Source organism: Perissodus microlepis, chromosome 4, assembly GCF_051167445.1.
Source record: "Perissodus microlepis isolate ML-2025 ecotype Zambia chromosome 4, ASM5116744v1, whole genome shotgun sequence".
Taxonomy (NCBI): Eukaryota; Metazoa; Chordata; class Actinopteri; order Cichliformes; family Cichlidae; genus Perissodus; species Perissodus microlepis.
Genome location: NC_140464.1, coordinates 9,634,646 through 9,778,824, shown reverse-complemented (window position 1 = coordinate 9,778,824; position 144,179 = coordinate 9,634,646). Strand labels below are relative to the sequence as shown.

At 38.6% G+C, this 144,179-nt stretch overlaps 8 protein-coding genes and 1 non-coding gene across 21 annotated transcripts in view; 5 read left to right on the top strand and 4 right to left on the bottom strand.

Moving 5' to 3' along the window:
- The first annotated feature begins 29,168 nt into the window (after positions 1–29,168).
- kdm8 (lysine (K)-specific demethylase 8) lies at positions 29,169–35,990 on the top strand. Of its 2 annotated transcripts, none has more exons than XM_084925527.1 (8): positions 29,169–29,268; positions 30,544–31,028; positions 31,760–31,932; positions 32,694–32,826; positions 34,103–34,153; positions 35,269–35,418; positions 35,518–35,610; positions 35,695–35,990. In XM_084925527.1, exons 2-8 carry the CDS (start codon positions 30,567–30,569, stop codon positions 35,857–35,859), a joined length of 1,227 nt encoding a protein of 408 aa, XP_084781653.1. In that variant the 5' UTR covers positions 29,169–29,268; positions 30,544–30,566; the 3' UTR covers positions 35,860–35,990. The 2 variants fall into 2 exon arrangements, with proteins under 2 accessions (XP_084781653.1, XP_084781654.1); XM_084925528.1 differs by lacking the exon at positions 29,169–29,268 and adding an exon at positions 29,276–29,462.
- Positions 35,991–38,501: 2,511 nt separating this feature from the next.
- LOC146388306 (UNC93-like protein MFSD11) lies at positions 38,502–49,371 on the bottom strand. The gene is made up of 13 exons (XM_084925526.1): positions 48,877–49,371; positions 48,445–48,500; positions 48,240–48,347; positions 48,079–48,158; positions 46,904–47,000; positions 44,182–44,240; positions 43,910–44,054; positions 42,929–42,978; positions 41,107–41,172; positions 40,897–41,022; positions 40,628–40,802; positions 40,406–40,541; positions 38,502–39,245 (listed from the first exon to the last, which is right to left on the bottom strand). Exons 1-13 carry the CDS (start codon positions 48,964–48,966, stop codon positions 39,093–39,095), a joined length of 1,341 nt encoding a protein of 446 aa, XP_084781652.1. The 5' UTR covers positions 48,967–49,371; the 3' UTR covers positions 38,502–39,092.
- Positions 49,372–51,669: 2,298 nt separating this feature from the next.
- Positions 51,670–59,126, top strand: ubfd1 (ubiquitin family domain containing 1). The gene is made up of 7 exons (XM_084925525.1): positions 51,670–51,886; positions 54,669–54,938; positions 55,055–55,263; positions 55,343–55,408; positions 55,524–55,629; positions 55,704–55,786; positions 58,706–59,126. The coding sequence occupies exons 1-7, from the start codon at positions 51,871–51,873 to the stop codon at positions 58,814–58,816; spliced, it is 861 nt and encodes a 286-aa protein (XP_084781651.1). The 5' UTR covers positions 51,670–51,870; the 3' UTR covers positions 58,817–59,126.
- Positions 59,127–60,814: 1,688 nt separating this feature from the next.
- Positions 60,815–62,267, top strand: rmi2 (RecQ mediated genome instability 2). The gene is made up of 2 exons (XM_084925523.1): positions 60,815–61,218; positions 61,898–62,267. Exons 1-2 carry the CDS (start codon positions 60,930–60,932, stop codon positions 62,047–62,049), a joined length of 441 nt encoding a protein of 146 aa, XP_084781649.1. The 5' UTR covers positions 60,815–60,929; the 3' UTR covers positions 62,050–62,267.
- A 401-nt stretch (positions 62,268–62,668) lies between these two features.
- On the bottom strand, positions 62,669–86,665 carry zc3h7a (zinc finger CCCH-type containing 7A). Of its 2 annotated transcripts, none has more exons than XM_084925520.1 (23): positions 86,503–86,665; positions 85,111–85,213; positions 80,946–80,985; positions 80,547–80,750; positions 77,116–77,274; positions 73,359–73,439; positions 72,054–72,107; positions 71,928–71,967; positions 71,489–71,832; positions 71,149–71,401; positions 71,019–71,053; positions 70,785–70,929; positions 70,487–70,645; positions 69,163–69,368; positions 68,427–68,527; positions 68,095–68,276; positions 67,870–67,943; positions 65,761–65,897; positions 65,573–65,678; positions 65,364–65,472; positions 65,140–65,273; positions 63,475–63,638; positions 62,669–63,383 (listed from the first exon to the last, which is right to left on the bottom strand). In XM_084925520.1, exons 2-23 carry the CDS (start codon positions 85,176–85,178, stop codon positions 63,194–63,196), a joined length of 2,985 nt encoding a protein of 994 aa, XP_084781646.1. In that variant the 5' UTR covers positions 85,179–85,213; positions 86,503–86,665; the 3' UTR covers positions 62,669–63,193. The 2 variants fall into 2 exon arrangements, with proteins under 2 accessions (XP_084781646.1, XP_084781647.1); XM_084925521.1 differs by having other exon boundaries at positions 65,761–65,894.
- Positions 86,666–91,181: 4,516 nt separating this feature from the next.
- On the top strand, positions 91,182–95,691 carry pla2g10 (phospholipase A2 group X). Its single transcript, XM_084925522.1, has 4 exons — positions 91,182–91,278; positions 91,809–91,977; positions 92,657–92,763; positions 93,984–95,691. Exons 1-4 carry the CDS (start codon positions 91,242–91,244, stop codon positions 94,130–94,132), a joined length of 462 nt encoding a protein of 153 aa, XP_084781648.1. The 5' UTR covers positions 91,182–91,241; the 3' UTR covers positions 94,133–95,691.
- A 4,324-nt stretch (positions 95,692–100,015) lies between these two features.
- Positions 100,016–100,087, bottom strand: trnat-cgu (transfer RNA threonine (anticodon CGU)). Its single transcript has one exon. It is a non-coding gene; the product is annotated as a tRNA-Thr (tRNA).
- Positions 100,088–104,246: 4,159 nt separating this feature from the next.
- Positions 104,247–135,032, top strand: axin1 (axin 1). 10 transcript variants are annotated; one of them, XM_084925510.1, is made up of 12 exons: positions 104,247–104,434; positions 105,269–105,354; positions 107,963–108,148; positions 113,529–114,500; positions 120,299–120,439; positions 121,054–121,150; positions 123,618–123,755; positions 126,917–127,440; positions 127,529–127,693; positions 127,880–128,119; positions 131,379–131,528; positions 131,624–135,032. In XM_084925510.1, the coding sequence occupies exons 4-12, from the start codon at positions 113,605–113,607 to the stop codon at positions 131,748–131,750; spliced, it is 2,478 nt and encodes an 825-aa protein (XP_084781636.1). In that variant the 5' UTR covers positions 104,247–104,434; positions 105,269–105,354; positions 107,963–108,148; positions 113,529–113,604; the 3' UTR covers positions 131,751–135,032. The 10 variants fall into 10 exon arrangements, with proteins under 10 accessions (XP_084781636.1, XP_084781641.1, XP_084781640.1 ...); XM_084925519.1 differs by lacking the exon at positions 104,247–104,434 and adding an exon at positions 128,521–128,628 and having other exon boundaries at positions 105,027–105,354; XM_084925515.1 differs by lacking the exon at positions 105,269–105,354 and having other exon boundaries at positions 107,966–108,148.
- A 9,129-nt stretch (positions 135,033–144,161) lies between these two features.
- Positions 144,162–144,179, bottom strand: part of galr2b (galanin receptor 2b) — a 10,067-nt gene continuing 10,049 nt past the window's right edge. For both annotated transcript variants that reach the window (XM_084925507.1, XM_084925508.1), the window contains one exon: positions 144,162–144,179. This exon is cut by the window's right edge and continues 2,276 nt beyond it. The gene's annotated coding sequence lies outside the window, so the exon portion shown is untranslated.

Below are 144,179 nucleotides of genomic sequence, written 5' to 3'. Positions count from 1 at the left end.
GGATCACAGAACACCCTAACACTCTGGTGCACCAGTTGTTTTGTTTCCAGTTCTGCTGAAATCCCTTTTGTCATTCACCTCAGCCTCTGCCTCACTCAACCTGCTGTCTCTCTGGCTCAGAGTGACTTGGCTAAATTAGTTAAATAAACCGGAGAGACAGCACGAACACCACAGACAGATTGTTGTTTGCATAGTCATCCTGGAACATGGCATTCTTAGTCTGATCTTTTCATATCACTGCTCTGAAGCCACAGAGCTCAGAATAAATTTGGCTATAATACTGATGATACTGTATTGATTTCAGTTAGCTATATTTGCTATTGAGATCTAAAGTTGTTGTGCTTGCGAGCTATGCACTCATATTTACTTGATGTGTAACTGTTATTCTGTCAGTTTTCCATTCCTGCTATCCAGCAGTTTGCAACAAGAATCGACAAAAAAGGGTGACAGATAATAACAGGATCAAATCTTAATCCTTCAAAATATTTTTGGCAGACATACAAAAAAGTCTGTGGCTCTTCAACAGTCCATTTGATATAGCTGAAAATCCCCTCCAGCGGTCAAAGCTGACAATGTGAACTCTCAACATCACAGTTGTAGTCCTATTTCACAGTTAAAGTATGTGGAAAATCAGGCCAAAAAACCTTCTAATGTGCACTGTCTGAATACTCAGAGAGCTCTGAGTGGATAACTTCACAGATATTTGCTTGAATCTTCACAGTTTTTCCTCCTAAAGTGTAAAAGTTGTGGAAGAAAATATGACCACAATCACATCAAGCAATCAGTTGATATGAATGTAACTCCATCTCTCCATCTCTCCAGGGCAAAATACAATACTGACACATTTCTATCCACACACTGTTGCAATAAAAACCTCAGAGAGCTGTTGTTTTTCTATAAGCTTTGAGCTGAGGGAGGTTTGAGTAGATTCTTGTCTTTTGCTGTAAGGATGCACAGGCTGTAGAGCTCCAGGTGCCCAGTTACTTTGGCAACATGAAGCGATAGAGCTGAGGAGATGGACTCTCCTGTTTACTGAACATTTGCTACTGAATGCGTTGTCCTGTCCACCCATGCATTATACATTAAGACTGGTGACCAAGATCCAATACAAGATACATTTAGCATGAAAAAAGGAGTGTTAAGTAAATGAATAAGCCCAGTGACAAATTCAAGGAAAAAGCCTGAAGCCTTAACCCTTTACATTCAGTTGAGCCAGTGTGTCTTATATACTGTGGAGTCTGGTGCAATGTTTAAGCTAGATCTGTCCTCTTAGAACAAGTTGTTCTAAGGGAAGATCTAAGGAGACAAAGCTAGATCTTTAAGCTAGATCTGTCCCCTTGTTCTAAGGGGACAGATCTAGCTTAAAGATCTTTAAGCTAGATCTTTAAGCTAGATCTGTCCCCTTGTTCTAAGGGGACAGATCTAGCTTAAAGATCTAGCTTTGTGGGTCTTTTCTCTTGAGTGACGATCCTTATCCTGTTATTATTCATTTCTATCTCTTGTAGTATCACAATACCCCAAAACAAAGGGCAAAAGCGGTCATGCAACATTGTGCTGAGAATAAAAAGTATGTGACTCTTATGCCATATAGACTTCACAGTCACCAGATTTCAAACCAAGAAGCATCTACGGATAATTTTAGAATGATTTGTCCCCCATCATCATCATAAATACCCAAAATAAATAAACATTTAGGGAGAATGGTTGTGCATCACTTAAAACATTTGAAAGCTCAATTTTACTATCTTGAGTACATTTTCTCTCTTTCTGATCCTTAACTTAGCTTGGTATTATGCAAATTGTTTAATTGGTTGTCATATCCAATACATTGTTTTTGAAAGTGGTTTTCAGTGCAGAGTAGTTCATTATCCACTCATTCAGTTGGCTACATAATCAGAGTAATCTGAGGATCAGACAGTATCTGCTCTTTTTGAATCAGTCACTTTCAGCTGGATGAGAGGAGGATTGATCAAGCCTTGGAATCCATCCAGGCATCATGTAGACTCTATGGATGACTCCTCTTAATCCACAACCATCATGCCACACCGTTTCTAGCCTTTGCTGCAGTCTGTGCACATCTGCAATACCCCAAGAGACTTTCACAAATGATCCTGTAACAGATCCCTGAGCTACTGCCCTGTACATCCACCTCTCCTTGGTGGTCCCACTCCCCAGGGAGAGATGTCCTGCAAAAACCACTCAGTTATTCAAGGCCTAGAAATAGGCAGGGTTTGTAAAAACACCAAGTTGTGTAGACATCTGTTTGCAGACAGTGTGTACTCCTGAATGAGTACACACCGTGTACATCACTCCTAGCTGTGCCGCTAAGCTCTGATACTTTGTCATCTTCACATCACCGAATTTCCTCCAGGTGGTCTCGTGGGATAAAGTCACTTTAGGCACCTGTGCTGATATTTTAGACAACAGCCCAGTGTTTGGATACATGGACACTTTGATAGGAATTTTAGCTGAAAATCCTCCCACAATTTGAACTGGGTGCATTTAACAACATAGCTGAGCCTCTCAGATGTGTCTTCTACTCTGCTTTGATGATAGTCAAGCCATGCTATCCTTGCTGAAAGATCTCGCCTTCAGCACCTGGCTGTCACATCAGTGATGATTCACTCCTCCCAGTGCTTAGAGCTTTAAATGTCTTACAGCCGTTCTCCTTTGAGGCACACAGGGTATAATAGTCACTCAGTAGGAGAAGTTGAAGAAGCTGAAAAAGTCAGTATAAACTGAGTGAAACATGAGCTCGGCATAGTGAGGCCTGGCCTATCAGCGCCAATAACAAGAGAGCTTACGGTCTATCACATGCGTCTGTTCTGCACATGGACCTTGCTCCTTTTTCCTACAATGTTACTGACGTGTAACTTCGTACTGCAAAGGCACCTCCTCTTGGACCAGTTGTCAGAAGAACCACTGCTACCTGTCGATCCAGATACAGCTGACTCAGTAGCTGAATGCCACGCTGTCATCTTACTTGTAGTATTCTGAACTCCCAGACGGCTGGATTCTCCCCACTCCCTTCTCCCTATCCCTTTTATAAAGCCACAAAATCACCCAACAATGCAGTTTTATTTTCTCATTGTTGCCATGTTGGATCTTAAGGGGGACCCCTGCATTGTAGCCCACTACTGTTTGTTGAAGGAGTTTGCCACTGGTCTAAAACTAAACTAATCTCGACATTACATAACCAGGGTTTCCATTGATAATGAATAATATCAGCTCAAAAACCTCCAACTGCAACAGTTCCTGTTTCATTCATGCTCATCTCCTCCCAGGTTAACTTCAAGAACATTGGAATTAGCAGTTTTTTGGAGGCGACAATGACATGCAAAAATCATGATTGACATGCAAATTAATAAACAGAGATGTACTCAAATATTTTTGTTGCCATTTTAAGTCACATTTGTAAACCTAAAGCTGTATCCTAAATAAAATTTCTACAAAATGTCTTGCATGTCTGAGTTAGAAGCATTGGAACCCTCAAGCATTTGTTCATAATGTCATCTTTCTTCATTGAGGGGGGCAATATCATACACAAGCATAAATAATATATTGTTTTTAGTTGTTGCAGGGGACTCAGAGAGTGCAAACATGACATATTAGAAGCACTGCAGTTTGTACTTGTTCTTGCTTGCCTCTCACAACATGACTATTTTCACACATTCACTTCTGCACAAGGGGCTTCTGTCAGAGTTATGATACCAAACAAGTTCAAGCAAAATTCTTCTGAGATACAGCGGGATAAATGATGTCCAAATTTCCTGCACAGTATTCCCAAACAGACTTGTCTTGCCTCTCTAATCATCTATGAATCAATATACCAGGAGTGCCAGCATGTGTCAGTGTGCAAAAACTACATGAAACAGAAAAATCACTTCACTTTTTCTTTGCTTTGATACTTTTTAGCCTTTGGTCTGTTTGTAATGAGGGACAGGTGTGTGTGTGTGTGTGTTATGTACCATATCAAAAAATTGTATGATTTTTATTTCTCCACAGCAGCATCCAATTTAGGAAATGTTAAATATACTCAATTTTGATAGCTCCAAGTTTTTATGTTACAGTGTCAATATAGCATCACATTATCTTAATTTTAATGCATAAATATTCATGTGAATATGATTTAAAGACATGTGAGTTACTCTAGCCTTTAAAATTTTTCCAGCATGTCATTTAATGCATTTTGTAAAAGCATGTTACTGACATGTACACTGATGTGGGTACAAAAAGTACACCTTTTGTGCCTCCACTGAAATTGGGAGGGTAAGTAGCAGCCAGGTGCTGACCAGAAGCACTTAATTATCATCAGCAAGTGTGAACTTTTTGGCATTTTGCTGGTGAGGTGTGTGTTAACAACAATGCCACAATCTTTCCAGCAGCAGACGTCCATTTAGGCGTAGCACGCAGGTGTGTGTTAACAACAATGCCGCAATCTTTCAGGAGCAGACCATCCCAGCAAATTCACTGCAAGGTCAGATGCTCAGAGAAATTGAAAAAAATGGGGGGGTAAAGCTATATCTGAGACTCTAAAGGCCTCAGATAGCTGGTTAAATGTTAAAGTTCATGACAGTGCAGTTAGACAAACACAGAACAAGTGCGCCTTGTTTGGAATGGCAGCCCTTTCTTTATCACATGACTCTATAGGTAAACCATAACACATGAAGACAAACACAATGAAAATAAAGTTACGAATTCCCCTTTTATTATACAGGTGTATATCTAACTGAACAAAATCTTGCATACTAGCTTTTAATTATATATTTATCACATTGTACCCTGGGATTTTTCCCAGGGTACAATGTGAGATTAAGTCCAATCAAAAGCGCATCTGAAACCTTTGTCTGGATTTTTTTATCATGGTAGTTTGAGATGGAGTGGGGGGGGTCCACTACCACAATGGCTGTGATAGATGCAGTTTCACTCCCATGCTATAAGGCTCATACTCACTCACTGGTTTATTGCAGCATTTGGTGCTTTCTCAGAGGCTGCGTCGAATGATGGAACATGCTGTGTGAGATAGATTTGCTCAGTGACCCTCTTCGTAACACTAATGTTCGTTACTAGCTAATGTGAAACTTTGAAGTTCCCCAGATGGTGTTGGTTGTTATTATTCATGCTCACTGTTCAAGCTTCATGACCTGTAAATAATATTCTAAACTGTGTTGTTTTCAAAGCTGAAAGTAGGGGAGCCCCGCCTTTTCAAATTTTCAAGTGTCAGTTTCACTGGCTCTTTTAAATACATAGCAACACTGTTGCAGGCGAGCAAATTGTGTTTACTGTTTCAGTGCCTTATTTATTTATGGGATAGTCACAGTAAACTGAATGACTTTAATTATTCCATGTTGGATGGTGGCACAAATCTGCACTCGCAGAGAGCGAGAGTGTGCAAACACCAGAGCATGTAAACATTAATAAACGTTAGTGCACCAGCAAGCCCACTATAAAGTAAAGACGACGCATGAATATAGTCAATAAGCGTGACAAAACTGAAACGATGAGAAGATTTAAAAACCGTAATTCCAGGTCACATACATTTTAATCTTTAGGCAGGAGGAAAAGAGGATACAACTATTAAATCCCCTCTGTGCTCTAAATACTCCACAGGCTATACACTAATACACTCTGAAATGAACAGTTTCAAGCTGAAGAGCACCAAGTTCCAAAAAAGAAGCATAAATTACAAAGATGACCTTTAATTTCAGAGAAGCCTTAATAGGTTAAATGTATCAAGTTAGATATACCTATTTATTGAGTCATATTGCTCTGATGCTGATGTTCATGAATCATTAATCCTAAGACAAGACTTAATTGCCAATGTCAGTGTGGAAGAAACAACACCAGCAATAATATCAAGGCAAAAACTACATATGTCATTGTCAGCTAGTAAGGATAAATGAGCACACATTACGCTGCTAAGAGGTATTTTTAGCTTATAATAACATCAGGCCTGGGCTTTGCTTAATTTGCCTAATAGAAATAGGATTTCCGCTGAATGTGAGACCCTCCTGTTAAATGTGCCAGCCAAATTTAAGTAGACCAAGTATGCATATTTGGATTTTTCTAAAGAGGATAAAGGTTGAGAGTCAGCTCTCATTTCTTATCAGGGTTTGCTGGTCATGCTATCTGCCACTACCTTGGTCCCATTCTGGCCTGTTAAATGGATTACTGTTAAATCTGTTATGTTTTGGGTGGCATATTTAGCTTATCACTTGCCGTGAATTTGAGCCGTTGAATTTCTCCGCATAGTAATTTGGATGAATAAAAGAGTCTCTTTAGTATGCAGTATGATGGCTATTAGACTAGCATTACACCTCAGGAATCAGAAAGAGAGCTACTGATCCTGACTGATCCTGTGCTCAGGGCTGGCCTCTGCTGCCAGCACAATGATTCATTCCCTCATAAGCTACATTTATGCAAAGGATAATATCTGAAGATATAAATCCAGATTCAGTATATTTAAACCTGCAATATTTCTTGCAAAGGCCAAACTCTGTTACAGTTTTAACTGTATAGCCAGAGTTTTACCTGTGTTTTACTGGCTTTTCAAACAAATTAGCTGCTTTTTAACAGACAGCACGTAGTCAGTAAATCTGGTAATTCTGCTTTATAGAATCCTAAACCTGAACAAATTATTCTTCCAGTAAAAATAATTACTCTTTTTTTTTTTTTAATTCATTGCAATCCTCCTTTTCATTTTTGTTTCCTCTCTTCTTTGTTTAAACATCTAACTTGCAATACAATTTAAAGTCTTTATAGCTTTTATCAGCTTTTATCAGAGATGGGTGTTACAATGCATGTGCACATCAATCACTTCAGCTGAAATTCCAATGCAATGACAGAAACACCTGCAGGAAAAATTGCTATTCCAACACTGGCTGCAGCTAACCTGCTAACCCCTCCTCCCAAAAGGAAGATGAACTTAAAACATGAAAGACAGTGTGACAACATGTCAATATTGCACAAGCATACTTACAGAAGTATTATCCCTTGCTTTCCATTCTTTTCTTGGGTGGGTAAGCTGCTGCATTTTAACTAACTACACTTTACTGCAATATAGGGAGTATATTTGCTGTAGTGGTTGGATAAGTTGAGTAGATGATGAGAACAAAGAGGTGTGTTACGAAGCTAGATTACCGGGTTAGTGAGGTATCTTGAGCTTTCAGTTTTTAGTGTCACACAAGTGGCTCTTTTTACCTAGTTATGTCATCATAGCAACTTATGCTGAACACATAACCTTGTCTTGAGGAGTTTTTGTGTTCAGAGTTCTGCTTTAACTGTGGTTTGAAGCATCACATTTCACTTTGCTTGCTTGTTTGTTTGGTGTATTTGCAGTGAAGATTCTCTGTTGAAGGAATTATAGATATATACCTGTAGAGGCTTACACTCTACTGGTACCAAATGTGTGAGAGAGTCGGAGGAATTCACATGTCATTTATGCAGAAAATAAATGTTTTTAATGGTTGATCTTAACAGATCTGTCTATTTATGGGCTTATATTACTAATAATTAAACTGGCCAAAAACAAATGTCTCACATGTCTCACATGAGTGCACTGACGTATCAAAAATGTATGTATCAGAACTGAAATATGCAGTTTTCATGTTAGAAATAAAGGCTAGAATGAACAGCATACAAAATAAATATACCAATTATAGATTAATAATTTCTGCAAAATTGCTCTCTTGACTGGGTTTCTCTTTGTATTTTCATAATATGAAACACGCTTCATAATATACAGTGTAATTTGTTCGTTGGTTAGCCTGCTGTTAACTGTACTGAGAAGGTCAGCTGGCTGCAACTAGGGGTAATTTCTTCTCATTTTTATATAGGGTGTGAAGTGCTAGTATAGTGAGAGGTGGAGGGGAAGGGCTGTATTTTCAGAATAAATTAGGTTTTTTTGTTTTTGTTTTGGGCCAGAAGTTCCATTCTAGCTTCTTGCCCATGGGATCATTAGTAATGTATGGCAAAGGCAGAAAAAGAATACAACAGGCTATTTAATAATAATTGAAAATACTCCTTTCAAACAAAAAACATTTACTATACTGTGGTCTCAAGCTACTCCTTATTTCTTAATATTTTACTGGGAGAATGCAAAATAAATGAAAACAGTCTGAATTCTCTTAGGCAAGATGTTTTGTTCTTTAAGTAGTCGTTAGGAAAAGTTCTCCAAGATTCTTGAAGGATATTCAGAGATCTTTGGATGTTGGCTGCCTTTTGTTTTCTGACAAGATGAACTGCATGAATAATGTTGAGGTCTGGGCTCTGGGGAGGCCAATCAATAACTGACAGGTGTCATTCTCAGAAATGAACCTGTTGCAAATCAGACACTTTCCAGATGGTATTGCATGGTTGATCATGCAGTACCATAAACCAGCTGTTCTTCACTAAAACATCCAAGGTGTACTCTCAGTAGCAGGAGAACAATACAAGAACCACCAAGACTGAAGATGGAGCGATACTGGAAGAGCATATAGGAGGATGCAACAATGACAATAATGCTCAGTGGCTAGTGGATGTAAGAGTGGACCACAGCAGCCTTCCTGAGCAGGATACAGTAACCATCAAAGTAGCAGACATCCAAGAAAACATGTAGGACCCAGGTCCTGACATGATCATCACCTACTGGCAAAAGAAGCTAACTGCACTTCATGAGCATCTGGCAGCACAAACAAACAAGCTACTAATGGATGAGATGCACCCGCAATGGCTAACTGAATGGCTAACCCCAGGCTGGCTATGCAAAGATACCCCTGAGACAATTCAGCACATAACAACAGGCTGCAAGACGCTAGCAGCCAGGGCATATCTAAATCCATAAGTGGCTGGCAGAGTATACAGCAACATCTTTGCCCAGTACGACCTACAAGTCCTGAGGTCAAAAGAGGATATGCCCCTAAGGTTGGTTGAGAATGACCAAGCTAAGATCCTGTGGGACTTCCAGATATAGATGGACAAACTGGTGATGGCTAACCAACCGGGCATAGTAATGGTGGACAAGCAGAGGAAGGAGGCCATGTTATACCAAGTGATAGTGACCTAACATAACATAAGAAGCTCAAGAAATACCTAGAAATACCAAGGGCTGAGACAAGGGCTAGAGAAGATGTGGAGGATGAAGGAAACGGTAGTCTCCATGGTAACTGAAGCACTTGGGGCAGTGACCTCCAAGCTGGGCAAAGTGGCTCAAGCAGATCCCAGGAACAACATCTGAGATCTCTACCCAGAAGAGCACAGTCCTAGAAACAGCCAAGATATTGTGCAGGACACCTCAAGCTCCCAGGGCTCTGGTAGAGGACCTGAGCTTGAATGATAGGACCGCCCATATGTATGTGTACTCATTAATCTGTTTTACAGATTTACAGATTAACGCATGTGGAATGAATTTAATCTTTTCAGTGGATAAAAAAAATAAAACAAAGAAGCCTATATTTTTAATCAGAATTGTAGTCAAAATTGAGAAAAAGAGAAAAAAGAAATATTAAGAAGAGACACAGCTGAATGCATTGGAAGTCTGTTTCCAAAGTATGAACGTAAATGGTTTTCCAAAACATGTTGTGGTGACAGACATATCGTTGCCTCAACTGTGTTGACACGTAACAGTTTTGTGTATTTATCATACCTCGTTGGACATTTTGGCCATTGGGCACTTTGACACATTCTGTGTCAATGTTTGTGACAACATACCAGATATGTTTATTTAACAACATCTGCTCATTATCTTAGTGAATCTAACGGAGAAGCCACAGTAAATAACACGCCTCTGAAAATTTGCATGATGTGCAACAGAGTGACAGACAAAGCAGGACTGAATTGTTTGTTTAAACTACAGTATAATGCCTGTTAAGGCCTGTGAGCTGAACCACACCAGTGATTTGGTGAGTTGTATTTGTTCAGTCATTTCATTGTAAACTAAATGAATCTATTTGCTTTCCAGCTCACAGATTCTCCATTTAATATGTCCGACCATCTGTTATAAGAAACATGGCTGATTTCAATCTCTTCATGTTCATAAAGGAGAAAGCGCCAACAATTAGCCTCATATTTCCCCTTCATCCATTCATTGTCTATACTCTGTCAAGATGCAGCATTGGTCAAAAGGCACCGAAAACTCAGGACAGGTCAGCAGTCCTTTACAGACTAACACAATTTCACACTCACATTCACACATCTGGGAAATTCAGTGGATGCAGTCAACTTGACCTGCAAGTCTTTGGACTGCAAGAGGATGTTGGAGCACCCAGAGGAAAAGCTGTGTGAAGTCAAGTCAAGTTTATTTGTACAACCCCAATATCACATAAAACGTCTCAATGGGCTTAACAGGCTCACAACAGCAACAGTTACCCAACCAAGCCCAAACTCCCAAAGACAAGAAAAAAACAAGTAAAAGGTAACCATCAAAGAAAAGAAAGATGAACCCTCATGAGAAGAGAACGAGATATTCTCCTTCCTCTGACAGCTTCAATACAGCACTTAAAAAAAGTGCTGTATTGAAGAAAATAGCAGGACAGAATTTAGATTTAATAGAAACAGAAATGAATAAAATAGGTAACATGCAAATACCACTCAGAGAGCTTCACAATCATTAGAGAGCCGACATGTGGATATGATTTTTGCAGCCTTTTCAGGTAAGTGGCTACTAAATCATTAACACCTTCTGGTAAAAGACTATAATTGTAAACTACACTGACCCTAACTATGGTTAGTGGTTATTCATTTGCGTCATCAGGCATACTTTTAAAGTCTAAAGATTTTTTACAACAGGGAAAGTGTTCGTCATTGTAGACCAAAATGACTGAAGATTACAAAACAGTCATGGGTAAATGTTCTGGTCTCAGCAGGGGACATATTTTATAAAGTGACTTCAAAAAGTGTAAATTTTGAGTACAAAAAGATGTTTGTGGGAGCAAGTTTAGCTCTCAGGGTAAGAATGCAAGCTTGAGTCTGATCTGAGGCTCTTGGTTCACCTCACTCTCTTCCCATATTCCTGTCCACTATTTAGACAAAACTGGCCCAAAAATTATATATACATTTTTTAAATGGATGTTTAGAGTTATTGGAGATTATGTATCGGAATTTCAGGAGCAAGACCACGCCTCCAAACACGCTCCTTCCGGTTGTCATCTATATAGGTTCCCCCAGTTCTGCAAGCTGTTCATTCTCGTTTACGTGCCCCACTCTCTCTCCCTCCTTGTTCTCAATTCTTTAACTTCTTCATTTCTATTTAGTGCATGGGGATCTGACAGGCCCGGGAGCCATCGCCAGTCCCCTTTGAGGCCTTCCCCAAACCGCAGCTCAATTCATGTCAAAGCATTCACTTTTACCCACTAAAACGCTGTCAAACCTAAAATGAGCACGTGGGCTCAGCTAGTGAAATTTAAATTACATTTCAAATGCAGCACAAGTTATCTGTTTGGCTAGCAAACTTTATGGATTTATAATTCCAAAAGTACAGAATCAGTAGTAGTAGAGGTTAAAAAAAGGAATAAAGAGCTTGACAATGACCCATTTATGATTACTGGTGAAAAACTCTAACCAGCTTTCAGTGCTCTTTATATGCTGTAAAGCCTCCTTCTCTTGCTTATCATCCATTGTGTACAGAGATCCATCTAGGCTATGCATCTGTCTAGAGTTATGCTGCATCTGTGCCTCATAATTAGCCAAAAACTGCAAGAAATAGTTAATAAAGTTAATTTGATCATTTTGGGTTCTAGCATGAGAAAGGCCTTTGGTTGGCTGAAATATGATTTATAAAATTTGAATTTTGATGGCAGTGCACATGCTCTTATTGCAATCCCTTGCAATTTGGCAGTATTTTTAATGAAATATTAAACCTTAGAATAATTTCTAAAGTGATATTTTTGCATCAGTTTTACAAATTTAATATCATTGAGCACAGAAGAGAGAGTCCATAAAAAAATAACCCCATAGGTTGTTTGTCCAAGTTCCTTATTATGACCCACGGTTACATTTTATTGTGTCAAAGCCTACTTGTGGGTATAGTAATTATGCTGAGAGCAAAGGAGAGAGCTGTTATAAAGAGCTACATTTCAAATGTTGGCACATCAAGTTAAATCAATAGCTTGACAAAACATTGAACTTTAACACTCGAAGTGGCTGTTCATTTTCTGCTTCAAAGCTATAGCTTTATTCTTTTTACCAAGACCACAGCATGACCTTATCTATCTATTTATTATTATAACAAGGATGAGACCAGTATTATGAAACCTATGGTGCTTATCAAAGAAAGGGACAAAAACCCATTTGGATATTCAGTTTGGAGAACCAGTTGGCAGAAAGAAGATACACATTCATTCTGTTTATAGGATTGAAGAACAAAGTGCAGGAAAAGATCTGACTCATGGATTTAAGACCAAGCTTTGAATAATACCTCTGCTTTAGCAACTAAACCCCAAATTTCCTGCAAAGCATCTATTGTGTTTGTGTGATAGATAAAAGTGCATAAAACGAAGTGCTGTGTGAATTTAGTGTAAAATTGCTTTGGGTACTCAGTAAGAGTTGAAAAGCACTATATGCATCAATTTAAGCAAAAACTTGCTTGAATAAATTTCTTATTCTTCCTAAGACAGCAAAGTGTAATGCACACGATAAACATGTATTATATTTTTTTTTAAATGAAGATTTCATGTATCCTTCATTGTTACAGAGCCATAGATATACTAATATTATTATATACAAGTATACAGTTACATATTATATAAATCCATTATATAATATACTAATTTATATATAGAAATGTTTATGTACATTATAATATTATGTACAGCTGTTGAATGCAAAACCCCTTTGCATTAGATATAAATACTTCCTTTGACCTACTTATCTTACTGCAGCACTGTTTAATTTATTCCTCCCTTCCTTAATTTTCCTCACTTATTCCATCTACATTTATTTATTTAAGCCATTTAACATAACTCAAGGAATTACAACTCCTAACACATTAAATATAATGTGCAATGATGCAAGAGACACAGGAATGAACTGATTTTCTCAAGTCAGATCTGAACTTTGTGCTTTATGTCACTGTAGTGCAATCTTCTTTCTCGTGTGCAGCTTAATTTGACATTGATTTTTAAGCTTATTCATTATGTGACGGAGCTGTAGGCACAGCTAAATCAAACAAACTAGCTTCTGTCTTGACATATATGATCAGAGCTTGGGAGGCCAGACACTAGATGGATGAAAGGCAAAGCATCAGTGGTGTCCTGATGTAGTGGTGTGAGCATATTTATACTGTATGTATTAACACATTACACACCTGTAATATTCTCTTTTAATTAAAAATAAAACATATGTGCAGTTACTGAAAAATAACTTTCCAGCTTTCCTTTCATCTCACCGTGGAAGACCCATAGGAATTTTGCAATTATGCAGGCTGTCAGGTACAGTTCAGGCCACGTGGATACATCTGCAGAATAATTGAGATGCCCTTATATGGAGCCCTGTGGATGTCAGCTGCTCCAGATCTACAAATATCATGAGCATTCAAATGCGTCAAAGGGAACCAGAGAATGACAACTTACTACAAATTGAAAGTTTAATGGCCAAGCATTTTGATGCAGTTAGAAATTGAAATCAAATTGTCCGGGCTCCCCATGGATCACTCTGACTGAGAGTAAAATACAGAAAAGACAAATATCTCTGAAAGGGATTCTTCTTCCTTATTTATCTGAAAGCACAAAATGAGCTGACAGAGTTAGCCATTAGCTCAAATTACACTCAGGTCTCTTCAAAGAATCACAGCTACTTAATACAAAAGGCTGATGTATCACAATATTGTCGGGATTGTTTTAGTAGTCAGCTCTGGAAAAGATCTACAGCTCTCATCTGAGAGAAGACACTTTTCCAACAAAGCATGTCTAATTTGAAATAGAATGAAGGGAGGGGGAGAGATTTCAATGAGCCAGGAAATGTAATGCATCTGGCCCAGCACCTTTGATAGCAGTCTATCAGCTGCAATATGAATGTGAGGATTTGCGTGGCCATTCATGTGTCATGCTCTCCAGCTGAGAAAGAACGCAGCTTTTATATTACATGGGTTAGCACTTCTACAGAGATCACCTCGGACCTGCTGGACATTTTCCCTCAATATCCTCTCCCGCATTGTCACTGCTGTGCTGAGTGAAGTCAAACAAATATCACCTAGATTATCCAGATGAGAGAGGAAATAGCAAATATAATCTTTGATATTTGAGTCGGTTAAGAGTCGTCATGATGTCATCAGGTGGCAAATTATGTATTTTTTTCATGGTCAGTAAATAGTAGACTCATTTGTAGACATGGTAACGGCACCAAAGTTGATTTAACAAGAAAAATATGGGATTATTTTCTGGTTCAAAATAGCACATTAAAATGAAGCAAATGACACTAATTCACATGTTAGAAGATATTTTTGCCTAATGCTTCTTAGTACACTGAGTTATATGAGAATATTAATATCACTCTTTTGTCAGTGCCGTTGATCTGTAGCTATGAGCCACAATCAGCTAAAGCTAACACAAACCTCAGTTTCTGATAAAGACATGCTAACTCGTGTAACTTTTTTGCGCCACGGACCAGTTTAATGTCAGACAATATTTTCACGGACCGGCCTTTAGGATGTCGCGGATAAATACAACAAAATAAAATGATTCGACCAAGACAAAAACTGTGGTATTTTGTAAATATAATACTAAACACAAATTCACTGTGTAACTGTGTAACTTTATTAGCAGCGTCCTCCTGAAATGCGCCAACAACATTGAGAGTAACATCCTCCTCTCTGCCCCTTAATGCTCTCTGGTCGCTATGGTAACGCGTAAATATTTCTTTCAAAATGAGACACACAACTACAAAACTGAATTAAAACCCTGAAAACCCCAGAAACCATAAATTTCAAACCCAAGACTCAACTCTCGCAGCCTGGTACCAAACGACTCATGGACCAATACCGGGGACCACTATTTAAAGAAACTTTGCAAAATATGTATTCTTACATAACATGTGTTGTATTGCAGTCAGCATACTGACTACAACTGTAGCGATCATTTTGAAGTCTCTTTGGGCTGAAAAGACTCATGTCTTCATTAAGATAGTGATTTATGAGCGTGTGTGGTAATGTGAATGTAATGTAACGAACAGTGTACCAAATTACTGTCTTGGAGATCAATTAATTACTCCCAAAAATGTCATGTTTAATGTGTAATACTTTATTTTTGAGTAATGACCATTGTATAGCTTAAGAATATTCACCTTATCAGAAAAGTTCTCAAATTTTCAGGGAGAGTTCATAATTAAAAGCTATTGCACCCGAGTTAGCTTGCTGCTAATTTGAACCTGTCGAGAATAATTCAAGTTCTGTGCAAAGATTACGAAATCCACACATTCTAATAGAAAGCCTCTTCAAGCTCTAATAGCTTCTTTTGTACTTGCTTGAAATTACCTTTCAAGCAAGTACCTTACCTCACAGACAGAAAAGGGAATTGGGATAGACCAAGCATTCAGACATGATGGCTGCAGTCTGGCAGTTCAGGAGTGCAAATGTCAAAGGGCGTTTTGGTGCAGTGAAGAGCATGCAGGGGCCAGAGCTTCTCGAACAAGCAGCATAGCCACTCACCAGTAGTGGGAAATAGAGGACATCTTGCCAGGGTTATGACTTCAAACATGTAACAGCCTCAGCAGCTTCAGGCCAAGGGAACAGATTGCTCCAATTACAGCAAGCCTCACGCACCAGATTCCCCTTGACACATGCAACGGTCTATTGGAGTGGACTTAGGGTAGTGGCATGTTGCTCTGGAGCACTGGGGGCCCACATATCCCAATGCCAATCTGTATTCTGTTTGAACCCGCACACATCTCCTTTTAGTCCTGCTTTCGTTTCAGATTCTGTTCATACTGGCTGTTTTTGGCTGCCAGCACAGGTGATTGGCACCTTCTTGCTGAATTTATAACAAAATCAATTCTCTAACAGCATCCCTGAGCACATCAATCTAAGAAAGATGCTTTCTACCCCCTCATTTTCAGCTTCACAGGCTCAGAGTGGTTATAGATGAATCCCTCTGTATACTCATATCGGCTCTGAGTGCTGTGGCAGTGCACGACTTTAATTGGCAGCGTCAAGTAATGCACAACATGTTAGGAGCTAGCAGCATTGGGAATCACCTTGTTAATTGAGGGCCGCAGTTGAGAGATTGACTAATTGATCAAGGCCTTTACAAGAGGTAGATAATTCATGGCGGCAACAGTGCAAGGGGAGGAGCCTTGTCAGTGATGATTCATGTGTCTCTTGGAGGAGAGTTGGTCTCCATGGTCTCTTTTGTTCAGCAGGCCCAGTTTGAAGGGGATTGTATCATCAGCACTGCCTCATAGCTGCTTGCTTCGCCCTCTAAATCAGAATTAAAAAAGGTGAGGCAGGTGTTGATAGGTTGCCACAAATGATACAGTGTTGTATGTCTGTATGCTTCCCCAGATGGTTGCTGCACTCCCTGAGCACCATCAAGATACAGGGAAGATGTATGGTCCTGTTGTAATGAAAGCATGAAGGGACCTCAAGTCATAGAGGAAATGTCTCCATCACACAGGTAGGAAGGCAATCATGCCCTTGTGTACTGTACTCTGGGAAAAAAATGTGGCAACAATGCCAAGCATATAAATTGAAAAAGAGGCAGAAAAACCTCCGATCTTCAACCTTGAACTGAGTTGTGATTTAAATATTAGCTTGTCTGAAGGCGCTTGTGTTCTCCTGTTAGAATATGCACACAAATGTGTGGCAGGGTGGATCAGTGGTACAGCGGTGCACTGGTTAGGGCTGTCACTCTAACAGCAACAAAGTCCTGGGTTTGAATCTGCTGGTCGGTGTTTGCATACTCGTTAGGTTAACTGGTGATTCTAAAATTTGCCTTAAGTGTGAATAGTTGTCTGTTTGTCTGTGGTAGCCCAGTGACTGCCTTTGCAACCATGAATTGAAGAAACTGGATAGACAGAACAATAAATGTATGATGAGAACTCAATGAGATTTATGAATGCAGAGCAAATGTGGGAATGACAACAGTAGGGGTAATGGGAGATAAGATTTTAAGAAAAAGTATGGATTATTGGGGGTGCATGTTGGAAAATATGATATTCTATATTCATCTTTTGTTGTCAAGTAGCTGTAGAAAGCTTGAATAGAATAGAATAGACAGACATAGATATAGAATAGCATAGAATTATTGACTAACGACAAACTACTGACTTGTTGTCAGTCATTAATGTTCTGTTTGATTCATCCTGATAAGCAGTGTTGGGACTAACGCGTTATTAAGTAACGCGTTACAGTAACTACGTTATTATTGTGGTAACGAGCACGGTAACTAGTTATTATGCCAAAATCAGGAACGCGTTATTCGTTACTGGGATTTAGATAGGCTCGTTATTCGTTACTTCGTGTGGTGGCTATCGCGGAGCTTCCACAGATTCAGTAACATTAGCAAGTGGTGGAAGCCAGCAGGTGGATGAGGGAAAGGGGAGGCAAGAGGAGAGACCCGAAGCGGCCGCTGGTCCGAGTGTCAGGTGAACTGAACTTCAGGTAAGAAGTTATGACCTGCAGTCTATCTGGGTCAGATATGAACCAAGTTTAGTTGGAGGTTATTTTCGTTATGCTGACTTTTTCGTACTGCGTGCTAGCTAGCATGACGGGGTTTCTATACAGCTGGGTGGTGCTATGTTACTGATGTTGAACTTTATTTTGTTCATATGGTTAATTATTAGAGTTGCCAACCGTTCCCTAAAAACGGAATCGTCTCGTATTCAGAGAAAATATTACGCATTTCGTATTTAGGTGAAAAGGAACAGTTTGTCCCGGACTTCAGCTACAATGAAAAAGACACAAAGCTGGAGTTATTCTGTGTCTTTGCTGCACAGCTGCCTCTTCTTCTCTCACCCTCCCTCTCCTGTTGCTACTTTAATCATGAAACTGATCAATGATCAGCTGATCGGCTTTTCCCTCTTGTTTATTTATCGTCCACTTTGCGCCAGAAAGAGGAAACCACCGGATGTCGCGTTAAACAACAGCAGCACGTTTGATCAGCTGTTGTTAGAATTTATTTAATATTACTTTCTAGTGTCAGCTGATGTTTGCTGGAGCCACAGCTGTAAAGCTGCTGGTCATGATATCCGTTTGTATATCTGGTGAGTGGGAAACATGAAGATGAAACCAGGAGATGTCCTTACTGAATCATCAGAGCTGAACAGGTGATGGAGAAACAGGTTTACCTTTTAGGTGACATGAATGAGTTGAAGGGAAGTTATGAACTGTTTCTGAGAGATAAATAACTCCAGGATCCTTTTTTTACTTAGCTGACAGCTGGTAACTGTGCAGGGGCGGGTCTAGCAAAGTGTTGCCAGGGGGCCAGGTAGGGCATTAACAGGGAAAGGGGGGTACAAAGAAATACTTTCTTATTCTCATTTCAAATGTCTAGCTTTTAATAAATAATTATCTGAGTCTTACAACAAACGATTGATAGATTGATACATATATACCATCAAGACAGTGTACATCACTGTCACAACAGCGTTTGTTTTCATTCAAAGGCTTTATGATTTTTGCTATAATGGTGGGCCGGTCTCTAGTCAAAATGCCCGGGCTGATTTTTTGTCCCAGTCCAGCCCTGTATGCAGCTCATCTGCAGTCTGGTGTTACCTACATCTTGCTATTCGGAAGGCAGAATTTCTGAGTTCTGAGTATAATCAAAAGCACCACGACTGCAGTTTTTGTGTTGGATGTAAAAAGCGCACATGACGCTGTAACGTAGGCTAGAATCATGGCGGCAGTCAACGACGGTCCAGGCGTGGGATTTCTCTCGTGGAAATATACACATTATTTTTTCCTTTGGTAGGTGGCACAGTGCACTTGTGGCAAGTAAGCAAGCTAGAAGACTGGCACTCTTGCTGGGTATCCAGTTAGCAACACATTAACAAGAGAAGTCTGAGTAAAACCAAAGTTACTTTCCCTAGTAACTAGTTACTTTGAAAGTAACGAGTAACTTGAAGTAACTGAGTTACTTTTGATGGAAGTAACTAGTAATGTAACTAAGTTACTAATTTAAAGTAACTTACCCAACACTGCTGATAAGTCACAGCTATTGAATCGTTACAGGAGTAATACAATCTACACAGTTACAATCTAAGAGTCTACTATTCTTGTACCTGTAAACATAAAAAAAGAAAAAAAGAAGACAAGAAAAAGAAACAAACAAATGGCTGGCAGATATCTGGGGTGTTTACTCTAAAAAACTGTTAATATTGTATTATTTAACATGTAATTCATGATATACTGAACGTGCTTAGTAAAATATCCCTTGTATTTATTTCAGGATTTATTACATGTTTTGTTGACATTAGGAAAAATATTGAAAAACAGCTTTACCAGCCTTATCTATTGAGGTGCAATCATTTTATGAATGAATCACTGGGGAAATACATTTTGACAGAAGAAGAAATCAGATCTGCTACTGTTTTTTTTTTTCTCTCTCGCTGGTTTGAGATAGTTGTGAGATATGCATCATTCTTCTTCTCATCCAACAGCCTCTGCTATTTATATTTTCTCCCAGAGTCGAAGTCATCATGCACTTCCAGCACAAATCAAGCAGGGTTGGAGGGTCTCCAAATTTAATTTTGTGAGAGTGTCTCAGGAGAATTCAAATAAAATAGATTTTTTGCACAGTGGTAATTTAGGCAAGATTAAGATAACAGTAACTTGGTGCTTGCTGCTAAAATTGTAGACGGAGCCTGAATGTACTATCAATTTATTTTTTTAAATATGTTGTTTATATTTTCTGAGTATTTAGATTTGTTTTCGCTGCAACAAGTAGATGCGTATGTATAAATGTACAGGCATATATGCATGTATTAACTCAAGCATGTGTTTTATATTCTTTATGTAAAATTAATATCAATGGAGTTTTTTATTTTATACAGATAAATTTAATTTACTGATGTAAGATTATCATAATGATTGCAGTGACCACACAGGCATATCATGCATGTATAAATACAAAAAAATGACATTTAATGCTGGCAAAATGTAATACAGCTATATTTTACTTTGTATTTTTTATCCTCCTATTGTTCACATCATTATATTTCAATATAATACAGGGTTTAATTATATTTTCCCCTTTTCTGATTTGGGAGAAGAGTCATAAACTGCACTGAAAAATGAAATAAAGTGAACAGCTTGAATTATTTCCATGATTTCACACAGACTCTGCAAATATGCAATATTACCATAATGAATCCCAATATTTCTATGTTTTACTTAGCATTACCATCAGGATTAGAGAAGCATATCAAGGGAGAGGCTTGAGTGTGAGACTTTAATCTATCTAAGTTAAAACATAACCTAGTGAGGCTTGCCAAGTTTGCCTGGAGTCAGTGAACTGCCAAAGCTTTCACATCCTACAAGCAGAGGATTCATCACATGCTTTCAACTGCAGAAAATATGAAAAACAAAAAAATCCTTCCAGTGGCCAGACAGGCAATCAAAGGTTTCTTGCTGCTCATATTTTAAGTTTTGTTTTTTATAAATAAGGTCAATAAAGTGCAATAGTCAGAGCTGCTGGTAATACTGACTTCTGAATTATTAAACTATTTTGATGTATATTTTAAAAAAGCACCAGTTTACTAATACACAGTATTCTTTGATGGGCAGTTAAAATGACTTTGAATGCAATAAGTTTTTGCTTTTTTAATTGTCAAAGTCAAAAAGACAATCAAATGAAAATGAATTAAATTGTGCAGCCCAGTGGCTATGCAGGACAGACTCCCCTCAAGGCAAATCTTCTCAGAACTAACATAGAAAGCTTATGAATTGCTCTGAGTTCGATTTCAAATGAAATGTAAGAAGCTTACAGAGGACAGGACGCCTTCAGCCAGTTCATCTGTGTGGTGTTCTTTCAGACATTTCACTGATCCCTCTTTGGGAAAATTTGACAAAGAGAATAAGAGTAACACATCTCAGGAGCCTAACCCACCTGACTATGGAGCAGTAGAGGATGTGCATCCTGTTTGCCAGTCCATCACAGACTGATACAGAGAAGCTGACAAACACTGACACTCAAGACAGTGCTGAGTTAACACCTGCTGGTCATTTGGGACCTTGCACTTTCAACCTGTGGCTGTGTTGGTTTTCTCCAAGTGCTCTAGTATCCTCCCAGAATCCAAAGACATACGTTAGTTTAGCCACTGCTGCCGCCCAACAAATCTGACAAGGCGAGAAAATGTGCAAAAGTGATTTATCATATTTTATGTCAACTAACGTAAAACACAGAAGTTGTGGATGGTTGGATAATCTGACATTTCGAAAGACCAGTGCTACAGCCATTTCAAACAAAGCTGCAGTTTCCAAGGTTACCAGAAATGTAGCTTTGTAGGACTTGAGAATAGATCATAATTTCTCTTGGATGAGGAGCAAAAAGAAGAAGAAAAACTTGTAATAGGAAATCTGTGAAAGTCTGCTGTGTCGGGTGGGGGAAAAAAAGGTGGAGGGAAGCTGGGAACAACTGGCCACATTTTGTCTGCGCTCTCCTAACTATCCCTGAATAAGACAATAAAAGCAATATAAAGGACTGCATCTAGACAATCACACTGGCACAACGTGTACATTAAATGGGTTTTCAAGCGCAGCTGCTCAAAAAGAAGCAGTTTTCTAATATGGAAATTTTTCGCTGTATATTTCAGCACGATAACCCCCGACATCCAACTCATTCATATTAAAGATTCAAAGAGGTCAGTGTGTCACAATGTGAACCCTGAACTTGGATGATGGATCAGCACCCATTTGACAGCAGGATGTGATAAGAGCCCCTGGGCATGCTCAGAGTTGTTTCTGTGTATTTGTTCATCAGAGAGGCAGGTGGTTGAAGAACTGAATCGCTTTCCTCTGCTTTATTTGTGCTTTTCTTCCGGCTCCCACACAACATATAATGCAAGGAAATTAATATTTTTGCAATCTGAGCAGGATGTTGAATGATGATGATTATAAAAAATGATTACAGCGATGCAGATGAATAAACGGAGGCTTTCCTCTCATATAAAGCATCTCTTTCACGCATGCAAACCCAAAGTGAAATAATCCATCAACACTTCTGCTTTCCTAAATCAATACAATGTGACAACATTTCTACACAGTTAAACCAGGACTATTGGGACAAAGAACACCGCTCTGTCACTGAATCTGCCATGATACATTTTCCTCTCTTCCTCCTTATTTACCGAGGCAGTTGTTTGTGACAGAGACGGTGGCAGGTCACAGGTGCCATGAAAATTAACCATCTTCTTCCCTCCACTGCAAACAAGTGTGAACATTTACCCTCCCTTATACTGAAATAGAACTTTGTGGATGCATTCTCCCAAAGCATTAGGTTTCCGCTTGTGCACAAATGAAGAATAGACTCCTCTTCACAAGTGGAGGTGACTGCTAACCCAGTTGAAGCAGGTAATGTGTGCCAAGGTCAGACATCCACAGCTTTTATTTGTTCACAAACCACCAAAAGGCATTGTTGACTTGGTGCATGCACTGTTATGGAGTCTCTGAGTGCATGTATTTTCAATTCTGAGTGCCTTTCTGATCTTCTGTAACCTTTTTCTAACACGAAGAAAAGGATAAGGGATGTTTCTGGAACCTGTAATAGGTACAAAAAGCATTCTCCTGTTTTACACGGAGACACACAGGAATAAGCGACTGTGCATCACAGTTTTGGTCTTTGGATGGAATTTGTTTTTTATGTTCCAACTTTAATTTTGCCAAATGCAAAACAGGAGAAAGCAGAAAACATGAAATACTTTGTTAATATAACTGGATGCATTCAAGTTGCGGTTGAAAATGAGTAGAATTCTACGAGGAGTTCTCAATTGAAAATGATCTGTTGACTGCATGGGTCTACCATAATATTCATAAACCTGAATAAAATCATTGTTCTGTGCGTTGAAAAGCGTGAAGCGATGAAAAAGATTTTGAGAGTTTTCTGTGGTGTACATAGCTATTTTTTTCCTCTGTGTCTTGACTCGCTTTTGAAGTCTTAATCTCTGTTCTACAGCCTCTCTCTCTAATGTTGGGGGTGTCGTTCATAAATCTGACCTGATGAAAAGCCTTTGGAGTCAAGAATTGTCAACAAAGAAAGCATGACATACGCAACTATCTCTGTTTCCTCTTTGCATACTAAATTGTTAAGCCGTGAAGGAGGAGCACTTTGCTGCCACAACACTGCTCTCTGCTGGTAAATTAACTCCTTGTGTTGGACTGACCTTTGAACATTTGCAGGCTAGAATAAGGCGAGATTAAGGAGTCGAGGTTGTATTTGTTCAAGAAAACGGCTTAAAGCTGCAAAAGAGGTACGATTTCCGGGCAGAAAGAGCAAAAACCTCCTGAAATCATTCCAGTCCTTCAACTCTTCGTTGTTAACCTGTTATTAAAAATGCATATTATTCACATTTGCATATGTATGCACTGAGAGCAATCAATCAAACCAGTGTCATTAACGTCTTTTTTCTCTGTAGCTCAGAAATGCAGTACATCAGACATGCACTGTAGAACATAGGCAAATGTGTTGTCCTCATTTACAGATTATCCACATTGTGACTTGAAGATTTACAGGCTGCATAGCAGTGGCAGTTTTACTAATGACTCGTAGGCTCTCCAGCTGCAGGGGCCTCCAAGACATTTGGAGTAATATCACTTTGTTCAGATGCTACGGTTGTATGTATGAGCTCTACACCAGCACCTTGTCAGAAGCTAAGAATTTCCTGTAGAACCCCTGGAGGTGACCACCCACCTCGTTTTAGCCTTGTTAAAGAACCAAAGGGAAATCATATTTCAAGATGATACCCTTTCTCTTCATATATACTATGCTTATTACTGCATCCAAGAAAGATCAAAGCTACCTAAACTACCCTCAGAGCTTGCAGCCCACTGAAGATTTTTCACAGTACTGGAATAACGAGGTGAAGACTGCTTCCACTTTTATCTCCACCTTGCTTACCAAGTGAGTCATATTTGTCAGAAGTGAATCTTTTTGGCCAGAAGTGCCATGCTCTTCTTAGAAATGCACCGAGGGAAGAGTTGAAAAAGGGGGGGATTTTTCAAGCAGGCAAACACATTCAGTGTCATTATTTTTTTTCTATTCCGATGAAAGGTTGAAACGGTATATTTCCCCACCGCCTGGTATTGATTTGCGTATAAGCATCACCCCAAGTTTCCATCAATAATCAAACATGACCAGTATCAAGTGGTGACTGAGGAAGCAGAGTAACCTGGAGACTTTCCCCCTTTCTGTTTACCCTGAAACAGCTGTTTGAGCTCTAATTAAAGGGAAGTAGCAGGTGTCACCTGAGCCCCAACTGCAGGGGCACACCTGGTTGCATTAATTTGATCCAAAGTGGTTTTGACGGACTGTCTGCACTCTAGCGTCCCACAGAAAGCCAGTGGAACTGAGCACCTATTTGGAGCACGCGGGCAAGAGCGCTCCGGTAACACTGCTTTGTGGAGGTATGCCAAGCTGGCAAGCCCATGTCTTCGCAGTGACCCAGGGGACGGCTCTGTCATCCCTGCCTCTGACTTACCAGGAACATCTGTAAGTGAGCAGCCCTGCAACGCTGACCTGTAGTCACACTGAGCTGACGGCCGGGTGTGCCAGAGATAATTGTCTGTGGAAACCTCCCCGAGGCTGTAAAGGCAGCTTGTTTCAGATCTCCTGATGATTTCACAGGACATTTAACTTTACACCTCTCATTTGTTACCTCTCCAGGGCATTTCCAAATATCCATTACCAGGTTTCCAAGGAATGTAGCAACCCTTAACCTCTGCTAGCTTTTATGTATGCATAAATTGCCTTGGGGATAAATGTGACACTGAATTTGGTAGTTGTGACATGATGTGTTTTCCTGTGCAAGGTTAAGCAAACAGGTGACCTCTAAAACTGAGCAGTGACAAAAAAAAAATACTCATTGTGAAATTACAGATGCAATATTGTGTGATTTCTCTGACACTTGAATTGCCTGATGAAATTTACATGACCTCAGAATGAAGCTGCAGCGCTTCAAATGGGTACTGCCTCAGGTCATGCTGCACTCTCTGCGGCAACAATTTCTTTGTGCCATGACAATACATTAATTTCATGAGTCAACAGGCTACGACTGGCAGTTTGTGTCAAGCTAAACAGTGTTTAATTGGATTCTGATCCATGGCAACACCACCGGAGGCTTGTTTCAATCTTCCTTTTTTTCAGCAGCACCTGGAGCGTAATGATGGTGATTACATCCCTCCTGTGGTGCCTCGGTGGTTCTACCCTCACGGCCTCTGGGAATATGCTACTGACAGTCACGGTCCATGCTGCCCTGCTGCCCTGTTTGACTGCTGGCAAACCCTGAGCTGCTGCTGCTGAGATTTTTTGTTGTACCACTGCTGAGACAAGCCCAGGTTCAAAGGGAATTATGATAATACAAACCAAATTAATTGTTTACTGCACAAACCCGGGCACAGCTGAGATTCCAAACAATGTATCAGGAAAGCCTCCTACTTGCAGAGGCATAAAATTAAAACTGTTTACTTGGAAAGAAATTGAATTAAATAAATCTACTTGGAGAGCACTTTTATGAAATGAAATCATTCAACTTGACCAAAAGAGGAAACGGATATAGAGTACGTATATTATTATTACGTTATTATATTAGGTAATATAATATAAATCTGGTGGTGATGTAATTCAGAAAAATTTAGGTGCTGAAATATGTTATCAGGGACTAAGAAGACTATAAATAATTTAACTTTTTAGGAAAAGTGGATTAACTTTAAAAAAAAAACAAAACTGAAGTGTCAGAAACGGTTGTTTACAAATCAGTCTTCCCAAAAGGACCACGTCATAGCTGATCTGGAGCTTTAGATCACATTGTCGTTTTCCTTGGTAAATCCTGTATCTTCATCTGCAAATGAAGATCATATAAGATGGCTTGAACCTCAACAGAGCTCCTGCAGTCTTTCTAAAATTATTTGACTTATCAGTTGTTTCTTGAAAAGAAGACTACAAATCCAAGGAAACTGCAAGCCGAGAACTGCCCACAGGGTTGTTGTTGAATTGGTTCAGACTCTGTTGTGCTCTGAGGAGTTGTTTTCTTTTTGCATGTGTGTGATTGGTTGATGTCGCTCTGGGCATTATGAAAGGTTGTGCATAAGTTAAATGCATCCTCTAGGAAGCGCAAATGAATAAATGGATGTGTCCTGTTGTGGTTCAGGTTGCTAGTCTTACCGATACAATGATTATGTCATTTTAATGCGTCCAGATTGATCAGCAACCAAAAAATGTGTTAAAAAAAATAAAACTAAATAGTTAATAGCACATTTTCTATGGTTTACGCTTTACTAACGGTGGTATATTCCCCTGCTTAAAAGAGCCACTGCCATTGGGGGATGTTGTTGCCATGGAGAGCATGCTTGGTCTTCAAAGACGTTAAGTTAGGTGGTGCTGCCAGATGTCTCCTTTATATTGAACTGCACAAATATATGGAGACACTGTATATCATTTTGGGCAGCTTTGAAGGGAATTCACTTTTCTAAAGTCTGGCTTTTACCCAAACCACGTGAAGAAAACAGGGAAGGCATTTAACTGTAGTCAGATTCAGGTTACCGTGTGTTTTGATGCCAATGCTGGAACAGAGAAAGCCACTGATCAATCTGGAAGCATCAAAATGACATAATCATTGTATTGGTAAGACTAGCAACTTGAATCACAACAGGACACATCCATTTATTCATTTGAGCTTCCTAGAGAATACATTTAACTTATGCACAACCTTTCATAATGGGAAATATAGTTTTTGTTATAGTTTTTTGTTTTCTGTTTTGCATAAGGGGTGATATGTTGCAATGTGCAGTGTGTGTGTGATAATTGGTTAAAAAATGCTGAAACAGGCGTGCAAATCTTTTGGCTACAGGATTATTAAGACTATCACACGATGCCATGACAACACACTTGAGTTGCCTTTTGTGCTTTTTGGAGTGAAGGTGTTGTACAAGTTGTTTCAAATAAAATATATGTTTCCTTAACGTGCTAAATGACAATGTGACCTGCATAGTTTATTGTTATTATTTATTTTGTTTTAATTTTTTAAAGTTAAATTGCTAAGATGTTCCACATTGTCCACACAAACACAGTCTTTGCCCTAAATTTAATTGTTAGGATGAGCAACATGCCGTGGTTTTACTGGCATGTATGTGTTAGATTACATATCAGTGGACTCACTAGCTGAAATCAAGAAATCTTTTCAAATCAGGTGTAAAAAAATATTTTGAAATTAAATTCCAAGATATTTTCTGAATGGCACGCTCTAACTAGGCCCTGGGAGGAACAGAGTCATGGGCCTTTCCTTCTACATAAAGAGGAGAAAGGTTGCTGACCCCTGTCGATGAAGTGTTGGAAGGACGGCCTGCACATGAAGTCAGTGCTGTGACCACAGGGAGGAACAACAGTGCTGGGCCTCTGACCTTCAGCCCTGTGCTGTCTTACAACCAGAGTCAGACACATCTGAATAATACATCGACCTCTCCTGCTGGGACCACCCTCACTGCTCACACAAGCAGAGGTTCAGAAACACATCATTCACATCCACAGTGTAAGGTTTGTGTCCCTCGACATCCTACACAATAGTGAGCAGAGCTGAGGTTTGGTCCAATATTTATTGCCTATAGAAACTTATCTGATTGAGTGGCTTTTTTTTTAATCTTCAATGCTTGTTGGCATATTACTTTATTTTTTAAACCTTTAACATTATTACAGTAGGTCATTGTTTTAGGCAATTGTGCACAAGTATCTTGTCAAGCACTCAAATACTGATTTTCTTTATTCTTTTAAATTTGTAATTACCTGTTTTTGCAATTAGTCCTTATAATTTTTTTTTTAATTTTAATTTTAATTTTTTAAAGAGGAAAAGCTTAAAAATCATAAACGAACACAAAGCCTTTTTTGGCTGTCACAGTAATTTCTCACCTCCATGCAGGAGGTGAACAAAAGATCGAGCCACAAGGATTCTGCTGTTTACACTGTGAGAATGAATAGAAACATCTGAAACATTTTAAAATCCCCCGTGATTCCTGGAAAGCCACGCTGTCTCTCTCTTGTTTCCATCTGCTTTACATACAAGAGCGGCTGTGCAGTTTGCACTGAGAGAATATTTGAATTTCATAGAGTGTTTGACATTTGATAATAGTGCACTGTGTTTATAGATTCTAGACTTCCCTGCCGAAGGTTTCCTATCATGCTTGTTCAGGCTACATACCCCCTAAAAAAGCAATATAACTGCCCTGCCCCTCCAAATATCTCTGTGTGACATCAAAAAGTGAAATTATGGTTTCACTTGAGCTGATAAATATCAATCATCCTTCTTGGAATATCTGTGTTTACATAAATCGTTTCGAGCAGTGGGAGCAATTAAAGGGGAGGAAAAACAAATAGTTGTGTGCTGTCATGTAATGTGACAAAAGAGCTGGGGTCTCACTGCAAGATAGTCTATTGACTGGACTCTGTCATTTCACCTGTTAAGCCAAATTTATAATTGTATGTAAATGAGGTGGTGCTGTCACCAGAGCGCTGTTTCATTTTAACTGAGCTTCAGAGCATCTGGTTAATCATCTAAAAAGACAGAAATGAGACAGAAACGGGTTTTAAATAGCCAGTAGTCTGAGAGGTTGTGAGCAAAAATGTGTGTGTAGGAGTAGGATATGCGTGGGAGTGTGTATGCTTGGCAGGAAACTGGCAACACATGACAAACAAACAGGGGTGTGCAGTGCGCCAGCTTGACTTGGAGAAGGGGAGGGTGGGGGGGTCGCAAAGTCCAAGGACTTAGCAAAGTACCATTTAATTCAATGCCATCCTGCCTTTGCAGTGGGACTGTAACCTCACAGGTTAGAGGAAGTGCAGATGCTGCCACCATCTACTGGACCACAAAGGGAATCCCAGTTTCTGCCTTTTGAGAAGGAAAAGAAAAGGCTTAAGTTCTTGAAAATAAATAAACCATAAAAGCAATATTTTGTCATTAATAATTTGATGGGATCAGTTTTTATATACAGCTTTTAATATCTACACTGCAGCGTGGAACCAATATGTTTAGCTATTCGAGTTTCCTCCCGGTGTGTTTTTGTTGTGCCACAGGCGTCAGAGTAGCGCGCGCGTGTGTGTGGAGTTGCTCCGTAATTTCACAGATATTATCGGATTATTGGTGTAAATGGCTTAGTAAAAGGTAAATGTGGCATTTTAGGGATTTAATTTGAACTTAAATTAAGTCTCCGTGTTTACGAGTCATCGTGAAACATTGCCGCCAAAACGTTTTTCACAAGTGTGCAAAATTCACAGACTGCAAGTAACTGAAAAGAGACGAAGAATGACAGAAGGAAGAAAGGGATAAATATGGAAAACTGTAAATATTTTCATGAGGTCTGGTCCTCTATTTCTGTGTCCATAAACCTTTTTCAGGTATTAAGTGCGTTGCGTCATAGCTTTAAATGGGAAATTCCTGGCAAGCTTTAGTAGCAATAAATTAAGAACATTTGTATTTATAGGAAAATATATATCTCTCTGTGTGTATGTAAGTAGCCACGTTTTAAAGCTACAGTCTTGCATTCATGTTACATCTTTGTTTCTTGTGAGATTTTGGGATAAAATTGAGCATAGAGTGAATTGCACTGCGTGAGTCTAATCTCCGAGGCTTTAAAGAAAAATATAATTGGCTTTCTCCCGCTGCTGCATAAAGAAAAAAAATGAATGAGATAAAGTTCACTCTTTGCTCATACTTTGATGACTTCCATAATGAAATCTCACTGAAGGGACTGTAATTCCCCAAATATCCTAAGTCGCTGGGGTTTCCATTGGATTTTTGGGTTTGCTGCACAGCCCATGTGACTGTGTAAAAATCAGCTGGAGTGCACTCCAGGGTCGTGGATGGCTTAGGCATGTGGCATATCAAATGCTTTCTTTGTTTAGTCCAGTCTGCCTCTGAGTTCACAGGGCTGCATTTCTGTACTAAAATGAATCAGGCCCTCGGAGTTGGCTGCCTCCTGCTTTGGCATCATCTCCAGCAACACAGACCATCCAAACGCTGATGGAGTCACATGGAGGCGGAGTTGGCGGCTCCAGCAACAATGCGGCAAAAGTGTTGTTTTCATGCATGTGTCTCGCCCCCCGGTTCTGGCTCAGGATGCCCTCACCTGTGTTCTGTTGTTGCCAGTTTAGTAATTAGTTGTATACATCTGTTTCACAGCACCAAAGAGGCTGAACAAGCGTACTGTGTATTTGTGCGACAATGGCAGGCGGTTTTAACAGTTGGTGGGCTCAATAACCAGCTAAATACATAAGGAGTCATTAAATTACATCCCTCCCCTTTAAAAAAAGAAAAGTCAGTGAATTGGTGAAAGTGAGCCTAAATCTGAGCAAATTTAACTTCTAAGTGCTTCATTATAAAAACTTGAGTTGACACTTCACTGTTAACCCTGACTCACTTTCATTGTTCATTTCACAGTAAAAATAACGACCTTCTCGTCAATGGCATCGCTGTGGTCAAAAATCTCTCCAGTACTGCCGGCTAATGAAGACCAGTTTCCACTGAAATTCAGTGACAAAGTGGAGCTGAGTGTGGTGGAAGTGCTGCAACGGTCCAGGAAGCAGCTGTACGGCGACATCACAAGTTCCAGCCGGTTGCTTAATGCTCAGATTATTTTGGACATTTCATGGGAAAAGCTCAACACCGGAACATGGCGGGACGTGGACAAGGAGTGGAGGCGCGTTTACTCATATGGCTGCCTCTTCAAAGTGGCGGCACTGTGTTGTGAAAGTCCGTCCGAAGACAAGATCCTGGAGGCTGTTCGGACTTGCGACATGGGTCTAATCATGGGCGCGGCCATCATGGGTGATATACTTCAGGTTATTGTTCGGATTCTGCAAAGTCACATAAGGACATTGAACTCTACTAAAGAAGAGGATGAGAGTGAACATGCTGAGGTCAAGGTCAGCGATTTTTTTTCTTTCATCTGAAATGCACAATTTTCTGTCAGTCCTTTAGTTTATTTAGTAATTACTAACTGATAGTTCTACTACTGAGAAAACATTCTTGTACATTTCATTCAACCTGATTCAGAGTTCGAACTAATAGTGACTGATGGGGACATTTCAGAGTAAATCTTCTGGACGCTTGGAAAAGAAATTCCTCTGTGACCTTCATTTTGTTGCACTCCATCAGATGTCACTGAAGATTAAGTGCAGCAACTTTTCAAATGTCAGGTCACTTTGTTTAGACACCATCTAAATAGAGATGGAGAGTTTAGTGCAGGGCTGGCAGGATTTTTCGTGCTTTTTTTCCCCTTTTAAAAGCTATCATCTTAAAAAAGCTGTTGAAATAGTCTACCCATCTGTCACGAGCTGCACAGTGGGGAATGGGGCTGCAACTTACAAGTATTTAGAAATGTTGTCTTTAATTTGTTCTTGGTTAATCAGGGCAAGGAAATGGTAGAAAGTAGCAACACATTTCCCAGAAGCTTAAAGTCATACTATGATTAAATTGCCTGCCACACTTACAGTACAAAAGAACACTGAAATCAGTATAAGCTGGAACCCAAAGAAGACTTAATTGATAGTTGTTTACTCACATATGTGAGATATAATCAAGGACTTGTTTTTCTTATCGTTTTCCTCTAAAGGTTGAATTGATTTTTTTTTTTTCATTTTGAAATCATTTCCAGAGAATAAAGATTGAAAGCCCGCTTGTCTCTGCAATCAAAGAAGAGTCGGCGGTTCCCAGGATAAGGTGTCCTTCACTGGAAAGTTTCAAAACAAACTACCTGCTCCCCCTCAAACCGGTGATTTTAGAAGGAATCATTGACCATTGGCCTGCTTTCAACAAACACCCCTGGAGGTTTGTTTGTACAGAATGTATTGTTGTTCAGTTCATGATTGCTATTTGTATTAATTAATTGGCTATTATCAATCATTGTCGTTTGCATATTTTTGTCTGGATGACACCAGCCAGCTGTTTCCCCCAATTATGAACCAATTTACTGTCATTAGTATGCTAATCTCAATCATGCACTGAAAAGGTTAAAGTAGATTTAAAAACCATTTTCAAAATTGTACATTCTGTCTGTGAAAATAAGCTTCACAGTATTAGCATGTTTGCGCTCTTCCACCTTGGTTAAATGCAGCACTTACATCCAGTCCAGCCTTGTAATCAGACTATTTTACACTTGCAGCAGCAGCAGAGTGCACTTATCAAGCTGAGAGGACAGAAAACCTGAAGGACTTTGGTACAGAGAGGCAGCTGACATGTAGTATGCAGTGTGTATCACTTTGATATCTGTCTGTCATTTCCTTAACTATGTGAGCAAATAGGGACAACAGGTCTGTTTACTCATCTCTGCATATGTGATTCCTGACTCTCAAGTCTGACACCAGCGTCTGATATAACTTTCTTTCAATTTAACAATATCCTTCACTGTCCTCCCTCTCATTGCTCACTCCTGACAGCAGCCTATTCACTCTGGCATCTGACATACAGCTTCTGGCACCTCAGTCACATCCTGACGTGCTTATATATAAGATGTTTTGAAGCATCGCTTGAAACCAGGATCGCCACATTTATGTGTGACTCACTCAAGTAACTGTCTCCCTCCTGCAAAGCATAGAATACCTGAGGTCTGTGGCCGGCTGCCGGACTGTTCCTGTTGAGGTGGGATCCAGGTACACTGATGAGGATTGGTCACAAACGCTGCTCACGGTCAATGAATTCATTGATAGATATATTTTGAATAAAGTAAGTGCATCTTGAGCAAGTCTTTAAATCACATTATTTATATCAGTGGTCCCCGACCTTTTTTGCGCCACGGACCGGTTTAATGTCAGACTAGGGCTGTTCGATATAACGATATATATCGGATGACGATATAAAAACGTCTATCGTTTCATTTTACGCTATCGTTTGTTTCGTGGTGTTGCAAAATAAACTGTTTACGGCAATATTTTTTCATCGTTTTGATGGTCACTGTAGTGGCTATATTAATTTCTTAAAGTTCTCTCTTTCTCTTATATGTAATATAACCACACTACGGACTGACAAGCGCCTGTTTTTATGCGTTGTCGTTAGCAACAGCGACGGTAACACCATCGTGTGTCCGCTTGTTTATGTACCACATAAACCTTTCACAATAAAGCTCAAGATCCTGTTGAGACTTTTCAAAATAAACTGAATCACGTGAAAGAGCAGGTTATTTACGGATGAGAAGTAAAAAAGCCGCCAGGTGCTAAAAAATAAACCTTAGACTCAAACGTTAGAACAGGCTTTTCCCCGCAGCACGCCGTGTGATAAACACTCACAAAGAAAACGGCGGCTGTTACAACTTATGTCTAAAAATGTATTGTTTCATGCATTGGTTAAAACACTCGACTCCAGCTACATGACGCGCAGCTGGAAACACTTCCGCAAGTCGAGCTGCCCGAGATTCACATAATTTACAGAAAATGTTACATTTTTGTGATTTATATCGTTATCGGGATGATAGAATTCTTATATCGGGATATGAGATTTTGGTCATATCGCACAGCCCTATGTCAGACAATATTTTCATGGACCGGCTTTAAGGTGTCGCGGATAAATGCAACAAAATAAAATGATACAACCAAGACAAAAACTGTGGTATTTTGTAAATATAACACTAAATGCAAATTCACTGTGTAATTGTGTAACTTTATTAGCAGCGTCCTCCTGAAATGCGCCAACAACATTGAGAGTAACACCCTCCTCTCTGCCCCTTAATGCTCTCTGGTCGCTATGGTAACACGTAAATATTTCTTTCAAAATAAGACACACAACTACAACACAGGAAAAAGACCCAGGGAAACAGAGTAAACAATAAAAACCCTGGAAACCATGAATTTCACACCCAAGACGCAACACTCGCAGCCCGGTACCGGTCTGTGGCCCGGAGGTTGGGGACTGCCGATTTATGTGAATGAGAGAAAGAGAAGACCTTGGGATTTCTAACATGATATCTGGGCTTTTGTTATTTGTTTTGTGTATCAACATTGAACAGGATGGAGTGAAAGCTTTGGGTTATTTGGCTCAGCACCAGCTTTTTGACCAGGTAGAGTTCAGATTTTTAGTTTTGAAACACCAAAATAATTGTAGTGAATAATTTTGTCAGTTTAACACTTACTTCTTTAAAAATGACATTTTCAGCACTATAAAGAATGGGATTCTTGTTCTAGCTGTCATACTAACACAAGATTGCTTTTAACATTAGTGGTATTTTTTAGCAGTAATTTCAACATCAGGGCTGGATAATTAAGATCAATTTTTTGGACTCTATGATTAGATTAGAAGGATCCCAGCCACAGAGTCACCATTTAGACCGATTTTCACACAGCATCTATATTTTTTACATTTCTTGGGGATTTTATAGTGCCATGTTTCTAAATGAAACATTTATTTTTGATGTGCAAAAGCTTTGATTTCTTTGTATATCACTTGGAAAATACAAAGTCTGTGCAGTGATTTGTTGAAACATCTGCAAACATACATGGGAATACAAGGTAAAAAGCAAAAACCGAGATTATACAATTCTGATGAGCTTGAAAGTGAATATGTGGCACAGTGTGAACGGTCTTAGGCAAGCTTTCTTGTAATTTCTTTAAGTAGTCTTCATGAACAGTTCTCCAGGCTTCTTAAGGACGTTCAAGGCTCTTCTTTGGATGTTGGCTGCCTTTTGTTTAATTCCCTGTTAGGATGATCCTACACTGTTTCAGTAATATTGAGGTCCAGGCTTTGGGGAGGCCAATCTGTGACTGATATTTATCAGGCTGATAAATATCTCTGAGCTGTAATGAGACTGAAAATTCCAATAAATAAACAGACATTAATAAGACTGTTTGCAGACATTTGGGTGGCTCTCTGAGGCTGTACGGGAGCTCATCAGTAATAGTTAAGTAAAAACCAACCTTATGGCAGAATATCTGTGCCAGTTTTCATGGAAATCCATCGAGTATTTATGAATATTTTTCAGTTGGAAAACTATGGTGGATATACTGACAAAAAGAAGTCATGCATTTTTTTTAGTTTGCATGGCAGAAGGTGGAAAAATAATTAGCAATTCTTTTTACTTGCCAGGAAATGTTGGCAACGTTCTCATGAGAAAAAAAGATACTATTTAGTAAGTAAAATTAGTCTTAAATGCCCTATTACTGTTTGATTATACCTTAGATACCAGAGCTCAAGGATGATATCCGCCTCCCTGATTATTGCTGTCTTGGTGAAGGCGACGAAGAGGATATTACTGTGAATGCGTGGTTTGGTCCCGGGGGTACAGTCTCTCCTCTTCACCAAGATCCTCAACAGAACTTTCTGGCGCAGGTGCTGTTAACTGTAATGCTTTATGAATTAAATTAATGTCAAAGGTTGATCATGTGATAACAGTTTCCTTACCACATGGGATTCCTTCTGTATATACAGGTAGTGGGAAGCAAATACATTCGCCTATATTCCCCCGAGGACACAGGCAAGCTGTACCCTCATCAATCACAGCTGCTTCACAATACCAGTCAGGTAGGATTGACAGTCCATGGAGATAGCACATGTTGGACGTGCAAATGTATGCAGTATTTCCAATTTCTGACTTCTTCCGTCTAGGTGCAGGTGGAAAATCCAGATGCCGAGCGCTTCCCGGAGTTTGCCAAAGCTCCGTATCTCGAATGCGTGTTACAGCCTGGAGACGTTCTTTTCATCCCTGTCCGACACTGGCACTACGTCCGCTCCTTAGAGCTCAGCTTCTCTGTCAGCTTCTGGTGGTCGTGATTGCAGTTTCCAAATAAAAAACCATATAGCATGTGTGTAATGAAACTAGTTCAGCCTGATTTCTCCTGCCGTTGAAGAAGGTCACTGGAGAGCTTTTAACTAATGTGAGGCTAATAAAAGTATTAGGACGACCTCTGATTACAAAAACCTTTGATCCATGAACTATGCACACACATTGCTCAATGATTACTTTAATTGTGCTGCTGATGATTGCAACATCTATTATGTGGAAAGCGACCGGCAGCCACAGAAAACAACAAATGAGCAGTTAAAAGTGTTTCTGCTCATTTCATTCTGCATATAATTTACAGAGGGTTGTTAGTCATCTAATTTGATAGGGTATGTTTCTCTTTTCAAATTGGCTTATTTAATTGTGTTCTCAACCTTATTCCCACAAATATTCTCAGATGTGTGATTTCCATAATTCATGGAAATGAGGCAAGTCTTCAAATTTAATAACCAAGTGAGCTACAGGTACAGAAATGTGGTAATAAACACGACTCTCTGGTTAAACTGACAGTCTGAGCTAATCAAGCCGGTCACAGATGAAAATTAATAAATTAAATGAATTAATCCCCTGGGCATACACAGACTTTGAAATTAAAACCATCTCATTGGTAAAGTACTTTGACAGCACAACTCTTGTTTGGCACCAGAAACGCAAAACCTGACAACAAAGGGAGCCGCGGATTTCAGACCTCTGACAAGCCACAGTCGTGTATCCTGTAGGTCCTGTTCAGTCAAGCCTGGTTATTACAACTATGATGTGAGGAAGTGACAAAATTAAGCAGATCTGCCCTAATGTGCGTGTTTGATCTGGAATGAGTCAGAAGTAGCAGCGTTTTGGGAAATCAAGGCAGTGTCAGACAGGTGAACTTGAAGAGTTGTGGGGAATGCTTTGATAAAGCGCTGTAGCTCAAGGAAAGGATATATAATAGACACTTTTTCCTTCAGTTTAAGAGGGTAAAAAATACAAAGGAATTGTAGTTCAAAACAACAAAGTGGCCTCAACAAGCTAAAATATTTTTCGGAAAACACAAGCTATATACTGTCTGACTCCGAAAGTGGTTTTGCCAAAAAAAAAAGCATAAACACTCATGTGAAACATTCCTTTGAACATGGTGGCTTGTGGGCATTCATTTATGCACAGCTGTCTTGAGGTCCCCCCACAGCATTTCGATCAGGTTGAAGCCTGAACTTTAACTGGGTCATTGCAACACCGTGATTCTTTTCTTTTGTTGTAGATTTCCTCCTGTGCGTAGGATCATTGTCCTGTTATATGACCCAGTTTTGGCCGAGCTTTAGCTGTCAGACAAATGGCTTCACATTTGCCTCTAGAATACTTCAGCCTACAGAGGAATTCGTGGATGAATCGATGACTGCAAAGTGCCCAGGTACTGTGGCTGCAAAACAAGCCCAAATCCTCACCCCTACACCACCACGTTTGACAGTTAGTCTGAGCTGTTTGTGCAGATGTGCTGTCTTTGGGTTTTCAAACCTTTCAAACAAGCCACATTTGTTTAGCCTTCTTCTAATTGTACTGTTGTGAACTTTAAAATTCAACATAACTGAGGCCTTTAGAGTCTGAGATGTAGCTCTGGGATTTTTTTGCAGATTCCCTGAAGATTGCACAATCTGACCTTGGGGTAGATTTGCTGGGATGTCCACTCCTGGGAATATTGTAGCATTGTTAACACACACCAAACTTAAAATGTCTGTCTCTGGGTCAATTAAATTCTCCCAACCTACACTGCAGTATTGCAATGTTGGTAAAACCAAGCAAAAGTAGTTTTAATATTTAAAAATATGCAAGTTTAGCTATGAGGCCTCTTTCCCTTTTTTGTTTCTGTAGATAAGGTGGCGTAATAAATAATGCCTCCTGCATTAAAGATGCCAGTGTTTGGCCTGGTTTCTGCAAATTTCAGGTAATAGACCTATCCAAAGTTGGTTACTTTCCTCACAAGCTTATCTCTCCAAACTTAATAATATGAACCCTGCCAGGATTTAATTCTGTAAGTAAATGCCGTACACTTCACTTAGCCCTTCAGTGCTTTGTTGTTGTCAAGTAAGTGGCACAATTGACTTAAGATCACACAAAACTGCTTACTCTCATTATAATGTAATCAATACTCAATTACCAGTGAAGTAATGTGGGACCTCTGGGCCTGTAACCCTTTCCCCTAAACTTAGACCTCGCTTTCGCCTTCTTTTTGATTAATGGCAATTGATTTTCAAATAAATCTGGCAAATCAGGATTAGATCCATTCGATTTACAGTAGGCAATAGACAAGTTTTAGTGAGAAAATGCTGAAACCCCAATAAATCTGAAACACAGATTTGGAAAAAGCTCACGATTATTTCTGTACAGATATGTAATATAAATAGCTCAATAATGCCACATTGTTTTAAGAGCCAGAATTTGTGAATTGGAATGAAGAATGAAAGAAAACAACCCAAAAATTAAAGTGCAGGCTCTCAACTTGTTTACAGGTCACATGTAATTTAATTAATACACATGAGCACATTAATGTTTATCTACAGATCAAACCTTTTGTCAGCTGTTACCACTTGCCTTGACTTTAACATTTGCACCGCTGACTTAAATGATGATTTATAATAATCATGTAGACCACAACACAGTCTATACTTGAGCCCCCCCAGTGTTTTAAAATTTATTCAGCAAAATTGGTGAAAACATTTACATTAATATGCAAAAATGTAAAAAAAAAAATGAAGTGATTGTCAAGCATTAATTAGTGTCATCTATTCTTGTCATTATAAACAGCACTAAACATCCTGCAGTAACGCTTTAGATTCATAAATTAACTTCAACAATGGCACCGTTATTACGAACGTGAGCTTCCAAAGCAATGCAAAGCAGATGATAAGGTAAGTTATTAAAATTCCATATTAAGACCGCGTGCAGTACAACAGAGTAATAGAAAAATAACTTTAAAGATGTCAGATGACTACTTTGTAGAGTGAGAGGAAAAAAGGATTGCGCAATGTACAGTGTGGACTTGTAAGGCAGCTTGGTTTCAGCTATGGCATCAATTCAAACTCTCGTTAGTGTCGATGCTATGTGAATGTGCATGACCCTCGGTGCTTCATTATAGAAAGAGATTTTTAAAAAGCGCTTCATGAAATGAGATTTTTTTAAATGACAGGATTTCTGATGGCCTCATTTTATCCCGAAAATGAGTTTCAGAAAGCCATCAATGCTGAGATGAATCCTAAAATTCCTGTATATCTACAGAGAAGTTCTGCATCCTCTCCACCACGAAGAAGCAGAGTGTTCCAGTGAAGCCCAGGATGACCATCAGCAGGAGCTGCCACATCAGCATGATGTAACCGCTGTAGAAGAACGCAGCTGCTGCACAGACAGACTAACAAGGGACAGACAGATTTAATGTTGTTGATTAATATGATAAAGTGCTTTTACAAATCTAATAAACTAAGTTGCACAAATTATTACACAAAAATATAAAGTTTTCCAGCTTCACCAATCACCCCCTCAAAGTCATATCCTTGAGTAGCACAGCACAACTTCCATAATGTCTGCTATTTTCAGATCATTGCCATTCTAAACAATCCAAACAACGACCCTTCAACTTAAGCTTTATTTAGGAGGAGTAGAAAAAGCCACAGTGAGCAAAATGTGGCCAGTGGTGAGTGACGATAATGGTGAAGTGGCCAAAAGGGTTCCTGTATTTTCAATTTGCTGTCTGCCAGTGCATGATATTACAAAGGCAAACCACACCATTCAGTTCATTTTCACATGATGCTCTCCCTCATACACCACAGGATATTATACTGTCGTAGAAATCTTCATAAACAGTCTGAACCTAAATCAACCATAAACATGCTCCTGAGCTGACCCAATGCTCCGTCTTAAAGTTTGGATTCTGCATGCTTTCCACTGTCAGTTTGGGTTGGGGTTTATATCCTGATCCCCATAAAAGTCTGAATGTTTCTCAAGTGGAAATGCACATGTGGGAGTGGCGTGGCCTACAGAGAGCATGAAAAACAGCACCAGCACTGGAAGCAGTGCAGCGCTGAAGATGGCGCTGAAGAAGAGATCAGATGTGTTTAAATCACACGTGGTTTTCATTTTTCTGGGCAGAATCAGAGAGCTTTATAAGATACTAAACATACTATTACTTTCAAACTCATGAATCCCACTTTCAGATTTACTGTTAACAATTTCCCAGTAACAGCAAAATCTGAGCTGGACTTCAACTAGGTGGCACAACCATGTCAAGATTTCTCAGTTTGTTTATGTTCATTGCATTGTGGTGTATTTTCCACGCCTTGACAAAATCAAGAAGATTTTTTTTGAATATTTATAAAGCATACATTAATTTCTAGAGCTTAATTTTCAATTCAAAATCAAAGAAAAGGGAAGAAGGTATGATATACAGCATATCTGCCTTTTTTCTTTGTACTGTGACTTCAGGTGAATTTATTTCACTTGGAAGGAACACATTTTGCAGCAGCTTTGGTCTGCTCTGCTAACAACGTCTGAGAACTGGCAACTCAGGATTACCTGGATGAATTTAAAAATGGCGAAAGCCGGCGTGCTTTCTTCAGCATAAACATGGCCTAATATGCTGTAGAGCTGTGTGTTGAAACAGCTGTCCCCGAGTCCAAGCAAAAAGCTGCACAGCAGGGCAATGGATACACTGAGAAAGAAAAAGAAGAAATAAAATCAAAGCATAATCTCAAACAGTTTTTTCTTATATGCTAAATTATCATAAAAACTGGATACCTTGGGGTTAGATATGGCTTCTTTAGGGACGTGGTTTCAAAAACAATGGGGGCATCATCAGGGATGTTAAGAAAGATCAAATAGAAAGCAACAAAATGGGCAACCATTCCCAGAAACACCACAGAAGTTCGTCTGAAGCGGCTGTTCTTGCACAACAATCCAAACAAACCCCCACCTGATGGAAAAGGGCATATTCTGCATAAATCAATCAATCTGCACGGCCTTGAATGACTTTAAATAAGTTTGCTAAGAGCAGAAAGTGAACGTACCTACTATTTCTCCAATGCCTACAACAATCCCTGAGATCCCAATCAAGCCTTTAGCTGCTTCTGCAAACTGTGCAGTTGCTCCGATACACGTCCCATACACTCCACTGTAAAAAGATAGCTCAAGGCCTGGAGAACAGGGAGTGCATGCTGTAGCTGCAGGCATTTTTACTGGAGGCTAAAATATTTAATATGCAAAAGCATTTGACTTACCGCTGTACGCCATGCAAGGACTCAGAAGAAGTATAGTTTTAGTCTTCAGCAGTCGTAGGATGGTTTCTAAAAGGGAGAGTTACAACACAATGGTTTAAAATGCTAATAAATGCCATTCTTCCACTAATAAAATCTCCTTTAGCTCGGTATTGAGCTGAGAATTTAACACAGTTCAATGCAGAAGGAAAATATTCTGTCATAATAAGCCATATATAAATGCTAATTTAAAAAAAACAGCCAAGAGAGACTTGGCTGTTAGAAAAATTCAGATTTTAAAAGAGGAAATCCCACTAGGCTTGTTTATATATGCCTGGATGGCCCTTCTTGACATGAATCAGCTTGCATCTTTGATAAAAGCTGATACCTTTAAGGCAGGTGTGCATGAGTCTAAATGCACACAGAGATACACGCGGGACAAGGTGCAATCTGATCATCCAAACAACTTGAGGCTGCACTGAAGGCAGGTGCAAGTGCAGCAGCAGAGTTTCCAGTTGACAAACAGATAGAATCTGAAATAAACTAACGCACAGGCAGATTCTATGTACTCTGTTGTGATGCTAGAAGATTTTTATCCATATGAAAGCGATTTTCGCCTTCAAGAAAAACAAAACCGCCTGTGAGTGCCTGCTAGTTTCACAAAAAGAGCAATGAAAAGCAATGCAAATAACAAGAGAGGGAAAGGGAAAATAAATACTTCGGTAGGATCTTACATTCCTTTTGAATGCTCAGTATATCAGATGATACCCATCTACAGTGCAAGGGGGAAAAAACAGTGAATAGCTGTACAGGCAGGAATTTCAGCTCTTTGGTTCAATATTGGCTGATTGCCAGGAAATCTGGATGTACCCCTTAGGATTTAAAAAAAACAAACAAAAAACTGATATATGTTCCTTCGTACAAACAGGAAGAGAGAACTACAGTGTTGGAATTTAATGACTTTGAAATGTCACTGCAGTTATCCTTAAAAATATACACTCAGCGGCTACTTTATTAGGTCACCTGTTTGTGTACTCATTAACGCAAATATCTCATCAGCCCTTGGTGCATAAATATGTAGACATGGTCAAAACTATCCACTGAAGAAGAGTGATTTAAGTGACTTTAAACGTGGCATGGTTATTAGTGCCAGATGGGCTGGTCTTTTAGAAACTACTGCTCTACTGGGATTTTTCCCACATAACCATCTCTAGAGTTTAAAGAGAATAGCTTGAAATAGAGAAGGCAAACTGTGAGCAGTGTATATATATATATATATATATATATATATATACACATATATATATATAGATATATATATATAGATATATAGATAGAGGTAGATAGATAGGTAGATAGAAAGATAGATAGATATATATAGATCTATAGATATATAGATAGAGATAGAGAGAGATATGTCTGTGTGTGTGTGTGTGTGTGTGTGTGTGTGTGTGTGTGTGTGTGTGTGTGTGTAGAGCTCTTTACTTTCCTGTGAAAGAACATTTATTATCCATGCTGTCTGTCAGGAATATATTCAACAGTGTCACTTTTTCACTCTTCCAGCATGAATAAAACGGATTATAAAAACCTTGAATGAGCTCACAGTATCCATTTAGAGCACATTAGTCTTGTACTACACAAAGTTCCTTATGTATCCATATATACAGCACATATGGGATTTTCTCAATTATACTTTGCACCAGCATGCATTTACTGCATTCAATATGCACATTTATATGGATGTATAATGAATCCAGTAAATGTATGTAAATGAGCAAGTATCATTTTAGCAAAGCTCGTTAGGTACGCCTCAATGTGGCTTTCCAAAAGTGCAGATAAAACTTACTGAACTCCGATTTAGTATCCTGCATGGCAGTGTTCGCTCTGTGCTTGTACCTAGACAACAACAATTAAATCAATAACAACTTCCACAACACTGAAATTAATCAACAGAGATAAACTGCATACACAGACAATCTCAAACGTCCCTTCAACTAAAGAACAGGTGGAGGAATTTAAAAATCAGACAGTGGAAGGATTGCTCCCGATGGGATTCTTTGTTATTCTGTTGGAGTCATTGTTTAGTTCCAGACTTGGCTAATAAACACTAACACCCATACATGCATCACGCATACCCGTAACTGTTTTTCACACACATCTGCTGCCACAAGAGTGCTGGAAAGAGTATGTTTTGCTAACAAGACTTTTAGCCTCATGGTTTGTTTTTTGCGATGGATGTTTGTGAATAATACATTTATGGAATGTAATTTAATTTTCCCTATGACTTTTATTTGCCTTTGATCCCAGTTATTTTTTTTACAGATTTTTTCCCCCATCTTGTGATTTCAGTCAAACTTTGTTCATAATTCAAGACATTAAAATTTTAATATGCCTTAAAAATGTTGAAGGTTGGGGTCTTTAACTGCTGTCTCTCTCAAAGAGAAATGTTCTCTCTTCTCTTCCCCAAATCTGCCTGATTGCGCCCTACTTAAGTAAAGCGCTGTGATTAGACAAGACTCTGTCAAAATTGCATTGATCTAGAGAAAATGATCAGTCCATTTTTTGTGAAGGACAAGAGTGATTTATAAGTCTTGTAGAAGAGCAGCAGTAAGTCAAAAAGTGGGTGATTTAAGATTAAGAAAAAAAAAAACTGTTTCGTGGGAGGTCTGAAAACACCTTAAGGTCAACTGGATTAAAAAGGACATTTTTGGCCATGTTAGCCGTTGTGTATCCTATCCGAGCAGTAGTTCAGACACTTTATGTATTCTGAGTCATTCTGTGGGTCTGCAGTGAAAAATGTGTAATTATCTAAAGGATATTCATTTACATCGTGCGAGTTGAGAGCAGTGACTGCCCTTCCTCTTCAGAGAGCATCTCCTCTTCATGATGGCTCTTTCTCAACACCAGGAAGCTAAGTGTGCCGAGGATGGATATAAGCAGCAGGGACAGAAAAATGTTTCTCCTGCTGTTGTCTGACACAGGAAGATTAAAGTACATTGCTTAATGAAAATGTGCTAGAAATATTAATAACATTAAGCTGGAGCATACTCAAACTAAAAAGCATTTTCATGCTGTTAACTTACACAAGTTTGACCTTACCTGGTATTTCTGTTCTTCCATTCCATTCAAAATAAATGTAAAGATTACCAAACAACATGCTGCCAAGACAAAAAAAAAAAAAGTGCAAAGAAAATAAGTAAAAGAACATTTCTCAAACAAAGCAGGGATGTACTGGACTTGCTGATAGGTTAAATTCTTGTTTTCCTTTATTTTGGTAAAGTTAATAAACCGCCTCCTCCTTAATTTCATGTTAATAGGTATGTATCAACTTCCATATATATGCCAAGGTTTCTCAGCTAGTTGGTGCATTTTAGCGAGATGCCATTTATTTTAGCTATGCTGCATGCCAAATGATTTTCATTTCACTGTTGTCCAAATATAATTTATGGCGTACAGCACCCTCCAAAATCTCCACAGCGGCATTCAAAATGTACTCGGTGGACAAGGACTCTACTTTGGACGAGCTGCATTTATAGATGTAAAAATGATGCTGTGTGATAGAACGTCTGTGTCTGATCGTGATGGTGATTTACTGAGAAAATAAACTAAAAGATATCATTTAGACTATACTTCCAAAAGTATTCGCTCATCTTCCTTCACACGCATATGAACGTGTGAATTCATAAAGTTTAATATGATGTCAGCCTATCCTTTGCAGATATAACAGCTTCAGCTCTTCTGGGAAGGCTTTCTTTTTACAAGGTTTAGAAGTGTGTTTATGGGAATTTTGGACCATTCTTCCAGAAGTGCATTTGTGAGGTCAGATATTGATGTTGGACAAGAAGGCCTGGCTCACAGTATCTGCTCTAGCTCTGTCGGATTGAGGTCAGGACTCTGTGCATGCCAGTCAAGTTCTTCTACACCAAACTTGCTCATCCATGTCTTGGTGGACCTTGCTTTGTGCACTGGTGGATAAAGCAAGAGGCCATCCCAAAACTATTACCACTAAGTCAGAAACATAAAATTGTCCAAAATGTCTTGGTATGCTGAAGCATTAAGACTTCCCTTCATTGAAAGTAGTGTTCTCCTGACAACCATCAAAACCCAGATTTATCCATCTGATTGCCAAATGGAGATTGCCACCGACTTCCACATTGTTATAATACCACTAACAGTTGACTGTGGAAAATTTAGTATCAGGGAAATATATCCTATCCTATCTCCTATCACAGTATCATGCTGGAATTCACTGAGCTCCTGAGAGCGACCCACTTTCACAAATGTTTGTAGAAGCAGTCTCCATGCCTAGGTCCTTGATTTTATACAGCTGTAGCCATAGAAGTAGTTAGAACACCAGAATTAAATTATTTGGATGTGTGAGTAAATGCTTTTGGTAATATAGTGTATATGTATAAATAGGGAGAAGAAAAAGCTTCATGAGGACGCATTTGTTTTTGCCGTTTGGTAAGGCAAATACACCATGCGAGCCAACGAGGAACACAGAAACTCCTTCAGGATTTATCACAGTTTAACCACTATTGACTTTCATTATTAGTTCAGTTAAACATTCTCTGGTCTCTGTGCAATTTATTATGTGGACATCAAATTTTATGTGCACCAAACCTCTCTGGGCCTTTCAAACCTTAAAATAGTGACCTTTAATTAAAGTGCTCCCATTTGGACAATCAGAGTAATTAAAAGAAAAGACTGTGGACATGGTGTTAGCTGAATCATTTGAGAAATCATGTATGATAGACAGAAAATGTGGAGAAAGTTTATTTACTGGCTGGATCAAACACTGACTTTATAAGCATAATAATCTGCATTTTTGCCTCCGAGGATTCTTCTTTCGTTTTTTTGAAGCTGTTTATTCGCCTTTCACGGTTAACACTGGAGTTGTGTAAAATTCTGTGATCTATTTCTGTCTTTAATTACATATCTACCTAAACTAAAAAATGTAGATGAGCAATTAGTCTGTCCCAGAGCCACAGCAATGGATGAAAGGGGTTAGTCATGAAAGATAACAGTGATTTTCAGTCGTATTCTGTGTTTGTGTCTGCAGGCTGTGAAGAACTGATTCATAAGTTTACTGTGGCAGTGATCACCACTGGAGAGTCAGATTAGCATTGCCCTATTGGGAGCGTTGGCACAGGTGACAGCCAATGTTATTATTATTATACTAATTCAATTTGCATATTTTAACAAATACAAATTAGTCGTCCGAGCCAGTGTGCGAGAGCAATGGGCCAAATGGAGAAGATGAAAAGACCATAACTGTCACCTAGCGAACTTTAAGAGGCTTTCATGTTTTTTAGATTTTGCAGAGAAACTTATGACTGGTTTAAAGAAAAGCTCATTTATAAAATGATCTACTAAATGTTTCTTTTTCTTTGTAGTTTGCACTATATATTTTCGAGCTGAAAATACAGAGAGAACAAATTGTTGGCAGCTGCACTGCAGTTACACCTTTGATCAACTGGAGTAGCTTCATCAAACAGCAGAACAAAACGATAACAAGTGAGAACACGGTGATCAGTCGTGTTTTATGAACCGGATGTACTGGTGGAAATGAATATTTCGATGCAAGGTCGATTAATTGTAACTTTGGGTTTGTTCAGAGCACAGATGAGCAGGAAGACTGTTATATTCTCAAATAAAACATTACTATTTACTTCACACAGCCCAAAGTTAAAAATTCTCATATACAGCATGATGCAAATGAAAACTAAATCAATGAAATGAAATACTCTCTGGTTTAAAGAAACTTTAAAATGTTAAAGGTTTGTCTTTAAAAGACACAAAGACTGGAGTAGCTCCATACCTGCACTGTAGGAGAGCCCAGAACATTCCAGTGTTTCTGTTGATGGTGGAGGCCTCTGAGTTTTCCACCAGGAACTGTCCTTGAGCTGTCCAGAGCACTGAAGGAACGTGAATGAGGGCGGGTCATTGAAGTAGGAAAAAAGGTCAATTAATTGCCCACATTAATAAATATATAATTGAAATTTTTTTACATTGTCAAGTAATGCATCATACCATACAGTAGCCCTAGGACTTGATAAAAATTCATTGCTCTGCAGTGATTTGAGGCTGCATTAAAAACATTTTTTCTTCATTTTTCCAGCACATGCTCAGCATGAGGTCTGCTTTCTCTGTATTTCCGCTAACATTTACAAGCAAACCAAAGGTGTTAAGCACTCTTTGCAGAATCAGCCCCTAACCCATTTAAGGTCTAATTTGGGATATACTGTTTATGTTCATCATCATATCCCAGCCATGATAATCCCTGTATGCATGATTAAACTGCATTTGGATTTTGGCACAGAAATTGAGCTTGCACGGACTGCAAAAGCCAACACCAGCCACCTTCAAGTATTTATGTTGCTGAAAGTCTTTGTCTGTTACTACACTGTATCCTGCCTCAGTGTTCATACGCACATTTTAGTAAGTGGGCTGTGATGTGATGCATGTGGCAAAGAAAACTCTGAAAGGTGAATATTTAAACAAATCAAAAATACAAATATATACTCAAAAATAAACATAAAACATGAAAGCCTGAACTGTTGATACACGGCTTTCATGTGGTTTCTGACCCCTAGCAATGTCGCAGCAATGATCAGTCCAGGTAAGACTGGGCTATTTTAAAGATATTTTATGCAGAAAAAATCAACACATTAATCGATTATGAAACTGATCAGTTGCAACCCAGCTGTGAAAATAAAATAGCCAGTAAAAACACCAGAATAACGACAAAAAAAAAACATCCAATCAGTAATTCTTGACATACTCACGTTTCAAATTTATATTAATAATTATTCAGTTAAATAATGATAATAACCGTACTGAAATGTTCATATTTTCACACCATTCTGTATGTCTTTTAAACAGACACTAACTCTCACTTTGTATATAACCTGCATGCAATTGCAAGCATGTATTCAAAGACATTTAAAAGCCAGGCTTGAAGTTCCAAAGACAGTTTGGGAGAGAGCGACTTACTGGCTGCTCCTATGCCGATGAGAACGGAGGTCAAGTAAAAAGACCATGTCGAGGGAACGATGAACATCGCAATGTAACCACTAGAGAAAAACATAATGATGATGAACGTGTCTCAGCATCTTTGTCCGTTTCCTTTATGCAAACAGCACGTCAGTATTTACCTGTACAGCAGGCCGCTCAGAAACATGGTAAATTTTGGTCCAATAACTGTAACAATCATTGGTGCAAGCAGATTGGAGAACGAGAAGACTCCATAGATGATTCCAAGGCTGTAAAGTGGGAGCAGTAAGTAGCAGTAAGTAAATAAATGCAAGTTGGTGAAATGAACACCAGCATTTTCCCCCCTGTTTCTCCACCATGACCTACCTGTGGTACCCACTTCCAGTGAAAGTAGAATTTCCCAGGCTTTTCACTACAGTTTGCTGCAAATAGGAAAAGAATAAAAGTCTATGTGAACCACAGGGTTAGAATTTACATATTAAGTCACAGTAATGTCCTTAAGTCATTCATAAGATTTGATTAGTTCAGTGATCATTGAAGAAAATTAGAAACACGAGATGCGCCTCACATAGTCCTTTGGCTGCCCTGTTTCATACATCCCATGAGGCGGTTAATTTTTTTTTCTTTAGAAATTACTTTAAAAGCTGTTATGAGAGAAAAAAACGTTGTTGTATACGAGCAACATAAATGAACCTCCTGTCTCTTAAATACAAATCTCAACTCAATGCGCTGTCCTCTAACATTCTGGGGCAAAGTAAAAATGAAATGTAATTAAAAAAGCAAAGTTTACGAAGTTACCTCAACATTTCCACAGGTGGTGAAGGCGGTGAAAATAAACAAAAATCCCACACCCAAAATCACAACGTTGAAAGTCCTTCTGTCTGCCATGGCGTCTTCTTAATCGCGTTAAATCAGACACATTTTGAATTCACTGCAGACTCGCGATTCAGTAGCGTCGCTAAGTTTGTACTATAAGCCTAAAGCCTCCCATGTGTACTCGCGTGGATCCATTTCAGCAGCTGCGAAAATAAAGTTCACTTCACAAACTGTAAAGTTCGCGTTTAGTGAGCGAACAGCGGCCGGAGATGAGCGGTGTGGCGTATATGCAGACAGTTAAAGGAGCAGCACTGTCATGAGAACACGTCTCTTCTATTACCCAAAGTACGCATGACAACTTGTGACTTAAATTAAAAGTTGCTGGGGTTTTTTTCTTTTCTTTTTTTTGAGATCTTCCTTTTACTGTGACCTCTTCGTCATGGCTTTCGTCACTCTCCTTTTCGCCGTCAGTTTCTTCTTCTTGTGCAATTTGCGGACATTTACACGCATTTTATCTTTGCTGCCTTCCAGAGGTGACCAGAAGAAATATTCCCCGTGGGAAATAGATGACTTTTTATTGCGCTATTACGCAATAGGAAAAAGTTTATGGAGTACATGTCCCTTCCACGCATAAGGACGTTGGAGCGGAAAAGAGAGATTAGTTCGCATTGCATCCTTATTATTACTAAATATCTATTTTTTTGACTGATCAACACAATGTTGTTGCTATTGTATTATAATTATTGTATTAAATCTAAAAGACAAAAAATCCACACATCCACAAAAAAAACAAAACACATGATCAAACAAAGTAATCCAATACTGTGCAAAAGTCTTGCACCATTCATTTCTTCCTATTTTGCTATGAAAATGGATAAGGGGTGGTTTATGGAAACATTCTGCTGACATACATGGAAATACACTATATAAGGCAAGAAAGAGAGTTCACACAATTCTAAGGAGCTTAAAAATCAATATTTGGTATGATCTGAGCTCTCTTAGGCAACTTTCTTGTTCCTTTAAGACGTTCTTAGGAATAGTTCTCCAGGCTTTCTGGATAACATTCAATGCTCTTCTTTGGATGTTCGGGGATTTTTCTTCTGGTCTCTTTACAGATGATCTCACACTACTTCAATAATGTTGAGGTCCAATCTCTGGGGAGAGCAATCTACGACCGATTGTCTTCAAATGTGTGTTTTTCTGTCCAGGTATACTTTTGCTGCATTGCTGTTGTATTGGGGATTATTATCATGAGGAAAAATGAAGCCCCTGCTTATCATCGGCTTTTGAAATGGCATTGCATTGTGAATAAAATCCCAACAGTATTTCTCTGCCTTCATAAATCCATCAGTTTTGACAAGATTCCCAATATAACAGAGCCTGTAGATTTTCTTTATGCTTGCCACTTCTACTGTCCAATCCATTTTTTTAAGGACACACTGCACAGTATGCTGAGATATGCCACGTTTTCAGCTAATAGCTTTTGGGGAATCGCTTTGTTGGTGCAAAAATACTATCTTATGCCTGTCAAACTGTATTTTCTTTAGCATTTTTCATACTTTCAACTAAAGAAATAGGAACAAGTGATATTTTTGCAACAGGCTTTAGTGAAAAGAAGTGCCTAACTATACAATTTAGTAAGTTTTCTCTTATATGTAGACACAACACTGGTTCATCTGTTGAGGTGCCCTGTGTTATTGAATGATGGAATGATTCATAGGTCAGTGTTGAGTGCTTCAGCAAACAAACAAACAATTCCTCTGAAAATCAGATACAAGGTCTGGACTATAAATGTGCGAGAAAGCAGACAATGTCCAAAGAAATACTTTGAAAGACCTTCAGAAGGCCTGGTAGAACTATTGCCACTTTAAAAAAAAATTACAAGCAAGTCTGGCTCTGTGGAAACAAAATATAAAGAAATAATGGATTGGATTTATATAGCGCTTTTCAAGGCACCCAAAGCGCTTTACAATGCCACTATTCATTCACTCTCACATTGACACACTGGTGGAGGCAGCTACGCCTCCACCAGCAAGTGACTTTTGCTCAGTACTGCAATCAGGGACCAAAGCAGCACATAAAAGAGAGAAATTACTTTCCACACTGTGTAAGAGACTGTAGAATAACCACAGCCGCAGTTTTTTCAGCATGAAACCAGTAACTCATATCTATGTATATATGTATATATATATTACACTGTAGGTTAATGTCTCAAAAATATTTTCATAAGTAAGATATGCATGTTGGTACGTGTTACCATAATATAAAAACATTGTCTTAAAAAATATTACGATCCTGTCCAACGCCATCAGTTGTAAAATGAGTTCATTAACGCCATCTGCTTGGGATTGTTTTTTTCTTTTAATTTTTACTTTTCCATAACTGAAAATCTTGTGTAAAAGAGTTGGCGAGGTAAAGTCATTTTAAATTTCGAACCTTTACACCTCTTAAGGAAAGACTTAACCAATAGCCATTGATTAAAGTGCCACCTCCCGGTGTCTCCCTTGCTTTCACAACAACAAAGAAACGAAGCCAAGCGAGAGTATTACGTCTCTTCACTTCCGTGTTCGTTATCTTGGCCGTATGTACATTGGACTGTTCGTGCTTGAAAAAGTGTTTTGTTGCCTTTATGTTTCGCCATAATGTATCGACAGTAGCGTTAGCTAACCTGTAACAGTTTTTACAAAAACAAGAAAAAGTTATCTGCAGTTGTTTCAGCGAGCGCATGCGCATTTCCATTATCCCTGTTTGCCCACGAGCTAACTGAAACTATTAACGTTTAAACTTTGTTCCGTTGCGTATAGCTATATTAATAATGCTATTTCAAAATAAATGATTAAATTGTTTCTGTTTCTACGTTGTCACGCGCGAGTGTGGACAGAAGAACGATTTTAGCTGTTGTTTCCTGAATACTGGAGCCATCCTGCTTCCTGTAGTATCTTTGCCACAACCTACAACGGATTGTACACAATCATCATGGCGACGCAGGATGGTGGGTATTGAGAAAATTCAGCAGTATTTCAATAATATCTTTAAATTGAGCTCATATAATGTTAATGAAATTACACGTACCTCTAAATATACTGTAAATATACTGAACTAATAATGGACATTTTCGTCTTTCCGCAGGGTAATTTTTTAACGTTCACTAGTGTTGCGGCTAGCTAATGTTAACGGTTGCTAACGTCCATTTACATTTAGCTGGATGTGTGAAGCACTGCGGTTAACGTGATGTCATTTAACAAATGTTTTTTGTTTTATCAAGTTAACTTAAGCTGTTAAAGACTTAACTGTATAGGATTAAGTATGGTAGCGATCAAACACTAACATACAGCCTATTTACTTTACTAGTTTTGCAGTAAGGCCATTCTTGTTACGAGATGTGTTGTTTTGCGAGTGCTTATTGTTTAAAAACGTTTTTCTGTTTTCTTTTGGCGGCTATTCGCTTTTATGTATCCCATTTCTCAGCACACATCGAAAGACTGCTTACTAGAAGCGGTGGAAAGACCTAGAAAAACCACGAGGGGGAAAGTGGTTAGCAGATAAGACTAAATTAGACTTCGTTACATCTTTGTTATTAACTCATTATAGCTCCATACATAACTGCTTATTGTGTGAAACTATCGGGAACTGCACGAAAGTGAGACTCTCATTATATATATATAGGTAAATAAAACAAAACAAAAGTATTATTTAAAGTTGCAAAGTAGACATAGATATGATAGGTAGCTAAATATAGTTCACAGGAATGTATTTTGTAAGTGATAAAGGTGAGCTAGGTTTCCCCGTTTTGTTTCGTTTTAAGCCATTGTGAGTAAGCCGTCTAGGTTCAGCCTCATGTAGTTTTATTTTTATTTTTTAATGAGAAGCAGAGTTTTGACACTTAGTCACTCAGCTATTTCACAACAATTTTGGTAAATTATCTGCGTTAAATACAACCTGCACAATTGTATGTAGTTTGAGTCTTCCATGGAAAGAAAGCATTGTTACCTTTTGCTTAAGTATACATATATGTGTTCTGCCTTGCTGCCGCAGCAGATACAGTCTGATTCTGTGGGAAGCGCCACATTTACCCCAGAAAGTCAAAATACATAATAAACAACTCAACTGGCACTTTACTCCTGCAATTTTTAGGACTGTAGCCTCTTGGTCAGCCAGTCATTTTTGCTTGATATGCTTACCAACAGTCTTTCAAAACAAGTCCTTCAGTGGAAAGAACTGTGGAAAAAACTTCAGTTCAGCATCACAGCTCTGTTTACGTTTAATCTGAGTCACTTCCAGACTAACTGACATTGTGTTAAAGATGTTATGGCTGCATTTTGTTATAACCAACAGCAAAAAAGTCTGTTGTAAACTTTGCTGCAGTTTGCAAAGAAACTGACATGTCATCCAAAGGCAGTAGGTTGACATGAGGCTTTGAGTTCGGACAAAACTGGATTCAAGCTTTGAAACAGATATTGATATTTCGGTGGACGTTTTGTGAAAAAAATATCATGATTTGAGGCTGTTATCATTCTTTAATTGTTCTTGTGCTGGGATTAGCGGTCGACATACAGCTAGTTGAGATAGTTCTATTTATCTGCTGGTCTGCTCATAGATTGCCGTTATCATTTTGTTATGCAATGATTGGGTTAAACTCATTTACTGCAGATACTAGCATTTCATGTCTTATTAATTTACGGTAACAAGGCTGGGAGGATGATTGTTCCCCCCCACTAACAATGAGAACAATAGCCACAATTTCTGACAACTAAGATATCATCACTATGTTAATCTTTCTGTAAAAATCTGATATTATATATGTATGTCTGCCCTAATACTAATCTAATTCATAGGACACTGTGACAGTGCAGGTGGTTGTCATTTAAGGCAAGGTGGTCAACCTCCAGCATAAAACACAAGAAACACTTGTAATAAAAAAATTCCCTGAAAGAAAGACATTTGTAACAAATGTCACGGTAGAGTGAATATAATAGGAATATCAACATTTTGGTCTGTTGTTATTTTTAATGCAAAAAGTTTCTTTGTTGTAAAAGAGAGACAAGTGTAATCATCTGATAGGCTGAGACAACACATTTCTTTCTCTCTTTAGAAAACTTTGTGGTTGTTATTGTGATACATTGTTTTCTGCAGTGCTGTTGTTGGCACTGACAGCCTTCCTGTAATCAGCTTCTGTTATGTGTGTCTTTTAACATCTCTTTGGTGATTATGGTGAATGTGATTAACTATAACTGGGAGTTTCCCTTCGCTAGCATAAAAAGATTTGCCTGACAGCACTCATTTGAGTGACCAATAACCAGAACAATTGGAAAGTCCAAGGAACTCAGGGAAGATCTAAGAAGAATTGTAGATGTACACAAGTTGTAAAGGTCTCTTGGAGCCATGTCTAAACAACTGCAGATTTGAACATCATTAGTTCAAACAATTGTACATTAGTACAAGTTAGTCAGATGTGTCATTACTTTGCTGAGGGCTGGAAGAAGAAACAAACTGGGAATTGATTAGGATGCTCTTGCACCCAATTATTATTTTGTTTTTGGCATTAAAGATGTATATTGTACTATCATTCGATCTTGGAAAAATAAATTTTCAAAGAAATCATTAAAATCCCCAAATTACCACCACATGTGAGTGTATGGAGACCTTTGACCACATCTCTATAGGCAGTATCATAATGCATAGGCACTCTTATATGGAAAATTTGAGATATAATAATTTAAACTTGGAAGGGTTACTTTAAAGGAACATAAGTCTAAGATTTCATTCTTTTCCAGGAAGTGAAGAAGTCATAATGGAAACTGAGGCAAAACCAAAAGAAGCTGAATCACTAGGTGAAGATGTTGAAAAAGGTGGTGCAGAAGCGACGTCTCACACAGATGCAGGAAACTCCACAACTCAGGACTCTAATATTAGCAATGGGGATGATACAGAGGACAAGGAAACAGTGGACTTGAAGATCATTTGGAACAAAAATAAATATGATCTGAAAATTCCTGTTGATAGCACCGGAGCCAAACTAAAAGAGAGCATTCACTCACTCACTGGTGAGAGCCAACAGCATACATTTCTTCTTTTAAATTAATTGTTACAATGAGTGTTGTTTAGCAACGCATAAACAATAAGAACTCAAAGATAGTTCTTTCTTTTCTTTTTATTTTAGGTCTTCCACCGGCAATGCAAAAAGTGATGTATAAAGGATTGCTTCCAGAGGACAAGACGCTACGTGAAATAAAGATTACAAATGGTGCAAAAATAATGGTAGTAGGATCTACAATAAATGATGTATTAGCTGTAAATACACCCAAAGAAGTCATCCAGCAGGAAGTTAAAGCTGAAGAAAACAAGAAGGAGCCTTTATGCAGGCAAAAGGTATTATTTGTCGCCTTACTGTAGAAAGAGTTTTTTTGTTGTTTTTATTTGTCATTTTAAATCTGCACTATTATCTCAGCAACATAGGAAAGTTTTGGACAAAGGTAAACCTGATGACATCATGCCAGCTATTAAAGGAGCAAAGGTAAGAGAAAATTAACCTGTTATTAGCTGTAGATAAAGGTGCTTTTATAGTGATACAGTGTGTTTGAATATACACAACTAAACACAACTGACAGCTGTCTTGTGCCGCTTAACAGGAACGATTACCAACAGTGCCTTTATCCGGAATGTATAACAAATCCGGAGGAAAAGTTAGACTCACATTCAAGCTTGAGCAAGATCAGTTGTGGATTGGAACAAAAGGTAAGATTATAACCTACTTTTGCTAGCTGCACTGCAACATAAAGATGCTGATCATTTAAATTTCTCATCTGCAGAGAGGACGGAGAAAGTCCCAATGGGCTCCATTAAAAACATAGTGTCTGAACCCATCGAAGGCCATGAGGACTATCACATGATGGTAACTATCTTTTGTGTGGTAAAAAGCTGGTGTGGCTGTTCACTAAAGTGACTGAACTATGTGTGCCTCAACGATGGAGTCACTGTAATAGAAGGTTTTCAGTTAAAAAAAAAAGTTTCTTTGGTTGGTATACTATCCATTTGTTAAGTAGTGATGTAATGACACTTGTTCCTAGCTAGGGTTAGGGTTCTTGTCTTTTTAAAGTGCTGTACCGTTTTGTCTCTTGTTCTTTTGATTTGCGAATAGATACAAAAACCCCAAAAGGGTCACTTACAGGACCCTCAACACATGTCTCAGCTGTGTTCACACGTGACGGAGAAAAGGAGTGGGAGATTAACAGAGTGTGGTGGCAGCAGTGATGTGGGTGCTGTACTGGTCTGTTGTGGTGAAGAAAGAACTCAGTGTGAAAGCAAAGCTGTCTATTTACCAGTCGGTCTACGTTCCTACCCTCACCTATGACCTGTGAGCCCTGGGTAGTGATTGAAAGAATAAGATTGTTGATACAAGTGGTAGAAATAGGGCAAGGAGCTTGGTCACAGTGTAGAGCCACTCCATATCAAAAGGATACAGTTGGTCATTTGGGTTGGATGCCTCCTGGGCGCCTCAAAGGTGAGGTGCTTTGGACATTTTCCACTGGGAGGAAGCCCCAAGGTAGATCCAGGACATTCAGGAGAGATTATGTCTTCTGCAGGCTTGGGAACACCTCATTGTGGCCAGGGGAAGAGCTGGGAGAGGTATTGGCGAGAGGGACGTCTCTATTTAGACTGGGATAACCATTGGAAGATGGAGGACCCTCAGACAGTTTAATACTCATCCTGCCATCCTACATCTTCCCTGTCCAGTGTCCATAATAGCCTGACAATAGATCTCTGGCTAGCTACAGCTCATTATAGTATTGCAATTAGCCCAACTTCACAAAACCTCCTAAACACACTTTTTGGTTCTTTTTGTTGTTGTTTGTTTCTTGTTTGTTTGTTTTTTTTTATATAAAATGTTTGTCAGGACATGGTATATCATCTTTAGCTAACTAACAGTATTGCTAATTGTATTGCTGCAAGTCTCCTTCTTCATCCAGTTATTGCTTTTTATTGTTGCTTTCTATTGTAATATCTAGTCAAACAGCCACATTGATTATTTTATTGGAGATTAACAAATCTGAAGTATTTTTCACTCTCAGGAGTATCTTGCTGTTCTGGAGTCTTTGTACCCAGAAATGGCTAACAACATCAGAACAAGCAGATACTTTGTGTGTGTATAGAAGTGATCAATACACCAAAAAAGACTTTGAGACCAAAGTATGTCTCTGTTAAGAGATATATTCTAAAACACTTCTTCAGTAGAGAATCAGAGAAGAGAAACACACAGAACTTCTTGCTAGCAAGGGCAGCCTCCAGAAACTGAGACTCGCACTGAGCAACTGCCCCGGTCTTTATTTATACTTCAGTGGGTGCTTGTGTGTGTGTGTGTGTGTGTGTGTGTGTGTGTGTGTGTGTGTGTGTGTGTGTGTGTGTGTGTGTGTGTGTGTGTGACCCCATAAACGACTTCCCTTAACCTGCTGGTCTGGAAAATCCAACAGTTCATCTATATGTAAAAAAGGCACTTAGACTAAAACTGACATAGCTACGTTAATCCTACCGTAAAACAATAAGACAAGGTACGACCTCTCCCATACTCCTAGGATGTGGGGGTGAAGCCAGAACACCCTGGAATGTTACAGACCTCCTAGGATGAGACATTCTTTCAATATGCCACCAACTATATACTTCTAAACACAAATGATTACATGCAGTATTCTACCATATGCAAACTTATATCATTAAAAGATTATACTGACTACTAAGTACAATTTTCCTATTGACAGTCTCTGTGTAATTTTGTTTGAATTTCATAGCAGCTTCACATGAGTGCATCCAATCAAATAGTATAATGTCTGAGCACATATAAGTGGGGCTTTGAGGGACTTCCCTGGTATTGAGCTTTATTACCACCTCATCAGATATCACCCTCAGTGTAACAGATCTAAATGCAGACAATGTTACAGCTGTAGAGCAGAGATATTCAAATGTATGATAGTGGAGTCAAAACAATGCTTTGTGTTGTCATGTTTTTGGCTCAAAAATGAAAAGTGATGCCTGCAGCTTCCTCCGAGTGTGTTTTTGCATCACTCAACAGTTGAAAACATATTCAAAGCAGATAGACGAGGAGATGGGAATGATTTAAGATAGAAGAAAGATAAAAGCCAAACATTGGATTTGGTTAGCCAGGTTGTTTACTTTAAAATAAAAGAAAGATTCAGTACAGTGGCTGTTTTTACATTAAGCATACTATATCATATTAAATTGCAAAATAACATTTTAGTGGATTATAATAAATGACTCTCTTGTGTTGAAAGGGCTTCTAAGAGGCACTGCGCACACTCAACATGTTAGTACTGGGTTGTACCCCATTTTTCCTTTAGAGCTACCTTAGTGGTGCAGATTCAAAAAAGTACTGGAAACATTCCTTGGAGATTTTGGTCCATGTCATATTCAGTTGACAGCATCTCTCCAACATTCATACCACGTTCACAATCTCTTAAATCACCTTTATTCCCCATTCTGGTACTCTGTTTGAACTTCTGGTGTTAGTCTTGGCCATGTTTATGTGCTTAAATGCATTGAGTTGCATTAGAATAAGTATGCCTGATAAAGTATCCAGTGAGTATGTATGACAGTAGACGTTTAAGGCTTCCTGAAGTCCAGATTTTTGTGTGGTTGAATTTTATTTATTGCAAAATAAGTTCTTTTTTCTATAAATTAAATTTACTTTTAAAATCTATACAAGACACAATGTGTTTATTTATTCTCAATACATGTTTACATTTGCAAATGCCTCTGAAACCACTTAATGTACTTACCAGTTTGTCTTCCACCTTTGCAGGCTTTTCAGCTGGGTCCAACGGAAGCTTCGCAGTATTGGGTCTACTGGGTGCCTGCACAGTTTGTCGATGCAATCAAAGACACAGTCCTTGGAAAATGGCAGTATTTCTAATGTGCCTCTTTTTTGACAATGATGAACTGGGATTGAGAGGAGATGATAACATGAAACTGGAGTCAGCAGTGTCAGCAGTTTAAGGAACCTCTTGGAGTGTATTCCAAGGACACTGACGGATGCCTGTGGACTAATCATATTCTTTTTAGGTTTAAAGTGCACTATGTGGCAGCATAACATTTCTCAGCCCTGTTGATCATTCAAGGTTTTCAGCAAATCCAAGGGAAAACAATTACAAAAAAAATGTACAGAAATTGCTAACACTTTTCTTCAGTTATTCTTAAAGAAATAAAAAAAAATATTTAATGAATTGAATGTGCCAGATCATTGCTGTCTGTCTTCTCCGTTCAGTATTAAATCCACGCAAACTTCGTCTGCATTATTTTATTTTTCCAAGTTTTACACTTAAGAACAGATGCAGTTCTTTCCAATTCTCTTGGCAAAAAACTGCTCGTGCTGTCTAGTGGAATAGAGGCTGTGAACAAGCAGCAATTTTCATGTCCTGCCACAAATTGTGAATTAGATTGAGGTCTGGAATATGCCACTGCAGAACCTTTAAAGTCAATCCTGTGCAGTTTTGGCTTTCTTGTTGTGGGTCATTGTCTTGCAGACAAATAAATCTCCAGAGTAGCAGCTTTCTTGCAGACCGCAGCATGTTTTCCTCCAGGATTTTGCTCTGTTATTAGCCCTGCAGTGATGTGAAGTGCTTGCCTTGTATTAAACAGCCAACAAAAAGTTTTATTATGGACTTGAAATCTTCAGACTTCCTAACCCTTAATTTTCAAGGAAAAGTTACACGATGAGGGGTGGAAGTGAAGCTGAATCTATAAACCACATTATGCAACTTTCTCAAAATGACTTATTAGTCTTGTCATAGCGGAGGTGAGTTGCATAAATTCTAGTAATAAACTCATTTGTCATGATTATTGTCATGTCCAGAGTGGCATTATGTAGTGTTCATTAGTCTTCAACACTTTTTGGCAGATTAATAAACAGCTCTGTATTTTTAGGAGCTGAACAACAGCAGTTGTTGGTATGTTTAATTAGTATTAATTTGTTGTTTTTCATTTTGTTTATTCAAGCAGTGTTTTTCACAGTAATATTAATCAGCATCACTCACCCCTATAATATGCAACTAAAGCAGTTGTTGAGACCCCCCTCCCATGTGGCTTTAGTGAATATTATGCTGCAGTCAGAGCTATTCCTATGCATCCATCAAGTCAAGTCAACTTTATTTGTCAATTCTACCACATGTACAGGACATACAGAGAATAGAAATTTCGTTACTCTCAAACCCTAGGTGAAATAGCAAATGAACATTTAAATATAAGAGAGTGATTAAAAAATGCAAATAAAATAATTAAAAATAAAAATTTAAATAAATACAATACAATCCATGGAGTATGCATTGGATTTAAATAACAAAATGAGCTGCTCCTTGGACTCAGATGTACATGTTTTTTTCTTGGTTTCCCTTCCTTATTATTTTTGATTAAAGTATCACAACCATTATAATGAAGGTGCTTAAACTGAAGAAATCAGTTTAACAAATTGTTTTAAAGCCATATTTTGCAGCAATCTTGCATAAATGGCTATCAGTATTTAAAAGAAAAACAAAAATACCAATGGAGACACTTTCTATTTTGTCCATTTTAAAAAACGTATTTTTTTAATATAGCTTCAGGATTGTCAGATTGTAAACATACACTACTGTACATTTCATTCATTATCACAGTTTGTCAGGCTGATTTCTATACAAGGTTTTAGCTCTTTATCACAGCAGACTAAAACTTTGTAACATTCACAAATGGACCTGATGCCCAGAGATCCCCTCTGTGATGCTTACAAACAATACGGAAATGACAGTTACACTAATTAAATGTGTTTTATCTGTGAATTTCCCCTCTATCATATGCTACCTCCTATTCACCTGCCTGTGATTGAAGTTCAGTTTTGATGCTTTTACTCTGAAGGAATCAGGCGAGGACGCGTTTTATTGCCGGAAAAGAGTGCTGCCACGACTTCCGGTAAATATTGCGCTCGTGGGGAGGCGGGAAATGAAAACGCTGTCGCAAGTTGTCCGTCGCTTGACGCCAGCAGCAGTCTGTCAGTGATGTCCAAAGTCGAGAAGACAGACGTGGAAAGGACACGTCCCCCGCCTGTTAAAGTGCTGTCGGGACAGCTGAGGGCGGCAGGGAACTGGGGCACCGCTGATAGCGGGGCCGGCTGTGTAATTAGACTGGGCAGGGGACGCTCTTTGCCTGTCTCGCTGGTGTGGATGCAGGGGACTGTGCTGGAAGTCCGGCAGGACAGAGACACCGTGCTGTTGATGGATGAGACGGGGACTTTCATTGTTCAGGGTGTTAACAACATCCCCAAAGGGAAACCGTGCTTGTCCCAAGGTAACTGACCCAGACCCAAGCTAGATTCTGTTTCAATCCACACAGAAGCTAAAATTAAATTACCTTCCCCCCCCCCTAAGAGAACAATTAATGGCTATTAGGCATATATATACCGGTAAGTGAAAAGAAACTGCTTTTGTTGCTTAGTCATTATTATTGGGACCAATTAGAAAGGGGACGTACATTGTGTTTGGTTAAAGAGAAAAATATAGCTTTGTCCCCATTTACTGCATTTTTATCTAGTGACACAGAAGCAAACACAAAATGACATTACATTCTAGAAGTTATTAAGAAGTATCTTAATAGAAGAAAAAAAAAATCAACAGGATAGGCTCTTTTTTAATTACAAATAAAAAGTAGAACTACTATTGTTAATGAACTCAGACCTGTATTTTAAAATTCTAATAAAGTTTTAATACAGTACAAGTTCAAAAGCTGTAGTTGAACAACAATTTTTAAATGAGATCATTTTCACTCTAGATATTAGTGGCCTGTTATTGAATTCATGAGAATCCTGGTTAATGTGAATATTTTCATCAGTGCACAGCTTGTTAGGCTGAAAGGAGAGCATTAATCCTAAGATCTGTGGCAGCAAGCTGGCAGATTTATCTCTCCAACCACGATTTACCGTTGAAATCACTGTCGGTCAACAGTTCACCACTTGCTGTTGTTCTTACAGGGAAATATGTCATGGTGATGGGCATCATTCAGGCGATCTCACCAGAACCAGTCATCCGTGCAGTGAAGATGGCAGATCTCTCAGAGCTTGCTGCACTTCACAGACGGATGTGGAAGCTTGAGGTGGATGACCTGCAGCAGATGCTGGCTTGAATGCTGGGCTGAAGTGCTCCTCCTCCTGTAGCTTGCTACATACTACTGAAGTGTCAAATGTTACCTCAGCAGACTTAAAAGATGACTTTCCTTTCTGCTGGACTTGTTTGATGGAGGTCAAGTGATTAAGAAAACTGGTGTGTGTGGCTCCTATTCCAAAGTTGTCACTGGAGCTGTTAGGTGGATAACTTACCCCTGACCAAAAAAAACAAAACAAACTATCTTCATTGTATTAGTACTGTTTTGAGGTTTTGACTCTTTTTCAGAATACCTTTGTTAAGTAAACATGGTCAAAAAACTTTTCTTCAATAATGCATCAGGTCTTTATTAAAACACTGCATCAGTATTGACATGAGAGTTCAAAACTCCCCATTGTGCATAAAGCCATCACTGAGGATTGCTCTGAACTTGTGTTTAATGTAAATGATTTTAGTTCAACTCTAACAATGTTACCTGTAACATACAGGCTTGTCATATATGGACCATTATAAGACAATACAATAACCAACAATGTATGAAACTGCTTTCATAATGATTACAGTGAGATGGACACATTTTCTGTATTTAGTTACTGGAATTGTGCATGTGTATGCTTAAATAAAAGCCATTTCAAAACAGATTTAAAAAAGGAGCTTTATTTGGTGTGGTGCCCATTACATTGGTAACACTATTAGATAAATGGAAAGTGAAGATGACCTATGTTTACTGATTAAAATAATGTCAACTAAACTCTTTATTTAAGTAATTGATACTTAAAACAGTAAAAGGTCATTAACATATACAAACTGTTTGTGGGGGGAAAAAAAAATCTGTTTAGGTCAACTGTAAGAATCTGAACATGACTCTGATCAAGGTTTACTCATGCTTCCCCCCTCCCCACCATTTTCAGGTATGACAGAATGGTGCACTGCAAAGCTTCTGGAAACTGTTTTAACACTCAGTATTTGCTTTTAATGATAACACTCCTGTAATTCTGATCAGAGCAAACAGCCACCATTCAGGGGGCCTGTCCTGTATGCCCTCCTTTAAAATCATGCTGCGATCAGGCTATTTCCTGTGCATGTCAGAGGCCCTCAAAGATGACCTGATTCGAGACTGAATACTGCATCATTTGCAAGTGTGCATGAATATTGTGATCACGTCATTATTTAATGTCTTTAAGCAGAAAACTGTATTTTCCAAAGTCATTGTCATTTGGTGCTATAAGATGGTCTTTTGTGGCTTTGGCAAGTTTCATCAAAAGGAATTCCCTGCGCTCCCTCCATTCTTTTAGTTCCTGCTCCCCGTGAGCCAGCTTACACAAGTCATCCTCTGTGCACGTGCCTTTGAGGAACCTGCCAAAAAGTGACAGCAAATGTCAACCATCGAAAACAATCAAACTCGTAACAAGACACATATAGTACACGTTGTTTCTGATAAACCTACCTCTCACAAACTTTGAAAGTGCCTGTGGGAAATCGATACTGCCAGCAATTCTGATCATCCTCAGAGTTGAAAACTCGTTCTTTGTGTTTTTCTGAAGTGATATGCTGCTGCCACTGCTTCTCACTGTTGCAGTTTTTACCACAGAGCCAACAATGATTGCCAGCCTGCAGAAACAATTCCATTTAATTAATTAACAAATAAATACATTTTAGAAATTTCATCAAAATATGCAGGGTAGACACACTAGATCCAACTATTTTCTGCTTCATCAATAAATAGCACTAAGAACAGAATGACATTGTTAATGAAAACACTTTCATGAAAGACAGGATAAAAACTTTCACACTGGCCATCTTGTTCAATTAAAGCTGGATGCGACGAGTGCCGTCCGAATAGGATTGTAAAACCATATGCTACTTGGCTAACACCTATTCAAGCAGAAACCCTGGATAATTGCCACAATGCTTAGAATAACCAACATTTCCAGAAAGAACTTAATGTTCTATACAATAAAACTTAACAAGTGACAGAGCTTGTTGAACTCGACAAGAACGCCTTTACAGAGGTCAGCTTGAGGGATAGTTTTCCATAGACTTATACAGGATTTGACCTTTGACCTCATGGCCAAGAAATAAAAAGGCACATTTAACAAAATTCAGCACTGGCTTTGCTTTCATTTAAAAAAAAATTAAATACGACATTCATAATTCAGGATGCATAATTACGGATGTTGCCACTGAACAAAGCCTCAATTACATTCTACTGAATAGGACACAAATAGACTTTCCGCTTATAATTCTGAAGTATGCTGCCTGGGGCGCATGTGTAGCTAGTGCATTATAATGTAAATTCTTTATATACGAATCCACACAGCCACAAAAAACACATAGACATAACTCAGTCTAGTCTGATGACTAATTTACATCACACAGACTTTAGCGATCACACGGACGCAGGAAATATAATCCAGGCCCAAGAGTGTACTTAAAGTAAGCACAGGCTTGTACTCCAGTCCCCACATAGCTATTCCTCTCAATTCTACCCCAAACTCACATTCTGTTTAAGGATCTATGCCCAAGTATAATTCTCACCATTTCAGCTCCCATTTCGATCGCCCATTCACTCTCTCTTTCAGACACCCCTTCCAAGTATGTATGAATACAATGAGATTCATAACTTTATGCACTCTTTGGCTTAATTTGGGCAATTTTTGGTCCTCTGTTTTCACCGAGGAAAGGGTTCCACGCTTGGGCTTGGTTAACCTTCATACTACCTATCACACCACACCTGGGCCCAAAACGAAAAGCGAGCCAGGACATAATGCACAGCGTTCAAATGTATTCTGGCATGTATGCATCACTCGGTCCAAGTACACTTTAGTGTACTAGTTGATTAAAAACTGCCAACTTATCTAAAAGGCAGAACTCACCAGGAAACAGGAATAATTAGGGACAATCTAAAAAAACAAGGTGAAATAGCATCCACACAAATACCGTGTTGTTATACATTAATGAAATAGGAATGATTAAACTACCAGGTAGTGTAGTTTACTTGCAAATTAGGGAAAGAACCAAAATTTAATAGTCTAGCTGCAAATATCCCTGAGCACAATATTAACTAGATGCCACTGAACTACATTTCATATCCACTAACTTATCAACTCACCACTTCCTCTGCGTAGTCAGTTGGCATGTGGATCTGTTTCCCATTTTCTCTGACCGAGTTAGTGGAAGTTTCATCACCCCAGCCAGGCCTTTGAGACTGCAGCCATTGCTCATAAAGTTGATCCATATCTCCAACTAAATGAGGGGATATAATGTGTTTGCCACGTCACATTCACCAATTAAATTTTACACATTAAGAGAGCCAATCGCTTCAACAAAACTCACTGTTGTTTTCCTTCATGTAGGTCCAAAGGTCTCTTTCTTCCACACTGTGAGCAAATGTGCAGTTCCCAATGTACTGACACTTCTTGCCAGCTGTCACATGCATGCAAATCTAAACAGAGACCAGAAAACATTTGGTCTCCATTATTCGAAATCTGAATATATTATATGTCTGGCAAATATAAGATGGGAAGACTGTGCTGGAAACATACCTCAAATTGAGATGGAATGGGTTTTTTGGTTGGGAGCGGTCTTACAGTTGTCCACTTTTTCCTTTCATGGGAACTTACAAGCACCACCCGCCTGTCTTTTGCCCACCTGAGACAGAAAGACAGCGTGACTCAATAATGACATAATGGATTGTAGTCCCCCACATACACAAAGACATCCAAATACTTACGTGTGTCTTGCCTTGGCTGTGCAATACTTCTTGTTTTTGTCAGCTTCACTTAGTTGGCCGTTTCTCCAGCACTGGCCACAAACAAACATCATCTTCAGATTCGGAGGTCCAAATCTTCTCAGTGCACTGGGAAGCTGCTGATTATATTTTAAAGGACTTGTTAAAATCCGTGACTAAACGTAAATTTTCCCTTCGCAACAATGAAACAACTAAAAGAATTAAATGAATGTATATACTGCAAGGCTAATGACAATGGCAACAGCTTAGAGTGTGGAAAATAACTACAAATTCAGCAGCTGATCAAGTAAGTTGGCTCACTTACAAGGAAATGAACAATGTGTCATGTTTGTAGTACTGTCATTTTAATGGAGGGAAAGAATATCAACCAAAAATCCATAAAAACCACATTACATATAAGTTATAAACTGATTTGGATATCACGGAGTAAAATAACACTGAATCCCCAAACACAGCATCTTACAGCTTGGTGGAGAAACCCCTGTTGCAGCCTCTTGTAGTTGGTCACCAGGTTTGCACACATCCCAGGAGGGATTTTGGCCTACTCCTCTCTATAGAACTGTCTGAATCCTTTAGGTTTCTTGGCTGCTGGTTGGCAACTCAAAGCTTGAGCTCCCACAGATTTACTATAGGATTTAGCACTAGAGACTGGCTAGGCCACTCCATGACCTTAATATGATTCTTTAGCCACTTCTTTGTCTGTTGGCAATGTGTTTTGGATTACTGTAACGCAGGAAGACCCATCCACTACCCATCTTCAGTGTTCTGGTTGAGAGAAAGAGGTTCTCGTCTCGCCTTCTCTTAGACACTTAGAGGTTCACTGGCAAACTTAAGATAGGCCTGTACATGTGCCTTATAGAGCAAGGGGGACCTTGAGGGACCTGAAAGATTCAAATCCATAATGGTGTAGTGTGTTACCAATGCTGTTTCTGGTAACTGCAGTCCCAACTGCCTTCAGATTATTAACAAGCTCCTCCCATGTACATTTGGGCTGTACCACCAACACGATCATCCTAATCCCATAATTGCACCACCAGTTGTCACCTTCCCATCAATCTTCTTGCTGATGGTCTTTCCAGCCTTGTGCATGTCTACAGTCTTGTTAGTGACATCCTCTGACAGCCCTTTGGTCTTGGTGGTGGAAAGGTTGTAATGGAAGACATTTCTTAGCCCTTTTCCACTAGTACTTACTTGACTCAAGACGTTTTCCATTACAACTGAGCACCACTTAAATGTCCAAGGGGTCGTTATAGCAACGTAGCTAAAAGTCCTATGACGTCATTTGTATGCAACACAAACACCACAACGATGGAGATGGCATACCTGCTGCTTGGTGTATGTAGGGACCATGGTGTTGTTTTATTTGTAGCCATTTCCCTTGTTGCCGGGTTTCAAAAATGGCTGTTTTTATTTTCATAAAGGAGACGCTCTCATGACTGATCAAGTGACATCAATCAGTGGCATGCGGTCACATTGTCGGACTGCCTCAGATTGCTTGGAATCCCAGCCAAGTAGGTACTAAAAAGGTTCCAGGTGCTATCACCTAATGGAAAGCCCTTAAAAATGAGTTGAGCCAAGCTGACCCAAGTACTTACTAGTGGAAAAGGGCTCTCTGTGAGAGCACAAGTATCTGTAACTGACTAAATGGCTGTTTGCCCAATCTGTGGGAGTCAGAATTCTGTTTGGGCTGTAGGGTATCAAATACTTATTTCACTCATTGACATGCAAATCAATTTATGCAATCGATTTTTTGTTTGATTGAAATGTTGTCTCCATTAAAATGAATATACCATAAAAATTAGACTGTTCATTTCTTTGTGAGCAAAAAAGAAATTCAGCAGAGCATCAAACAATTACTTCCCCCACTGTATTTTAATTCAGGGCAAAAAACTGTCTAAAATATGGGTTCTTCATTTCCTTATTGTTAAATGTAAAACAGAAATGTTTTACATTAGGGTTACAACCATTAAATTCATATGTCAGAGACAGGAATTTTCCTTTGGGATCAATAAAATTCTTATTATTATTTTATGTATGTTTAATGTAGAAATACCTACAAGAGAAAGGAAAAAAAACAAACACTGGTTTTACCTGAGCTCCCTGCAATGAAGCTGTTGCATTCCAAAACTTATTAGCCTCTTGGACAATGTTTTCGTGAGTGATACCTGTGTAATCCAGAAAACCAAATATCCATGTAATTTGATTTATATTTGAAAACATAGCATTTAAAATTACAGTCTTTTATGGGAAAGAAAAGGGAGCATTTCAGATGCAATACCACCCAGTTCTTGTATCATTTTCAAAGAATAGTCTTACCAAGCTCGTGCTGCATCATCCAGACCTTCAGCTCAATGAGGCTGTGGGCGTAGAAACAGTCATCCTCTCTCACGCAACCGTACCGGACTTCGTGGCGACAAAGATCCAGCTGGCAATGGGGACTCAAGGGTCTTATTTTGGAATACCGGACTGTATTCTCTTTCAAAATGTGGACCAGGCACCTTCAAAAAGAAAGAGTGATCAAACTTGCAATCTGATAATTCTTATGTATTTCCAGAATATCTTCATATTCTAAGATCTGTAAGGGTAAATCCTTTAAGTCAAAAATAAAATGACGACGGTTTCATGTACTGAAATGGTGATTCACTTACTTATGATCCTCAAAGTCATGCTTTGTCACAGGATGAGAACAAACTGAAGGGTCATCTTTATTGGTCTTGCTGATTATTCTGGGTTTGTGGTCAAAGCACACCTGCAGAACAGCACATTTCCCATAAAATATCTGTTTTAGGCATTAAACTAACAAGACAATAAACTATATATACACACACCTTTATGCTATACACACTTTGATCACCTATAAAACGTGAGCAGCAGAAAAAGTGTCTCGCATTCCATTCCAATGAAAATGAAAAAGATATTTACTACTGTGGTTAAATGAGCCAGTTTATTCATTTCGTAACTGTCTGCATTGTTTTCTGCATTTAACATATTTGAGCAAAAGAATCAATTTACAACGAGGCCAAAGATTTTCTCCTCAACTCACAAGGAAAAAAAACCAAACAAACAAATCCCCACATGGCCACATCCAGCAGCACTACAACACTATCACTACAGTCTATGAGATGAATACACACTGATAGATATCCTACTTCACCATCCGTGCATCAGCACATTTATTTGAAACAAAACAGTTTCGCGCCAAAACATTTAGCATAATATTAAATGTGAGGATTATTTCCCCCTTGAATTTGTATGTCCAATTACTTTTAAAACACTGAACCGAAAATATTAATTTTTTTAAAGCGAAGATTTGGCACTTTAATATAACTTAACTTGCATACATCCACACTAGTTTTGGATAAGACACTAAATCAAAATACACACCCCACAGAGAAACATGAATATCCCATGATGCTCCTGCAAGATCTTGGGAACAGTCAACCTGATGTTGGAGTTTGGCCCAAAAGGATCGAAGAGCAGTTCTCTGGAAATAAATCCTTTCCGCTCCAGAGTCCAAACATCAATTTCTTCTTGGCAGTATGCAAATGTGCAGTGGCCAGGATACAAGCAATCTTTTCCAACAGCCACCTCTGCAACACGCAAGGTCACGTTTTATTATCACAATGAGTGCCAGAAGCAAAGTCAGTCATAAAACATGTTACAGATGTTCCTCTGAAGATAAATGTGTACATGTTCTGTAGGGATAAGTAGGTAAAATAAAACAGGAAATAGCAGTGCTGTTGCATGATTTTTTCCTGCCTTGCTTTTCTGAGTGAAAGGTACAGAGAGGGAATGGGGCATATTGTTGTTGCTCCTTTAAGCCAGAGGCAGACTTAGTCACAGAGCTGAACTGACATCTGTGTTCATGAGAAAGCCAGTGTGGGGGGACACGCTACACTAGACACTGACACTGTTGTAATACACGTCATGCCTCTGATTTCAGAATGCTGGCATGCTTTCTGAAAACGCACACTGGGACAGCATTACGCCACATTTGTTGGTTTCAGTGTAAACAAGAAAAGAGGGAATGGGACCTACTAAGAGGGATTTCTTATCTTATTCAGTCTCTGTAAAAAGGTGGTAAATGATTCGAGTTTAAAGTGGGGCTGTTAAGCTTTTCCTTATTTTCTATGTCATGTATACAGTTAAAATGGTGGATGATCAAATAAAATACAGACCAAACTTCTATTTGGGAGTGGCAACCAATCAGAAGAAAGTTTAAAGACAGCGTAGCCTTAAAGGGAGACTGGTAATTATATGATAATTAAGGGTTTTTTGCAAAGTTATCAAACAATAAGAATGCAGAGCTGAAGATGAACATAACAAAATAAGCGCACTGTAACAATGCAAATGTGCAAAAAGAGCTTTGATAATTCAGGTATTTCTTGGCAAAAGAAATGTAAATTAATGTTTTGATTTAGTGTAAGGGTGGGGAACTCCAGGCCGGTGTCCTGCGGGTTTTAGATATCATCCTGGGTTAACACACCTGAATCAAATAATTAGTTCATTACCAGGCCTCTGGAGAACTTCAAGACATGTTGAGGAGGTAATTTAGCCATTTGAATCAGCTGTGGTGGAACCTGCAGGACACCGGCCCATGAGGCCAAGAGTTCCCCCACCCATGCTTTGGGGAATCAACATAAATAAATGAAACAGGTTGTGAGAAAGGCATTTACACTAAAAATAAATAAATCAATCAATAACTAACCTTTGCAAATGTAATAAGGTCCAACATATTGAGTTTTTGTTGGTCTGGGTCGAATGAGTTTCCATGTTTTGTCTGGCAAATGCTTGATTCTGCCAAGTAATACATCCTTTTTGCATTTATGGTCTTCCGTATGAAGTGTGTAATCCAACACTCCAGGCCCTGTGAATAGAGAAAATATGAAACAAGTTACACCAAACCCTACTTCCCATCCCATCCTCAAAGACGGTGACAAATTTGAGCTTACAGCAGAACAAAAAGCAGACAGTTAAATAAGTGTACTGTCAAAGCAATTCCTCACCAGTTTTGACATAGCACACTGAACAGGCTTGTTTGAATTCATGCGTTTCAGCTAGGGGGTTCTTTGCTAAATCAACAGCAGCAGGGAGGCCTTTTACATCAGGCATACCCACAGCCATCCCCATTGGGGCGTGATTATTGTTGATCTGTAATAACAAAGAAAAACAATGTGATATGAGCCTGTAACAAAGATTGAACTGATGATGGTTCGATATTATTGATAAACAGTAATTACCTGTGGAAGGAATGCACTTGGAGCATAATCTGAAACTGTGACAGTAGGAGGGGAAAAATGCTTATTTGTGTATCTGATACAGATGGAGAAATAGTGATCTTAGCCCAAGTAAAGAGGTGAAGTAGCATACCTGGTTTAAAGTCTGATATGCTGAGACTATCCAGAGAGTCCAGTGGTGGTGAAATGGGGTCAAAAGTGTCCATACCAAAATACGCACTTGACCCCGATTTGTGATAGAGAGGCGGCAGCGTTACAGTGCACTGATGTGGACCACTGGGGAGAAAAGAGCTGATGTGCGATGGCATCAGGAATGGACTTGACATGGAACTGCCTGAGGCAATACTGGCAGGTAAAGGAAGAGGCCCCTTCACCGTAGGAATAACCTGACAGAGGAGATTAGGGAAAGTCACACGTCTGTTCAAATCTAAACTCACTGTCTTATTTATTCGCCAGGGATTCTGCTAACAAACCATAGTAGATTCGGGGCCAGCTTGGTCCAGAAGATCATCTAGGTCGTCCCCAATGATGTCCGTATCAAAATCTTGACTAGTATCAAGAATTGGGTAAGGCTTACTGGCTCGGCACCCATTTACGAATGTGAGTGCAGGGAGGGGATCGGACGTGGATGCAGACACAGGCAGGGCGACAGATTCGAAGCCTGGAGGTTCAGATGAGGGGACAGATGAAATATTGTTGGTAGAGGGGAGTTCATCCACCACTGCTTCATTCAGAGGTAGGTGCACTGCCACCGGAGGTTGGATGGGAGCTGGTCCTGGAGTCAAAACACTGCTATCCTGGGTTAACTGAGGCACTTCTAAAAAACACATAACAGGATGGACAGATTGAGTGATTTTAGCCCTGGCATCTTTTGATATGCAAATAAAAAGGTTATCAAGGACCGAAACTTACCAATTTCTATATTTTCAACCGAATCTGAGCCATAAGAAAACTGGAAAATACAAATTGTTATTGATCACCTTGTGTCTTGGAAAACTACTGCTACGTATTTTCTTTTGTGTGGCTGAGGTTGCTTACCTTGTCACATGACGCATCTTGATAACTTGATCCTCTCAAAACATTCAAGGCAGGCTGTAAAATAAATAAATAAAATCTTTTTATGAATTCACTTCCTTATCATTCGATTAACACAGCAATTCATTGAAAACCACCTCCACGAATCAGAGTGGTTTTACTTGTTTTGACCGTAACCAGGGACCCACTATGCTCCAAGCTCTGCATTTAATTTTTGGACAGAGCAGTTTTAGCTCCTTTTCCTTTAAGCAAACTTTGTTCTGAGTGGCTATTCCATTGTGAACAGAAAGTCTAAACAACAGGTGGTCGGGTGGAGTATGTGTGGAGAGCAGGTGTGGGCTCACAGACAGGGACAACTGTAGTAACCAAAGCAACTGATTAGCATCACATTAAGCCAAAAGTTGTAAAATCTGACTCAAGCTTAACTTTTAGTGCACTCTGAATCCTGAGCTTTTGGATTGCAGGGATTACACGTTTATGTCAAATATTTTAGCTGCCTTAAGTCTGACATCATCATCATTTCCAGGTCCAAACTCAAACAAACACTGGTATCGCGGAGTTAAAATTGCCCTAACTTGTCAATAAAATGTTCCGTGTGGTTGCTCTCCCACGTGTTACGATAAAAGTTTAACATCCAGGCATCCATGAAAAAGGGGCTTTACAGGATTGAAGTGTAACAGAACCTGAAGTTAGCAGGAAGTTAGCTTGCTAGTTTCCATCTAAAGTTGATCCACCTTGTTCTGACAGAGGGATTTATAAAAAAAAACAAACAAAAAACGTGCAGCTCTGCTCTCTCTTTGAACATCAATGGAGACGGAAAACTAAACAGGAATGGAGGATGAATGTGTCCCTGTTGGGCAGAGACAAATGCAATCATGTGGCAGTGAAAAAGATGCTGAAAACAGACCAAACTTCAGTCAAGAGAATGCCTGTGATGATCGATCCACAACACAGGGTTAGTCATGCACCTACTGAGCCTCAGAGATATTCTTTTGTGAAGAATAGTTACATCACAGTTTTAGTTTTAAAAACTAAGCCTGAAGATGTGATGCACATGAACTGTGCTAATGAACAGCTAGAGAAGCATACAACAATCACAGGATTTTTTTAAGGGGTTTGTTTATAAATATATAAAAAAATATACAGAGCATTGCAACATGTACAAAAGAGAACAGCCTTAATGAACACAGTAGGAGCTTGGACCCAGAAGCAGGGTTTGTAAGTCATTGCTTAATTAGCGAATATACAAAAAAATAAATAAAATTCTGAAAAACCTAACAGGTCCCCTTTGTCATCATACATCCATACCTTACTCCTCACATAAGCTTTACGGATTTTCAACCCCAAAGTTTTGGCAAGGTCCTGAGTCAGCTGTGTGACACTGGAGTCCTGGGGAAACAACACAGGACAGTTACCGCCTTTGATTCTTTATGTTTTACAGCTATTAAGAATCTCCTACATGCTATTCATGTTAAATTAAGATTTTTCTCGAAATCTTTCACTGCACTATTTTACCAACCTGGAGAGTCTATCTAAAATTAAATCTGACAGATACCCCCCTCCATTCATAGTATTCTATACAAATACATGGCAGAAACATGGTGCTGTGGTGCAGTTGAGACCACTACTTTATAAAGCAGAGCTTCTTAAAGCATGGCTTTTCTTATGGCTCAGACATTTTTTGTATCCAAGGTTACATTTGCAGTCCTTCAAGCAAGCAAATTTCTGTACCAGAATGCGTACAGAGGTTAGGGGAAAGAAAGGGTGTGGGTGGAGGTGGACAAAAATCTGGCTACAGACCAAACTTTCTTCATTTTTTATATTATCTATGATGATTCAAAGTGCACATGTAGAATTACTACTTTTATAACTTTACTACAAAGATCCAGTGAATGTAACGGCACATATTCATACTTCTGGTATATGGTTTATGCAGCACAATACACCTTGTATGAAACCGATCTCTAACTCTGACTTACTATAACAAAATCTTTAAAATCTCTGTCTGCAAAATACTCCTACACGATCAAGAGTTAAGCAGACAAACTTGGCATACAGGTACAGTGGGGCAAAAAAGTATTTAGTCAGCCACCGATTGTGCAAGTTCCCCCACCTAAAATGATGACAGAGGTCAGTAATTTGCACCAGAGGTACACTTCAACTGTGAGAGACAGAAAGTGAAAAAAAAAAATAAAAAAAAAAAATCCATGAATCCACATGGTAGGATTTGTAAAGAATTTATTCGTAAATCAGGGTGGAAAATAAGTATTTGGTCAATAACAAAAATACAACTCAATACTTTGTAACATAACCTTTGTTGGCAATAACAGAGGTCAAACGTTTACTATAGGTCTTTACCAGGTTTGCACACACAGTAGCTGGTATTTTGGCCCATTCCTCCATGCAGATCTTCTCGAGAGCAGTGATGTTTTGGGGCTGTCGCCGAGCAACACGGACTTTCAACTCCCGCCACAGATTTTCTATGGGGTTGAGGTCTGGAGACTGGCTAGGCCACTCCAGGACTTTCAAATGCTTCTTACGGAGCCGCTCCTTTGTTGCCCGGGCGGTGTGTTTTGGATCATTGTCATGTTGGAAGACCCAGCCTCGTTTCATCTTCAAAGTTCTCACTGATGGAAGGAGGTTTTGGCTCAAAATCTCACGATACATGGCCCCATTCATTCTGTCCTTAACACGGATCAGTCGTCCTGTCCCCTTGGCAGAAAAACAGCCCCATGGCATGATGTTTCCACCCCCATGCTTCACAGTAGGTATGGTGTTCTTGGGATGCAACTCAGTATTCTTCTTCCTCCAAACACGACGAGTTGAGTTTATACCAAAAAGTTCTACTTTGGTTTCATCTGACCACATGACATTCTCCCAATCCTCTGCTGTATCATCCATGTGCTCTCTGGCAAACTTCAGACGGGCCTGGACATGCACTGGCTTCAGCAGCGGAACACGTCTGGCACTGCGGGATTTGATTCCCTGCCGTTGTAGTGTGTTACTGATGGTGGCCTTTGTTACTGTGGTCCCAGCTCTCTGCAGGTCATTCACCAGGTCCCCCCGTGTGGTTCTGGGATCTTTGCTCACCGTTCTCATGATCATTTTGACCCCACGGGATGAGATCTTGCGTGGAGCCCCAGATCGAGGGAGATTATCAGTGGTCTTGTATGTCTTCCATTTTCTGATGATTGCTCCCACAGTTGATTTTTTCACACCAAGCTGCTTGCCTATTGTAGATTCACTCTTCCCAGTCTGGTGCAGGTCTACAATACTTTTCCTGGTGTCCTTCGAAAGCTCTTTGGTCTTGGCCATGGCGGAGTTTGGAGTCTGACTGTTTGAGGCTGTGGACAGGTGTCTTTTATACAGATGATGAGTTCAAACAGGTGCCATTCATACAGGTAACGAGTGGGGGACAGAAAAGCTTCTTACAGAAGACGTTACAGGTCTGTGAGAGCCAGAGATTTTCCTTGTTTGAGGTGACCAAATACTTATTTTCCACCCTGATTTACGAATAAATTCTTTACAAATCCTACCATGTGGATTCATGGATTTTTTTTTCACATTCTGTCTCTCACAGTTGGAGTGTACCTCTGGTGCAAATTACTGACCTCTGTCATCATTTTAAGTGGGGGAACTTGCACAATCGGTGGCTGACTAAATACTTTTTTGCCCCACTGTATGTCTGCCCCTGAAGGTGCTTCTCTGTCATATAGGCCATGTGGCCAAGCAACCACCTACCATCAGGCTAAAATGTCCAATTACTGGTGATTTATGCTTCAGTTACGTTGTAACCTCAAACTCCTATAAAACCCTATGGTCTCTGCGCTCTACAAAGTCTACCTGTGGAAGTCTAAAGCAGGCCTTTGTTATGGTCAGGTTTTTCCCCCTTCAGGGGCTAACATTGTTGTCCCTCACGCTTTTCCACATCTTTGTATAGTTCCCTCATATACGACAATTGCCATGATTACCGGTACCCTTCAAGAATTTGCTGACATTTGTGAATCCTTATGTTGATGCTATGGTTGCTATTCCTTTTATTGAGAGGATGATTGTTATCCTCTCATTGATAAATTCAAAAAGTGCAGCAAAAAAGCAGATAGGAGGAAACAATGATGAACAGGCCAATCACAATATTTTGAGGCTGTGCCAACTTGACATGTAGTTACATTTCTCGGGCGGCGTACGTAAGGCTATGCCGTTTGAGCGGTTTGTAGTTACGACATAGATACCGTATTTTTCCTGCTGAAGCATAAATCCCCAGAAAGAAGGGAGACCCAGGGGGAAATAAAGTTCCAGCATTTTATTTATTTCTCTCAGCTGGGACACAACCACAAGATAATTAACACAAAGCACCAGCACAAACATAAATACCTGCGACAATGTCAGCCATTTATGTAGGTTTAGTTGTAAAGAAAACTGTAAAGACTCCCCACAGAAATCGAAGTCAGGCCTTATTAGCATTTATGCACTCGTAACACTTAAAGCACAGTATTGTTTTCATTTCACAACATTAAGTATGAATAACTCAGTATTCATTTGAATCCAATTTTATTTATATAGCACCAACATTAGCCACAAGGCGCTCTATACTGTAAGATAAAGACCCTGCAAGAATACAAAGAAAACGCCAACAATCAAATGACCCCCTATGAGCAAGCGCTTTGGCAACAGTGGGAAGGATAAACTCCCTTTTAGCAGGAAGAAACCTCCAGCAGAACCAGGCTCAGGGAGGGGTGGCCATCTGCCACGACCAGTGGGGGTTGAGTGATTTGGCAACATTTGGTAATTTAAAACTTCTCCTGAACTGAGATTTGAGCACTATTTGTATGAAAGGAAGAGAAATCAGTAAATTAAGATGGCAGAAAGCAAAACCGATTGCTAATTACACTGAAGACCAGGGTATATCCGTCTATGAAACTTTCTTAAGTCCCGCTCATTTGCTAAAGCAGTCATTTGGTGTATCCTCTAAATATATCCAGTATGAGAATTACTAGCTAACTTGTCCATGGGACTCCCCAGGAGAAAAAAAAAAAAAAAAGGTGGGGTGATTGGGCCTCCTTACCTGAGGCACTGCTAGAGAGCATTTGGCAACAGCCTCATAGGCCTCTTGATGTCGCCCCAACTCTTTCAAGGCTCTTGCTTTTCTGTACAGAGCTCTGTAGTTGCCCTCATTCAACCGGAGAGCCTTTTCACAGTCTTCTAGTGCTTGGTCATAGAGTCCCTATGGAAAAAAAACATGTTACAGAGTAAGAATACTGAGGCATGGTCTGTGTGCACAAAACAAAAGTTTCCTGTGTCATAAATTGACATTACACGTTCAGTGAGTTGACTCAGGTAAGGGTGTGGTGTGTTGTTTTTCCTCCCTGAAGACAGCAGAGTGCTTTTACTGCCATGTAACATGACTCAATACAGGCAAACACACTAACAGGAAAGTAGGGTTGATTTTCCACCAGTTTGATTTACTGGAACCCAGTCTCTCCCATTACTAAGTTACATTTTGATGAATGAAACCTACACCTTTCTGGTGTATTGTTATATGTTTTCAATTAGTTTCAAATGGATTTAATACATGACATACACTATAATTTATTATCTTAGAGCAAGACTAGCCATTTCTTAAGATTCTTTGTGCTAAGCAGTTGCTATCTGTATTTAGACTTGAGAGGTATTACAGTCACAAAGAAAGAAAGCAAATGAGCATATTTCCTAAATTTGAAATTTTATATACATTTTATTTTTTTTAAATGCAGAGTGTTGGTAACAATTTAAATCAAAGTTAAAAGCAGCACGTGTTATTAAATCACTGTCCAAAATCTAATCAATCTAGTGTCAGCTTCACCAGTACAGCATGGAACTCTTGTGTTTTTATAAAGACCAAAAATATATATCTGGCATAAATCGACCTGGTTATCAAAGTTAAACACCCCACCCCCTAATGTTAAGGTAACCAACTGGTCCTCAGGCTAAGCATTACTGTCAAACTGGAAATGCAAAGTGTAGCATTAGGGCGAGTTAGCAATTCAGTAAGTATTTGAAAACCTTTAGTTACACTAAAGCACATTTAACTGATAATGTAGAAAAGAACATGCAATAGCAAAGCCAGGTAAGGCTTCACTTTAGTAGAACTCTTGGGACACTCAGGACAGTGAAACGGTACTCTGAAGCCAGAGTTCAAGAATTTAATTCAGATTTTATTCTAACATTATGTCAATGTCAATGACAGATCATCTGTTTTATACAACAGAGATAAAATAACTTGTAAGAAGGCCTTAAAACATAACATGGTCATCACCATCATCACCATCCACCTCTACATCTACTAATCTCTAATTTAAAACTGTGTTTTGTGCACTGAATGGAGGATGCAGAGCTTTTATTTTTGTTGACTTTATCACACAATAAAGTCGATTTCCATTGCTCGCTGTTTGATGCGAAGGTGAAATGGCTACTTTTTGGGCAAATGTCAAGTTTTGCAAGTCTATTTGTGATTTTCCTTTGCATTATACTCATGGCAATGAAGACTCTTCACTAGCTGAATGCACTGATTTCTATACAGAGCGAGGAATTTAATTCAAGAAGAGATATGAAAAAAAAAAAACCCCACATGTTTTCAGAGGAGCTAAGCACAGGGTTAAACAGGGGGAAATATAAACCGTCTGTACAGCTATCATCACGAGGAATGCGAGGACCCTGGACAATATCATGGATGAGCTCAGAGCAGTGATTAAGTTCCAGAAGGAATATGGTGAGTGTAGTAGGGCTGCACGATTTTGCATAAAATGAGAATCACGATTTTTTGGCTTAGAATTGAGATCACGATTCTCTCACGATTTTCTTTTCCAGTATAAATATTTATTGCACTTATTAACTGCACATCAACTTCGTAACAGTTGAGACTGAACATAAAAACAATAAATAAACATAAAAACAACAAATGTCTCACGTTTTGTTGTTGCCGCAAAATGTTGTACTGCTTGAAATTCCGTCTCCACCGTTGCTCGACACTGCGTGTATAGAGCAAGTAGTGCAACAATAGAAAAATAGTTGCGTGACGGCACTGTGTAGCGTTTGTCTAGGGTGTTGATCATTTTCCTAAATCCCTCGTTTTGCACAGTGTTGATGGGAGCCATATCTTTGGTCAGGTGATAAGTGATAGCCTCCGTAATTTCTTTGTGCCTGCGGGAGTTCGACGTGTATAGGGAAGCGCTGTATAAGGTTCCCGTTATTGATGTTTGGGTGGTTGACCGGGACGGATTTTCTCCTGTCACTTTCTCATCATCCCTGACGTGCTCTCCGTTGTTTTTTTCCCTGCTAATTTTAGCATCACACGGCACAGCTTCTGTATCACGTGGTATAAGGCTCCGCCCTTGTCATTTGTTGAGCAGGAAGAGTGAGCGCTTGTTTTCATGCAGATTACGTCCCGGATCAAAATGCGGTACAATCGTCATCTTTTTTTTTTTTTTTTAAATCGTTGTCATTTGGAAATGAGATCGCACATAAGTATGAATCGAGATCGCGATTTTCTAACGATTAATCGTGCAGCCCTAGAGTGTAGTATGATGTGTTCCAGAGAGACATTGCTACACTTTCTGGACTGCATTTAGACCAGGGGTGCCCAATCCTAGTCCTCGAGAGCTACTGTCCTGCAGTTTTTAGATGCATCCCTAATGGTTTGATTACCTCTTCAGCATGCCATCAAGTTTGGCAAAGGCCTGATAACAAGCCATTCATTTGATTCAGGTGTGTCAAAACAAGGATGCATCTAAAACCTGCAGGACGGTAGCTCTCGAGGACTGGGATTGGACACCCCTGATTTAGACTGTGCCGAGCCACTGGAATGTGTCCATCTTACTTACAGAGGAAACTTTCTCCTGTCAATGCAGTCTGAATTCAAACTGAATTCACTCTGAACACACTGTTTGTATTCCTTCACTACCAAATTACTCTGGCAATCAGTTTAGCAACCAAATATGGCACACAGCTAAATCTTAAACCCATTAAGTTTCTTATTTACATGGCAAATAATGACATTATCATGCTGCCTAGCAACCACATACCACTGGGTTAAAATGACCCATTTCTAGCATTTATGCACGTAAGAAACCTTATTAAAACATTCTGTCATTTTAATTTCACAACATCTTTCCATCCACAAAAATTTGAATAGTGCATGACATATGTCATAGCAACCATCTACCAACAGACTACAATAACAATTACACAGCAGAGCAGGGGAGCAACAAAAAAAAAAAAAAGGGCAGTAACTATATTTAACTGTATTATCTCAATATGATTAAGTATATCACTTTGCCAACAGCACAAACAGACCAAACAATAATGTAGCTTGTTTTTCACATCCAAAATTTTAGTACAGTATCTTATCCTTAGAGTTTTCCTTCTCACCATTATGCATTTTACTAACAAAACTAATATGTAAATTTTAAGAGCAAAGTTTGAAAGTGACTTGTGATCAATGTCGTGCTCACAACTTACCGGAACAATATTTAGGTATGCCGCAGCTCGATTTGCATACAGCTTTTCTAGTAAACCTGTTTGAACACAGATATCTTCTGATTCAGCATAATCTGCTATATTCAGTGCTTCAGTAAACATCTCGATGGATTTCGTCCATTCTCCTTCCCTAAACACGTCGTTTCCTTCTCCAAACAGATTCCACACAAGGTCCTTTATGAACACCTGGAAAATTTAAAACATCCAAATAAAACAAAACATACAAAGTGCAGTAATATAGTAATATGCCTTTACACAGATGCAGGAAATTACATGTTGCCTTTTATTTTTTTTACCCAATAAATTAAAATAACATCAAATTTGTTTAACTCAAATTATGATGGAACTGGGTCACCGTCCATTCAAATTTACACTGCTTACCTCATACTGCTCCTGACTCCCAGGAAATGGAAGGGTTGATCTAGAAGAAAGAAATAAAAATGAAATTACAAAGTGCCAGCCATTAAATAAATTATGTATGTGTGTGAGAAACTGTAAATTACATTAATTACGCTGATTTTTTTCTTCTTCTTTTTTTTTTTTTAAGTAAAACATCCTAAAAACTGTATTGAAACCAAACCAAACCATCTACAGGTTTGGTTCTGACTGTATTGTTAAGTTATACTAAATAGTAGTGACTGCCAGGAAGTAAAATTGTATTGTGATTCTAATCAGGGTGTGGTTTATGTCACAAGCAGTTCACAAACCTACATTTCATTTAGATGTCAACACAGACCTACAGTCATTATCAAGCTTAATATCATCAACAGTCATCAATTATTTGATGCAATGTTAAACTAGTGGATAAATTGCTACACTAAAAGGTTCCATTGTGCCATTAAATGCTATCATGGAAAAGTTTTTGTCTTTTTTTTCTCAAAGGCTGTTTTCCACTACAGCTGCTGCCTGGTATGTAGAGTTGCATTTCTTCTTTTAGACAGTGGACTAGGAGGGCGATATATTCTAGGCAGTCCTTTCAACCAAGGCATGATGAGCACCTCTGCATACAACAAAATACCACTTCGCTCGTTGCCATGTTTTTGAACAATTAAGTATTTAATGATTCGGTGTGAAAAAAATCTAAGTGGCAGACCTATTTCATTCATCTTTGTCAACTTTACACACACATACTACAACACAGTGACGGCATTCACCATAGTATTTTAAGTATCACTTTTGTTTTAAAACAAAATGCCCTTGGTGGATTAGATGAAATGAGAAGCTAAACTGCTTTGCTCAGCTCTAAAACAATATGTGGTCATAAAGGAATTCTGCCTGATGCTTGAATATGAAGCTAGAAACAAAACTGAAGTAATACCAGTAATCGGCTGTCTCTCTTACCTCCAACTGATATTAACAACCCAATGAGATTGTGGTGGACTGTTAGCTACTCTTACAAGGGGGGGTAGAAAGACAAGATTTTATTTTCAATCTGTTCCTTTACAATCATTCAATGGGTATTGTGTTATCTGACTAAGTATTTTAAGTAGTGGAGTTTAAGTATTTGGGGTCTTGTTCGTGAGTCAGCAGAGAGGGGGGCGCGAGATCGACAGACGGATTGGCGCTGCAGTGATGTGGACACTGTACCGGTCCATTGTGGTAAAGAGAGAGCTGAGTGTAAAAGCAAAGCTCTCGATTTACTGGTTGACGTGCCTACTTTCACCTACAGTCATGAGCTTTGGGTAGTGACTGAAAGAACGGTATCGCAGATCCAAGCGTTAAAAATCAGCTTTCTCCAAAGGGTGGCTGGCCTCTCCCTTAGAGACAGGGTGAGGAGTTTGGCCATCTGGGAGGGGCTCAGAGTAGAGTGAAGAGCAAAATAGTGTAAAAAAAATAGTGTAATATCATATGAAGAAGCCATGTGCTACAGGCTTAAAACCTCAAGAAATTTATTTATATTGTGTGACAGGATTACACTGTAGGGGGGGACGTCAGGGATGTCACCAGAATCAATACTACTTATGATTCCATACCAACATCCACAGGCGATGTATGCACAGAGGTGGCCATTCTTCTGAAACTGAAGAAGGCTATAAGTGTTCTAATCTAGCCAAACATGCTGAAGTAGAATACTAGAAACAAAGCCCACAAGCACAGGGAGAAATACAAATGGGACAGCAAAAACTACACTTGGAAGATGGCAAGTAGTGCAGCTCTGCTCCAACTCAAGAAAGGCAGATTCAGCTATGAGAGTACTTTGCACTCAAGGGTGGCTGACAAAGGGATGATGGTTCACTCTTAAAAAGCAGTGTTCAAATAAACCAAACCTTCCATGACACAATGGAGCTGTGATGTCAACTCTGAATGGATCAGATTTAGGGCGTTAAGTTGGTGCATTGCATTGATGTCTCATTTATGTTAATGTTTGCACGATAATGTTTAGGTTTTTACAGTAATGTTCATGTTAGCTTACCTGTCGGAAAACTTCTCAGCATGATGCTTGCTAAGCGAACACTATGTAAATTTTGTTAGCCAATTAGTGATACGCAAGAGGAAACAATTAAACAGAAGTAGCTACAAACTTAAGTCCCCCCCCTCACACATTAACATTTCTTCTGAATAGTAAACATCTTCCACCTATCTTTAGGTAGTTAATCTGTAGGTTGGATCATGTTAATAATTATTTAGTTTAATTGACATTGAACACTAAGCCATCTGAGAAACTATGATATATAACTACATTTCTGATAAGTAACAGTTTTTTCTAATTCTGTTTTACTAGTATTAAGATGAGTTTCCAGGCTTTGCACCTCTCAAATGGCTGAAGTAATGACAGAGAGCATCTTTAGGATGGTTATCAGCATCTGGGAACATCATCTCAAAGATGAGAGCAAGCGTCACTCCAGAGCATGTTCACTGCAATCGTGAATTCATGAACTGGAAAGAAAATCTTTTTGATTTAATTTGAACCCTAACTTATGGACAGAAGCCATTTTTAATTTCCCATTTGCACATTAACTTTTGTTTAAATCGTACTAGCAATTTAATTTGTATTACTAACCTTTAGTTGCAGCCCTAATGCTGATGTAACGTAGCTGTAATATTAGTAGGCTACTCTGTAAACATCCTAACATTTCAGTCTGTATTCTGTCAACACAATATGCATGCATTTTAAATATAAGATCTGACTCCATGTTTTACAACAACTTTTTAATACATAGTTTGTTTAACTACATAAGAGGATCATTTTGTGTAAGTATTGAGAATCATGCGATTCTATTGAGTACTGACTGCTAAATGTTTTGGTATCGTGGCATCACTAGATATGTTAATGTCAATGATACTTTTTCCTTCTTTGAATTTGGGTGAGTCAAACTGATGTTAAAAAAAATGTATGTATGTATGTATATGTAAAAATTCAAAAGTAACTTGTTTGAATACCCAAGTAATCTAATATTCTGATACAAGGATATGAACTATTATTTTCACTGATTCCTTTTGCCTATGAATTTTAAGCTTTTGTACCAGCATGTTTCTCCTACTGTTTCTGCCTTAACCTGGAGTAATGAGTCAATGAACCTCACCTCTGACCACAATACTGAGGAGAGTTGTTGAGGATCTCCTGAACCTAAGTAAGCACAGCTCATTACTCAAATTTTCTTTGAAGTGGGTGTAATGTTGTTAATGACTCGTAAACTTAGCAAATAAACTCTCATACGGTCTGACAATGTAATTAAAGTGTGAGTCAAAGTCAAGAGTGTTTTAGGACACTGGTATAACATCAGCTTACAACCATCTGTCGTCAGCTGTCCAGAGACAGAAGGGCTGCAAGTCTGATGACATCTAGTGACAATAACCTACTGTGACAATACTCATTATAAATAAACATTATATAGAGTTTTCTTTTGGTAGATCCCTAATTTGATATCAAGAGATTTCCTCCTCACATCGAGGCTTGAAGTGAGGAGGAAGTCGATAAGGTGGAGACGAGGGAGGAGGCGGATGAAGAGAAAGATGATGAAAATTTTAATGCACGAATCTTAAATCAAAAATGAGAGATTGTGGTTTTGCAGACATGTGATCGCTTCCCATGTGACATGAACTTTTCGGCCATTTTAGATGTGTAGCAATCCTGACACGTCAAGTAAGTGAATAACCTACTAAACATTATTATGCTAGAACCCTATGTTTACTTATAAGTATGGCAACTAACTTCAGTTCAGGAGTGGGGAGAAAGAGGATGAGAGCAATGAGCAGGAGAGAGTAATGGTGTAGGAGGCAGATGAAGAAGAGGCAGTGATATAAATATGTAAAAAAAAAAAACAAAAAAAAAAAAACATACAAGTTATTGGATGTGATCTCTACCGGTTATCACAGCTAATGAGGCGGACAGCTCTTGAGCAATATGCACATGACATCACATGCAAAACCATAATAGCATGAAAAACCACACTTTCACAGACCCTAATTTTTTGTATGTAAACAAACCAATAAGATGATTATCAGATTATCAAAATAGTTGCCAAAGCTGACCAAGACTAACTAATAAATGGCTCAGGAAAACAGTCACACACTGAAGAAAAAGAAACAAACCAGGGACACTTACTGGATGAACTGGAGGCCCTTTTGAATCTCCTGCCAGCGGGTCCTTCTGTCCAGACACGCTCCAGACATGTTTGCGTGTTTTGTCCCTTTCCCTCAGTCAGCACCTGAAATTGTATCAGAATCAGAAGATTCAGTAGAGTCATTTTAAAATGACAGGTGAAAACTAAATAAATAAAAAATTACTTCTCATCATTGACTGGACACGGGCAGATTGTACTAACTAAAAAGCTCCTTTGCTCAGTGTTAACCTTCAGTATATGATTTCAACTTATCAGGGGCTTCTTTGCCGCTTGCCTTCCATTATTTCTAGCTTCCGCATTTAGTAATGACGACATGCTTTTAGTTCCGGAAAGTGACGCTAAACATTTTGTTAGCTTGCGAAGTAATAACAGTAACAACAGAGCAGATACGGGTTAGTATAATGTAGAAGCGATAGAAAGCTACCAAACCTACACACCTGAAGAGTTTGACAATAAGCCGAGCCGTTAGGACCCATTTAAACTTAGCATCTGGAATCAAGCGCTCCATCATCGGACAGCTCATTGCCTCATGTAAATATTTTTGGGTTTGTAACGAATTTCATCAACACAAAGTGCACACTGTGTGCTAAACAATGTGCACAAGTCTTCGAGCATTTATCACCTTCTGACAGTACTGCGGCCACGGCGCATAAACCCGGTAAATGAATCAGTCAACCCTGGATGCTCACAGATAACATGATATCACCTGTCATTTCTAAACATTTTCAAAGGCACTTCTTAATTGTGGTTGCTAATCGGAAGAGAATATGGGCTGCTACCGAGTCATGCGGACGGTTATACTAGATTTAGACAGTCACCCGTTATGTTCCATTAACTTAACGGTCGGACCGAAATTAACTTTATTATTGCAGTGCTTTTGTGCTTAGACACGCTTTTTTTTTTCTTTTCTAGCCACTAAGCACTCTCCTCTATATGAAGACAGCACTGTGTGGAGAATACATTTATTTCAACAAAGTTTTACAGGAGAGGAGGGAAAGCGCTTCGTGAATATGTCCGATAATGGGCGCATAACAGTTAGCGCACGTGTGTTACCCGCGGCCAGGGACAGTCCAGTTCTCACCAGCCATCACCATCGGCTAGCAAATATTAGCAATTTTCATACTGTTCCAAAATATACCGAAGTGATACAACACACGTCTTCTATGGATGCTGGAAACACGCGGACGTTACCAAAAACACGACGCTACTCGCCTAAGTTTCTAGGAAGTAGACTGAACCTAACAAAGCATAGGCATGCCTAAGTTAAACTAGTTACTCAACGCAAACAATAGCGAAGTGTAGCTGTTTAGCTGTAGCTAACACACAATAAATATCAAAGAAATGGATAAGAAGTAGCTGTCGTTCACACTTACATGAATGAGTATTTATTCCGCACAAACCTTACATCGGCTATCTAAAGGGAGGGAAAGTGATTTTTCGTTATAGCTAAAAGAACTTGGCTAAATGTGGGATATCGCTGAAGGCCGCCCTTTGCTTCTTTTTCTGCTCTGATGCTAGCGAGCGCAAACATCGAGTCCATTAGCTCTGGTGCCCCTACAGGCACTGAAAGGTTGTAGCAAGTAGGATTTAGGTGTGTGGCGATTAATAATAAGACAAAACACGTGGATATTTGTTTATTCTTATTAGCAACAACCTGTCCAAAGTGTACCCTACAGCTAGAATAGTCTCCTAATCATTGGAATCAGTGTAGCTTACAGAGACAAACTTTTATGTTTTAGACTTAAGTTTTGTTGTTTGTTTGTTTTTTTTTAATCTTTTGTTGTTGTTGTTGTTGTGATTTTTAACCAATACATTAAAATATACATATACAGAAATTATAGCTAACTGTATAATTTGCATATAATTCTACAATATATTATATAATACACTGACTGATTCTTTTTTCTTTCTTTTTTCCCCTCCTCTCAATCCATACATGGGGCTCACCCTAATTCTAAGATTGTCAGTACTTCAGACTCTCTCTAATGCATATACATTGGCAAGGCACCCAGTTTCAATCTCCTTACAATCTACAAAGCACAACATTTCAGACCGCTGAGCCTGAGGCATCCACAGCTCCTCTCCATCAACTCTTGTGCAAATCTTTCTTTGACAGCGCGTTTCCTCCTTGAATTTATCAGCACACAGAGCATTTAGAAATAGAAGTGTGGCTCAAAAACTAGAGGGAGGAGCCCATAAGAGACTTTCATGTGATAGAGGTAAAATAAGGTTCACTTTTTCTCGGAGCAACCTGCAAACAGCTCAAGTTGAGTGATTTGGAGACAAAGTTGGAGAGGCAAGGTTGGGGTACTCTGGACATGTGGAGAGGAGGGATGGTGGATATATTGAACAAAGGACATTGTATATGGAGCTGCCAGGCAGGAGGAAAAGAAGATAAGCACAGAGATTCATGGAAGTGGTGAAAGAAGACATGTAGATGATTGGTGTAACAGAGGAGGACATTAGGGATAGGATGGGAACAACTTGAAAGAAGAAGAAGAAGACTAAAAAGCAGTTTAAAAAATATGTTACTCCACTGTAAATGAAAAAAAGAAAAAATAACTACTAGTGGTCCACTGCTTCACATTGAGCTTCACACTTATAAACAAACCAAGCTCAAAGTTACTTTACTAACAAAGTCTGCACAACACACTAATTATTCTGTTTTTGTAAAGGAAGAGGATGTGATAATATATACAGGAAATTCAGGAAGTTTTGACCACAAGTAGTACACCAATATGTGTGTGTGTGTGTGTGTGTATATATGTATATATATATACACACACACACACATAAAGTGTGTGCGATAAGGACATAAAGTGGTTTTAGTGTGTATATATTAAGTGTTGGTTGATTTAAAAAAAAAAAAAAAGACATAGCTGCACAGATCTTTTTGAGCAAGCACACAACCTGTTATTTGCTTCTTTTCCCCTTCCAAACTCAGTTGGAGAATTCAGGAAATTTTGACCACAGGTTGTCAGCAGGGCAGATAGCGCACATTTAAATATTTAACATTTAAGACATTTTCTTTTTTAAATAACAGTAAAAAGCCAGTAATCCTCTGGTACCATGGAAACCTTCAAAAGTGCCTTCATCTTTCTACAGTTTCTAAATGATGACTAAAATGTCAAATTCATTATAACAACAGTTTAGTAATCTGTGACTCACAGTAACATCTAGTCATTCATCAAGCAAACCCAGGTTTGCCCTAACTGGGTAAACTCTAATGTCTGAACCAGGATGAAATGCTGTTCATGTATTAGTATTGCTTCCAGTTTTAGGGAGTTTTATGTTTAAAAAAAAGACAGAAAGAAAGAAAGAAAGAACTGAATGTCACCAGTGACTGGGGATTGTGCTTAGTGCTATTTGACTCATTTTACATTTGTAGTTTGCTCATGTTTAACATTAACATCTTCAGCAGTGTGCATTGAGCCTGATGGGATCCTACTGCTGGCTGGATATTTTGTGGCAATGGCTACGTTGAGATAAGGCTGATCGGATAAACAAGAACTGAAGGATGTGTGCCTCAGGAAGCAGTCTGCCAGGTGTAATAACTGCCAGGAGGAGGCGCTTATCTCATATTGTGCAGAAGCATCCCCGAGGAGCCGAATCACAAAAGAAGTGAAGAATACTGTATGTCTTAGCTATCCTTTTTATGATTTAGCTTCCCTGACATTGGCACATTATTGATGATGACAGAGTCAAGTGTGACAGATCTGGAAAAATACTCTCAGAAAAACATAATAAAAAAGATGAGAAGCCGTGATACAACACAGTGCCATTTTCAAATCAGGCTTGAAATTTGTCATTGAAACAGTTTCAGAAGTTAGATACTTGAAGTGCTCCTCTGTAAATCAAACTGACAATAATGATAGCTGCAATATATGCTGAGAGTTTTAAGCAGCGAAAGCCTCTTCTGTTCTCCTCACTGAATTGTTTATTTAGAAAAAGAAGAGTGACAGATGAGACACATGAGCACATCTCTTTATAATTAAGGAAGAAAAGGTATATTATTAGGGTGTAATGACTGTAATTAGCTTGTTTGGTTGCAATTGTTGTGAAGAAGTGGAGACATATAAATAATGATGTGCTGTTTGAAAGTTTCTATACCTTAAGACGGTGATTGTCAGCCAAGGGTAATTGTAACTTAGTTGGTGCTTTTGTAGTTTCCAAGGGATACTTGAAAAGTTGCAATTGTGTGGCGTTTAAAAAAAGAAAACAGATAGTGTCATAGTAAAAAGAAAGCACACCCTCTTTCAGTTCTACATTTTTACATGTCAGGATTAAATAAAAATAAATGGGTCCTTAAAATTAGGAAACTACAAAACATGACTCATTACACAAAATCATTATTTATTGAGCAAAAACTGAGCCAAAATGCAGAAGTAATGTGTGAAAAACTAAGTACACCCTTCCATAAGAATTAGGAGGCGAAATAGCAGCCAGGTGCTGCTAATCAAATGCACTTAATAATTGATCACCACCAAGTGTGAACACTGTTAAGAAAAGGCAGAGGTTTTAGCAGTTTGCAGGTCAGGTGTGTTAACAGCTAAGGAGGGATTTTCTTTTCTTTCTTTTTTTTCTTTTTTGTTATGGCTGAATCAGAAAAACATTAGAAATGTACTTTCTTTTGTAAAGCACAAGTTGATTAAAAAGAAAAACGAGTCACCAGTGGACAGGAAGATTGTGGCAGTGTAAAATTGATCTAAAAGCAATAAATAAATAGAAAACAATTAGCTGAATAACTCCAAACAATACATATAAAATAGCCAGCTAAAAATAGGAAATGATTGGATAATGATCCTATTATACATTGGTAGATCATCTGGCAACAAAACCTTGAATTGTTCAGGAAAAATATTGAAATTATGGAATATGGCCAAAATTATGGCCAAAAATGTCCAAGTTGAGCTTACAAATACTAACACTAATGCATAAGTATGAGTGGACTATACAATCACTCTTCAATAGTATTAAAATGAGTGTTTAAGTTTAAAAAGTTTGAACTCATTTGGAACATGTATGTGGGTTCAGTGGGTTGGGAGTGCTGGAGCTGATCTAAGACATACTTTTATTCTCCAAGAACAAATATTTCACCAGTTTTTATTTACTATTGTATGGAGACAGAACATTTAAAAAGCTGAAAATAGTGCTCTATAATGCCTGAATTACAGCTCTTCCTGTGCCAAATGAAGTATAAGACAGTTCAAAATTTTACATCACACTCACTTCAGAGAAGTGAGTAAGATATCCTAGTACAGATGCAAGTTACAACAGGTGTCAAAACACTTGACCCACATGTTTTGGTCATGCCCAGCTTTAATAATATACTGGTCTAAGATTTTTAAAACACTGTCAGAAGCACTTAACATCACTATCCAACCCAGTGCAGTAACGGCCATATTTGTTATTACAGATAGAAGACATTTGACAAGAGGGAAAAAGAGGGAACAGGGAAAAAAGACATAAAAACATCATTGCTTTTATAACACATTACTGCTTTGGTTTGGTTTGTGGATACAATTCATCCAATTAGAAAAAAAAAAACCTTTCAGAGGGTCTAGGGACAATTTTTTCTTTGTCTGAGATCCAGTGCTAACATATTGGAGTAGACTTAAAACCTTTCCCACCTAGCAGCCCCTGATGTTCCCTATGTTCTGAGTGGGTGGGTGGTATTGCTTTCCAAAGGCAAAGGAGGGGAATGTAATAATGATTATATGTCACTGTCAACCCCCCAAAAAAGCTGAAAATCTTTTTTTCTATGTTTAAAATTCTTATAATAACGATAATAATAATAATAATATGTGTATTTCCATGAAACATCGACTCATCTTACACCTCCAGAAAATCTAAAAACAGAACATTTTGTTTTCTCAATATTGCAGTGTTAATGCTAAAAAGAAAGAAAAACACAACCATTGATCCAACTTCAATAAAGCACTAGGGGGAGCATAGATTCACAAACACTGGATTAGCCTCCAGCCAATAGTTACGCTCAGGAGATTATTCAAACAGCGTCTATAAAAAGCTCTCCACTCCTTTCAATGTTACACTCAGAGGGTGGAAGTGAAGAGCACTTACAGATGAGATTTTTAACTACCTGTTGCATGCCATGGCAGTATTTTATCGGATACTTCTCCTGCTATCTGGTAAGGTGATTATTTACTTTAAAAGAGAGCTCCACAGTGAAGCATAGTGAAAACTACATGCTTAAGAAGTTATTTCAAGAGGTAGTCAGTGCATGTTTGAGGGGAAAACTACCTGTGTTTACACAAGAACAGTGATTCAGTGAGCACTTTTGAAATGGAGCAAATTATGTTGATTTTGCTGTAAAATAGTATGCGCTTGTCTGTGATTTTAAGCCTTAGGTATGGCGTTCAGGGAGAGTAACAGGAAAGTCAGTCCTCTGAGTACTGTTACCTATTGCAACGGACGTCTGAACATTTCAATTCCAGCTACAGAAAGTTTCTTATATCCTAAATCCAATTTGCAGATACATTTTACAATATAAAGCCAGCAAATAGCAGCACAAACGTCTTTGCAACTCTTTAATGTATAATTTTATCAAGATTGTGTTGCATACCAAATCACTAAAGCATATATAGTACAGTAGTGGACCGGTGTAGGGACAGAGAGATAACTTCTTTCCTTCTCTTGTGTTGTTTGTGTCTCTTTGCAGTGACTGTGGCCTCTGCGGCAACACGCAGATCGCAGCGGACAAAGCGAGGGTTACTTGAGTTGGCAGGAGCAATCAAATGCAGCACAGGGAGATCTGCTTTGGCTTATATGGTGTACGGATGCTACTGTGGTCTGGGCGGCCAAGGCTGGCCCAAGGACAGGGCAGACTGGTGAGGCAGCATTTATTATCACATTCCCTTAAGAACCTGACAGAAGAAAATGCAAATTGGTGAGGATAGTATAGCTGGTCACCTGATGATAGTGCACTCCAAAATGTAAGCAATCAGCTGACACTATATATAACCAACCTATGCATTACACTTCGCAAAAAATATCCTTCCAAGTACTTTGGTCAAGTTTAGCTTTTCGTCGCAGGAGGAGGAAATAATGTGTACATATTATTTTCTCCTCCTAAATGCCGTTGGTTCTTCCCAGTCTATCCACATCCTGATGTGTACGCATAGTTTCCGCTTCTGAATGAGTTGAGTGAACCACAAATGCAGTGCGACGGGCTGGAAGGAGGGAATGCTGTGTAAATTCAGCAGACTCACACGGTCCAATAGTTACTCCAAAAATTCCACACCCAAATCCTAATTACCGTCTCCTTCTTTTCCTTCTTAACCACAAGACATCTCACCCCCTCAAGCCAGTTAACTTCTAACTATCTGTTGTGAAAACTCATGTGGTGATCCTGCCCTGCCTTTTAAATAGTCCTGGTGTGATTTAAACCACAGCCTTGCAACCACCCACCTACTGTTTTCTTTACCCTGTCTTTCCTAGATTGAGATCGGACCAAGTTCAGTTTTCAAAATAATGAACTTATCATGTTGTTAATCTGTCTGTGTGCAGGTGCTGCCACAGACATGATTGCTGTTATGGAGATGCAGAACGTCTTGGCTGCTATACAAAATTGAGCCAGTATCGGTGGACCTGTGAGGACAAGACAGCTGAGTGTGGTATTGTGATTTCTATCATTCTTTTGTTTTTCTTTTTGCAATCCATGATTTAAAGTTAAAACAGCTGATGCTCTTATTAATTCCATGGCTTTGAATTTTAGGATGTTCTCCACTAAGTCCAATTGTACTGAGATTGAGATCAGTACCAATATAAAATCTTCCTTTGCTACCCCTCAATGTCTCCTAGATGGATTCACAAAAGGCAGACTGATAGCTTTAGTGTAATCTTACTGACAAACAGTGGCAGAACCACACAATTTTGAAAGGAATGCCCCAGCGGAGACCATTACTGACACTGCAGTGTTGTTATTTATTCATTTTATTTTGAAATTGGTGGTCAGATGGTCATCGCCCTTGATCGCTCACTCTTATAATCAGCTTAACTGCCATGTGGGCACCTGCACCTTCATGTTTATGCCACAGAAAGGATGAGGTTGCTCATGCTTTCCCATAGTGAAACACAGAAAGCAAATAAGAAGACAGTTGATTGGAGAAAAGAAGGATTTATCCAGGATATCTTAATGGCATATTTGCTTATCAAAAAGACCAGCTGTCAAAAAAAAAAACCCAAGACAAAACAAATATTTTAGAAATCTGTCAAAATCTTGTCTTATCTTAAAATTGTTTTGTTTTTTTATTAGGCAAATAGGAAACTGAATTCATGTTTTTATACCTAGCACACTGGGTTTCTCCGAGAAGTCAGAAATGAATCAAGCATAATATTCATTCACTAAATTTTTTTCTGTTTAGAAATAACTGTAATTTGGCATCTGAATCAAAAAATAATAACATGGTTTTTGTATAACAGTAAACTTGGAATTTCGTGGATAACAGCAATAATTATATTTTCACATGCAAAATCTAGTTTTGACTAAAGAACTTGCACTTACTGGCAAATTAACCATCATAAAAAATGATTTTGGTGATTACCAAGAGTGTTAATTTAGGTCAGCTGTGTCATAAACCTTACTTCGAGTGTTGGTCTGCTAAATTTATTAAGCACTGTACATAATTAGGTTTAAACATGACCCAAATGGTATTTATAATCGGTTACTGAACTTCTCTAATTATCGACAAACTGCTAAAAATGAAACAAAAATATAGCTGGAGTTCTCCAAATGTCTGTATACGTAGCTATGAAACAGCAAACGTAAAAAGAGATTCATAATGTTAATGAGAAATTGACTGAAAATGAGTGAAAATCCTGTTCTTCATTGCAGATAATTTGAAGGACCAATGTGAAAAGCTGCTGTGCAAGTGTGACAGAGATGCTGCCAAATGTTTGAGAAAAGCACCTTTCATTCGGAAATATGCACTATGGCCAGATTTTCTATGTGGCCATGACCATCCTACATGCAATATTTACTGACACAATAAATACATTTTTATGTGTCTTATGTGTCTTTTCTTTTAATATACGCAGCGTTACAGTAAGTCAGTCACTCTGCTTTTGCAGAAATTGTTTTAATAAAAAACACACAAAGTATTACAGTAAATGAACACCACCTATTTTGTTTCTCGACTTCCTGGATAGATATGAGAAGTCCGAGATTCTAAATCTCAGAGTCAAATAGAGGGAACAATCAAATACTCAGACCTAACAATAGTACTTTTATTTGCTAGAATGTGTTACTGAACTGTGAAGTGGAGTGCCTGCTTCATAACAGTGAAGCTGACTCTTTGCTTTGGGTGTGTTTTTGACTGGATTTCATTGACTGGAGTTAAAAAAAACTCCCCACACTTGAGCTAATGGTGAGGGTTGTTTTCTTTTTATTTAAAATCTGCTCTGACACGACTTCCTCCACTTTTTTCCAAAGCCAGTGAGGGAAAAGTCTCAGCAGCAGCGCCAAATTTTATTTTTGTATTTATTACTGAAAAAAAAGTTTGAAACCTCTTGCATGTTTACTTCCTTTTAAGGTTTTAAAATATCACAGTATGGTCACAGTTGCATGTGTTTTCCTATGATGTGTACAGATTACCTCATAATCCCTGAATAGCTACCAAATGATTTTGCGTGTGCAACAGCCTGAGGCCTCTATATCCACTTCCTGGATTCGCGGTTAGGAGAATGACTCAGCTGCGGCAATATTTGGTCTGTGATTTGATTGTTCATCTAAGGTATATAGTGACTCAGTCTTTTTATTTCTCTCCTCCAGCTAATTTGAGATTGTTCGAACATTGCTTGCTTTATTTCTTGATTAATGTACCTACCACAAGTACACACATCCGCATACCACACAGGTTACTGATTAAAGATTTACATATTTAATTTTAAATTTTACTTTTCATAAGGGTTAAAGGTGATCTCAGGTGATTTTGTCATTTCCTTTGAGCCTGGGTTGCCATTAGGAAACTTTGCTTATGCAGAATCTTATTGTTTCTTCAATGGTTTCCTTTAGTCGCTGAAATAAAGAAACTTTTTTTTTTTTTTTTTACATCTGCAGCCCTCTTCATAACAGGAGGCTATATGTAAATAAACTGACACATCTGATATTCACCTGTAGATGGAGCTACATCCACAGCTATGCAGGCATTTTTACACATCCAAACAAAGCTCTTGTTAGCGCTTCATAATGATCACTAACATGTCACTGACTAAATGAAGTATATTGACTAAAAAGCGTTAATGTTTTATGTTCTCTTGGATCCACAACTGGTATTCTGGTTTTGGTTTTGGGACCAACTGTAGATAAAAGGGGTAAAACTTTATTTCCTCTCTGATGTCCAGTAAAGAGTATCTCAGCCAGTAATCAAAGTAGCCAAAGCTTTCTTCAATGTTACTTGATCTGATGTTATCTGATATTACACTTCTGTAAGCTTGGTCAGGGAATTCACATAGGAAACACGTTTTCTTTGAATTAGTGCAGTTCAGTTGTGTGGGCTGAAATGGGAGATGACGCCAAAGTGCTCCACCCAAAGTCCAGGACTGGAATTAAGAATCTGGGTCACAGCCCAAAAACACTTGTGTGATTGTGTCCAGGCTTCGCCATGTGTAAACTCTGAGGTTGAAGAAGTGATCTCTATCCACCGCATGGCAGACAAAGTGACTCAAAATTCCACTCTTCTTCTCTTATTTTTCCTTTTCATTTTCATCTGTAAAAATGAAAAGATAAATACTATGAAAAGCTTCGGTCGCACTGGTCTGGTTGCTACAGACGGTGAATGAATATGAATAAATATGTAAAAATAACACTTTTAACCATTATAAGTTTCTGAAGAACAAACATTTTATTCCGTTTCTCTTTAAAACACATTTTAGATACACTGTAAGTTTTAGGTAGTCATTACATTTAAACTGCCGAAAATAATGTTTCCTTAAGCACATACAAATGCAAAACCTGGTCTTAGCTGACCCTATATTAGCATCTTGCAGAGCAATGTGGTCCTCTTGAAGAAATCGTGCATCGACTCATAGCGTTTAAATCCCCAAAGGAGAGCTGACAGAATCTGCTCCATGCTAATTGCATTCTTTAATCAACTGTTTGGGTCCCCAACGGAGAGGCAGACAGCACGCAGTGAAGTCTGGCTTAAAGGGCGCAAAACATAAACAACAAACAAATATGTGGATATGCCTTGCTAGACTCGAGGCTATCCACATGCTATGTCAGATGATTTTGTATTCATCTAATTCAGTGATGATACTGAAGGACTTTGATTTCCATAATACAATTACCAACTGAGATCCGAATGTAAGAGCAGGTTGAATGGGTCACTTTCTCTTGCCTTCACTGTATAAAAATCTCTTTTGAAAGCAGAGTATACAGCCCACAAGGAAATCAATGTGAGCGCAGCCTCGACCTGCTGCCAGTCTGCCGCGTGTTACTGATTCCTTTGTTCTTCTTCCTCCTGTTTTACTCCTGTTATACTCCATTTGTGGTGTTTTTCTTCTTTCTAAGGCTTAAATTGCAGAGGGCAGAAAATGAATTCATGGGGATTCTATTACAGAGATGATACAGCTCTTCACATGGATTATTCACAAAAATAATAATGTTTATAATTAGGGAAAAGTAGAATCTGTAGAAATCTTAACAGTCCCTTTGTAATAACAACCTGCTACTTAAATACCATGTGTCATTATGGTATATAGGTCAGCTGTGTCATAAACCTTACTTCGAGTGTTGGTCTGCTAAATTTATTAAGCACTGTACATAATTAGGTTTAAACATGACCCAAATGGTATTTATAATCGGTTACTGAACTTCTCTAATTATAGACAAACTGCTAAAAATGAAACAAAAATATAGCTGGAGTTCTCCAAATGTCTGTATACGTAGCTATGAAACAGCAAACGTAAAAAGAGATTCATAATGTTAATGAGAAATTGACTGAAAACGAGTGAAAATCCTGTTCTTCATTGCAGATAATTTGAAGGACCAATGTGAAAAGCTGCTGTGCAAGTGTGACAGAGATGCTGCCAAATGTTTGAGAAAAGCACCTTTCATTCGGAAATATGCACTATGGCCAGATTTTCTATGTGGCCATGACCATCCTACATGCAATATTTACTGACACAATAAATACATCTTTATGTGTCTTATGTGTCTTTACTTTTAATATACGCAGCGTTACAGTAAGTCAGTCACTCTGCTTTTGCAGAAATTGTTTTAATAAAAAACACACAAAGTATTACAGTAAACGAACACCACCTATTTTGTTTCTCGACTTCCTGGATAGATATGAGAAGTCCGAGATCCTAAATCTCAGAGTCAAATAGAGGGAACAATCAAATACTCAGACCTAACAATAGTACTTTTATTTGCTAGAATGTGTTACTGAACTGTGAAGTGGAGTGCCTGCTTCATAAGGCTTAAATTGCAGAGGGCAGAAAATGAATTCATGGGGATTCTATTACAGAGATGATACAGCTCTTCACATGGATTATTCACAAAAATAATAATGTTTATAATTAGGGAAAAGTAGAATCTGTAGAAATCTTAACAGTCCCTTTGTAATAACAACCTGCTACTTAAATACCATGTGTCATTATATAAGCAACAAGTAGCTGAATTAATTCAAGTTTCAGCTTGGGGTGGCACTTTTTATATTTGGAAATACAGCCCTGACTCAGCCCTTTTAAACTAATGAATGACTGTGATTCTGTGTGAAGACGCATTTTCAAAGTATTTTCCTCCATGTTTCTCCACACAGCCTCCACCTGTGACGGAAAACTCTAGAGGGAAAAGCGATAAACATCTGTCATTAGGCAGTCCAGAGGCTATCTGAGCTTACTAAGTGTCTTGGTTGTAGTATCTTACTTACTATATTAGGATTTTAAAAGCTGTTGTGAAAGCCAAAGCTATTTTGAAGGCGTCTGATAATTGCTTTTCTGATCTCATAGGCACTAAGGTGAGACTGTGTCATTATGCGTACATGCTGGTATATGTCATCTTGGGTGACTAGTATAGATCTTGAGCTGAATCTTGAATTAAAAGCATTAAGCACAAGGTTGAAGGCAACAAATCTTAGGATGGAAAAAAGGCCCACAGCATTATATACTTGGATGGATGTAAGTAAAAACTCATCTTAGAAAATTTGTCGTAAACACGTTCCTGAAAACTTCTGCTCATAGAGTCAAAAATACATTTCCACTTCACAATCACGACAAGAAAACCCTCAAGAACCAGTGAATTTGCCATGTGATATTTTTTAGTGACCAAGGTGCTGATTTAGGACCAAGGAAGTGTAGCACTGAGTCTCAGTGATTGTAGCCAGTCTGAAAATCAGCCGCCAGTGGTGTGTTGTCGACATCACTGATGAAAGCTTTTGCAAAGCACTGCAGCATTTTCCAGTTGTTTTCCTTCTATCACCTCTCATTTCACAAAGGGTCACTTCAGCACACAGAACGTGATTGCAATGCAACATGAACCAGATATGAATCATTGATGCTGCAACACGAAGCGTTACCCAGGAAACTGCACTAGTCTACCATCAGTGGTATGTTTGCAGAGCATAAAAAATACCAATATATATTTTTGAGCTAATGAAATGTTTTTGGGGAATAAAATGTACACTTGTGATGTCATAATAGTGTTCAATAAGAAAATGTGGATCTCTGCTAGAGCTGTTTAAACACATGGGTAAATATGCAAATCTACTACCGATTTTTCCATTTCCATGTAATCTTCATCCATGGCTCTTTGCAGTTATGCCTTGCATTGAAATGAGTTCTCATGATACTGATTGCGCCAGTAATTTGATCTTATCCCAAAATTCAAATTAGAAGGTGTGATGTCTCTATACACATACACACTATACATTTTTAAAGGCTCAAAAGTAACTGGACAAGCTAATATAATCTTAAATATAAAGGGCTATATATAAGTACTCAATGACTGTCTGAAATGTAGAATCCACAGACTTGACTAAATGCTGCATTTAGTTCCTTGAGATGCTCTGCTAGGCCTTTACTCCAGCCTCCTGCAGTTGCTGCTTGTTTGTTGCTCTCTCTGCCTTTGTCTTTGGTTTTGTCTTCAGTACATGAGAACAATGTAATATTGAGTTCAGATCAAGTGACTGGCTTGACTATTGAAGAATATCCTTAGAAACTCTTGGGTTGCTTACGCGATATGTAAGTATAGTCTTTTATAATTAAGAATTTGATTGCATGACCTGCTCCCATGAACAGATGCCAAGTACCTTTTATCTGCTTGTAATGGAATTACAAAGTACCAGGTCTCATTTGTCAGTCAAATATCAAAACCTTTTTGAAAAATATGTATTTAAATTCTTAAACATTTAATACAATACTTTTGTCAATGCATTATTTGAAATAGATGAAAATATGCTCACCTCGATTGTTTCCTTTAAAATCTGCTGTGGTGATGTAAACAACATGTCCAAATATTTATGGACCTTTTATCTATATAGGAAAGAGGGTGGATTCTGAATACATTTTGTAACAAATTTAATTTAATTCTGTCTCAGAGCTGATCACAGTGCTATTTGACCAACATGTGTTTCATTGAGAATTATTGAGCAGATATGGGGTACAGAATTTCAAATTTCATAATGTTGAACTGCTATTTTAGTTTATACATGACAAAAAAAACATATTTTTTTAGTTATCAAGCTCAAGCCAAGTATTATTTGTACAGTATTTTCAATGTATGACAAGACATTAATGCAAGTATTCAACATCCTGGATTACAGTGGCTAATTTTCTAGCTATATACTATTTGAAAAATAATGAAAAAGGTCCCAAATGCAATTTCTCTCACAAAAGCTAACGTTTAAAAGTAATTAATACTACAAAAGGCACGGACGGGGTTCGAACCCGCGATCTTCGGTTTACGAGACCGACGCCTTACCACTTGGCCACCGCGCCTGCGCTGTCTTGGTCATCAAGATATCATTTAATAGTTACGAGAATAGCTGTATTTTCATTGTGAGTGTATATTCCATGACTTATTGTGGAGAGCTGCTACTTCAAGTCTTTTTCCCACGAGACAGGCGCCATTATGCTGCTGAGATAAAACATGCAATCGGTACAAATGTATTGTCGACATTTGGCCACAAGAGGACGCTGTTCTCTACTCCGTGAAAAGAAGATCGGGTTGTAATCTTTGGCAGGCAGAGGTCTCTGCTCTCCTATGACTAGTGTTAGCAACAGAGAGCTACACAGAAGGTAGGTTTGCTGTTGTTGTTACTCTTTGTTACTTTGTTACTCTTTGTTTCTGTTGAAAGCTACTAGAAATGGTGATGTTGCTACACTGCAAAACTAAAACAGTACACGATATAGAATTGAACTAATTTAAGCAATGGGATCAAGCAAAAGTAAAGATGATGTTACCTGAAGGTTTACCCTTCTTATATATAAATAATTATCTTGTTGATAAAGTTATTTTTCTAAAAACAAACAAACAAACAAACAAAAAAAAAAACTGTTATCAAACAATGTATAAAGTGTAAGTGATTTAAATAATGTCTGCAAGCTCAGGAACTCAAAAACATTGTATTTCCCAGCTTGGCCTAACAGTGGTGCTACAGAAAATGTATAATCAGAACAAATCTAAATCTAATCCAATTTTGTGCAGTCCTATTGTTTTAGTCAGTATGGAATTGACAGAGATGGACATGAATGAGAAGTAACTACAAAAACCAGTGAGCTGCTTGCAATTCGTTGCTAAGGAATACAAGGAATACAATATGCATGAAATCAGACTGCAGCTTTCCACAGTATTTCTTTGCAAAACATCAAAGATGAATGCTTGGCCGAGCTGCTTTTTATATTTTATTTTATCAGATATGCTAGAGGCTGTTTGAAAAATGAATAAGACTCATTTCCAGTGGGAATGTGTTAGTAGTGGAAACTGCAGATGTAGAGTACTCACCTTGACCTGCTTATAGCACATACAGCACTACAGACTGAAAATGGGCTTTCTGTGGAATAAAACCACACAGGTAAATTGAATTCAGAGTGCCTTGAAACGTGCCAGTTTCTTTCTGTGCTTTAGTAGACCAAAGCAGCAAACTTTCATCTAAAATAAATAGCAAAGTACTGAAAAACAAGAGTGTTACATTTATTAATATACTAATATATTTTTTCAGACTGTGAGATTTTTTTAAGTTTCTCAAGTATTTAACAGAGGTGACTGTTGAACTACAGTTCCCATCTAGGGAATTATTTGATTTGATTTGGATTGCATGCTCTTAAGATGAACTTTTATTGAGCAGACTGTAACTGTCTTACGGGCAGGTTTCTACAATAAAACCAGATAAGCATCCAGCATTGAATCAAAAGGATTTCAAACTGCTCAAAGGGCCTGTGGTTTATTTTATAGCTCATAGATTATTTTTTCCCAGGTCTGCTTTTTCAAATCATAAACCCCTGCAACATTACAACCTGAGAAATATAATATTTTCCAGTGTAAGATTACAGTGTGCATTCTTCTTTATGAAGGAAACACCAAGCATCTTACTCCCTGAGAGAATAAGTAGTATCACTGTAGCAGTCTGTTTAATTATTTATTGGTCTGTTGCTGTGAGAAATCCTATTTTGCTATGCTGCCTGTGAATGAATACTCTTTTGCCCTGAAACTATGAGAATGTTTATTTATTTATTTTTTGTGGTAAACAGACAAGATTTTTTTTCCTCTAGACTGAAGCACATTTGCTTTGTCTGAGTTCTGGTAACTGACAGTAAGTGGACAATAAATAAATATAAAAATAAATAGTCTGCACTAACCTTCTAGTTGTTTTTCTATCTCACATCTTTAAGCATTTTTATGGCAGTCACGCTAGACTGGTTTTGATAAAAAGTTGTTCATTTCATAAAAAAATAATTCCCTGTATATTCTTTCATATTGCAGAGATCACAAGTGCTAACTATGTATGCACTATGTTTAAAGTTTGCACTTGTACTTTAGCAGAAAGTATGGAATAAAAGAAAGCCAACAAATTGACAAATTCGACCGAACCAGAAAGTTATCATTCTTGTTTTGATTTGATGGATATGGTTATTAACCTTTTTTTTTTGTGGCAGAAAAGCTAATCAATTACCTTTGGTGCCTTTAAAATTAGTTTTATAGAATTAGTTTGAAGTCAATGTAAAAGTGCCTTTAGATGGTGATAGCTATGATTGCAAAAAGACTCCTGATCCTGTAAAAGTTTATCAGAAAATATTTTTTCTGTTTGGCCCGTTAAACACTTCCCTGCTGTGTTTATGCACTCAGTAACTTATTTTGTGTCACACTAAATAAAAACCTAAATCTATTTTGGAAATTTTGGTCATTCCGTGGCATTTTCTTCCCACTCTCTGGCTAAGGACTTGTTATTAACAAGCTATGGCCAATGAGCCAATGAGCAAGTGATTTGTTTCAGACACGCCTGTTCTTATCACATCTGTTTTCCTGGAAAGGCTGATCTCAAGGCTTCAAAATGGGACTTCACAAACCAATGGGTGACATCTCTGTAGCTATTTCTATCTTTTATAGTACCTTAAAAAGGGCTACATCAACACGAGTTATTTTAAAGAAAGGATTTTCTGTTTTCATTTTATCCATGAAAAATGCAAAAGAAGTGCTGTCAAGAACATTGTAGCACATCAGGTGGTCAACTGTAGAAAAGTGCTGTCGAGAATACTGTGCACAGTCTGAAGTTAAAAATGAGATAAAAGCATGCACAATCAAAGCTGATGTTGACTCTTATTTTCCTTGTCCATGCATAAAACGCTTAGAGATGTTTTCCTTAATAACCATGTACATGCAGAGCATGCACATTAGCACCACCATCAAGATAACAGACCTTCATTAATCCCTGAGGGCCTCTACTAAATGCTGTCAATACATTGCTCCTTTGACTTATCAGTAATTGCAACCATCTTTGGCTGCGTTTTGATACTTTGTAGCTGCTTCCCATCACTGGGGGTCACTGTCACAAACAAGTGGCCATGGAGAAGAGCAAAGTTATACAAAAAGCTGATGTGAAATGAAGTGTTAAAAAGAAGGAAAAGCATCCACTGTAGCCACCAAATGTGCTTTTTGCTTTTTGTGTTTCCACTGTTTGTGGTAAACTCTTCTATTCCTCCCATTTCTGTTCTGACCCAATTTTCAGTCAGTCAGCGCACGTTCATCGACTGAGCTTCATACTGTTAGTTTCTTGGAGAGCAGGATGCAAGCATGTTTGCGTAAGTTGTGTAAGTCCCTCTGCATAGGCAAATACTTATGGAAATGAACAGACATGCAGAACCATAAAATAAACTTTAGAAGTGCAGAAGTATGTTAGATTACCTCAATAAAGATAATTGTTTCCTCCGTTTTTTGGTAGAAAATCGCATAAAAAGAGCACTAACCTCTGTTAAAGCAATACACAGTACAGCTACTTGGACAGCTAAGCAGTTGGAATTTTGTTGAGAAAAAGAACAAAGTAACAAAGTGACAGTAATTTTGACAGATTTGCACAAATATGTGTTGTTGTTTTTTTAAAAAATAGAGCAACCTAAATGTAAGTTTTAAGCGTAGATAGTGTAAATTAAATGTGATGAAGTGGCAGCCAACGCTGCAGGTCTCTGCTGGTGTAGTTTGAAGGGAAAATTGGTCATTGTGCGAAGGGTACGCTGGATTTGACCCTGGTCGCAAACAGACATGCAAGTGTGAAATCCACTTGAAAGGTAAGCAACTGATTAAGCTGCATGACAAAAGCAATATCATCTCTCTTTCTCTCTCCAAATATTCCGTTCACCCACATCTCTTCTCTTTTCTTTGCATTCATTTGCTTATTAACGGGGCTGTTTCCACCGCCTTACACAGCACATACGTGTAAGTTTAAATAACAAATCCTCTCATGGCTGAAAAGCCTGCGAGACGTCTAAGAAACAATTCAGTTTGACTGAATACTTATATTTCTCCCTCTCTCTCACTCTTTTTCTTACTCTCTCTCTCTCTCTCTCTTTTTTTTAAATTTGTACAAGCAATTAGGTGCACGTCCTCATGCCTGTTGGGTCTGTTACCATAGCTACAATACCATTGTGCATGCAATCATCTGGTCCTTGTTTCCTCCAATAGGGTCGCACGGCTAAAGCTGTAATATAAAGTAAAGATGCTCATCTTTCAGCAACACACTAGTAAGAATCATTATGAGCAGAAAGTATTGTAGAGTGGCAGACAGGGGACTGCGCCCAGTCATGGCGGACAACAGAAATAAGATCCGACGAGCCAAACAGCAGGAGAGAAAGGTGAGAGCATCTACCATTTTGAAATTCAACTCCTTTCATTGTTCATTCAAAGAGTTTGGTGCAACAACAGTGACAGTAAACAATATACGGCTTTGCATTCAAGCTTTGAAAGCCAAAAAGGAGCAAAAAAGAAATGTCACTTTAAATGAAATGCATTAGCTGGACGAAAGCTGGCAGATACAGTCTTTAGACTTATAATTGCGTCCGAAGGTTCTTAAGTCAAACTGAGCTTCAGTTGGTGAGATCAAAGAATTCCAGCTGAGCTTTGCTTTAAAGGAACAATGGTGTTTGTACATTTCATATGACGGAATAGCTGAAAATAAGGGGAAGAGACCCAAAACATTAAAACAGATTTGAGACTTAAACGATCTGAATCCTGAATAAAAATACATGAATTTAATTGTAGTTACACAGATGTGGCCTAAATCAAAGAGAACCCCAAAACACATCAATCAGAACATCCAAAGAAAAGATGCATTCAGGAGCAATCATGGAGGAGCTTTGAGGCCAGGCTTGTTGAAATCAAAGGCCTGAGAGCAGAAATATGTTACGTGAGCTATCCATATAATTCAGAGAAAAATAAATGCGGTCAGTTCAACTGCAGCTTGGAAAAGGACAACAGCCAATGCAGCATGTTCAAGCTGCTCCCCTACTGGGCGGCCCATGAGCCTGTCGATATGGTGGTTTGATGTTGGATGGAAAATAAGAACCCCCCCACAACAAACAGAGGGCTGGAACAGAGAGACTGGAACAGAGAAAGAGAGGGTAGAAAGGGAAGAACCATCGACAGATGGACTCTGTTGTGATTAAAGATGGCGGCTGTCTTTACTGCAGACTATGAAGGACTATACTCGATGCCTAGAAAAGCCGTGGGAGTAGTCTGCGATTCAGCACAACAAAACCAAGAAGCACACAGTAAGGTAAACCAGCAGGTCTAATGTTTGCTTTGGAATCTGTGAGGATGAAAATTGGTGTTACATTCCTTTGTCTTGTGTATCGTTCCCTTACGTCTGTTACCGTCTTTCATGTCTGTGCCGTACTGTTTTGTTGTGTCAGCCCTCTCATCAAAAGCAAAGCACATCATCTGATTTGACCAGTGAGTGTGTATCGGATGACCAGACAAGTGAAGACCACGATAGATTGAACACTTAAATTAATTTGGATTTCTTCCAGCCGGCAGATGTCTGGCAATGTATTTTCGCCATTTGGTACATGGTTCTGCATGCATGTCTTTGGTATTATATCACCATGGGAAATGTAGGCCTTTTAATAAGATTTTTTTTCCCTTTTTCTGGGAATATGGTGCTCTGCAAGCTATAATATCCTGCAAAATAAACTCAAGTCTGCAAATTGCTCAATCCTCTGTGGCTAATCCATTCCAAGACTTGTTAGTCATGATCTATTCAGCCTGGACAAAGGATATCAGCAGGACATCAGAATACATTTTCTGACAGTCTTTTGATATTATTCTTTGGATCATTTCCAGAACTTAAAACAAATACAGAAAAGCTTTAATATTCGTTCGTCATATCAACGGTTTTGAATGTTTTTAGTCCATAAGCCCCGCGATTGCTTTACATTATAGTTTTGAGAGCTTTGAAAGATGCATTGTCCTCTTCGTTGTTTCTTTTATACTTCTTAACTTTTGGCAAACTCTTTGAAGACAGCCAGCTTGAAAAATCTTTATTGTGTGCACTGAAAATGGGAGCTTCCATTTAAATATCTTAATGTGGCTTTGTTCATCAGAGAGTCTTCAGCAGAGATAAGCCTGTTTCAGCCAAAGCCTACAAAAGAGCCTAAATCCACACTGACAGGTGGAACAAAAGAATGCATAAAGAGCTGAACTGGGAGACATTAAGTTGTCCTCTGGTAATGCTTAACTACAGCAGTAATTTGAGAATATTTTAAAATATGAGAACAATTTTTAAAAGGTAGCTTTCTAGGGTTGTGAAAAAAAAAATCCCCCCTGCAAAGTACAGAATAGTGAATATGCATTTTTAGAATTTAGTATGAAGGATAGGTACATGCATAAAGGAATTAAGAATAAAATGTAAAATCTTCTCCTTAAAGGTTTTATACAAGTGTGTTTCCATAACAATTCTGACACAAAGTGCTTGTTTTACAAAAGGTTTGCTGATTTTAGTGAAAACTTGTTCACACTTCAGAGTTAGGCACAGAGAAGCCTCTTCTATTGTTCCTCTGTGCACTAAGCAGCTTGGCTGGGCCAGTTGCTTGAGGGTTATTTATTTGTAGTTAAAAAGAAAGGGAAGAGCATTGTTTTTGTACAAATTTCACACCCAGCTGTTTCAAACTATCAAAGAGGTCCAGTTTGAAAAGCCTTCTGGTTACAGGACTTCTTGAGCTTATGTTTTTAAACCTTTTCACTGTTGCAGTTATTTACAGTTTGTGGTGTTATGTTTTGGACAGCATGCCAAAAGAGGTCAAAGTGTGAATTTGTCTTTTATGATAAAGCACACTTATTTTTAGGGACAGTTCTATGCAAAAAGGCACATTTTATTTCTTGTTAATTGCTGAAGGTAAAAGCAGATAACTGACTTCTGGGAACCATCAAATCTGTTAATTTTGGGGACTTTAACCTGCTCTTATTTACTTTAACTGTAATATGAGAAATCTCTCTCTGATTACTCACAGACACCTCCTGTACAATCAGAAGTTGTGCAACCAAAACTGGCACACAGATACCTCTTGGGCATCTGAAGGTTCTTATCTATATCAGATGTAATGATGTCATCATATCATCTTAGCCTGTTGCAAAGTTGCAAGACAATGTGACGACATCATTACATGTGGTATAGATAAGAACCTTGAGATGCTCAAGAGGTATCTGTGTGCCAATTGTGGTTGCACAACTCCTGACTGTATAAGAGGAGTTTGTACAAACGGAGAGATTTATTTACGGTAAGATTGTTATTCATCTTTGAACTAAAGGTGGCAGCAGGGCTAAGGCCGGGTTAGAGAGGATGCTATTTTGTGCATGGTTTGCCTGCTTCTTGATTCTTTGATCTACTCCTGTACTTTCCTCAGTGTCAACTTGTGTCATTGGTTTTTGTAGTGCAACAGATCCTACTTGGGTGGTGACTAAGAAAACAGATCTCAAATTATCTCAGGAGGGATTGAATGACTCTTCTCTCCAATCATTAAACTGTAAAAAGTTGAGCTTTTTAATTCAATTCAGTTTTATTTATAGGGCACCAAATCACAACGCCTCAAGGCACTTTATAATCTAAAGTAAAGACCCTACAACTTTATAGTTTTTTACAATTTTAAACTATCGGTGTACTGGACTGGGTCATTGTGTTGGGCATGAGGCCACCCTACCCCAGTGTTAGGAGCTTTAGCTTTGTTTTTTCAAGAATATTTCGAATATAGATCAGTAATGGTTTTGGTTTCAGATATATTGCAGCAGAAACATCTTCAAATGAAAATGTAACTGTTCCATAATGTTGAACTCCTACATTTTTTCAGTTATGTAGGAACTAGTCTTAACCAACATTTCTTTCTTTTCAGAAGAAAATGGATGGCAATGGCAAACCGTTATGGCAACATTCTGCTTCATCCAGGACTTTCCATTTCACGGGGGTGAGAAGGGCTTTACCTTTACAGAAGAAATGTGCGTTGAGTAACAATACAATGGAATCTTCAATAAAAGGATGCACTACTGGAGGATGCGTGAGGAAGTCAATCAAACTCAAGGTAATGCAGGTGGATTTGCTTGCAGATCTGCCTTTTCTCCATCTGTGCGTTCACCAAATATAAACATGTAGACCCAGAACCTGTTGACCCTTGGAGGAGAAAATTTCCAGTTAACACTACAAAGGAGTATACTACAAAAGAAGTTTGACATAGCAACACTTCCTTTGTGCTAGCTGGCTTGACTAAACCTGAAACTCTCAGTCAGTGATAAGGTGTATCTTTCAACTTTCTCTGTTAAACTTGGTTTTCCGGTTCAGGCTTTGTGTGTCCTGACATAAAAGGAGGCGTTTCACTCGCCATATGACTTTTCTTTGTCACAAAATGATTCCAATCGTAGACATTATCAGGTCATGATGATTCAAAAAAATCTGACAAAAAGTACAACACTACTGGAAATAAGCAAAGAGAGTAATACTGCAACAAGAGTGTTAAAATAAAGATTTTGACTGGAGTTCATGTATTTATTTTAAAGCTGATTGCACTCTTGGTGCTGCTGGTTGTTTTTAATTGGATTTTTAACTGGAGCTTGGAAACTTTAGATTAGATACAAGTAACATCACATGTTACTATTCCAAGTAGCCCACTAAAGGGGATATTAAATTAGCTTTAGTAATGTACGCCTTAGCAAGTTGCTCATGTAAACTCATCATAGCTCGCTAACCCATTGATCTTGCTTCATAGTATGCTCTCAAGTCTCCAAAAACAGGTACAAAACGCAAGAACCCATAACAAGGCAACATGATAACAATAAAAAAACAAATAAAATATACAATAAATTTAAAAAATGGTATGCAAACCCTAGGATAAAATGATTAATTTGTCAATTAAAATAAGCACATAAATATGTTCTTATGTGGGAAGATTCCAGAGTCTGGTGGCAGAGAATGGTTGCCTTTAGATTATAGACAAGACGAAGAGAAATTGTTGGGATGACCTTAAGGAGCAAAATATGGAATTAAAAAACCTGTAATATTTTTGTGCAGCTGATTCATGAAGGGCTTTAACAATTAAAATGTTTAAAATCAGTTCCTTATTTCACAGCTGGCCAGTGATTAAAAGCAAAAGTGATGTGTTGTCTTATACTACTATAAGACTATAATACTATAGCCTGGCCAGTGCAAGATTTTTAAGGCCAATACTGATATACGGTCATTTACAAATACAATCAGCCATTTTTTTCTTTCAAACATAAACAGATTTGCCTATCATTTGGTAGGAGTAGTTATTCACGAGTCCTTATTTAGATAACATGACAATGCTTGATTATTGTCACAGCAAGTCATGGATTACTTGTGTACACTCTGTTTACACTCTGCCCGACTCTGCTCGGACAAACTGGTTGTTATGATTGGGATATTCCAAACAAGTGTTGCCAACTGGGAAGTTACACAGTGCCCCCTGGCTGACAGACTATGCAACATCTCCCATCTTATATTCATCGGCCATTACAAATTCTGATATCGATATGTCACGAATATGTGCAGGGATTTACAGTTAACCAGCTGAGGGGTGATAAAGGTTTGGATAACTATTTCTATTAGCACTTGTAGTTCGTAAGAAGCTGTTCTTCACAACATTAACTGTTTGATTGTTAAAAGCTAAGAATGAATCCATAAAAACATCAAGATTTAAACTACAGATCTACATATGTGACTAGAAGACCAAATTATTTTTGTTTCACTCAAAGAAGGTACCAGTTAAAAAATTGACAGTGCTGGAATTATTCTGATTTGCTTTTGGAAGAAACAACAATAACACAGAGTAACTGATGCTATAAAGAGAGAACTGTCAGGGTACTTAAAATGCTTAAACTGCTTCTGCACAAAATCAATTTTGCCTCGAGGAGGCTGCAGTGCATTGGGCCTTTTTCATGTTTTATGTTGCCCGCATAAATATTGTAAGAACTACAGTTCACACTTGAAAGGTTTCCAGGTTTGAGCCGGTGTTTGGAGTGATACGTTGAGACAAAGTGTGAAATGTTTGTGTTCTTGTTGTATACACTGTATCCTGTTATCCTACTCTAGTTTTTTTTTTTAATGATTTCATGTAATTACTTACTAATCAAAAACAATATGTTATTATAGTGTCCCACTAGCTTTACATCTTAGGCTCAGTAAAACAGTGTGACAGCTGAGGAATTCAAATGACACAATCAGTCAGCAGCTGCACATTGGCTATTGTAAACTGCTTATTATATTTGTTAATTCATGCATTTCAGTTTTCTTCATGAAGACACTCGAACAAGATCTCTTTATCCCAGTTGCTTTAAAAATACTTGCAAAAATTGCGAGCCAGGAAACATTACATTTACACAGAAAATGTACCATATTTTTTTTGTGTCATGAATAATGAGGCCAGCCAGATTCATTGTTTTCACACTATTAGTATGTTAAAGTTTAGCTGATGGCCTCATCATTATGTGTTATGTACCGGTACGTTTGATGTCTGCTTTATCAGATGTTCTAGCGAAACTTCCTGGTGGTAAAAGTTTATGATAAAGGCTGCCTGAATGCAGCACATAACAGGAAGAGTAAACCCTTGCTGATTTTAACTGATCAAAGCGGCTCTTGTAGAGTAATCAGTAAAGTCATCTGGTGCAGTCTGTGGTTGGAATGAAACCTGCAGACTCTCTGACTCCGAAACAAGTGGTTGCCCAACCTGCTCTGAAGTGTAGTCTACTCTTGCTGATAAGTGCTACTCATTCCCTGAAGAAGTTCTTTAGTGACTTTTGTGGATACATTCTGAGTCTGTGTCATGGTTTCTGCCTGGCAAGACACACTCTGACAAAATAAGGCTCCTCAAATCCATTAAGGTAAACATTTGAGCATTTTTGAATCTTTATATATACCAGGGATTAAAAATCAGGGCAACGCTGACATCACAGGTTATCATACTGGCTGTAGATCTGATGTGAACAACAAAAAAAGGCTTTTCAGCTTAATGTGCACAGTGATGCTGATGTATGTAGCAGTTAATCAGTCGTATTGCACTGCGGTTTTATTTTAGGTTGACTTTTTAAATGTATTGTTATGTCGTATTTCTGTGCATTATGCATGAATTTTCATGTATTTCACCACTTGAAAGAGAGAGAGAGGGGAGGAGGAGGCGGGTGGAGAGGAAAAATCGGTGTACCACATGTACCGAAGCTTAACACCGGCAGTTTGTGAAGTGAACGGGCGAGGCGCTGTGCATCATCTCCTGTAGCCTCAGCTCCATACAGACAGTGAGAGACAGCCATGGAGAGGCGGAGAGCGGACTGCTTTCTTTGTTATTTTTAAACTCTTGCAATTCGCAACAATGACACTGTCGGCTGGGACTCGTGTCGGTCCGATAGCCCGATGCACTCGCAAGCAGAAAGATTTTCACCGGTTAAGTATATGTCACTTTTTTAATGGCTCCCCCCTTGCTCAGAGATTGGGATTGCGGTAATCGGGGGGGAAATATACCATCGCTTTGCTTTGCTGATTGTAAATGTGTTCGGAAATGGTTGCTGGGATTCCCTCTGTGTCCTCTGACGGTAGGGGAAATGTTTACGGGTGCTTATGCTGTGTGTTTAGTTTAGCAGCTGTTAGCGGGTACACCACAGATATTATTAGTGTGACAAAGTTGTGCACTTGTCGGTCGGCTGCTGATAGGCCTGGCTCGCTATCTCCCTCTGTGTGTGTGTGTGTGTGTGTGTGGAGTTTGTTTCTGGCTCCCCTCCCCCACTCGCTGTCGTTCTGCTCATTCTGGAGAGGCCAAGACATGGATGTGATGAGAGGCTCACTTCAAAGGAACAACCCAACTGACACGGTTTCAGAAAAAAGGGGTTATTTTTTCCCCCTGTTTTAACTCGACTCTGACCGGCGGAAATTGTATGGAATCCCTTCTAAATATACCTCCGCCGGAGCCGCACACCTGAGAGCACAGAAGCGTTCATTTATATACTAATACGCGGATGCTTCGTCTTTACAGGTAGCAGCAGTTTGCCCGGGTGATTTATTCCTACCAGCATCGTTAATAGGCCTGAAACGCTCGTTTTCTTGGAGGGGAGGGCTAATTTTCATTCCAGCACATCTGGCCTGATGCACAGTGCACGTGCTGCTCACACTTCAGGGCTCTGCAGCGAGCAGAGCCGCTGCTGCCAGTTTTGTCTTCATACAGCCTTTGTTCAATCAGAAAGAAAAGATTTGTATCAGTACTGGACCAGACAAGAGAGTGGGTGTGCCCTAAAGGGAAGGGTGATCTTGCTAGAGTAAACCCACCTGTCATTTGTTCTGAAATCATAATTTGGCAACATTTATATTTAATCCTATTAGTCAACAAGTAGGCTGCACTGGGATTTCGATTGGGAAGTGATTTAGGCTGAAGTCAGGGCTATTTGCGTTCAGCTTCTCTACCCGTAATTTGGATCTGCTTGCAGCTGTCAAGAAGTAGTGGCTGCTGCTGTGGATATGTGAATTTAAAGGGTCAGCTGTGGCTGCATTAGACCTTAAATTGAATCCTGACACAGTATCTGGGAAGCTTAGCCATAAGCTAAGCAGTCCGTACTGCGTAGAGGTGGAGATCCGGGCTCTACGGTGTTGTTCCTCAGCAAAAAAGCAGCACACTTGGTTATTACACAAAGACTAAGATGTGTCCTTGATCCCTAAAATCATTTGATACACCATCCCAGGTCCTTCCCTAACACCAGGGGGTATCATATAAAACGAGAATATGGCATAAGGATGTAGAATGTGTCATTTGCAGTACTGCTATGTCAGCTAGTGGGAAATAGACTTGGGCTGCTTCATTATCAATTTAATTTTGTAAACCCCAAGTGAATTTTCACCCTTCCAATACTAATTTGAATGAAACTGGAATAGATGTGTGAACTAATGATATGCATTTGCTACACTGTATTCATACTGCTGTCTAGTAAAAATATGCCTCTAGACTTTCGGCGCATATTAAAGGCCTAATAGCTGTAGATTTTGATTTCTGCTCAGGTTTGCAGATTGTATGTCGAATATCTGATCCTAGCGCATGAATGCTTTTCTTTCACTTTATGCTTTTATGATTATGAAGTACCGCTGTACTGATTTTTACTGTGGCTGTGTTATTGGACATGACTCAAATGTGAGATCAATGTGCTTTAGGGCTTTAGAGTAGTTTTCAAAAGCTGACACAGAAATAAGTGATATTTATTTACCTGCTTTAAAAAATCTGGCAAAACAAAAAGAAAAAGCCCAAAAACCAGATTGGTATTCTATTGATTGTGAATTTCTCAGTGTGGAATAAATTGTATTGTAAAAACCTCAGAGCAATGTTACACTGTTAGTGCCTTGTCACTGAGTAGCAAAAGACTGCCTTTCTATGACGTGTTGAAGCTGCATCTCATTATAAATTTTCCTCCTTGCAGGAGTTCTTTTGCAGTGGCATAAGTAGAACTCTGGATCGAATAGTTGTGCAGTGTGGGCTCTACGGGGACGTGGTATATGGATGCTGGGACTATGAGCATAAGCGACAAACGGGGCTACTTAGCAGACCTAGGAGGCAGCTTCACTGAGGATGCTCCCAGACCTCCTGTCCCCGGTGAAGAAGGAGAGCTCATATGCAGTGATGGTCGCCAGCACAGCAACCTCGGCTTCTCCTCGAAGAATGAGAGCCTCAAATGTGAGCCGTCTGTGGCTACACCCAGGCGATCTGACTTGGACCTGGGTTACGAGCCGGAGGGCAGCGCTTCGCCAACACCACCCTACTTAAAGTGGGCGGAATCTCTTCATTCTCTCCTGGATGACCAGGATGGCATCCTGCTGTTTAGGACGTTCCTCAAGCAAGAGGAATGTGCAGATATGTTGGACTTCTGGTTTGCCTGCAGTGGTTTTCGGAAACTTGAAGCCAGTGAGGTTACTGAGGAGAAGAAGGTGAAACTGGCAAAGCTGATATATAAAAAATACATCCTGGACAACAATGGGATTGTCTCTAGACAGATCAAACCAGCTACAAAGTCCTTCATCAGAGACTGTGTGATGAAGCTTCACATTGATCCTGCCATGTTTGATCAGGCTCAGACTGAAATACAGACTATGATGGAGGAAAATACCTATCCATTATTCCTTAAATCTGACCTATATTTGGAATACACACGGACAGGGGGTGAAAGCCCAAAGTTGTACAGTGACCAGAGCTCGGTTTCTGGCAATGGAACGGGGCTATCGAGCTATTTACCACCTTTAAAGGAGTATGAGGAATGGAGATGCGACCAAGGACCAGAGGAGCTGCCTGAGTGTGACCCCACGCCAAGCAGCCGTCTGACTCAGAAGCTGCTGATGGAGACGGCACAGCAACGAGTTGCCAACAGCACAAGATTCCAGGACAGTCACGAGTACAGGTAAATCCTCCGAGCAATCAAAAAAGCTTCACTTCAGTTTTAGCTGCACAGCATTTCTCTGAAAACTGCTGAATTAGAAAAATAAAAAAGCCCTGAAACTGCACACCAGCACTTGGGCTGATGTGACTGTGAGTGTAGCTCAGGAGATGGCAAAGACTGTGTGTGAAGAGAGTTTTAAGTATTTGCACTTATGGTGGTGAACAAATCTCAGAAGATAATAAGGCTGCATTACCGACTGTTTGGAGGTTGCAGCAGAAATCTCTGTGGTGCTTGTGAGGGCGCTCTAATAATCATGTGTTTTGTTTAGGCACTGGAACAGACTTTCTATTGAAAGAGTTAAACAATGATTTTGTTTAAGGAGGAGTTCTCCTGAAATCATTGACCCTGGAGTTTGTAATCTTTGCCTTCCCTTTCCTCTGTATATGAGGGCTCCATAATAAAATATTGCAAAAATCATGTTTGACTATTTAGTCTAGAGCTCCCAAACGTTTTTTTACTGTTAGCCAGGGCTGTTAATAGATCCTTAAAGTAGGGATCCTTTTTGAATTTTAATTCACAAAAATATTAAAATCTTCACAACAATATGACATGTTGGAATGCACAATCCTATATGATCTTTTTTTCAGTTTACACATCTGCTGCAAGCTTTCAGTACATTAAGTGGTCAATAGTGCAGCTTAAAGTCAAAGAAAATATGCTAATAAAAAGTGGAATGTGTTATGTAGAATTGGGACAAAGTTCATTTTTTGTATTCTGAAGCACATCAGCTGCATACCCATGTCCAGGTCTACAAAGTCTTGGCTTTTTAGCGCCAGTCAAGTGTTGAGTCCAGGTGTACTGTTTTGTGTTTGCCTGTCATGCTCCTGCACATGCTCTTGTTGTTCACAGTATTTATTCCAGCGCTGATATTTCTGATTGCATTGTTAACAGCTGAACAGACCTGGTGGTTTATTAAATTACCTATAGCTATGTGCTGTTATATTTGGTAATGTCTGCTAGGGCTGTTCGATATAACGATATATATCGGATGACGATATAAAAACGTCTATCGTTTCATTTTATGCTATCGTTTGTTTCGTGGTGTCGCAAAATAAACTGTTTACGGCAATATTTTTTCATCGTTTTGATGGTCACTGTAGTGGCTATATTAATTTCTTAAAGTTCTCTCTTTCTCTTATATTTTATATAACCACACTATGACGGACAAGCGCCTGTTTTTATGGTTGTCGTTAGCAACAATGATGGTAACAGCATCGCGTGTCCGCATGTTTATGTTCCACATAAACCTTTCACAATAAAGCTCAAGATCCTGTTGAGACTTTTCAAAATACACTGAATCACGTGAAAGAGCAGATTATTTACGGATGAGAATTAAAAAAGAGCCGCCAGGTGCTAAAAAATAAACCTTAGACTCAAACGTTAGAACAGGCTTTCCCCCGCAGCACGCTGTGTAATAAATACTCACAAAGAAAACGGCGGCCTTTACAACTTTTTTCTAAAAATGTATAGTTTCATGCTTTGGTTAAAACACTCGACTCCAGCTACATGACGCGCAGCTGGAAACACTTCCCGCAAGACGAGCTGCCCGAGATTCACAGAATTTACAGAAAATGTTACATTTTTGTGATTTATATCGTTATCGGGATGATAGAATTCTTATATCGGGATATGAGATTTTGGTCATATCGCACAGCCCTAATGTCTGTATGAGTGAACTGGAAATGCCCCAGAAGACCAAGTCTGATTAATCAAACAAGACAACTCTTCACTGATGCAATACTTGGATTTCTTTCTTATTCTTTTTTTGTATAGGCTGGTAATCTTTTCCTTGATTTTTAAATATGCATAATAGTGATAATAATTAATAGCTCTGAGCTGTATGAAGGGAAAGAAAACTTTGGTTTAGGGTTTGTTAGAATGTCCTGGATATATGTGGGTAGATCTCAGTGATATTTTATGCATGGAACCTTTCCAACATACAGCAGTCGAGAGACTGGCAGAAAGAAGTGATATTTTATTGGCTTTGGTAGGTTCTGAGTATTTAGACCAGGATCTAGATGATTCTAAGGCAAAGGAAATTATAATCCTGTTAAATTAAAAAAAAGCAGTTTAGAAACAGAAACTTTGTTACAAGGGCTGATAGGAAGTCAACTTCTAAAACTTAGTGTGAACTAAGGTTACGACTTCAGCAGAGGGTTAAGGACTCTTGCAGTAAAAATGTCCAACAGAAGCATGTTTGGTGTACGTCACTGTTGAAATCTCACAAGGAGCACTTGTAGCATTGTTCGGTTATTGCTACAACGTAAATAGCTACATTGTAAGACTTTAACGCAATTGCCTAATTTGCTGTTATGTATAATTTTCAATTTGCATCACTGTCAGACTACAAAAATGTTGCCATGTTTGACCTCTGTTCCTGCAGTAGCAGCGGTAAGATGGTGGGGACAGGAATTTACATCAGCTGACGAACATAGAATACCTTACAGATAGAAAGTTCTCTGTTGCAGCAATATTGAACACAGCCCTGTACTATGTATCTGTGACTGAAAAAATCCCGATAATCATTTGGTCAGTTAAATAGCGTGAGCATGACTACTACCCTTTCTTTCCAAATTCATTCACTGTGGGCACCTAGGCTCTTACTAGCTGATATCTGCAGATTGCAGAATGCAAAAGGCTCTGTTGGAGGATATAAATGTTTGAAATCTTATCCAAAATATAGAAAGGAACAAAAAAAAAAAGCTTCTGCCGCAGGCATTTCAGGCATTTGCTGGTGAAAATCTACACGGCAACTGATAAAGAGGTTTTAAGTTGTGATTGAAACACAGTTGTGAGCTTATTTCCACATCATTATTTCAGCAATCAAGCATTTGGCCAGAATTACAAAAAAGCATTTCATTTTTAAAGCATCACCCATTGGGTTTTTGTGAAACTAAATTTTACAGCAGTTTTGTCAGATCTCTTCAGAGACAGGCAACAAGAGACATTAAATAGTCTTTCAGAACAGCTTTAAGAAATGAGATGACTTGAAAGAGAATAGCCTTTAATTAATGTTTTGGGAGATTTTTGCAATGTGAACAAGTCAGATTTGTTCTCATTAAAGTTAAAGTTATATTTCAAAGGCACGACTTTACTATATTTGTTATTTTAATGAAAGTTGTTGTTGCCTCTGAGTAATATTAAAAGCCACCCCACAACAATCACCAGGCTTAAGTAGAGTTGAGTTGCACATGGAGTAATAATATTAGTCACAATTTTTATATTGTGTAAGTTAGATAGAGATACTGAGATACTGTATTGCATTTTTCAAGTTAAAATCTTGAACTGCCAGTGCCACCCATGCTTTCTTCCTGGCTGGCAAAGAATGCTGAAATGCACGTTTCGAGAGCTATACCTGAATGTATCGAAGAGACGAGTGTTCAGTGTTCGGTGACAGAGATGGTTTGATACGACTAATGGCCCTACGCTCATTATCGCGAGTGTCGTGCGCTGATTTTGACGTAGCTTCGTGTGTTGCATGCCAAAATCTTTGTGGTGCTTCAGCCAGTCAGGTCGTGTACCTCGCCATTTTTGTAACCGGGCGCCGAAGCTGGGTTGAAGACACGAGTGTACGATCGTGTCGGGTTTTTTACGGCCACTTTAATGATATTCCAGCACAGAAGCTCAGAGACTTACAGATATACAGAGGAAGATTTTGCAACTTTTTGAAAACTTGAGAATTTGTGAATTTGCGAAAAAGTCAAATCTTTGCTTCTGGTTTTGGCTTATTTTCCTTGTATATCAGTATTTATGTGCCAGTATTATCTGAGTTGCGACACCTATCATTCAGGAGAATACTGCAATTTGAGACAATGTTACAGTGGCGAGAAAAGCGACAATTGGGCCGGAAATACTCTGGCCTTAAAGAAAGCATCTATGTATCCAGTGAATGACCATCATTGAACAGAGGTGGTGGGTTAAGAAACCAGTAAACAGATAACACCTTTTCTTCTTTCAGTTGTATCAAAAATGTTACCACATACTCCACAATTACCAGTTTAAAGGTTTTGATAGAATGCAATTTTTATACTTGTACTAGCCCTTTGCTAACCTGGCGTTCTAATTATTCATAATTATAACATATTTATAAGCTAAATGTTAATGAAGTTGAGTGCAGTGATTTTGTTTTGAACTCTGGCCCCTCTGTACTCTTAACAAGGAAAAAAGGACTTCAGGAAATTGCAATTTGAAAAGAAAGTATTGATGTCTTGCATGTATAATTAATTTATAGAAAGGTTTTCTAAAAATGTAAAAGGTTTTAAAAGAAGTTTCCCTAAATTTCATTAAATCTATGAGGAAAAATTGCATCTGGATGTGTCTGACATTTGACTGTCCAATACTCTGGTATTGAATTTGAAGAGTATGGCATGATGGTGCAGCAGTCAGCACTGTTGCCTCAGAGCAATAAGATCCCTGATCAGGCCATCTGGAGTTTACATGTTCTCCAAGTTCCTGTGTTCTCCCAAAGTACTCCAGCTTCCCCCGACTATCCAAAAGCATGCACGTAAGGTGATCCTATAATTGTCCGTAGGTGTGAATGTGAGCGTGAATGGTCATCTCTGTGTTCCTGCTGTGGACTGGTGGTCTGTCCAGGTTGTACCCTGCCTTTTGCCCTATGACAGCTGGAATTGGCCCCAATGCCCTGTGACTCTGATTTGAGCCACAGGGCACACAGGGCATTTGAGTCACAGGGTATTTTACATGCTGAAATGCTATCAAAAATGCTGTTGCTAGCCTCTCTTGCTCTCTGTTGCTCTTACTTTACTCTGGTTGTGAGCCTGTTTGTGTAAGCCATGCCAAAGAGATAGAAGTGCGAGTGACAGGATATTACAGCAGCAAAAAAATAAATAAAAAAGATAAAAACCTTTTACACTGTATGAACAAACAGAGTCACTCATAACTCGCAGTTAATGGCTGTTTATGGCCTTTGAAGCCTCTGCTTCCTTGTGCCAGACATTTTTCAGATATGAATCACTGGCAGTCAGGTGGCACGAGGGGTCAGGAGGGGTCAGGGGATTGATATAAACTAGTATTAGGCTCACTGTCAAACTGTCAAAACACTGTATAGTATTTGCAAATGACCTAAGTTGTGTATAATTAGTGGGCCTATATGAACTTAAATCCAATCTCACTTATGCCAACGATGGCAAAAAATTAAGCAAATCTGAAGAATTAAATCTAAGGACTCTCATGTTCTCCTATCTTCATTCATGTGGTTGAAGATAGAAATCTTCATCCAGCTACAAGAGCTGCAGGTTCTGTTATCATAATAGAGCTTTCTGACAGATGGAAAACATTTAAACGAGTATGTTACAGAAAATAAATAGCAGGAACAAATAAACTCCAGAATGTAGTGACATAGATCCATCCTGCTTACTCAGTTTAAAAAAAAAAAGAAAATAAAATGTCAATCAACAAATATTCATTCATGTATTGATTTGTTTTTATATGCAAATTGTATGTCCTCTGCTCCTTTATTCTTTGCTTCAAAGTTGTGAAGACAGCACACTGCTGCCTATACTGCACAAAAAACAAAACAAAACTGACTTCTCATTAATGCACTCAGTTCAACTGATTCTTGGCCTGAAGACTGGTGTCTTACAAGATGTAGCATTTCTAATCTTGTTTATGTTGGTATGTTAACTACCTTAGAAATCATCCAAAAAACTTGAGGATGCCTTTCATATCTACTTCTGTTTGTTACCCTTTTCTCAGCATTTCCTGTTTTTTGCTGCTTTTTTCCCTCCTCATTTTTCCAGGCATGCACCATGTCGGGAGACAATCAACCCTTACTACGTCAACACTGGCCATGTTATGGCTCCTGCCACCAGCGCCAATGACAGTGAGCAACAGAGCATGTCCAGTGACGCAGACACCATTTCCCTTACGGACAGCAGTGTGTATGTATTTTGGCTTCATCCAAACATTTCACACACAGTTGTACCAGATAAAAAAGGCTATGCAGGTTACAACTTTTAGGGGAATGACAGTTTTACCTTCACCAATAAAATAGACAGGATCCTATTATATGTGGGAATAGTATATATTTTAGTGCAACTTGGATTTCAGTGTTTTTAAGTCATAGCCAGCTGTGTGCTTTTGAATGAAGATATGCAAAATAAAGACTTTTAGTTGCAGATATGACACTGGGGAATTCAGCCAACGAAGCTTCAAAGCATGCACAACTGGACAAAAATGTTTTTGAAGCTGAATGGATTACAGGCTGTTATCAGCTAACTGATCCAGGACTTCCAGAACGGGAAAAAAAACCCAGAATGAGTAATATCATATAAAATTACACTCTTCTGCATGTGATATGTGACCATAATGTGCAACGCTGCTTGTGCAGAAGGGACACTATTAGCCTGTGAGCATACCTGTCCTGCTTTACTAATTAATCACTATCTAGGTGTTCATTTTAGGCACAAATTCTGTGAAAAGCTTTCAACTTCAAAGCTGCCTCTGTTGTTTATTCATGAGCATGTTTTATGAAAATGTCTTTGTTTAATTCCAGAGATGGGGTTCCACCCTACAGATACCGCAAGCAGCATCGCCGCGAGATGCATGAAAGTGCCAGAGCAAATGGGCTAGTGCCACTACCTCATATTCCAGTGAGTTATTCATGGGTTATTTCCCTTTTCTCTCCATTTCTGCCTCGACACCTTTAGCTGTCGGTTCCTGGCTTATTTTTCTCTGCTCCGCCATTGGAGATGTGCATATTTAAGCTCTGCTGTGTCGCGGGGTCCTGTGATGGAGTATAAGAATAGCTGATGGTGAAAGAGTAGTCTGTCTAAATGCAGCTTGATGCTTTCCTAAGCTGCGTGCGCTTGAAGCCTAGTAGACATGAACCTTTCCCTGTGACAGCCTGATGCCTCCCTCTGCAGCTCCTGCTCTCTCTTGGTAGGAAACTCAAGCTCTAATTAGGCCTTGGAGTAAAGCGTCAAATTAAAATGCCTCAGCCAGCCTCTCATTAAGATGTAAGAATTGACTATATAGAAGAGCCCAAATCTCTACCCCTAACAAATTACTCTTCAGTTTTTTCTTAATAAGAAAAAACAGAGATTATGTTTTAAATATGTTTAAAGATGAGTCTCTTGTCAAGTTATTTTTGCACTTGCTGGATTCAAATCGGGGGGCACAGTTTGAATAGGTAAGATTGCAGTATAATTGCATACACTGACAGGAGAAGAAATTGTACACTTTATAAAACAACCCAAGACTAAAGTTGCAGTTCCTGTGTAATTAAGTAGAATTTCAGTAGAATTTATTTTATTTGAAATGACAATGTAATTATATTAACATACAAATACTTAAAGGTAGGTACACTAAAAAAACAATCAAACAAGGAAATAAATTGAAGTGGTGGAAAAGTGGAAGGAAATCATGCTGTGCTTAATATTATTTAAAACCTTATTTAAAAGGACAAAAAACAACATTAACTGTCTTTCTAAGGTGTTGGGCTAATACATGCTGGCACAACAGCTTTAGTGCTCATTGGTGTTAATTCTCGAGGTCCCAGGAACTCTACTGGAGAGTTCTCCCAAAGTCTCCACTTAGAGTTTTTGTGACTGTGGTGTGGTGTGTTAAATCTGCAGTCGGTTAACAAGGTTTAAATATGCCTATGGTAAAAGCAGTAGCATATGTTTTACATAATTTTGATACTCATCCCAACCCCCACAAGACCTACGCATGACTGTCTTTCAATTCAGCAGACTACTTCCATCATAACAGACATGAAAGACGAACACCCGGAAAAGCAGGGGTCTAGTTGGGCCCAGCTATGCCAGAAAAATGCTCCCACAGCATAACAGCTCTGGTGGGTCCCCCTCACTGTAGGGACCAAGCATTCCTGCTTTAAATTGAATTTGTCACATATCTGTAGAATGAGGCCGTTATTAAATCTGGTCTAAATCTCTTTATGTCCTCACAAACAAAGACACCTTTATCAAATATATGTATTATAATGTAAGTAAGTAAAATAATGTAAGTGATGTATTTCTAAGATAACTGTGCTTATGAGAAAATGTTATTTGATCTTTATGTTAGTTAAATATATGAACTACACAAATGGACTCAATGACAGTTTTTACAACAGGGCAATAGCCCTAATCAGTGCTAACAGCTGACCTGATTAGCTATTTTTGTGGGGGGCAATAATGCACAATGAACATCCATTCTTTAATTTATTATTCATACCTTTTTTTGCACTTTAAGGTTTACTGTGTTGTGTTTTTTTGTGTTTAGTGCCGACATGGGACAGTTTTCCAATTTCGTTGTGTTATTGTACGAGGTATGACTGTGCAATGACAATTAAGAGTTATCTTATCTTACTTTTATGTCAGAGAACCTCCTTAAGCAGCACAAACAATAATTTTGTGCCATTTTATTCCAACAAAACAGTTTTAGCTCATTAAAATTATCATTAGTATTTTTAGTTCATGCCTTAAAACTTCAATAAGATTAACGTCTGGTCATTTCTTGTATTTTTACCATTCATACTTATGTTCTTTCTGTCATTGTCTTTTTCCATTAGTCAACCTCTCCTAAGCTTAAGGTTGTGCTGCCCTGATATTCTTCTGTAAAAGTTCTTTGTACAATATGGCAAGACACTTGTCAATGAAATATTATTAACTGAATTGAAGACTAAATGATTCAGTTACCAAACTGGTGAGTCCCTACTGCTGGGGAGCAAACCCAGATCTTCAGAAATAATTACTGTTAATACTTATTTTAAGGTTTTTCATGGTTCACACCAATCAGTCTTGAGCAAATACTCAGGCTTGCAAGGTTAAGAGTATTTTACAGCAGTGAATGAAGCATACTGAAAAAAAGCCCATCAGCTTTAGTGATATTTAGTGGTAAAGTTGTGGCACATTCGCTAATGCTTAAATTTATTATCCCTTTGGTGTTTTTAACACTCAACACCATCTAGTTTAAAGTCTTCCTGCTTATGTTTAAGCACTTTAATGTGATTGCTGAAAGGATGTTGGAGGCCAAGGTGGGAAAACATCCTGGGACTGCTGAAGTGGCTTTGACAGTAATGCAGCAGTGCTTACAGTTTGACATTTCTTTCTCCAGCGCCCAAACCGGATTCCAAAGGATATACACGTGGAGCCAGAAAGGTTTGCTGCAGAGCTGATCAGGAGACTGGAGGGTGTACTGAAAGAGAGGGAGGCTCAGGAGAAACTAGAGGAACGACTGAAGAGAGTACAGTTGGTATGTTCTCTCTGTTTTCTGAAGAAGCGTATACTATTGAAAGAACAATCAGAAGCTGTATTTTGTTAATTCTGTCTAATTTATATGAATAAGAAGCATCCTTTAGCAGTTTCTACAGAGGTTCAGGCTGAATGGAACCACGTTTTCACTGAATGACCTCTAATATAGTCTCAACAGTGCAGAGCTACTGGTTACACATTCAAGTCATGTGAGGAAGTGTTAGGAGCTGAATATTGCTACTACTGTGTAACACAACTGAAGAACTTTAGTGATGAGGGCATCGGGGAAATTAAAGTATGAGTTCCTAAAGTTAAAAATGCTTTGGGGCAAAGGAACAATTATTTTTTTATTTGCTATATCATCAGTAATATGTCAGCTAATAATGAAAAATGCAGTACAGTGACCTAAAGAACTAAACTTAAAACATTTTTTCATTTGCAAAGCTTGAGTCAGAGATTGTTTGTGATTGCAACATGAAGGGCTGGTTTTAAAGATCAAATTTAAAGTCCTCACAGTGCAAATGGTAAAATCAAAGAGCTCTGTTTTCCCAATTTACTAAGTTTGGTTTACTTTAATAAAAGAATACTTGAATAGATTGTGAAAGCTTATTGAAAAGCAGATTGCTGGTTGAAGTGTAACAGTAGATTCTACCGATGCTTATTTCTGAGCCAGACTGTGAGGTGTGTGCTCGGCCGTTGAGCTTTAAGTCTTCAGTAACAAAGGAGACTTAAATCCACCTGGCCTTAATGAAATTAATGAGGCCAACCATTTGAATAGGGAATAAAAAAACATTATGAATCACTTGGAGAATTCTGTCCTTGGCCTGTCAGCAATCTGGCTTTGTCTGTGAATCAGATGGAGCACCTGCACATGCCGCCACTTGTAAGCCTGGAACAGTGAGCCGCCTGTTTGATGTCACTTGAATGTTGATGAAATGGTTCCTGAAACCACAAATGAAATCTCCCTCAGTGTACAGTGCCAAGTATTAAGTCTCAAGGCAGGCAATTTATATGGGTAGCTATGAAAGGAAAGAAGGTGCCATCACGCAGCTGAAGGTTTGGCCTGTGGAAATGGGAGGCGAGGACGCCATTCATCAAGTAATACTTTGGAAATGTGAGCTTGGGTTTTAGCTTGTAAATGAGGATATCAGAAGCATTAAAATGTGATATAGTTATGATGTCTGTAGCATAAAATTAGATTTGTAAGGGTGTGCCATCTTGTTAAAAAATCCAAAATCTGATTCCAGGACAATGCAACTTTTCAGCTTTCCACAGCTCCGTCATGCATTCTGCACAAAATTTGATTAGGACTTCACATAATGTAATTATTGTACGGAGTAAGCAAATTATTGGCAAAAGATTGTGAGCAGGGCTCTCATTGATTCCTTGAAATATCTGCTCGTCTCTTCTTCATTGTTCTGTGTGGATTTTGTGGGCTCGGCTATCGCAGATATCCGGATGGAACGCGGAGATGTAAAGAAACATCAATTACTTAAAAAGTTGCCAAAAAATACTTGGCTGCATGGGTCATATTTTGCAATACAGCTGCATCTAAGAAAGCCGTGGGCATGAGAAAGTCAACTGCATGTAGGAACAGGCTGAGTTTCCTTTTCACACAGTTGGAGTAAGAGGATGGCGAGCACAGAGGCAGCGCTCAAAAGATGGTTTGGCATGTTTACAAGTGAAGATCTATTGAAGGTTGATTTAATTATTGACATAACTGGCATTAAAGGTTTGAGCTTGTGCTGGTTAAAAATGAAAAGTAAAATCTGTATTTCCATATATACATATTCTCTTCTTTACCTTCTTTCTCTGCCAAAATGTTCCCGACTTTATACAGGAGGCAAAATAAAAGGCGTATGGTGCTCATTTCTCCACCTACAATAAAATGTTTTCTCTTTATCCAAATTTCCCCGGGGAATTATGATGAATATATTATTATCAGGGTGAAACTGAATGCTTAAGGTCTTTACTGTCGCCCTGGACAACCTACTGGCATGACTGTTGAGATTACAGGGGGTAGTAGGACTACATGATGACTGTGTCATCAGTTTTAACCACAAGTCAAGAGCCGTTGTTGTAAATAGGTGCTCATTTTGGTTTGGTGTAAACAACATGTTTGAATAGGTGGAGAAATAGTTTTAAAGTGCTCATGTAAATCTGCCCTTTGCTTAATGCTGCTTCGTTTAAATAGCCACGGGGCCTTATTGTATAGTAGTGAAGCATGCTAGTGCTAAGCTTAAAAATCATTCACATCAAGTATTATGTGGAAACAAGTTAGAAGAGGGGAAATTATATATCATTCGTGATCCTGTCATGATCGATAATCTCTGATAGGGATTTATTTTTTCAACCACGAGTATCAAATAAAAATGCTTGAGCTCAAGTGTGGATTTCTAGAGACATTACACTCCTAGAAGTTTACATTAAAAAAATCTAGTAATGTGTTATGATGGTTTGTTATGTGTCAGTATTTCATTTAGAATAAAGTATTTCTGTTAACAGAGGCGTGAGATCCTGGGCCATATAGGAATAACAACATGACCATGCAGTTATTGACTGGCATTCTCCGTTCACTCTTTCCGTTTAACATTGCACGTCCTGCACTTCCTACAGTGCCTGCTTATCAAAACCTATTATGAAAGCCTGCAGCACCCCACCCTTTAAATCCCCCTGGAGACGAGTCTGTCAGAGAGTTTTGTCCCAGTCAGTTAGCGCTTGAGCTGTAGCAGTTCTGCTTGTCATGACACGAAGCCACAGAAATATGCTATTTGGATGCTGAAACGGTTGTATTCATAGATTGTCTCCAAACTGCTGCATTAAGAAGGAGAACACACATTTCAACTTAAGGTTAAACCTGCCATCTTCAGGTTGAAATAAGTACTGCAGCTGCAGCCTGCTGGAATAGCATCAGTTGTGCTGATAGTGCACATGGAACACAGCTGGTGAATAAATAAAATGCACGTTTACATATTTTGTATTTCTTTGCTATATGATTTAAACATTCATTGTAACCCATGCTACGAGTATATATACATTATTTATAAATTAGGTTAGCCTTTTTTGTGTTTTCTTTGTGTTATATGTTGTGTTTATCTTTATTTAGATTTTTATTTCAAGGTTTTATCTTTTACATTGTGCGTATATGTGTTTGTGCTAAAGGAAGAGGAGGCTGACGAAGTCATGATGGCCACAGCAACATCATTATCCAGTCACAGGTTCCCCCCTGGTGCTTATTCACAGAATTACAACCCCCGCTATGCTGACAACACCTACAGCGCTCCTTTTGTCGGAGATGCTCATGAAGAAAACCCAGAGAGCATCTTGGACGACCACGTGCAGCGAGTCATGAAGACCCCGGGCTGCCAGTCGCCGGGAACCGGCCGTCATTCTCCAAAGTTGCGCTCACCAGACGGTTTCCCAGGGATAAAAGGGATTGGGATGCCAGGCCAGGGTAAACATGCATCCAGGCACGGTTTCAAGGGAGAAACTAGTCACTTGTACCACCACAAACACCATAGCCACCACACAAGCGTGGGCAAGCCCAAAGAGCAGGTGGAGGCTGATTTAGTCACGCACGTGCATGGGAGCTTTCCCTGGAGCATCGAGTCAAGTCATTACGGATCAAAGTCTCGCAGCTATGCAGACGGCATGGGATCCAACCCCATGGACTATGCAGGGTACATGTAAGGAACAAACTAAGAAAAACTGAATTCACACATGAAAAATACCTGTTGTTTTCTACTTATCAGTTATTTATTTTCTATTTTGCAGCGGGAGAGGTGGCACACAGTGTAAAAGAGCATCAAAGAGAGGTGAGGAATTGCGGCCTTATGACATGCTGGGGCCTGGAGAGGAGATGGAGAAAAACCAGAAGATCCTTTTGTGGCTGATGGAAGGACAGAAAGAAATGGTTCAGCATAAGAGAAGCCCATATGGGTCAGTGATGACCTTTTATTAGAAAACATAATTTTTTTTCCTTTTTTTAAATTAAATAAAACTAAAACATTTTAGACATGTGCTCATGCCGCTACGTCACCAGTGCACAAGTAAAGCTAAAATATGCTAAAATAAGCATGTTTCTTTATTTTATTAAATAAATTGCTGATATGTTTTTTATCATAGGAGCACCACTGGGTCCAAAAGGACTGTTGGACATGAAGGATCCCGCCTCGGCTCAACAGGGTCGATGCATCCGTGCATCAGTGGCCAGCTGCGGAACAGTGTGCAGCCGTCTCACCCTTTCATCCAGGATCCCACCATGCCGCCCAACCCAGCTCCCAGCCCCCTCATTCAGCTGGAGGAGGTTTGCCGGCGACTCGAGGAGGAGAAGATGAAGTCCGGAACATTGCAGCCTAAGCAAAGGTAAAAGAACAGATATGACTCATGTCCACTTGTTTAGTTCTTCAGTTTTTCCAAAGAATATAATATTCTGCCATATCTGTACCCTGCTCTGTCGTACTTGTGACAATTGCTCCCCTCTTCAGCTCTGGGAGCTAAGTCATTGCTGGCTGTCAGCAGATAGAAATCTCAAATATATTGTGAAATACAAAGAGATTTAAAAGGCACAGACAAGCTTGTGTAAACAGTTTGAAAAGGGTTTGAATGTCACCGATCGTAATTTATATATATTAGTTAAGCCACAAAAGAGAAAGCCAGCCCTTTCCCTGTTATCTAGTGAAAATCTTTAGCCCGTGCACCTCTTTTTTTTCTTCTTTTTTTTAAGCTGGTCTGTGTCTAACCACTGGGGTTTTTTGGTCTCTCAGGTATGTGCTGGAGGTGATCCAGAGGGGTCGCACAGCAGTCAGGCCCGCACAGTTCCCTCAGCTCAGCGTTGTACCTGCAGTTTCAGACAGCGAGCTCTCCGAGCCCGAGTACATCCACTGTGTTCCACAAATAGCTTTTAACATTGTGTGCGACATGTTAAGTCAGTGGAAAATAATGGACAAATAGCACTTTCCTGCAGTACTGCCCTTTTGCAGGATTGTTACTGATTTAATAACAATGGTTTTACTGTTAACTTTATGTGGCAGCCAATTGGAAGAATATTTTCATGATCTAAGGTTTATCATTTCCTCAACTGCTCATAAATAAATTGATCAGACTTGAAGGCTGAGATCATCAGATTTCTTGGTGATTAGTTTCTGTGAAGACCAAAAAAAAATTAGATCACAAAGGAAGTAGGAGTGTATGTTTTCTGTGTTCCCCGAGCGGCAGACTAGCTAGAGTGTTACAAAAAGGATCTGTTTTTGATGTTATTTGAGAAACACGTATTTCTGTTTGATGTCTGACTGCCTGATAGCTGCTTACCAGATGAGGAAGAGCATGAGAACTGCAGATGAAATAAAGATTACGTGACACCACCTCCTGAATCTCCTGTTAGATTTGCGAGGTCTGGCATTCGTTTACTGACCGGACCTTTCCGTAACTCGAGTATGCACCTCTAAAAAATTACTTAAAGATGACAGCAAAATTGGAATACAGAAAATATGAAGGACAATAGGATAATAATAATAATAGTATTTAGGAATTATAATTATATATAATTCGAAGTTATAAATATATAATTTCTGATACTTTTGGTGAGACAGCTGTGGGCTGGGGCGTATACTGGAAACCCTGCATCACTGGCAGTATAAAAGCTGGGCGTAGCCACTGTTGTCACTTATTTTCTTTGAAAGCGTTTTTGTCATCACCGTCTTAATATTTTGAAACTGAACTTGTTATTCACGATTCATTAGCACATGAGCATAAACTGGAGAATCCACCAGTCCTTTTAGATGGGCCGTATTTTACAAAATGAACTTTATTCACTGTGACCCAAAATGACGGAGCCTCTAAACCTGAGGTGTCAAACTCATTTTACATTGCGGGACACATACAGCCCACTTTGATCTTAAGTGGGCCGGACCAGTGAAACTCCGCCTTCCTGTCAGTGTAAAGAAATTCCATGTCCGTTTTTCTACACGATAACGAAAAGGCTCCTGCGACAAAGAAAGAAATCTGTCAGCATGACTCTTTGGACTTAAATTGTAAGAAATAAATGTGTAAAATTACAAAACAAGTTCTGTTAGCTCATTGCCCAGACTGTCCTTTTTTCAGCTGTAGTCGTAAAAAAATGTCTACAGTAGAAAGTGAAAAGCAGAAACTATTCTGTCATTTGATTATTTATTGTTTAATTACTTTGTGTAGTATGAATGGCTACAAGGGAGGGTTAAAAGTCCAAAATGTCTGCTTGTGCTTGTTTGTGGTGAGCAGCAGATCAAACAAGTTAAGAATTATAAATGGCTTCAAGTGCACATTCAGGCCTTTTAGACTCATTTAGACACTGAGCCACTGCTCTGTGCTACATGCAGATATTCCCGCATCTCTGCCATTCAAAGACACTTTGTATATAGTTTATTTTATGTAATATTTAGTATTATAAATTAAGTTGCTTTCAAGGAAGTGTTTTTATGCATTTTCTCCTATTATGGAGAACACACATGAGGTTTAAGGCCTGGACACGTTTGTTATCTTTTGTCCTCCACGGTGGAAAATGGTGACTGGAATCACCTTAGGCAGCTCCCAATTTAATAAATTCTGCAGTCAGCTTTGCAGTCTCCAATATCACTGAAATGCACCTTGATGATGCTCATTTTACATTTTGCTCCTTTCTTCACTTCTTCCCGACTTCACTTCTGCTCTAAACTCATCAGGAAAGTGTTTACTGAGGTCAGAGCTGAGAGCAGTTTTGCCTCAGATTTCTACAGATTACTTCACTTTTGAGACTCGGAAGCTTTTATGCTCTCTGTGCTGTGTACTGTTATTAGATTATTTGAAGTGTCTTATTAAAGAAGCTTAAAGGCTTGGTTCTCACAGAAATTCTGGAGTCATAAGTATCTTCTCTCTAATCTTTCTGTGATTTATAACTAGATTTATGGATGTTTACTTGAGGGAGCATGTTTGAGGTGGATAATGACATCTTTGGTAAATGTGACACTGAATCCAAAAGCATGTGTGTCGTGTTTGCATGACCAGCTGTGACTCACAAGGATGAGGATTTTGGAAGCAAATTGTGAATATCTGGCTTAATTTGCATCTGCAATTCTTGCAGAAAAGAGAAAATCATGTGGCAGAGACGTATTAATATGAATGCATCAAAACCAATGTATGTATCCTATAATGAAAGCTGTGTGTTTAGATCGATGGAAAAACGGCCACCTGCATTTTGCCATCTGTTAGAGGCCAGATGGATGCGATGCTATGTAAATGCGCTCCTACAGTAACGTGTTGACTAATGATAGCTGTTTATTCATTGACATCTCTCAGCTGTGATTATTGGCCTTGATTCATCATGAAATCACAGGCTATAACTTGAATCAAGTTATACAATCGTACAAATGTAAACCTCCTTTCCAGTCCATGAATTCAATTAGTCTTTTTTTCCCCTGTTCTTCCATCTATTGTTGTGATTTTTTGAGTAACTTACAATTGTCACTGCTCTAAGTCTCAGCAAACTCTATTCAAAGTAGACTTTTTTTTCCCTCTGTGTGTCTTTTAAGTGAAAAATGTTTTACATAGCTTTGGACATGAGAGAACTTCAAATGTTCTAAAAAAAAAATCCTCTCTTTACTCTTTTCAGACATAAAGCTACTAAAAAGCAGCCATGTGAAAACATTACTGTGGCGTACTACTTCTGTGAGGAGCTGATACCTTACAGGACTTCTGTCAAAGGGAGGGTTGTCACGCTGGGCCAGTTCAAAGAACTGCTAACAAAGAAAGGAAATTACAGGTGAGACTCACGGTGCTACTGGGTTACATGTGGGGTGTCTTCTGGTATCAAAGAAAGTCAAGTTGACCTTGTATTATTATTTTTTCTCTTTTTAGGTATTATTTCAAGAAGGTAAGCGATGAGTTTGACTGTGGGGTGGTGTTTGAAGAGGTACGTGAAGATGACGCTATCCTGCCCATCTTTGAGGAGAAGATCATTGGCAAAGTAGAAAAAGTTGACTAAATTTTAAAGAGGAGAGAGCCGAGTAGCCAGCGTATTATGGACTGAGGAGCAAGTGGATGGTGAAGAGGAAGTGCTTTACAAAGGAGAATGGACAAGGAGGCGAGAAAAAAGGTGGATCCAGAGTCAGAAGATTATAGTAGTGGTCATTGACTTCTGTATCACGGCTGCAGTGAAGTTGGACTTGAAGAAGAAAAATCTCATTTTCTTTTTGGAGTGTAATGTAGCATTGTAAAGTTTACTAGAAAACAAAAACAAAAAGTGCTACTAATGCTACGTATTTTTGATAATGACTTATCAAAGGGTTTCCTTTCTAAAATAACTGCACTTGTAATTTTTATATGTATTGATACCAGATGTGTACAGTTTGTGTTAAAATACAGCAAAAATTTTCTATCTATTTAAGTATTTAAATTGCTACTTTTAAACCTAATTAAAGCTGAAGCGTTGCCCCTCGTGAAGACGATCCGAATCCTCGATAGGGCTGATTCTTGCTTGCTTTTTTTCATTAATTGTAAGAGCCCTCTGGACGCTAAGGTTTGTGACTTTCAAAGTGCTTTTAATACTTCACTTCTCAGAACTTTATTTAGAGGCATTAAATCAGACTGCTTGTTCGTTATATTATATACTACTGACTCGGTGTAGACCTTCTAAAGAACCCATTCTTGCAACCCAGTGTAGGAATGTCACATTTTATTAATGTATTTAAAAATATATTTAAAAAGTCCAATACAGAACAGATTATAATGTCTGTCTTATAGCTCAGTCACACATGAGTAAAAGTAGGATGGCAACCTTCTTGCAACAGTTTGATTGCACTGAATTTGTTTGCTGTTGGACTGCAAGTAGTTATGGCCACAAGCCACCAGTGGTTTAATGTGTAACACCCTCAACCTGTGGGTGACCACTTTAGATCTCCTCTGCCATTTGAACAGGGCCAAGCAGTCATGATTTGAGTTGGACTGACTGCAGTCACTCTTAGATTAGCAAAGACTGACAAATATCTGCCATTTAATTTATAAATGCAGACTGCAAACATATCCCAATCGTTCTGAGTCAGTCTTTCTGCCTTGCATCGTTTTGCATTACGGGACTCGATAGGTTGTCAAGAACCCATGCTATTTTGCAGTTAAATTACTGTCCTACAGAAACTATGTCACTATTTTTGGAGGAATCTGTGTTTCATATCTGTGAGGTTCTGGCTTGACTCTGAATGTAAGTAGTTAATGTGAATTTCTGTGTATGTAGTTGGCAACAGATTTTCTCTTTTTGGCGATTTATTGCGTGCCAACTTGACCCCAACGAAAGTTGCTTTAAAAATGGCAACTTACTGCATCTGGTTGAAGCAACCGTTACAAAGGCAACAAGACCACAAGTTTATTGCATGTGGCTTCAATTAATTTTTTTTTGTCACAGTCTCTCAGCCACTGTTTTCCCTGGTATAGGTGACTGTAACAGAGAACAACCATATCCTCCATACATTTCACAAACATGAGTTGCTCAATATATAATCCAGTAAAACAGTAATGCAGCTTTATTGGGTTGGATTCCAGTTTATTGTAAACTGTATTTTTCTGTTTTGCTGTATATGGCATGTAAGTGTGGCTTATTGCTATGTTCTTTAAGATTTGTCCATTACATTGCTTTTATCCTAAATTAAACTTAACAAGTGAAAATGGATGCAATAGTAGTGACGAAAAAGTTGTGATTAAAAATCCCAAGGTGAATACCTATGCAACTTGGTTTATAATTTTGGTTACTTAACAACAACAAAAAAAAACATTAGGCGTTTGCATTTTTTAAGTCAACATAAGCACATTAAATAGAAAAAAATATATAATTAAAGACTTCACATAACTGTCAGGCTATAAAAAGTCAGTATCAATAAATGAAATAAAGCCAACATTTGAAATGGCACGAGACTTTTAAAGGTTTTGCAGATTTTTCGTTCTAATTATTTATTGACTTGTGTAAAACTGCTATTACCAGTTAAAATTCTAACTTTTGCTTGTTTGAGGTAAACAAGTTTTAATTTTTTAAAATTTTTAATTATAGAATCTATTTGGACATCGTGATGCCAAAAAGCATCTCAATATCAATTTCAAGTTTATTTTTTGTCTTTTCAACTTTGAGGTCCTTAGTTGGCTGGTAAATTAATAAGGGACTGCACTAAGAGCTCATGTCTACTCGATAGCCTTTTCTAGCTTATAACAGTCACATATTGTGCCTGACAGGATGTGTTTATTGACGTTTAGTAAATTTGTGACGGACACGTTAAACCAAAGAGGAGGAAAATGAGACAAATGCTCATAAATGTTGAAGCCTCGTTTCCAAAATAGCTGTAAGTGAAAGCCTACAGAATTGATTTGATTTCAGCAACTTGCTTCAAAAAAGATTGGACAGTTTCATAATATACAAACATGTAAAATGTATTATCCAAGTAACAGGGTTTAAATCATTTAGGCTTTAATATATTTGAATAATACACTTTTACTACAGTGGTGTTTTTCCACCTGTTTGTATTTTCTGACTTTTTGATTTTGGCACCAGGTTTATACTGAAATATCTCACACAAAAAAAGTCAGCTAGGGTGTCTAAGGTGACATTAAGATTCAAGGCCTCCATGTTTTATTTTTTCTTATTTTCTGTTCTTCCTCATTGTGCTGAAGCAGTGTGCTATAATGAGTGTGTATTCCTTTGTAATGGAAAGACCCGTGGGCCTTGAATTCAAAGTGCTGTATTGTATGCGTTGTTGCGTAGAACCTTGTGTAAAGAATGCCTGCTTTTTTTTTCTTGACATGCTGCTTTTTTTAGATTTCTAATTTAAGTCAGTTTAATATATGAAGTGCGTTAGCCTTCTGTTGTCGTTTGCCTGGTAAATTGTGCATTTAACAAATTGAAATTCCCATTTATTGTTTCTTTTAAAATATCAACTCTATCATCAGTCTTACTGTAATAGTCCCAGAAGTGAACTTCTCTTATTTAAGATCAGTATGTGGATAACAAACAGCAGAGTGCCTTTATTGCTATGCTAATGATGTCTTTAGTGTAACTTTCAGAGGGATATGGGGACGAGCTTTAATTTTGCATTGCCATGAGTTTAGTTCAGTATTTGTAACAGTTCCACCTTTTAATGTAAATATGTAAAACTTAAATTGCCCCTGACCAGCAGCCCAACTGTCACATTCAGTACCTTGGACCGGTTTCTGTTCAGTGACTGGCATGGGAACCATTTGAGGTACCAATAAATACTTGCAATAAAAAAGCACTTGTGTTCAATACAAATTGTTCCGTTGCATCTTTATTTGCTGAATTGGTTACGTAGTAGTGAGTGTTGTGGCTCAATAAAATTTGTAGCCGTGCTAGGAAATGTAAAGGTTTTGTCAAAATTTTCCCAAGTGCTTTTGGTCAGATGAGATGAAGCGAGAGCTCTCTGGGCATAGAGACGCTACTTACATTTGTCATTGCTTTGTCTTCCAACATGACAGTGACCCAAAACATATGTCGCTCCCGGTGAAGAACAGCCTCGAGAAGACCAGAGTGAACATTACTGACAGCCCTGCACAAAGCCCTGACTTATTTATCTGTGGGGTGAAGTGAAGGTTGAGGTCCATGCCAGAGAACCACTAAATCTGGGGGATTTGACGAAAAAAGAGTGGGCTGGGATTGCTCAGGAGACGTGTGGGAGACTTGTTGAAAACTCAAATGACTGCAGGCTGTCATCCCCCCCAAAAAATACACAATTGACTGTTAGCATCAGTGAGGCTAAATGTTTAAAAAAAATCCTTGCTCTATTTAAAAGTAATTGGGGAATACTTTAAAAATAAATACTTCATAGGGTTGCTAAAAGTGCCGTACTATTTCTATAAGCATTTAAAGTGCAGCACATTCTGGAGCTACACCTTAAAACAAGTGCTAACCCAGGGATAAAGTAGGCTAAGACACAGTGATAGGGGGAAAATCACATTAGCTAATTTCTTCCTCCATCACAACTATGCAGGTTGAGCTTTTATTTGTTGTTAAAACATTTCATATTGTTGTAGCTTAAATTTATGATCTTCATGTACTGACACATGCAACTGTACCCATCTGAGTCATGTCATCTTTCAACCAGATTAGAGGTGTTGATGCTTTTGGAGCACTACAGTACTGCATGATACACACCACTAGAGAACAATTGTGCCTTTGTTTTGGTGAGTGTGGTGGTGGTAATAATTTTAGCTTTTGACTTGTCTGTTTCTTATCATTAATTATCAGGCTTCTATCTTTCATATACAACCTATGGTTGGAGCTCCAGTCCATATGGATGGAGTGACCTGTGACACCAATGAGCAGGCCCCCAGGATAATGATATGTAAAATGTAAACTTACTTTAAATAGCTAATTACATACTGAATATTAAAGAGACTGGATATTCAACCATGTTTTGTGGAAAAAGGCCACGGAACCCTTTCACCCCATAGTTCCAGTATCCTTTAATCATTACCCTTGGGTCAAACCACATTGATCTGTAAACTTGACCTCTATTTTGATCCCAGCCACATGTTTTTGTATGACTGTGTCTTGGAAAAAAATCTGTCCACAGACATATACCACTAACCACACCTAACTTTTTGATATTTACTGCTGTTGTAGTCATCTCCAGGCCCATATTTTGCTGCGATAATCAACATGCATAGATGCACAGACTCATTAGGTGTAAACAACCCTGTCCACACTGTCACTGCTGGTAATCATACCATGCTTCAGATAGCAGCAGCTTGGTACAACTGCAGTGTTTTGTTGCAGACTGTAGATGGCACTCACAGGGTGCTGGTAATAATAGATTTGCTGCACCTTATTTTTACATAACACTCATATTCTTCCAAGCGAAATGGTTAGGACAAGCATATCGGATGCTATACATGAAAAATGAACGGTGGCTCAATGTGTTTACTGAGTATAAAGAAAGAAAGGATATTGTGGATGTGAAGAAATCAGAATCTCGCCGGGAAATCCTGCTGAGCTTTGTTCACCAACATTAGAAGATTACAAGAATGGAGGATGCAAACACTGCTCAGTTGATTTCAGTTCAAAGGGGTCTTATGGGCATGAAAGTTTTATAAAGCAATATTGCTGAGGCTTTAGGATATAATTTGGACAAACATATGGATTGGAAGCTGCACAACTACAGTGAAATGAATTTCTGCACAATTACCACTGATTCATGTGAAACGTATTTAGTGTATATAATATGTTTACTTGTCTGAGAGAGAGTGAACAGCTGAACCAGAAGATCTCCTCACACATCTCAAACTGCTCGCTCTCATTGCTAACAATGGGTTTCCTGCATAGATTACCAGGAAGTGCTGTGTTTGTCACTTTACACATAAAGTCTGATCAGCATTTTATAGAATGGAGATTTAAATGAACATGATGCTAAGGCAATAAGGCGATCTCTGCTGATGCTGCCATATTGTTAGTTATGTTGCTGTGGTTTATTATCATATTTGGGGAGGTGGGTGGGGGCAGGGTGTGGGGTGGGGTGGGGGGTCTTTTTAGGTGACTAACATCTCCTGATTCAGTTAAATACACAAAAGTAATATGAATGGCATTATCAATCAGACTATTTCTCTGCTTTTCTCTTTCCCTTTGTACTTTTGTCTTTCTAGTAGAAAACATAAAAAATACTATATGGATATGCATTTGTGTATAGAACAGTATGCAAATGCTTTTGTGTATACAATGCACAATAGCATTGTGGGAGTTTTGATGTGATTATTCACCTCACCAAGAAACTACATGACAAGGCTACACTTGATCTGTCTGAGCCACTCTGACCTGAATCGACACTATACTTCACTCTCCTCCTCCTTTGAGTCATTTTGCCCATTAGTCTGTAACCTTACTCAGTGAGTCACTGGGTTTAAATGTTAAGGAATATATAGAAATATATGTGACTTGGTCTGCAAAGGTTGTAAGACTGTAGTTACATGGCCTCTGTACAGAAAGTTAAGAGAAACTAGTTTCATATAAGTTAATAACATTTAAAATGTTCTGATCACTGACATAAATGCACATAATGTCATCATGAAGTCACCATTATGTCACCAATTGAAGTTATACTGCAAATAATCAGGTAGCAATTGTAGAAAAAAATATTTTGATAATGATTTCACTATCAAATAATCAGGCAAACATTTGATTTATATTGTTTTGTCATTGATTTATACAAGTTGCCTTCATTATTTTTCTGGAGTTACATGTCAGCTACTCCAGTCCTTCCTGGTTTGAGTAAAAGCGGAGTCAGAGAACAGAGCTAGTTCTAATGGATAGGTCAACAAAATAGACCCAAACACCTACTCTGACTGCATGAGGGAGAATTACATTCCTTTATATCACATTTATTTATTGCTGCACTGGTTTAACCCTTTGCATTTAAAATGTTTTACTCCACTAGTAAACATATTAAGCTGGTTCTTATTTTTTAAGGTCTTATTTTGTTAACCATTATTTTTGTGTAGTTGTGTGCATTACAGTTAGTTTAGTTAACTTTTTATGATCCCACTCTTAAAATGCACTTATGTTCATTATGTTTATGTATTTTTAAAATTATTTTTGTCTTTTTCAGGAATAATAAAACCCACATGTTGAAAATAATACCTTCTGCCAGTATTTCCTTTGAATACTTGGGCCCTTACAAATGCAGTCACCAATGTTTAGGTACTCTTCAGATGACTATATACATTACACATGAGAATGACGCATCTGCAGCAAGTGAATTTTTATTTTATAACTGGACGTTGTTGAATTCAAATTTAACCCTAAGTTTGATATTTTTCCAATACCTGGGGTCATTAGAGAGAAATCAATCTCCAGATCATATTTTATGTCTTCAGCCATTTTAATTCAGATTTTAGTGTTTTATTTATTTATTTATTTTTTAACATTGATGTAAGATTATGGATTTTTCCATGTCTTTGGGCTAATAATTGCTGACTCACGGACTCTTGCACTGTTTTATAGTTACAAACTACTCACATTGGGTGATATAAACAGCCAAAAGAAATTAAATAAACAAAAAAAACCCAAAACAAACCAAAAACATTCCTTTAAAACATTAGAACAAGTAGCACTGACCCGAAGAGGTTTTATAGTTTCTGAAAAAAGGAGCTGTAAAACTGCAACTGCAATATGTTTGTATCCTTAAGCAACCTCTAACACAAACTGCAGAGTGGTTTCCAAAGCAACCATAAAACCAACACAGACCCTGTCAAGGTTGTCAGTGACGTAAGTATAACTTTCCTTGAATCATTTCCAACCTAAAAGGGCTAATTTGTGCATCTTTCTGGCATGAAGCATTATCATTCACTAAAAAAGACCCACAGTGATCCCACTTTGTAGCTACGCACTTAGTCATCTGCAGGTAAGATGTGTTTTTTTCTATTAAAGCATTGTTCCATCCGGAATAGTACACTAATCTTCTACAACAAAGAAGCTGCTGAAAGAGTTGACACGTTTGCCAACTTCAGCCTGACATACAGAAGGCAGAAAAGACCACGGGTGTAAAATACTTTTTACAATAAGTATTTTACACCCGTTGCTGTGACAACAGCTATTGAAAAATTCTGTCAGTCACCAAAAAACTGTAGATTTGTGTGTGTGTTTGAGATTCTGATATAAAATATACTTCTCTACGACCTTATATGACATTGTTAAAGGAAGTTACACCACTCTCTCTATCTACGCTCACTGGCCACTTTATTACGCACACTTGTCCATTTCTCATTAAGATAAATGCAATGAATTTTGGCACATAAACATGCTGAAGTTAGGGTCTATCTATCTATCTATCTATCTATCTATCTATCTATCTATCTATCTATCTATCTGTTAAGAGATATACTCTAAAACACTTCTTCAGTAGAGACTCAGAGAAGAGAAACACACAGAATTTCTTGCTAGCAAGGGCAGCCTCCAGAACTGAGACTCGCACTGAGGACTGCCCTGCTCTTTATTTATATGCTTCAGTGAGCGTTTGTTCCTTACATTGGAATGTGGAGGTGTGTGTGTGTGTGTGTGTGTGTGTGTGTGTGTGTGTGTGTGTGTGTGTGTGTGTCAGAGTGTGACATAAACGACTTCCCTTAACCTGCTGGTCTGGAAAGTCCAACAGTTCATCTATATGTAAAAAGGCACTTAGACTAAAACTGACATAGCTACGTTATGTCAGTACCGTAAAACAATAAGACAAGGTACGACCTCTCCCATACTCCTAGGATGTGGGGGTGAAGCCAGAACACCCTGGAATGTTACAGATCTCCTAGGATGAGACATTCTTTCAATATGCCACCAACTATATACTTCTAAACACAAATGATTACATGCAGTATTCTACCATATGCAAACTTACATCATTAAAAGATTATACTGACTACTAAATACAATTTTCCATTGACACTATCTATCTATCTATCTATCTATCTATCTATCTATCTATCTATCTATCTATCCATCCATCCATCCATCCATCCATCCATCCATCTATCTATCTATCTATCTATCTATCTATCTATCTATCTATCTATCTATCTATCTATCTATCCATCTGCTTTGACGCACAAGGGGCGTTATATTTCCTGATACCCTGATATTATAAAACAACTGCTGGTGTATTGCTCGGGGGAGATCGACGCTGATTGTGTGACAGTGGTCATCCCCCACACGTGTGTAATAAAATCATTGTTTGACGCACTTGGACTCTGCGGTCGTTTGTCTCTCACCTCAATCACGAATCGGGACACTATCTATCTATCTATCTATCTATCTATCTATCTATCTATCTATCTATCTATCTATCTATCTACAGACACCAGAATAAGCTGCTCCTGCAGAGGGAATAAAACGTGTATAATAAAATGATGTAAGAACTGCAACAGTGTCTCACTGACTAAGGAAAATTAATTATTCTAGACATGTGTAAGAACATGCACTTGTTCAGTCCCAAAATATAATTTGATATATTGCGTTGAAAAATGCCCTTTCCCCTGATATTTATATATATTTGCAACAGATTGATACTATAATGTAGCCTCTCTTGTTCCAGCCTTCCATTAAGGATTCAAATAGCTGACAGTGTCTTTGTTGCACTTTATTATCCATGATGTACTTACCATTGTGAACCTAACAAATCTTTTAGATCGCTCAGCAGACATCTGCAGCTAAGTCTTGAGTGTAATGCCTAATGCCTCTACAACATCTTTACAACATTCCAGTGTACTGACTGGTTTACCACTTCATTGATTCATTAGTAGATTTCATTCAAAATGCAACATCGCCTGTAATGCCTCTGGCTTTGCCCTTTATTTTCACTGAAGCAGTAGTCTCTTGGGGAACTCCTCTGGCATGCTGTATGTGTTTGTTAATATCTCTTATTCCAGCAGCAAAACAGTAATTAACAACATACAGCAGCAAGTGAACACAGTTAAAAACCAAATCGATTTTTTTGTCCCTGTGGAAGAGAACAGATATGGGCCGTTGAGTTTCTAAGCTTGCTGGAAAAGACGTTAACATGCTGCATTTGGGAAACTCTCCTTCAAAATTAAATTAAAATACAAAAGTAAAAAATGTGAAACAGTAATATTCTGCTACAATAGAATGTGAATATATCTAACTATGAATTCATCTAAAATGTACAAGTAAAAAGGCAGTAGCATTCTTTCAGGGCAAGCAAGCCGAGCAATGCTTGCCCGTTGAAATCGAAACATAGACATCAATTAAAACCTACAAAGTTGAAAGTAATCCGTGTTCTTGCATATCTACCACTGATCTATCCTAAAGCTTGTTGCTGGTTTGCATCCGTCATTCATATTACTGCCATTTTGTGGCAGCCACTGGAAATCTGTTGCATCTTTTGTTCCCATATCTGTTTTGTTTCATTTAACAAAAGCTGGTGCTGCTCAAGCTGTGAGGTCAGCGGCCTTTCTGGTTGTTTGTACATGTGCATTGTGAATAACACTCTGTTCTTTGAGAGGAAACTGATGGGAGACTGACATGCCAGCTAAGCTGCTGCTGACTCTGCTTTCACTGCTCTGAGATCATCTATAATCTGTGCTTTGTGTTGAAACAGAGATAGCATTAGCTAGTAAACAAAAATGTGAAAAACTGAAAAAGAGACTTTTGTGTAAGCTTTCGCTTACAGATAAGCTTGCCCAACATGTTTAATATAGAGAAATTAGTGTGCAGGTTGATGATTTAAAAAACTCCTTTAGCATGTTAACAATAAAAGCCTTGATGATGGAGAGCTGACAGCCACTAATAGACAGTGTTGGTCAAGTTACTTGAAAAAAGTAATCAGTAACTAATTACTGATTACTTCCCCAAAAAAGTAATCCCGTTACTTTACTGATTACTTATTTTCAAAAGTAATTAATTACTTAGTTACTTAGTTACTTTTTAAAAACACGATTTACAACCTGAATAGGTGATAAAGCAATAGATCTTTCAGCCCAATTCTACTTTTTCTACATAATCCATCATACAAAATGTAATCAAATGGAAAAGTCTCTTTTTAAAACTTTTATTAGTTTTAATCTTTTAACTTTATGCATCAAGCAAAAATTTAATTATATGCAACATTCTCTGACTGGAAGAAATTTGTTTAACATTTAAACCTATTTTCTGCACATTCCAGCACATAAAATATATATTTTTTTGTGTTTACACTCAGTCTTTCGAATAGATGCAAGTAAAACACAGCAGAAAATAAATAAAGTCAAAGACTAGCGGTCCTTTTGCTCTATTTTCACCTGTAAAGCAGGAGTAGGGTAGGCGGAGGTTTATCCTGGTGCAGGTGTGCCGCAGCGGTCAGTGGAAGAATCCGCGAGTTTCTCTGTGAGTTTCCCATTACATCGTTGAGCACTCGGTGCTTGCTTGGAAGTTTAGGGGTTTTTTTTCGCTGTAAAAAGAAGTTTTCTTCCCACGCACAACGGACGCTAATGTTTTTGTCACTTTTTATGGAATCAAACTTAAAGTAAGGTCAGTACTTCCACGCTTTAAACGCTGCACGCTCATACTCTCTCCCGCACTCGACATATTATCCATTGTTGATCTGCACACAGCTGTTGTCACAAACGTGGCACTCGCTTACGTCACTGTCATGAGACATTCTCGCAAAAAAATCACGGTTTTAGTAACGCAGTAACGCAGCGTTCCTACGGGAAAGTAACGGTAATCTAATTACCGTTTTTGCAATAGTAATCCCTTACTTTACTTGTTACTTGAAAAAAGTAATCAGATTACATTGCCCATCTCTGCTAATAGACACATGATTTTTAATGCATTATAAGAGGTTGAACACAATGTAAAGTGGGCTACTTAAAGTCGGTTATTTCAACTGAACATTAACCCTCAATAAAGAAATATTAGTCCAGATAAAACTGATGGGGAAAGTTTTTTTTTCTGCTTTTGATACTTTATATACAGTTTGCCAGTATTTGTAATAAGGTGTTTTCATAGTTTGGTAATACTCCTTTCACTAAAGGATTATAAAAAGCAATACTTCCAGAACTCCCCATTGTATGTAAAAATGGTTCACAAAGCTGAATACAGCAGCTAATATAACCATCATTGCATAATTAAGAATATTAAGTAAAATATTTTGGATTACTAATACATTTCTCTAAACATTCATTCCAAACATAATCTTACAATCAGATTTGTTGTTATTTTTCAAAAACAGTCATTTGCGGTATAGATGGGGACAAAATGCATACTCTTTTTGTGGATTTTGTATCAAAAATGTTTTACAATAGCAGACCAATCACTAGATCTGACAAAAATCTACAGAAAATCCTTTACAGAGCTTTTTTTGTGGCTGTTGAACATTTACCTTTTTACTTCACAAACCTCTAACTCAGACAGTTTACCAAGTATGGTGGGGAAATTTTGCATGGCTCTAATTTTAAGCACCTACTCATGTTCAGTTGAATGGCCTAGATGTTAAATATTCTTTGAGCTGCTTAATGCTAAGTTTTATGAAGTAAGCTTCGCAGTAAATGAAATAGGTCTTCGCTGAGTGGACAAGAAGAGCATTTGAAGATATTCAACACAAATAGTTTAAAGCTACAGTGAGTGTTGCAAAAGCAGAAAAAACATTTTTTCTGGAGAAATAAGAAACAATTCTTTACCTCAAGTGTTAAAATGAACTCCTTATGTAGTATAAAATAAGCAAAGACAGATGGCACTGACCTAGCATTTTTGTTGGTGGCAGGAGAAACCAGAGCACCTTGATAAAAAAAAAATACAAAGATGCAAACTCCACACAGGTTTGAACCCAGGACTCTCTTTCTGTGAGACAATAGATCTAACCACTGTTCCACCATGTGCGAGGTAACCTCCTGGAGCTTATTTTGCTACTAACAAATAACCTCAGTACAGTTTCACAGCAGAAAATAG

Excerpts from the sequence above, each read along its gene's own strand:
- kdm8 (XM_084925527.1), top strand. The coding sequence starts at position 30,567 with ATGGCATCGCTGTGGTCAAAAATCTCTCCAGTACTGCCGGCTAATGAA. Across the intron at positions 31,933-32,693 it reads TTCAACAAACACCCCTGGAG|CATAGAATACCTGAGGTCTG; the intron begins GTTTGTTTGTAC and ends CCTCCTGCAAAG. Across the intron at positions 34,154-35,268 it reads AGCACCAGCTTTTTGACCAG|ATACCAGAGCTCAAGGATGA; the intron begins GTAGAGTTCAGA and ends ATTATACCTTAG.
- LOC146388306 (XM_084925526.1), bottom strand. The coding sequence starts at position 48,966 with ATGGCAGACAGAAGGACTTTCAACGTTGTGATTTTGGGTGTGGGATTT. Across the intron at positions 48,501-48,876 it reads CCACCTGTGGAAATGTTGAG|CAAACTGTAGTGAAAAGCCT; the intron begins GTAACTTCGTAA and ends TCCTATTTGCAG. Across the intron at positions 42,979-43,909 it reads CTGCTCTCAACTCGCACGAT|GTACAAGCACAGAGCGAACA; the intron begins GTAAATGAATAT and ends GTTGTTGTCTAG.
- ubfd1 (XM_084925525.1), top strand. Across the intron at positions 54,939-55,054 it reads GAGCATTCACTCACTCACTG|GTCTTCCACCGGCAATGCAA; the intron begins GTGAGAGCCAAC and ends TTTTTATTTTAG. Across the intron at positions 55,787-58,705 it reads ATGAGGACTATCACATGATG|GCTTTTCAGCTGGGTCCAAC; the intron begins GTAACTATCTTT and ends CCACCTTTGCAG.
- rmi2 (XM_084925523.1), top strand. The coding sequence starts at position 60,930 with ATGTCCAAAGTCGAGAAGACAGACGTGGAAAGGACACGTCCCCCGCCT. Across the intron at positions 61,219-61,897 it reads GAAACCGTGCTTGTCCCAAG|GGAAATATGTCATGGTGATG; the intron begins GTAACTGACCCA and ends TTGTTCTTACAG.
- zc3h7a (XM_084925520.1), bottom strand. The coding sequence starts at position 85,178 with ATGTCTGGAGCGTGTCTGGACAGAAGGACCCGCTGGCAGGAGATTCAA. Across the intron at positions 69,369-70,486 it reads ACCTTATTACATTTGCAAAG|AGGTGGCTGTTGGAAAAGAT; the intron begins GTTAGTTATTGA and ends TGCGTGTTGCAG. Across the intron at positions 63,384-63,474 it reads ACTTTCAAAGTTTGTGAGAG|GTTCCTCAAAGGCACGTGCA; the intron begins GTAGGTTTATCA and ends ACTTTTTGGCAG.
- pla2g10 (XM_084925522.1), top strand. The coding sequence starts at position 91,242 with ATGGCAGTATTTTATCGGATACTTCTCCTGCTATCTG. Across the intron at positions 91,978-92,656 it reads CCCAAGGACAGGGCAGACTG|GTGCTGCCACAGACATGATT; the intron begins GTGAGGCAGCAT and ends GTCTGTGTGCAG. Across the intron at positions 92,764-93,983 it reads GGACAAGACAGCTGAGTGTG|ATAATTTGAAGGACCAATGT; the intron begins GTATTGTGATTT and ends TCTTCATTGCAG.
- axin1 (XM_084925519.1), top strand. The coding sequence starts at position 113,605 with ATGGATGCTGGGACTATGAGCATAAGCGACAAACGGGGCTACTTAGCA. Across the intron at positions 121,151-123,617 it reads TGCCACTACCTCATATTCCA|CGCCCAAACCGGATTCCAAA; the intron begins GTGAGTTATTCA and ends TTCTTTCTCCAG. Across the intron at positions 131,529-131,623 it reads ACAAAGAAAGGAAATTACAG|GTATTATTTCAAGAAGGTAA; the intron begins GTGAGACTCACG and ends TTCTCTTTTTAG.